This window comes from Takifugu flavidus, chromosome 8 (genome assembly GCF_003711565.1).
Source record: "Takifugu flavidus isolate HTHZ2018 chromosome 8, ASM371156v2, whole genome shotgun sequence".
NCBI classification, from domain to species: domain Eukaryota; kingdom Metazoa; phylum Chordata; class Actinopteri; order Tetraodontiformes; family Tetraodontidae; genus Takifugu; species Takifugu flavidus.
This window is the reverse complement of record NC_079527.1, coordinates 7294148-7435570: the sequence shown is the minus strand read 5'-3', so window position 1 is coordinate 7435570 and position 141423 is coordinate 7294148. Positions and strand designations below refer to the sequence as shown.

General features: G+C 48.2%; 6 protein-coding genes across 17 annotated transcripts in view; 4 read left to right on the top strand and 2 right to left on the bottom strand.

The window, feature by feature from the left end:
• The window catches only part of rerea (arginine-glutamic acid dipeptide (RE) repeats a), a 90244-nt gene extending 79754 nt beyond the window's left edge, over positions 1–10490 (top strand). For 4 of the 7 annotated variants that reach the window (XM_057039852.1, XM_057039854.1, XM_057039851.1 and 1 more), the window contains 11 exons: positions 3241–3403; positions 3489–3581; positions 4007–4206; positions 4382–4543; positions 4627–4740; positions 4823–6204; positions 6723–6945; positions 7031–7751; positions 8119–8292; positions 8377–8557; positions 8637–10490. In XM_057039852.1, coding sequence (XP_056895832.1) covers positions 3241–3403; positions 3489–3581; positions 4007–4206; positions 4382–4543; positions 4627–4740; positions 4823–6204; positions 6723–6945; positions 7031–7751; positions 8119–8292; positions 8377–8557; positions 8637–8670 — 3447 coding nt within the window. In that variant the 3' untranslated portion in view covers positions 8671–10490. The remainder of the gene's footprint in view (positions 1–3240; positions 3404–3488; positions 3582–4006; positions 4207–4381; positions 4544–4626; positions 4741–4822; positions 6205–6722; positions 6946–7030; positions 7752–8118; positions 8293–8376; positions 8558–8636) is intronic. The other 3 variants (XM_057039856.1, XM_057039858.1, XM_057039855.1) reach the window with 2 other exon arrangements.
• Positions 10491–43420: 32930 nt separating this feature from the next.
• samd11 (sterile alpha motif domain containing 11) lies at positions 43421–84113 on the top strand. Its single transcript, XM_057042229.1, is given in 13 exon segments — positions 43421–44590; positions 45488–45579; positions 53730–53905; positions 60520–60629; positions 65991–66083; positions 68173–68337; positions 72538–72691; positions 79388–79503; positions 79610–79682; positions 79839–80614; positions 81336–81469; positions 82197–82307; positions 82511–84113. Coding segments are annotated over 13 exon segments (2733 nt in total). The 5' UTR covers positions 43421–44136; the 3' UTR covers positions 82790–84113.
• An 870-nt stretch (positions 84114–84983) lies between these two features.
• noc2l (NOC2-like nucleolar associated transcriptional repressor) lies at positions 84984–97265 on the bottom strand. 2 transcript variants are annotated; one of them, XM_057042231.1, is made up of 19 exons: positions 97247–97265; positions 96234–96361; positions 95728–95880; positions 95432–95615; positions 95114–95351; positions 94918–95008; positions 94753–94831; positions 94510–94620; positions 94298–94411; positions 94021–94209; positions 93240–93379; positions 92697–92808; positions 90456–90569; positions 89693–89794; positions 89389–89532; positions 88062–88175; positions 87832–87964; positions 85790–85885; positions 84984–85213 (listed from the first exon to the last, which is right to left on the bottom strand). In XM_057042231.1, the coding sequence occupies exons 2-19, from the start codon at positions 96251–96253 to the stop codon at positions 85083–85085; spliced, it is 2265 nt and encodes a 754-aa protein (XP_056898211.1). In that variant the 5' UTR covers positions 96254–96361; positions 97247–97265; the 3' UTR covers positions 84984–85082. The 2 variants fall into 2 exon arrangements, with proteins under 2 accessions (XP_056898211.1, XP_056898210.1); XM_057042230.1 differs by lacking the exon at positions 97247–97265 and adding an exon at positions 96908–97099.
• Positions 96614–106581, top strand: klhl17 (kelch-like family member 17). Of its 5 annotated transcripts, XM_057042236.1 has the most exons (13): positions 96614–96742; positions 97029–97115; positions 99367–99613; positions 99842–99963; positions 100053–100274; positions 101969–102085; positions 102159–102390; positions 102575–102719; positions 102800–102967; positions 103123–103211; positions 103315–103388; positions 103468–103649; positions 104749–106581. In XM_057042236.1, the coding sequence occupies exons 3-13, from the start codon at positions 99400–99402 to the stop codon at positions 104975–104977; spliced, it is 1794 nt and encodes a 597-aa protein (XP_056898216.1). In that variant the 5' UTR covers positions 96614–96742; positions 97029–97115; positions 99367–99399; the 3' UTR covers positions 104978–106581. The 5 variants fall into 5 exon arrangements, with proteins under 5 accessions (XP_056898216.1, XP_056898217.1, XP_056898214.1 ...); XM_057042237.1 differs by lacking the exon at positions 96614–96742 and having other exon boundaries at positions 96918–97115; positions 102159–102372; XM_057042234.1 differs by lacking the exon at positions 96614–96742 and having other exon boundaries at positions 96918–97115.
• Positions 106582–110048: 3467 nt separating this feature from the next.
• On the top strand, positions 110049–120882 carry plekhn1 (pleckstrin homology domain containing, family N member 1). Its single transcript, XM_057042232.1, has 16 exons — positions 110049–110267; positions 111493–111583; positions 111681–111836; positions 112750–112830; positions 113309–113399; positions 115061–115194; positions 115878–116027; positions 116713–116793; positions 116880–116955; positions 117178–117323; positions 117440–117580; positions 117900–118142; positions 118672–118824; positions 118972–119190; positions 119276–119336; positions 120123–120882. The coding sequence occupies exons 1-16, from the start codon at positions 110194–110196 to the stop codon at positions 120305–120307; spliced, it is 2082 nt and encodes a 693-aa protein (XP_056898212.1). The 5' UTR covers positions 110049–110193; the 3' UTR covers positions 120308–120882.
• A 220-nt stretch (positions 120883–121102) lies between these two features.
• LOC130530741 (PPARGC1 and ESRR induced regulator, muscle 1) lies at positions 121103–127151 on the bottom strand. The gene is made up of 4 exons (XM_057042228.1): positions 126527–127151; positions 123269–126347; positions 122383–122499; positions 121103–121933 (listed from the first exon to the last, which is right to left on the bottom strand). The coding sequence occupies exons 2-4, from the start codon at positions 126330–126332 to the stop codon at positions 121833–121835; spliced, it is 3282 nt and encodes a 1093-aa protein (XP_056898208.1). The 5' UTR covers positions 126333–126347; positions 126527–127151; the 3' UTR covers positions 121103–121832.
• Between the last annotated feature and the right edge of the window lie 14272 nt (positions 127152–141423).

The following is a 141423-nucleotide window of genomic DNA, read 5'->3' as shown; positions in this document are numbered from 1 at the left end:
TGTAGCTCAGAGAAGTGCACCCCCACACCCCTGTCCTCCTTGCACAGGCTGCAGGAGGGGAGCAGCAGCAGCTCATGCTGCACTAATGGATGAGCATCACACATTCACCCAGCTCTCTGATCCCACATCCAGTCTGCAGCACAAATTCTGATTCAGCGAGAGCTGTCGGGATGTGATGAGCTGAGGCTGGATGTTGATGGGCTATTGTTATCTGCTGCTGGCTTTTTTCTTATTATTGCTCTTCCAGCTGCCCCCATCGCCCCCCTCTCCTCCGCTCTCCTCGGCCTTCCCCTCTCCTCGCCAGTAACGGCCTTAACCGTTTGGCTTCATGTCAAAGCAGGGGCCTTTTGTGGCTCTGTCACAAATCTGCCAGGAAAAACAGAAACCATCTGTTCAGGCTCGGGCCTGAGAGGGGATGAGGGTGTAAATACATGAGTTTAGCCCTCGCCCTCTCGGCCCCACTCGGCCACACAGGCCCACTGCGTCCAGTGCAAGGTCTCTGAACTCCCAGTGAGCCCGAACCAGTACAGTTGAAGAACACTGTAATCAGAAGCAGTTCACGTCTGTTTTGTTCTTCTTATTCAGTTATTTATTCATTCGTGTTTCAATTGTCTTTTCCATATAAATCCTCCTAATTCCAATAATTAGATGAAGATTAGAAACTTGCGCAGAGCCACATTTTCAAGGTCGGTTTAGTTTCAAAGCACGATGGATGTCCATAATCTGCAGAATGAAACCCTTTTCACACAAACGCGCCGAGCAAACGACCATTTTAAGTTGCAAGAACTGGAATGGAAGCCCTGCGATAGAAGGGTACCGTAAGCTCTTTCCTTGTAGGATAATCCTCCAGCCAGAAAGCTCCTGCAGATGGAAGCCATCGAAAAAGGCCTCATAATGCAGAGCTTATGTTGTCACTATCTCATGTTCTGTGCAGCAGAGCTGCAGCAGAGCAGCAGCAGAAGCAGAGCAGCAGCAGCAGAGCAGCAGCAGAGCAGCAGCAGCAGAGCAGTAGCAGAGCAGCAGCAGCAGAGCAGTAGCAGAGCAGCAGTAGCGCAGCAGCAGAGCAGCAGAGCAGCAGCAGCAGAGCAGCAGCAACAGAGCAGCAGCAGCAGAGCAGCAGCAGCAGCAGAGCAGCAGAAGCAGAGCAACAGCAGCAGCAGCAGAGCAGCAGCAGCAGAGCAGCAGCAGCAGCAGCAGAGCAGCAGCGTGCTCTGTGCAGCTCCGCACTGATTTAGCAGAGGCCAGAATCGTCTGCATTTTTATTTTTAAGTGCTTCCTTGGCTTTTCCCCAGATTCCACTGACCCCAGAGCCAGATTCATTGACTAACTCCTGCTACATTGTGTTGTTTTAGTGGCGCCTTAAATCAAGAGCATAAATAATTTGAGGAAAATGGCATCAGTGAGGGGGGGGCACGCAGAAGGAGAGTCAAAGCGTTGCAGCGAGCGTTGGCAGCGCGACAAAGTAAATGAGAGAAAACAACATTGAGTATGAAGGATGACGTGTGTGGTTCCAGGGAAACGGAACCCGACACTCTGCTGAACACGTTCCGCTTCAGCAGCGTTTTAATGAAACGCCGTTTGCAACTTTAGGAAATGGCTGCTGCTGGAGAACAAAACCTGCATTCAGTCATGGACTTTTATCTTAAGCCTAGAGGTGTTTCTTCAGTATCGTGTAACGGCACTTGACACGGCGTGAGCGTCGGAAAGGCGCGGTGACTTCTCTCCGTCCCGCCGAGCGGTCGCCGTGGCCGCGCGGTCACGGCAGCCTGCAGAGAACAGTCATTAAGCCCAGAGCCCAGCCGGCGCCCGGCACCACTCCACACTTTTGATCTGCACATTTCAATTGGATTTCACATCAGGGCGCCCACCTTCCCTCGGTTAGCACCTGCGCTCTTCACTCCCAACCGGACAAACTGGGGGAAGAAGGAAACCACTCGAAAGTTGTTACCACCGTCCCGAGTTTGAGTCACTCGTTATGTAATGATGGTGAGACCGCGGCAAAAAACTCTCTCTGTAGATCTGCTAAGGTTGAGCTTGTTGATGTGGGATGATTAAGCTCATCTGCAGCGGTCCTGCCAGAGCGATGGCTTTGGTATAACACAGCGTCGCTTTAATTTACCCTGAAATTTAAGAACTTTTCTCTCAGCTCCAACAGCTCACAGCTAAATGTTCCCAGAACTGCTTGTTCATGAGATGATTGCTGCAGCCAGTGGTAGATATGAAATTCTCCATGAAAGAACAGCCCTAAACTCACCGAGTGGAGCATTTTCCGTAGATTTTCACACTCCTTAACAGCGTTTTGTCTCAAATGATTTGTGGCAAAATAAGCCCGCCTAGCTCCGGGTATTTTTAGTTAACATGAAAGCAAGTAAAGCCCGAGTTAGCTTAAAGTTTCTGCTTTAGAGAACATTAAGCTGCTGCTGCATCGCCGTTAATGCACTTTAGATCAACGTGAAGGCTCATTTATGTTAAGTTTCTCAGCTGGAGTGAAGAAGGCGAACGATCAATAGCAATTAAAGTGTGGGAGCTCTGTTGAACAACAGTTTAACAGACCTTAATCAGTCGACTGCTGCCCTCCAGGCTTTAAAGATAACAGGTGACTTACTGCTAACAATCACAGCCCATAACTTCATGAATGTGTCTGTGGAGAACCCGTAACAAGTGAGAGCTGGGCGGCGGGGGGGCAAAGGAAACAGGAAGCTGTCCCTGCTTCCTCATCCATGATTCCATGTGTTAATGTTTCAGTTAGGTATTGATTTTTTGGCAGCCTTTTTTGTCTCCCTCGCTCCACGAGGAGCGCGCCCCTCCAAATGTTTGATTAAAGTTCAATTGACTCTTCCAGTGAAGGGGCGAGGAGCCATTTCACTCCCTATTTGTAGCGCCAAAGCTCTGGCTGACATGTTCTTTTGTTCCTATTCAAGCTGCTGCCACCCAGGCAGCCACCAATGCACTGATCCTAATATCCCTGCATTGAGCGAGCCTCCCCTCCTAATCCTGGGACAGACAGGGCCGCAGCACAAACACGCTCGGCCAGCGCCAAAACCTGGCATGGACTCTGATCCGCCGGAACATGGCCGCTCACTCTGACTGCTAATGTGCTAATGTTTCAGTTATTCAGTCAGTTCTTAGCCACAGAATCAAATGAAACATTTGATGATCAAATCTCAACTACTGAATAAATGTACTCTTCGTCTAGATTATTTGTATTTTTTTAACCAGGCCACGTTTATTTTATTCCAGGGGGAACTGATTACCTTCTACTACTACTGGAAGAAGACCCCAGAGGCAGCCAGCTGCCGAGCTCACCGCAGACACCGCCGCCAGCCCGTCTTCCGTCGCATCAAGACCCGAACTGCTTCAACTCCCGTCAACACCCCCTCTCGACCCCCCTCCAGCGAATTCTGTACGTTTGTCTGACCCGTGCGAGGGGGACCAGTTTATTCTGGTGGCGGAACGTTTTGTCCAATCGCGTCTTTTCTGTCTTCCAGTGGACCTCAGCTCGGCCAGCGAGGATGACTTTGACAGCGAGGACAGCGAACAGGAGCTGAAGGGCTACGCCTGCCGCCACTGCTTCACGACCAGTAAGGCCACATCCAGGTTGCACCTTCACTCCGAGTGTTGTTCCCGTCGGCGTGAGCCGGCCCAGAACAGCAGCGTCTGACAGATGGCCATCATAAGATGTCGGCAGTAATTTAATCAAATCCAACGAGAGTCCACAGCTCGCTCGCCCGCTCGCTCGCCCGCTCTTTCCTCCTCATTATCTTTCACCTCCTTCCACACAGCTGGCTCCCATCTGATCTCACATCACAACTGGTGGCTAACAAATGGAGCTGTGAAGCGCTCACTCGAGTAAATATCAGAGAGTTGAGCTGTAAATATGGCACAAGCCATGTTGTTCTTGCATCCGACCAACAAATCTGCCGTTATTAGAAGAGATCAGACTTTTTTTGTTATCTGCTGTGTGAGATTCTTTCTTTTCCTAACTGTAAATTCTTTCTTCCTTCAGCCTCCAAGGACTGGCACCACGGGGGCCGGGAGAACATTCTGCTCTGCACAGACTGCCGTATTCACTTCAAGAAATACGGCGAGCTGCCCCCCATCGAGAAGCCAGTGGACCCGCCGCCATTTATGTTCAAACCTGTCAAAGAGGAAGAGGATGGACTCAGCGGGAAGCATAGCATGAGGACTCGACGGAACCGAGGCTCGGTACTGCAGCCGGTCCACTCTCTGATTTTCAGGAGTGTCTAGCAGAGTAACAGTCAGATTAAATAAAGACCTGTAAGCAGGTAGAACAGGGTCAGTTCTGATAGGCTGAGGCTTTGTGTTTACGCTGCCTTTCTCCCAATGTGCATTTCTGATGTTTGCCGGTTCCTCTGTTTAGATGTCAACGCTACGTAGTGGTCGTAAGAAGCAGACAGCCAGCCCTGATGGCAGAGCCTCACCTACCAACGAGGACCTGCGCTCCAGCGGACGCACGTCTCCCAGTGCCGCCAGTACAGACAGCACCGACAGCAAGACGGAGTCCATGAAGAAGCCAAGCAAGGTGGGGTGCATCTCTGTTCAGGGTGCTGGTGTCGCCACATCAGAAAGCAATAGCATGTGAAGTCTGCTGTCTGTGCTCCACAGAAGATTAAAGAGGAGGCTCCCTCACCCATGAAGAGTGCCAAACGTCAGCGAGAGAAAGGAGCCTCTGACACCGAGGAGCCTGAGAGGGCAAATGCCAAAAAGTCCAAGACACAAGTGAGTTGGCTGTGGTTTGTTGTGCACATGCGCCCAAAAGATGTGGTGTTTGTGTATGTAACCCCCCCCCTCTGTGTCTCAGGAGTTGAGTCGGCCAGACTCGCCATCAGAATGCGAGGGCGAGGGAGAAGGAGAGGGCGAGAGCTCCGACGGGCGGAGTATCAACGAGGAGCTGAGCAGTGACCCTAAAGACATTGACCAAGACAACCGCAGCTCCTCGCCCAGCATCCCCAGCCCCCGCGACAACGAGAGCGACTCGGACTCTTCGGCCCAGCAGCAGCAGCAGCAGCAGCAGCTCCTGCAGAGCCAGCACCCTCCGGTCATCCAGTGTCAACCGGGCACGTCGGCATCCTCCGCCGCTCCGCCTCCACCGGCAACCTCAGCCCCTTCGCTGCCCCCGCAGGTTTCCCCGACGGCAGCGTCCACAACTCTACCTCCCCAGCCTCTGCCCCAGGCGAGCCCGCTGTCTCTTATCCAATCAGGAGCATCCCTCCACCCACAAAGGCTTCCTTCTCCACATTCGCCCATGACTCAGGCTCCACCCCCCTGTCCGCCAGTGCCACCGCAGTCGTTACCCAGCCCGCATCATGGACCCATGCCTCCTATGCCGCACCCGCTGCAGTCGGGCCCCCCTCACATGCCCCACCCTCACTCCGTGGCCCCTCAGGGTTTCGGTCAGTGTCAGGTCCCGCCCCTGCCAGTCCCTGGCCAATCGCAGCAGAGATCTCACACGCCTCCTTCGCAGTCGTCCGCTCCGAGCGGAGGCCAGCCGCCCAGGGAGCAGCCGCTGCCCCCCGCCCCGATGTCCATGCCTCACATCAAGCCCCCACCAACCACACCAATCTCTCAGATACCAAACCCACAGTCACACAAACACCCGGCCCACGTGTCAGCACCTCCGTTTCCACAGATGCCTTCAAACTTGCCTCCACCTCCTGCCCTCAAGCCTCTCAGCTCTTTATCCACCCACCATCCTCCATCAGCACACCCGCCTCCCCTCCAGCTCATGCCTCAGGGGCAGCAGCTCCAGCCTCCCCCCGCCCAGCCCCCGGTCCTTACTCAGTCACAGAGCCTTCCGCCTTCAGCGAGCCATCAGCCTCCTTCAGCGCCGCCTCTGCCGCCTTCTGCAGCAGCAGCCTCGCACCCGAACGGACCTCCCCAGCCACCATTTGCCACCCATCCTTTCAGCACAGTCCTACCTGCCAGCGGCCCTCCCCCGTCTTCATCAAACGCCATGTCTGGCATACAGCCTCCCTCTTCCGCCGCCACATCCTCCTCCATCTCCATGCCGCTGCCCGCTACGGTCAGCTGCGCTGGTCCGGGCCCCGTGCTCCCTCCCATTCACATCAAAGAAGAACCTCTGGATGAGTCAGAAGAGCCAGAGAGCCCTCCACCCCCCCAGAGAAGCCCCTCTCCAGAACCTACCATCGTCAATACGCCCAGCCACGCCAGCCAGTCAGCGCGGTACGTAAGAGAAGCAAAACACACACCTGCTAAAATCTGTTATTCATCGAGCATCCGCTGCTGCGCTCGCCCCACAGCCTGGGGACGCTGATTAGCTCGCACACGTTCAACAACAAAGAGTGTCTGTTCTCAGCTTTTAAGGCTTTGAAGCAGGAAACAAATCAAATGTTCACAGCAAAACAGGCGTTCAAGGCCACAAGTAGCCTTGAGCTCTGAGTGAATGATGGCTTCAAAATGATCAAGGAAGAAAGAGGATGATGATAAATCACACTGAGGTGTGAGCACACCGAGGCATATGAGCGTTTGGAGCCGTGTTTCTTTCTTCCAAGACAGCTGATGAATAATAATGAGAATTTTAATACAAACGTGATCGTTGAGAAGGTGCCAAGGGGTTTTATTTCCTTCAGAATAATAGACCAGCATAAGCCATTCATGCTTCAAAATTGAAGCTTAATATAACGACGAGCTTAACTGTCAAAATGAAATGTGCCTCTGTTTCCTTTCTGCCCTGGATGAAGGTTCTACAAACACCTGGACAGAGGTTACAACTCCTGTGCAAGGACGGATTTCTACTTCACCCCCCTCGCTTCGTCCAAACTGGCCAAGAAAAGGGAAGAGGCCCTGGAGAAGGCCAAAAGGGAGGCAGAACAGAAAGCCCGGGAGGAAAAGGAGAGGGAGCGAGAAAGGGAAAAGGAGCGGGAGCGAGAGCGGGAGCGAGAAAAGGAAGCAGAGCGCGCGGCGGTGAGTCTGGCCGGCTCCTTTATTTACGCCCCCGGGTGTTGATTCTTTTCATGTGTTCATGAACGTCATGTTTCTCCCCCAACAGAAAGCCTCCAGTTCCTCTCACGAGCCCAGAATGGGTGAGCCCCAGATGGCCGGACCTGCTCACATGCGACCGCCCTTCGACGGCCCGCCCACCACCATCGCAGCCGTGCCCCCGTACATCGGGCCCGACACCCCCGCCCTCCGCACTCTCAGCGAGTACGCGCGACCCCACGTCATGTCCCCCACCAACCGGAACCACCCCTTCTTCGTGTCGCTCAACCCCGCGGACCCGCTTCTGGCCTATCACATGCCGGGCCTGTACAACGCCGACCCGGCCATGCGGGAGCGCGAGCTGCGCGAGCGGGAGATGCGCGAGCGGGAGATCCGCGAGAGGGAACTGAGGGAACGCATGAAGCCCGGGTTCGAGGTTAAGCCTCCGGAGATGGACACGCTCCACCCTTCCACCAATCCCATGGAGCACTTTGCTCGGCACGGGGCCATCACGTTGCCCCACATGGCCGGACCGCACCCCTTCGCCTCTTTGCACCCGGGCCTGAACCCGTTGGAGCGGGAGCGACTGGCCCTGGCCGGGCCCCAGCTGCGGCCGGAAATGACCTACCCAGAGAGGCTGGCCGCCGAGAGACTCCACGCGGAGAGGATGGCCACGGTAGCCAACGACCCCATCGCCCGTCTGCAGATGTTCAACGTCACGCCGCACCACCACCAGCACTCGCATATTCACTCCCACCTCCACCTGCACCAGCAAGATCCTCTTCACCAAGGTAAATCAATGTCCTGCATATGTGCATGCGTGTTGGTACAGTCCGAAATGCTTTGATGTTTTTACTGTAGTCTTTGATTAGAAACTCATGAGAATGTTGTCATGAATCAGTGTTTTAGTCATTCGTCATTATATGGATTCACTTGGATTAATAGTCAGAATTTAAACAGAAGCCTTAATAAAATGTCAGGAAGTTCTACATTTATGTGTCATTGCTGCTAAAGTGTGATATTTTTCATGATAGAGGATGATTCTATGGAGAATAGCAGCAGATCTGTTTAGATGATCTGTAACTTGCTGCATGCTTTTATATGTGATGAACTGTTTTGAAATGAGTGTCCTGATCTAAAGACTCTGACTCCCAGAAGGTGGTGGTGAATGTCTTGTGTGTCCTCCAGGTTCGGGGGCTCATCCCCTGGCAGTAGACCCCTTGGCAGCCGGACCTCACCTGGCCCGCTTCCCGTACCCCCACGGCGCCATCCCCAACCCCCTGCTGGGCCAGCCGCCGCACGAGCACGAAATGCTGCGCCACCCAGTCTTTGGTGGGTGCATCTCCCGTTACCTGCAATCACCTCCGGCTTTGATCTGATCGCCGGCTGACCTCAAACCCCGCTTGTCTCGTCCAGGTACTCCGTATCCCCGGGAGCTCCCAGGAGGTCTGCCGCCCCCCATGTCAGCAGCACACCAACTGCAGGCCATGCACGCCCAGTCAGCAGAGCTCCAGAGGCTGGCCATGGAGCAGCAGTGGCTCCACGGCCACCACCCCATGCATGGAGGACCGCTGCCAGGCCAGGAGGACTACTACAGGTAGTAATAAAGGCTGGAGCAGCGAGCCGGCCCCTGCACCCGCTGACGGTTTAACCCCCGCTGATGTTTTGCCTTGCAGCCGGCTGAAGAAGGAGAGCGACAAGCAGCTGTAACCAGTCAAGGGAAGCAGGACGCGGGAAGTTGTTACAGACATTACAGTCAGGACAGAACCAAGCCAAGTGGATCATCTGAGAACTCTGCTAATATCTGATTCTGTTCCTGCCGAGGACTTTTTCTTTTTTCCATGTTTTTTTTTATTTCTTTGAGACGGTGACATTTCAAGACACCTTTGGTATATAGCCAGTAGTGACGTCTTCAAGGCTCCTGCATGTCAAGCTTCCCTGATGTTTTTCTTTTGTAGGTGCTAGAACACGACACTGTGCTTATCAACAGGAAAAAAGAACCGGTCAGGCCGTATATGGAGAAATAACAAGTGCTATCTTTAAAGTCGACATTTATTTTAATACGTTGTTGGAGGTTTTTCATAATTCTAAGAAAAGCTACAGCATGGCATTTTTGAGTCTGTAAATAGTATATATAAACATATAATTATTATTATAATTAATATTATTATTAGGTGTGGACTCCAAACCAAGTCGTTTCAGCCTCCAGTATAATTGTTTTGCAGCATTATCCCTTGTTTCAGAGGGGAGCGCCGTGGCATTACATGAGCCGATTGCGAGAGCTTAGCGGTTCCGGTCCTCTGACGTCACCGTGTTAGCCCCAGTCCAGCAGACACTATGTAAACCTTCATCCACTTCACACACACACACACACACACACCTCCAGCACGCAGCAGGTTCGTCAGAATGTCCACGCTCGGGATTCGAATCACTTGAAGAGGTTTCCGTGGCAGTGCACGCTGAAACCAGGCGTCCAAACGAGAAAAACGAACTTTTGCACTGAACGAGCGTTTGTTTGTTTTTAAATTCACTGGTTTTATCCTCACATCCCGAGTGATAGTCCTTAACTTTGTTTTCACAGAGAATGACTTTAGCAGCGACCACCACAAACAACACAAGACATGTTTCAAGGCCTTTTAAACGGTCCGGACTTGGATTTAAAGGTGGTTCGCTGTAACAGGAGCCGCTCAGGACTTTAGGATTGTTTTAAAGGTCAGCGTCGCGCGCCTGGCCCGGCCCCGGCCTTTGTTGCCAGGCTCGTATCCGACCGAGCCGTCCTCCACGAGGCTGTAACGATATTCACTGTGACACTAGAGCGGGGGAGGGGGGGCGCTCGGTGTGTTTGTGTGCCACAGACTGTTACAAGTCCCGTTTTCCTGTCCTAGCAGTGCACAAGCTTCTTTTTTAATTCTAATTTTTACGTTTTGTAGCCATGACACGAGCTCTGCTCTCATCCCTGACCTGAGGTGATTCAAGTCTCGTGGATATTTACAGATGGCCTTTTTAAAAAAAAAAAATCTTTCTTTTAACCAAATGAAGAGACTGTACTTGATTTTAAAGCGACCATATCTACCCACGGAGCACTAAAATTTACATTTAAAACACTTGTAAACCCCCCCCCCCACCCCCACCCCTCCAAAAAGTCTTTGACTCTCTGACAAGAACCTGTCGCTGTTTTCGCCACCTCACTTAAAACCCATTTCCGTCTCTTTCCAAGCTCCCCCCTCCCCCCCCGCCTTCATTTCCTCTTTTGTGTCTTCAAGCCCTTTGATGTTAAGTGTTGTCAATGGTTTAGCTTCTTGTTTCAAAGCGGCAAAAGCAGAATGTAAATTCTGACTGCTAAGATTTATATATATACTGGTATCTTGAAGCTTATTGTATATATGAGTAGTCGCCATGGGATGACACAATGTAAACAAAAAGTAGAAATAATAAGAAAAATTGTGAGTCCTGTGTTCTCTCCATTCGAGTATTTTGTAATTTTTTTGAAAAATTTGTGGAATTAAAATAAACGACTAAGTTACACCACAGGAAGAGGCTCCGTCTTTGCCTCGGCTGCGTGAACGCGAGTCCTGTTGTGCTCTGATGGCTCTTGAATGACCATTTTCCTCTGTCTGCTCTCTCGGCTCCGTGCGCGGCTCTCCGAGATCACCTCAGCACGGAGCCTCTGCTGAACACTGCGCCTGTAATAACATCAAACCCTGGCGAGGCCTGGAGGAGCGCTGCACGCGGGCTGAGGCGGGCCGACGGGACGCGGCTGTCATCTGGGCCTGCCCGCGGGGAGTGATGGAGCGTCATTTGGAGAGGCAGCTATTATTCTGCCACAGCGCTCTGAAATGATGCCCTGTCCTCGAGAACGCCGCGCTTCCTCGGATGCTCCATCCTCGAGCTGTCATGTGACTGAGACGCCGCTCCCCTCACCTACCCATAAAGCAGGAGATGCAGGCTGGTTGAATAATTCATCTCCTCCTCCTCCTCCTCACCAGCGATGAAGCCACTGTGACTTGTGTCAGCTCGAATCTCTCTTATGATACCGTGTGTACCCCTCAGGCACACGGATGCACCATCTTTTAAAAGAATCTCTTCTTTCTGTCTGAATAGCAATAAGCCTGGTGCAATTCTCAGTGTTATTGTGTCAGCTGGACATGCATCTTCTTCATCTCCTGCACCCCCCCCACACCTTCCCCCCCTGCCTGCCTCCTGCAGAGTGAGACGCTCAGCACCAGAGGGGCGCCTACGTGCCATTAGTGATTCAGTGGGTGCTCCTTTGGCAGGCGTCCTGTAGACGAGCCGGTCCTGTTTTATCTCCATAAAAAAAAACAAGCTCTGTTGCCTCGGAGAGCAAATCTGCTGCCTGTTTCTGCTCACCTGCTGTCTGAATGATGCTCGACAGGAGCGACATTTCACGTATCTGCTCTCTTCTTTATTGGAGGCGGAATAACATCAGTGGTTTAAGGCTTCTCTTTCATTCTGCCACTGAATGACTAACTCTTCAAATCTGCTCAATGCCAGTGCTGTAGTAAAAGCTCACATTTTAAGGACGTAACCTCGGTAATGCAGCTCAGACTGATGCTAGAAGCTTTGAAACAGGAATGGAGTCAAAATCTACCAAGTATTTTTATTACCAAACCATAACCAAAAGTCCGACTGCTCATTTTTAGTATCTAAAACATTTGTTGGCTTTAAACACACCCAACTATTTCCACGGCCTAAACAGAACCTGAGTGTTTTGTCTGCACCCAAAAAACATGCAGCCAAAAAAAAGTCATGATGAAAACCAGGTGATGATGGATGCGCCACAACTTTAATCCCAACAATTAAGTTTGGTGAAATAAATAAAAATGTTTATGTACATTAAAGCCCAGCGTGTGACATTTGGCACCATCTAGTGGTGAGAAAGCAGACTGCACAGGTAAATACCTGCCCTGAACCTGCAGTGGCTGTTGAGGGCCAGAATGAAAGTTTTTGTCCCTTCTGGGCTACAGTAGGAACATGGAACGCCCATCGAAGGGGACCCAAAGATGAGGTGAAGGTAAAGAACCATTTTACTGCCTCCATTCAACCTTAAAAATGTCAGTTCAGCTTTTATCTCAGGAACTAACCTGCTGCTCCATGAAGGACAGAAACTTCCAGAAGGTTTTCCAGTAAATGAGGTCCCCCCCCCCCCCCACATTCCCAGCTGTAACCTCTGTGGTCGCGGGTGCGGTGGGAACCAGAGTGGTCTGTGAGGTCAGACCTTTACTGAGGTTTCAAATGAAAAACAGATTTTAACTCTGCGTGATGATGATGAACTGGGTGTAATGGTCTGGCAGGAGCACGCCACTGGTCCGGCGGGCTCCAGGCGAGCGTTCACGGGTTTTTTACAGAACCAGATTTTCCAATCATCTCAGATATCAATAAATGGACCACAGTCTTTTTTTTATACGCACTTTCAGTTTTATTTTGAAAAGCTCGGCCTGCTGTCACAGCTTGTCTTCACAGTGCTGAATTGAGACGTGTGTGTGTGTGTGTGTGTGTGTGTGTGTGTGTGTGTGTGTGTGTGTGTGTGTTACACAAACAGATCCCTGCTACACCCACTGGGACCAGACAGCTGTAACCATGGAAACGCTGCAGCATGCCTGTATATATTCAGTCAGGTGTAAAGAGGTCACAGACTGACCTGTAAAGAGTCTCTAGTGTTGGTTCTGCTGAAACGATGTCGGGTTCCTGGACAGCCTACGTCTCTTCTCTAGGCCCACAACATCCACTTTTCTTTTTCTTTTCTTCACAAATCTTTTTTTCCACTTGAGGAAACATCTACCAGTGGTTCTAGTACCAGTGTTTCCAGTACTCACACTGGGTTCGGGCGACGGCACCGCAGTGGGTCCCATTTCTTTTCAAGAATTCATGGGAGGACGGCACGGCCCGTTTGGACTCCAGCAATGAGAGAGTTCAGGACGGGGAGAGGAAGAACTCTGCAGCTCAGCATTCCATGCAAATCTCTGTTTTCTGTCATCTGCTGCAGCCTTCACCCACTCTTGTAATCTGTGTGTGTGTGTGTGTGTGTGTGTGTGTGTGTGTGTGTGTGTGTGTGTGTGTGTTTCATGCTTCTAATGATATCCTGCTTCTACATTCCCGGCATTGCTGATCTGGATTCTTGTCTGCACCAGCAGATCAACCCAGCACTGCCTCTGGCCCAAAGCATTCCTCACACACTCGCGCACACACACACACACACACACCCTCGGCAGGCATCTGCTAACCCCTGCCGCAAACACACACACTGACGGGTTCCTGTTCCCCCCGTTCGGTTTCCACTGTCCCTGGGTCGGCTCAGAGGAAGTGGTCTGCCGCCAGATCTGAAGGAACTCTTTGTTCATCAAAGCGTGCCAGGTTTGGTTCCTCGCTGGCAGAGGACCGACGCAGCCAGACTCGCAGGCTCCTCTTTAATGTGCTGTCATAAAACATGCAGACTGGGACTGTGGGCACCGTCCTCCCAGACGTCCTCCTGTCCTCCTACAGGAATTCGCTCTGTGGACGGACTCATCCTGGGTTTGGGTTTATGTTCGTCCAGTCAGTGGAGAATCACTGGCGGCGTCGGCTGCAGGAATCTGAAGGACTTCCTGATCATCAAAGCCTCTGTAACTGCACAGGCCCCATCCTCAACCCGATCTTCTGCTTTTCACTCTCATCATCCAGACAATTTTATGGATTTTTAACTTTTTCACTACTTTCAAAAAGGGAATTATAGTGGAAATGCTGCATCTTCCTCATCTTTCCTGATCAATAACACTCTGCAATGTTCCTTTTGGCCTTCTCTCTTCTGGACCTGGACCCTCAACATTGTTACAACGACTAAATCTATGCAGGTTTATCTAATTTGGAGCTTTTAGACCTCATTTTCCCTGCAGCATTTTGACACGGTTGCTAATGTGCTTGATCACATTCATCCCAAACACTTTTTATTATCATTGTGATGGATAAAGGAGGGGATGTTAATCCAGAAATCATCCCTGCTGACACAATCACACATCACCTTGTAAATGTTACTACAGAACACTTAAGATCTTCAATTTAACTGAATATTGATTCATTTCAAAGAAAATGAAGCAACTTTCCTCTCCGGTGAAACATGACAGCCGGCTCGTGCACGTACAACCAGAATTTAGGTGTCATTTTTCTTTGCCTCCCTCCGTTGCTGTAACCTCACAATCGGCTCCATTATTGACTCACCTTTCAGCCCTGATGTTGAGGTGTCCTGAAAAATGGCCGACGCGTCGTCACGCTTCCGGCCTCTGCTTCACGTCATTTGTTCCGTTGGGAACCAGCAGCTGTGCAACATCTGTCTGGACAAATGACAGAAGATTCAAAGGATAATTAACGGCCGATGTGGTATCCGCTGATTTTATTGAGGTAATTAACTTCCGGTTCTCTTGACTGATTGAGATCCTGCTTCGACCAGACCTGACGCTGCCAGAGTTATCAGATTAGGGAAACAATATTCCAATTAGATCCAAAACCAGAAAAACGGAAGGGAGTGAGATTAATCATGTGAAATCAGCCGGTGCCTGACGGCGTCCTGCGGTGTCCTGCTGGGTTATGAAGCCGCTCTGCTTCGGGGTGCAGCAGCACTAAAGCTAAATCAATCAGCCCAGTGTCATCTGCTCCTCTGCGGCTTCCTGGGCCCTCTTCAGGCCGAGGGCCGGATCCTTCTCTGCAGCAGGTCTGCAGGTCAGCGGCCCCTCCTCAGTCCCTGCACAGAGCCGGTTTAGGCGGGTTTGATGGTGGGGTCGCCGCACCATGGCCTGGGGGCTCTAACAGAAGCAGGTGGGACCCTGACCTTGTGTGTGTGCGTGTGTGTGATGGATGCTGCTGTCAGAGGTGCCGTCCGGCAGCCCTGACGCAGATGGATGCCTCTTTGTTTTCTCCTCTCACCTTTGCCGGGTGATTCATCTTCGGTGTGAGTTCATTGTGGCTGCGGGCTGCCAGGTGATGCACTCCCCCCCCGCAAGCTTTAAAGACCCCGAGGACAGGCACCACCGAGGAGATGGAGGGGGAAAAAAGATGCTTAACGGCGCCCCCCCTCCCCCTCTGCCTGCCCTCACCTAGCAAAAGACGAGGCGGCGAGCGCGATATTGGCGCGCCAGAGGACCGTTTATCCTGGGCGAAAACAGCATCTGTGCAGAGATGCAGCAGTAACTGTGACACATTTACACTGAGGGCTGGTTCCTCTCCACCTCCCGCCTCATCGTTTCCTGTCTTCTGCTCTATTTCACAGGATAATAAGGCCGTGCGCTAAAATGGCTCCAAGCAAAACAAAATATCCGCACTGACATTTTTCAAGTAGGCTTAAAGTCAGCGGCGAAGCAGCCCCGTGCTGATAAAGGCTCCTTCTGGGGGGGAGAACACTCACGCATAATCCAGAAAATTCAATCTGAATCCAGAATATGAACCTCTAAAATGTTGAAATCGCTGTTTTAGCTCATTTGCTTCCATTTGTGATTATTTTTACTTTCCTTCTTTGGAAGGAATTTCCCAGGGACAAACACGAGGAGGAGGATTTTTCCTCAGCCTCCCACAGACTCCATGTTTATTCAGATGAGTTCAAGGAGCCATTGAGGGGAATGTCAAAGCTTTTTGGGTTGAATGGACAGCTGCACCTTCTTCACCCACCGTCCAGGAGAGGGAGCTTGAGGGAGTTTCCAGCTGAGGAGGACGACTCGCCTGGCCAACGGGGTGGCAAAAGCAGGAGGGGACCGGAGCAAAACATCTGGGAACGAACGGATTGTTCGCAGCTGTTACGCGACTCAGTTGTGTCGAGGTAAATCTGAGATCATTTATGCACTTCCCCAGCTCTGATGATACCCTCAAACCTCGTCCTGACACTGCCGGGTGGCTGGAGGCTCAACAGGGCCAGTCCACCATGTCGAAGGTCTTAGCCATGTTCGAATCAGCCAAACTAAGGTTATTTAAGAAGCGTCTCGTGTTAGGACACAAGTGCCTTTCAACCTGTTTGCTGGGACCCATTGTAGGCGTTGACCTAGCATCTTTGAGAGCATCTTTAGATCAACATTTAGGAGAGAGCGGGGCCTAAAGCTACCAAAAATAAGCAGGTCTTTATCACTGTAGCAGGAGAGACATGGAGGCGTCAGTGGGAGGCAGGTGGTCCTCTGCAAAGGATTCATGATACGTTCTCTGGAGAGCTGCAGCACTGGGTCAGAGGTTAGCTTAAAAACTCAGCAGCGTTTAAGGTTCTGCAGTTTTACTCTTTTGAAGTGACTGAAGAGTGCCTCCTGTACTTCCGTGATTTAAGATTGAAGTAGCTCCCCACACAAATCTACATTTCTTTTAAGGTAAACCAACTTATCTCGCTGGTTCTCGCCATCTCAAATATCTGAAGGACATTGTTAGAGTGGAAAGAACTAAATGTTTGATTAATCTCAACCAGATCCGAGGTAACTACATCTGACACGGGTTTGAGCCTAGGGATCCATCTGGATAGGGTGGCTGATGTGCTGAAGACCTTCCCACCCTCTGCCCAGACTCCAAGAAACGCTGTTTAACGAGGAATAACTGTGTCGGTGTTTTACATTTACATTTTAGTCCTTTAGCCGACGCTTTCGTCCAACGAGAGTCACGGTGATTTACCTGTGGACGATAAATCAGATTTGGACTGAGGCTGAAAGAGTTCTTTATGAAGAGCAGGGGTAGGAGAGAAGCACACAAATCTCCTCTGACTCCACCCTTGCTGCCTTCTTTAAGGTTGAGACATATGATATCATTTGCTCCTGGATAAATGCCTTCAAGGTTTCCCATAGTGTGATTCCAGGTCATCATTAGTATCAAAGAACAAAGAGATCTGTGGATGAGGGAATTCTCTATAGGAAGCCTGGCTAGCAAAGGCTCTAGAGACGTGGGGGTGTGGTCTGAGATAACAATGCTGCGGTACCCACGTGAGCGGATTTTCTGATAGAAAGTAATTATCCAGGAGCAAAAATTCAATCCGGGAATATGAATGATGGACATGCGGAAAAGAAGGCAGAAGCTTCGAATTAGATTAAGCTCTCCGTGGGTCAAATAAAGCCAAAGTGATTTTATATGTGTCAAGGACTTTAGCTGACACCCAAAGATTAGAGGAGGACCTCTCTAGGGAGGGGTCTTGAATTAAATTAAAGTTGCCGCCAATAATTAAGTAATGCTCATCAACTTTAGGAAGAGAGGAGAAAAAGCTTGTAATAAATTTATCATCAGTCCATGCAGATGCATAAACACAGGCCATTAGCACAGGCATGCCACATCATTTACCAGAAATAATTACAAATCCACCATCAGGGTCATGAATGGAGTTTGATAAGTCAAATGGAACTCTGAGTGAAGCATGTGGCCTGATACGGTTCCCCTCTGAGGAGCCGAGGTGAGTATCCCGGAAGAGGAAATCTCACCCCTGAGTTGCGCTAAATGAGTGATTATCTCGTTACCGTTACCAGGCTGGATGGCTCCCCTCAGGCTCCAGGAGACAGCGAAGATTCGTCACATCATGAGGAAACTCCTGACCTGAGTCCCCAGCCAAAGACTAAGGTGAGCGAAGAAAACCAACACACACAAGAACAACAACCGTCCAAAAACAAAGACATCAAAGCCTCTCCTGCATCCCTCCTCCCACCCTCGACTCCCTTATCCAAACCCAATACATCCACCTCTTCAGTCCCAACAGGACACGCCGCCTCCGTACCCTTCTGCTGTTCCAGAGGTCATCTCGGTGAGCAACACAGAAAACATTCACAGCCTTTTTACAGTCACCAGTAAACTTTTACTCAAGATAAACAGGCCATGAATCAGTTTGTTTCAATGCTCATCCCAAATAAAGAACCCTCCCACTTAATCAGCTGACGTCACAGGTAAACAAAGCAGCACGGATATAAGCTAGTCCAACCCCACGTCCACAGGGCAGAACACAGCGGCCGGACTCGATGTGTTTGCATGCAGGCCTGCGTGTTTGTGCTCCTGACGGTGCACAGCAGGGTTGTTGGCCTACAGAGAACAGACCCTAATATTTGAATACAGATTATCACGCTGCGTGCAAATATTGGTGCGGCGTTTTTAACTTGGGAGCTTGTTTCTCAGTGGAGATCCCTCTTCGGTTAATCCGTCCACGCCTGACGGCAGAGAGGTTGTGAAGCAGCTGAAGCCCCACAGAGGAGGAGGCGTGAAGGAGATCCTGGCACATCCCAACGATGTCCAAAAGGCAGAGCTGACATCTGACAGAGCGGGCGTATCCCTGCTCAGCGTTCGGGTTTAATGACACGAAAAAGGGAGATTCATCACTACAGCGTATATGAAAGATTTCAGAAGCCACCCAGGCTGGTTCCACGAGTGATGCACAATGGACCATCACCAACGTCCTCTAAAAGGACCGCGCAGAATTTTGGCAACAAGCAGCCGGATGATCATCTCATCACATGATCCGTCCAGACCTGAGAGCCCCCGACTGAGACGGAATCAGGAGCCAACGCAGCGCTTACGTCCTGAATATCTGTCTTCATAGGGAACATTTCTCTGGTGTGGCCCCCGAGGTTATGGTGGAACAGTGAGCTGTAAACCCCCTCCACACACACACACACACACACACCACACACACACACACACACACACCCCTCTCTCCCTGTAAGCCCTCCACTCCGGTGGCTGGCTGCTGATTTAATGGGTTTAGCAGCTGTTGAGGAAAAGCAGCTACGGCCTGTGGCATATGCTCCAATTAGAACAAAGAACACACGCACACGCACGCACACGCACACAGGCTGAACCCTAAATGGTGCTGCCACATGGACAACAGTCAACCACCAACCTGTTTAACTACCTGTCCTGATACAGTTTATTTCACTGACTGTTTCTCGGGCTTTCTTCTCTGTGACGTGCGTGTTATCACGACGGTTTTAGTTCAGGTTCCACTTGAAGAATGCGCGCGTTTATTCCATGAGATGAGGTTTGACTAGTCTGCCCCCTACAGGCCACACTGCGCATCTGTCCGCCACGTGCTTCCGGATGGCGTCTAACCAGAGAGTGGATGAGAGAGACCTCTAGTGGCAACAGGTGTTAATTACTCTTTTAAGAGCTGTTTAAATCTCAACAAATAGATGGAAAATACATAATGATCGAAAGTAATAACGATGAAAAATATCACAACGGTAGTGAAAATCAATAAAAAGGATAATTAATGACTCTCCTTGCATGCAATCTTGACCTTTTTCCTGCCCCTCTTGTCTGGTGGTGTTGAGCAGATTTAACAGTTTGAGGTCACAACATTAACACCGCGCTTTAATCATGGCCCGCAGCAGCTCCTGGGCGTAACACACCCTGACAGACTGACACAAATGTTCTCCTCACACGGCTGGTTCATATCGAGTGTTTATTTCTACAATTAGCAGCTGTTGGACACACAACCAGCTAGTGTGCGTTTTATTGCAGTTTACACAGTTGCTCTGTGCATATATGAGCCCCAGCAGGCAGCCAGTGTAAACAATGTGTGTGTGTGTGTGTGTGTGTGTGTGTGTGTGTGTGTGTGTGGTGTGTGTGTGTGTGTTGTGTGTGTGTGTGTGAAGCAGGTTCTCTCAGTCAATGCTGCCAGGATAAGTGACTGAGCTGGCGAGCCCATAACGGGGGTTTCGAGGAGCTTTCTACATTAAGCTGTGTGTTCAGAGGTGTGTATGAAACAAAGTGAATGGTGGAAACATTCTTCCTCTTCCTCCTCTTCATCACACAATTGCCGGGAGGTGCAGGGTCTGAATCAGAGCGCTGAAGGTAAAGAAGCGTGTTGCTTGTCAGTCTCATCATGGCTGACCTTGCCTCCAGCCCTGCTGGAAGCGTGAGCCTCTATCTGGGCTTGGCCGAGTGGACCCGTCACACTCTGTTTGTCAGCAAGCCCCTCAGCTTCCACCCCCCCCCCCCCCCACCCCACCCCCCCAACAGGGTCCTGTAATGTGACATGGAGGAAGAGAACGCCACTACGGTGCTAATTTTTTTGTTCTGTGGTTCAGACCTTTATAAAGCTGTTTACAAAAGTATTTGCGTTTAAAAATTAACTGCCGACCATCTTTTACCTCCAGACTCCACCTTGACTTAAGAGCTTTGCCCGTTAACTGTTTTTCAGATGAGATACTGACGTTGTTTTATTGGTATTTGTTATTATACAGGTTGTTACAGGTCCTCATAACAACAAGGTTCTATATCAGCTCATGTCTTCTGGTGTGTGTGTGTGTGTGTGTGTGTGTGTGTGTGTGTGTGTGGTGTGTGTGTGTGTGTGTGTGTTGTGTGTGTGTGTGTGTGTCCTGTGATTGACTGCTGACCTTTACTGCTGGGATTAGACCTCAGGGTCCTGGGCAGGACACGTCTGATGCTTGATTTTGCTCAACACTGTAATCTTCTTTGACTGGACGTTGCCATGACCCCCCCACCGCCACCCCCCACCCCCCACCCCTCATGTACCTGATGCAGTGAAATGCCTTCACAATAAAGCGAAGGCTGAACAAATAAACACCTTTGGTGCAAATGTCTGTTATAAGACATGCTTGGCTCCTGCTGCTGGACAGGGAAATATGTGATTTATTGAAAGTATTGATTGAATTCATTTTTTTTATAGTATGCTGAATCTTCCAAGCACGAGACGAGCCAAAAAGAGTTAAACTGAAATGTTTCGTTTCTTTGGAACAAGCACAAACCCGTGTTCCAGCAGGGCAACATGCGTCGACTGTTTTACTCCACCAGAGGGCGCTGCAACCACAGTGATGGAGGATCTGACCGGCAGGAAACGGCAGGAAACGGTCAGAAATCCAGTTCACGTGCTGGTGATTTAAGATCCTAAAACATATCCTATTCTGCGCGTGGAGTATAAAAATGTAGTTTCATTGTAGTGACGTGCATTGGAAGTTTTTATTTAAAATCCTAATCTGCGACATCACCTCACTCCGACTCAAACCCCCTGCCCATCTGTCTGTCTGCCTGCCTGCCTGCCTGCCTGCCTGTCTGCCTGCCTGCCTGCCTGCCTGCCTGCCTGCCTGCCTGCCTGTCTGCCTGCCCATCTGTCTGTCTGGGGGCAGAGGTGAATTACAGGAGCTCCGACAGGACCAGAGGCTGCAGAAGCAGGGGAGATGTCTGCTGCTCAAAGGCTGATAAAATAAAAGATGGTGGACTCCGAGGTGAGACACAGGTGTCGACGGTACTGCTGATCCTCCAACTTATGAGGAATCACTGGTTTGGGAGTGTTTTAGCCTCCTCATTGGGAGCTCTTCCTGATCAGGTCGTCTGACCTTTGTGACCTGAGAAATTAATCAGAAATCATCATTTTATCAGGGGACACCAGAGACCGGGTGCGGTGAAGGTTTCTTTCTGTGGATTTGTGTCACTTACAGGTTGTTTTTTTATGGGATTGTTACCTGGTTACCAGGGCAACGTACCTATATCAGGTTTCACCTCTTTGGACCCCTTTCCCCCCTAATTTGGACCACAGCTAATCCACCACAACTGCCAGTAATGTGTGACAGACTCTAACGGACATCTTGGTGAACACTCAGAGCATCGAGCAGAAACTCTGAACCTGTACTCCCCCCCAAAAAAAACCTGTTGCAGCTAAAAATGGAAAAAAAGCTGGACAGACAGAAAAATGCACTTCCACTTGCCTCCAAACCCCAGGAACATCTGACTGAAACACACCAAACTGAATCTTCTCGAGCTCCAAACCCAGATCCTCTCGTTTGGACCTACCTCTGCTAGCGTTAAACATCAGTGCTCCCCAACTATGTGTCTTAAAACTCTACAACTTTAAATGAGCCCAGATATTCACTCAGCTCTACCTGCAGCTGGTTGTTTCCAGCTCTGACAACGAGGACTAAAATGTTCCTCTGGCCCACATGTTGCCCTCGGCCACCCAATAGCTCAAATATCCCCATCAGAAGCTGCAATAATATTGATCCTGGGTGTGATCTGTGTGCTGCTGCTGCAGGGCTCCCTGCCTTCACCTCAGGTGATCTGAACACTGTTATTTTCTGCTGTAAATCTACGGAGCTGCGTGGGGCTGAGCTTCTCTGGATCTTTCTCTGGATGTGGTTGCCGGGGTTTACATTTGGTCGGTGCATCTGGACGTTCCAGCCTAACCGTGTGTGCTGGTGTGTTAACGTGTGTGTACTTGCGGGCGATGTCGGCTTCCTGAGGCTGATTACCACCCTCATCCCAGCCCCTTGTTTTTGCCCATTTCTCCGCCTGTGTGGAAGTTGTGTGGGCACCCTCTGGATTGCCTCACCGCCGAAGCATGCCGGACCCTGTTATCCAGCCATCCATCTGTGTTATTGATTCCCCCCCCCCCCCCCCCCCCTTCGTGGAGTTTCATCTTTCCTCTACTTTTCTGTAGAGAGATGGAAAAGGAAGGAGCATTGGGGTGGGGGGTCGAGCAGAGATCTGAGAGTTGGAGGGGGGTTAGAGGGATGGAGTGGAGCGACGGCGGAGCTTCTGAGGGTATGGGTGTAGGAAGGTGGGGGAGGCACTCGGCCTGGACTATGGATGAACGGAGAGAGGGAGGGGGGAGAGGGAGAGAGAGGGAGAGAGAGAGGGTGAGAGGGAGAGAGAGGAAGAGAGAGAGAGAGGGAGAGAGAGGAGAGAGGGAGGGAGAGAGGAGGAGAGATAGAGAGGGAGAGAGGGAGAGGAGAGAGAGGGAGGGAGAGAGAGAGGAGAGAGAGAGGGAGGGAGAGGAGAGAGAGAGAGGAGAGAGGGAGAGAGAGAGGAGGGAGGGAGAGAGAGGGAGAGAGAGGGAGAGCGGGAGAGAGGGAGGGAGAGGAGAGAGAGGAAGAGAGAGGGGGGAGAGGGAGAGAGAGAGGGAGGGAGAGAGAGAGGCTCTCTTGAAGTGTTGGAGCTTTTTTCTCTCTCCTCGCTTCTCTCATTCTCATGGGAGCACCCCCCCCCTTCCTCCGCCTCCTCCATCTCTCCTTCCTCCTCCATCCTGCTTCAAGGCGCCTCTGGTACGCGCGCTCAGCTCGCCAGCCCCCCCCCCCCCCCCGTCTCTGCCTCTCACTCCGTCCGCCTGCCTGCCGTCTCCTCTTCCCAGGAGGCCTGGGCAGCGCTGGCGGCGCAGCCGTGATTTGCAGGAGATTTGTCTAAGTGAGAAGCAATTAGTGCGCCTAAGCACTGCTAATGTATGCATGCTGGGGCTGCCGCCACCGCCCCTCCCACTTGGTGGTACAACAGCCCGGCCAGGCACCATTGGCGCCCCGTCTCCCTTATTTCTTTTCATCTGCAGCCTGTCGTCCTGCTCTCAGTCTGCTGACACAGGATTTATTCGATAAATAGCGCTCTGCGTGTGCTCCGGTAGCCTTTTTAATATGCTACTTCCTGTTTGGAGTCTTCAGGAAAGGGATGATTCTTTGTCTTCCTTCGACCTTCTAAACTAAATGATGCTCGTTTTTTTTTTTTTCCCTTGGAGTTGGGGTGTGTCCGCCTCTCATTTCACCCAACATGTGTTTCCATTATCAGTCTGAAAGAGGCCTCTGCGAGCCCCAAATAGCAACAGTCTCACACACAAACACACACACACTTGCACACAAGAGAGAAAACACCCAAATGAACACACAGCGACATCACAAACATACGTGCATAAAGTGGAACAGTGGTGGGCGGCAGGATTCCTTTTGAAACCTGCGGTGGTTTGCAGGCACACATGCACGAGAGACGCGCTGCATGCTGCGACTCCTCGGCTGCTTAGGGACGACCTTTGCCCTTTTCTACGCGTTGGCTCGCTCTCACCCAGACAAAAACAAGATTAAGTCTGCTCATCTCTTTGGCGCGTTGACTGCCATCCAACCGGGAGCCCGCGCAGACTGTGGGTGGTTTTGGATAGAGGTACTCGTTAATTAAAGGCAGGCTAATTGCTGCTGCTTCTCAGCCGTGCTTTTGCTCTGTCGATAAGAGGATAATCCTGAAGAGAAAGGGGAAGATCGGAGTAGTCCCCGGAAGACCAGGCCCCCCACTCGCCCGGGCCGGAAGAAAATCCAGCCCCACCCCAGCTCTGATTCTTAATAGTAACCAGAAAATATAGAATATTCAAGCAGAAAAAGGATGTCTGCTTAAAAGCACATGAAGAACGTTCCAAAAATGAGGATACTTGATTTTTCTGAGCTACCATTTGGGCTAAATTTGGTCAGAAAAGAGTTCACACTATGATGCAATACAGCAGAATTGGGCACACCTAGAGGTGCATTAGTTCCCTTAAATGTGCTGAGATTTGTCTAGTACACACACACCTACACACACCTACAAGGATGTACAATAAAAATGTGTCTCTCACCTATATTTTGTATTGAGTTAGCCATTAGCACTTGCTGTGCTATTCCCATATGCTGGGCCTCCACAGATCTATAATTCAGGAGTGGCAGATGTCTCCATGCATTATTCATGAGTGCTGTTCCATGCCGGGCTAGCAAGCGAGCCAGCGGCAGAACCGTCACGAGGTTCTTGCATATAGATACCAGCCTCTACGTTGACCTGCGAGTGCACCTTCTCTACAGCTCCTCCTACCTTCCGGTGGCCCGTGGTGAGCAATCTGATGTGGAAGTTCCATATCTGCTCACTCTTTTGATGTTTGTAGTTGTAATAAAACCTGCAATCATCATTATAGGGCTGCGGATATGTTCCCACATGATGCCACAACAACGTCAATCACCATTAATGGCATTAATATTTAAAAATACAAAACAATATAATCAACTGAACATGCCTTTCATTTGTCTTTCTTAAGGAATGAAATGATCCATTACAGATCAGTAATCAAGTTAGCTGTTGGTTAGCTGTTAGCCAAAACTTCCTGCTTTCCTGTCCTTTAGCTTAGCTAACAGGCCATTTGGCCCACTTGTTTCTGCCTATATGATTACAGTGTGAAGTTGCTAATGGCAGGCATTAGTTAGTGGAACTGTTGGGCTGTGCTGGCTCCATTCTAATCCAATCAGAGAAGATAGAGCAAAACTCAGAGGGTTGTTAGGAAGAGACCAATCTGGATGAAGCTTCCCAAACCTTACATAACACAAGCTTGAGAAGCACAGGTTTGCCCGTCTCCTCTCACCCGTGGAGGTTCCCACAAAACATCCCAAATGTTGTAGCTAGCAACAACTGTAAGAAATCTGTATTTGGCAGAAAGAAGCCACAGAGGTGAACCATATTTGCATTTATATATATTTTAAATAAACCTGAGAACTGTGTTCCACCCGTGGGTCTGGCACGCACTAACATGGAGGGACACAGACCCTGTCCGTGTTCCATCACATGTGTGGCCATACATTAGACTTTTTAGTTCAGGAGATACTATTTTGGTTCTTAGCAGAAGGGGTCAGACTTCGCAGAAACGTGCATGGATGTGAGACGTCTGCACTGTAAATCACACCTACATACCTGGAGGAGACGGCACTGTTGTGTGCCAAAACCTTCAAAGAGCCGGAGATATAACACACACACACACACGCGCGCACGCACATACACACGCGCACACACACCCAAGATCACAAGCTGCCGCCAGCACTGAGCCTGGCCGGCGCTGAACGGGCAACCTGATACCTACTTCGGAGTCCTTGCGGGAGAGTGGGTGTGGGAGAGTCTTCCATAAAGTCTGTCCCGCCGGCCGACCGTAACCTGATCGCTCCGCAGACAGCTGTGGTGCCTCAGAGCCAGGCATGGAGGTGTGTGTGTGTGTGTGTGTGTGTTGTGTGTGTGTGTGTGTGTGTGTGTGTGTGTGTGTGTGTGTGTGAGAGAGAGAGAGAGAGAGGGAGACAGAGAGAGGCTGGTGACATGCTGCCACATGCTTGTTACCGTGCCTGAGATCAGACCTGCGTGTAGATTCCAAACGCTCCCGTCTCCAGATTTCCCCTTGAGTTCCTCTTTCATGCGACTGACGTCTGACCTTGTTAACATGTCCATATGTTGTTATTTTATGTGCGGGGACACACGTCTCCACCGAAGTAAGCAGTCAATGTCACAGCTGAGCATCTCGGGGGCCGGAGACGAGAGGTGAAAGGGCCAGAGGAGACGATATCCAGAGCTGGGGGGGTCAACACTGACAGGTTACAGGTGTGCATGCTAACGTTTTTGAAGACAGGAGTGAAGGTGACGTTTACCATCCTGATGCATCAATTTGTACAATTAGCTCTGCCTCTGGGGACGGCAGGTCTGCCTCGCACATGTCTCCAGCGTTTGATCTTCACAATCTCTGGTATAAAGTTGGATCCTGACAGAGGAGGCAAGCTCCAGCGGCAGGCGAAGGACAGAGAAGTGGGACGAAAGCAAACGCTCGTAATGCTAAATGGAGCACTGGGACGGTTTTAAAAAAGCCAGAGTTTTCGATGAAATGGAAATAAATTTATATTTAAAAAAAGGAAAACAGTTGAAAGGATTTTTTTATTTGCCCTCCACCTTAAACGGTGCAGTTAAGCAATGACAGGAGCTGAAACCTTTGAACTTTTTCAGTCTTCCTTCCGATTCCTTTACCGTTTTTGCCCCTAGGAGCCTCCAGTGGGACCGATGTCAAAGAGCAGAAAGCTGCTGTCGGCCTCCACGCCGGCTTCCGGCGCTGCCTGGGTGCCCTCTGTCGTCTGGGAGCGGGGTGGGAGGCGGGTGGTGGTGCCCGTCTCAGAGCTGGCATGGCGACGGGAGCCCTCTCGTGCCGGTTCGGTGGGTGAGGAGGTTAACTGAGCGGCAGCAGAGCCAAGACACTGGCTGGGATATTGACAGGTTGGAACCCGAGGGCTCCTGCAGGATAGAAACACACTGCCAGAGGCTTTGTTACCACCAGCGCCTGCCTGCCTCCGAGGGAGGGAGGGGTCTGGGGTGGAGGGGGGAGGGGGGAGGGGGGGGGGGGGGTGAGTGGGAGGGAGAGATGGAAAGACTCGGTGAAAAAATGGAAATGTCTCTTTACCAAAATGTCAAGGAGGGGGGCTGTGTTGTTGGTCAATATAGCGATGATTCAGTGTGTGTAGGTGTGCGTTTCTTATGTACATGATTTTATATCACGCATCAATGAGCTTCACCCAGAAGCTTAAATTTTCAGCTTTATACATCATATATTTCAATATTTTAGGTTCATGACCTTGAGCACAATGGAGAGAATCAAGAGAAGCTGCTGAGAACTAAAATAAGCCAGGTTTTGCTGGCTAACACAGCTAAAGCTGTGGCGTCCCAGCGTTTCATCGCCCCCTAGTGGTGTTTCCTAGCACTCTCACTACACAACACAACCTTCTAGCCTTTCCTCCTCACGGCTGTCCGGCAGCTTCCTGTCGCTGCTCAGCCACAGTTGAAGGTTTGTGGTGGCGGCAGAGTCTTTTCAGAGCTCCGCCCGGCTGCTTTCACTCCGTACTGCGTCGAGAACGGCCTGTGCAGCTCAGGGTCATTCGCCATGGTAACGGTGGCCCAGGTCAGAAGGTGATTGGCTCAGCTGAAGAAGGTGCTGGCGGCTGTGTGTTGATTCTCTGATAAGCGCGACCTTCCCCTGACCTCCACACAAATCAATACGGCCTCCTTAAACTTTCATTTGTGCTCGTTTGCTCACGCTCGCCTCCGATTGTGAGCATTTATTCTGCGCAGTCGGAAAACTGCTGAGCTGGCATTGAATGAAGAAATCATCATTATGTCCTCAAACTCTTCAGCTCAGATCGCTACTTTTAAAGCCTAAAGAGGAGTCTGACGGAGAAACGTCGACCAGGCGTCAACCGTTCGGCTGCAGGACCTGAGCAGTGAACGCCGACGACCTCGTGTAGGAAATTTCCAGCCACGCTCTGATTTCAGAGAATCTTCTTTGTTCTGTGTTTAAAGAGAACCTGCGTGGTGAGGGGAGTCCCACCAACGCAGGAAAGCCTTTGAGAAGCTCCTTCCTTTGGTTTCACCTCCTCTTCGTTGCACTTTTGTTTATCTTCCTCCTCTCACCCCCTCATTCTCAATTTCGCCACCCAGAATTCTGCGTCTCTCCGCCTAGAAGCAACGCTGCGTGGGCTTGTGTTTTTTCTTTTATCTCTGTCAACTGCTCGGATCACTTTTTCCATTCTGGGGTCCCCCCCCCCCCACACACACACACACACACACACAAAAGGGAATCACCTCGCTGAGAGGAACCACGGTTGTTTTGGTGCGTTGTTGCTCCGCAGCGTGAGCGACGCATCTAAACACATTCGGCCTCTGACCTTTCATGTTTAATCTGCTCAGATATTCTGGATTACACCTGTCTGGGTCCTGCGTTTCACTAGATAACATCGGAACTTGGTTTCTGCGCTCTGCTGCATTCGGGCTGCAGCTCCACACATGTGGTTGCAGCGTCAGCAAAGCCGGAGACTGTTTTTAACTACGCGGCTGCAAATATGGAGGCTGGATTAAAGTGTTTGATGGTGCTGAGACGCTGCAGCTTTACATAAAACAAGAATTAAGATCAGGATATGGCCTGAAGATCCATATTTCAGCCCTGTGTGTGTGTGTGTGTGCGTGTGTGTGTGTGTGTGTTCTTGCACAAGCTATGTAGTGAGTATTAAAACGTGTATTTCACTATCCGGTGTAAGACATTTGGGCTGGTCCTCTTTCTTCGGTCCTCACTCAAGGCCATTCTGAGGGTTAAGACGTGATTTTAAGGTTGAGGTTAGAGTTGGGTTTCAGTTAGAATTAAAGTAGGGGTTAGAGTCGAGCATTTAGCTGTGAAGGGACCGGCCAGGGTAAAGAGCTGGAAAATGTCTATGTGAGTCCTCACAAAGATATAAATACAAGGCTGGTGTGTGTGTGTGTGTTTCCTGCATATGTTACACAACGAGGACCAGAATCTGCATGTTCCTAGCAAGGCATGGACATTTTTGAGAAGTGATGACAAAATCTGAGTGTGTGTGTGCGTGGGTGTGTGTGTGAGGGGGAGAGTCCAGAGAGCTTGGGTGTCGTGGCACTGGGAGGTCTGCGTCGTGGCGATGGCTGCGCACAGCGGCGGCACAGGAAACGCGTCAAAGTGAGAGCTAACTGGAACCACATGTCTGAGGCTACTGGTCGGGGGATTCTCGCCGCGGAACAAGAGCGTCAGCGGGGGGAGTTTACCCCCCACCCGGACTGTTTTGCATCCTCTGGTCTCTCTTTTGTCTTACTTTTCACCTCCTCTGTGTCTCACGTAATTTCTGGCAGCTGTAGCCAGAAACTGGAGCGTGGATGAATCAAGCAACGGCAAAAACATAATTAATACGGTGTAGATGAGATATTAGATGGAGGAAGAAATTAGGAATATTCGTTTTAGGACCAACACATATTAGATGGAGCAAATTCCGCCGTGTTTTGCTTTTACTACCCATCTCTTTAAAGCGCTCCATCCTGGGAGATGGAGCTGGCCTGCTTTCTATGCCTGCCAGCATCGCCTGCCCTCCTCCGCTTCACTGCCCCTTGACTTCCTCTCACATACATCGCACATACACACACAGGCGCGCGCTAAGCACACACTCGGCATCACACTCCGCTGATTTACTCACGCGCAGCAGCGTCACGAGGCACGTGTGCACAAACGAGGCCCAGTAGCCCGCTGACGCTGTGTTGCGCGTGAGTCCAGCTGAGCCCTCCGGTCTTCTGCGACGCCATTTAGGGCGGCTGAACCCTCAAACACTCGCGGACAATTAGCAACACGCGCCCGCTCGCTGTGACAGATGACCGAGAAAGACACCTTGTGTGGCGCAAAGCAGTGATGACAGAAGACGGCGCACGTCAGCCGGGGTGTGTCGGGGTGTGCCTGCAGATTCGTGTCCATCAGCGGCGGTGAGATGAACAGTCCATCACTGTTTCCTTACAGCTATTTTCTTTCTCTCTGCCGCTCGAGGTGATGCTGCACAGCCTGAAGGTCTTGGATAGCTCTGGGTGAGAGCGGCTTTCGACAGGCTGTTAGTCTTATCATCTCACACATACACACTCTCACACACACCGTCCCCTCTGACCCAGGCTGTTTCCTGCCCCCGGCTGATCTATTGGTTGATGCCTGCCCTGTGACTGTAGAGAAAAATAGGTGGGGAGTGAGAGCGTGCGCGCGCGTGTTTTCATGGCCTGTCCCTGCGAATCGATATCCGTCTCGTATCCGTGAGCTGTGCCTGACCCCTGGCCGACCTTGCTCAGCATTGGTGGTTTTAGTCCCCCCCCCCCTTCCTTCTTTCTTTCACCGGGGTCTGAAAATGTGAGCGGCGCATCAAGTTTTACCCCCCCTCACTAATAGAGGTCTGGGACCACAGCAGAGGGGCAGGAGTCCATTCATAAACCCGCCGATGAGAGCAAACGGCAGCAGAAATACTCGCCGTTGATGGTTCTGAGTTCAAAATGTAAAAATAAAAAGGTTACAAGACTTCAACCAGGGATATCAATAACAAGTCTCTCTCTGAATTAGCATGCTTTTAAGCTAGCCAATATCATTGTCTCCGTAATATTGATCGATAGGTGGCTGGTGTGCAAAGGTTACTGGATGTTGTGCCTTTATTAACATTTTATCCATGTGTTCATGTGATTAGGCATTCTCTAGTTGCTTATATCACCATGGACACAGTGAATCGGCCATTTCCTGTAAGAGTTAAAAAAGGCAGGCGACCGTTATTTTTATTAAACACGTATTCCTGGACTCAGCGACGCACGACCCCTTGTTTTTCGGTTAAATTCGCAGCCATCTGTCTGTCCCTGTGATGGTCCTCACATTTACAGGCATCCATGTTGTTTCTGCCACGGCAACAGGAAATGAAACATAAAGGCGTGGGCAGGAAAACATGGCACCCGAGCGGGCCAATCCCAGCTGCTACCACGGTGCTCCCTATAGCGACCCAGAATCAGGCGCGCGGTGACGTGTTTCCGTGTTGCAATTTTCAGCCGAAAAAAAAAAAAAGGTCAGGCCTGGAGCAGGGGTAGACGACCGCCAAGAAGGACCCCGATGATCCAGAGAGTGAAATAAAGCACTTCTGCAGTGTTAGAACTGAAAAAAACCTGACGCTTCTGCATAAGAAAACGTTCGGAAAAATTGACAAACAGGGAGAACTTGGTCGGCTGTGCGTGACAACAACAAAGGGCTCGCCTTGCCGTCAATTTGCTAGTTGGACTCAGTCTTGCGTGTTGTTGGTGTGCGTTGATGGAGGCTTCAGCTCCCAGGCTGAGCGGGGCTGCGGGTGTGTAGCCGCCGGCGGCACTAATTGAACCCTGCCACTAAGGTAGGGGAGTGGGGGGGGGGGTTGTCAGCGAGGGGAGGGAGAGAGGCGAAAAAAATAGCGTGGTGAGAGCGCAGTGCCCCTGGGGGGTTGGGTCCCAGCCTGCCCGCCTGCCTGCCTGCCTGCCTTTCTTGCAACCCCCTCCCCTCCTCTAAATAGCCGTGCCGGCGCTCCAGGGCTTCCTGCGCCTTATCTGCTGATAATTGGGCACTGGAGCTCCACAGCTCGCTTATGAAATATAGATTCTTGGCGGAGGGGAAAGATGGGGGGAGGAAGGGGGCGCGGCGGAGGGAATGAGCAGGCAGAGAAAAGCCCCCGGTCGTATCGGAGAGCGTGGAGCCTCGTGGGCTCCGCTGTGTTGCTCCGGCTCGTTTAGCAGACGTAGCCCCGAAAGTAGGAGGGAGGCTGGAGCAGCCCCAGTGTCACAGAGAGGAAAAACAGTGTTTTTAATGCCGCTGCCCCCACAAGACTTGCAAAACACTTGCAAGGTTGAAGACTTGTGTAGTTGCGCCGCAGAGCCGGTGTAATCCTCACAACATTTGCCGACCCAGAACAACAGCCAGTACCCTGGAGGTCCAGGTTACTCCCTCACTGAAGGTAGACGTGCACGCTGATGGTGGTGAGAAGGAGGCGCTAATTAATCTGAGAGTGTGGAGACGAGCGAGACGCCATGTTGCAGTGGAAGAGAACGTTATTTTCCCGCAGCAAGGTTAGGATTCTGTCTGCAGTCTCACAGTGAGACGCCCTTGGAGGACAACACGGAGACCAAATCCCAAAGAGAGCCGAGCGGAGACTTCCTGTGTTTACGCCGCAGCTCCGGCCCGGTCGGCCTGGTTTCACAACAGCAGAACAGATTGTGATTCAGGAGACAAAATGAAGCTCTTCCATATTTATGACATTTATTTGCTGTGATCTGGATCTGCAGTGTTTCGCGTGCAGCAATTATTTGAACCTGAAGACACGGGATGTTTACTCCCTTTCCCTTTTTTCACACTGCATCCTGAAATCTGTTTAAGCTCACGCTCCCAGACAGGCCCGTGCACATCCCAATTAGTCAATGCGCGGTTGGCCCAACAAACGGAAGGCTACCTGCCCGGCTCTTTGATTTGGAGGTGAGATTTAATGCATAAGTTTTTGTGGCACAGTGATCTCGCAATTCAGAAGGTTTCACTGGGCTTTGTCGTAACCAAGTGGGAAGTTTTTCTTACACTCTGAGGGCAGTGTTACACCTCTTGTTTTCAGGCAATAAGAAAAGCCGACCCGGGCCATTTTAAAGCAATCTCAGGAGTGTTTCCCCTCTGTAACCTCTCTGTGTTTCACCTTATTTAAAAAAAAAATAAATAAAAAATTTTCATCTCACGTCTGGGCCCAAAAGTGAGGGAACTAAAAAAGTCCCGAGTCTCCTTGAACAAAGGAGCCTCCACAATAACTCACCACTTTTTGTCCCACACCACCTTTATTTAGAGGACAGTACCAGCGGTGATTTACACGCTGATGTTGGCAGGGACACGCCGTTTTATTTCCACCGGACCGCCTGGACCCAGTTGTGCAGTAGTAACTATGGGCCCGACATTAATTTGAACTGCAATTAAAAAAGAAACAGAGGGGCTGATTTATGACCGTGTTTTCCCTTCCCATGCATTCCCTGGGCACCCTGCACCATGTTTAACACACTCTTTACACACACACACACACACACACACACACACACACACACACACACACACACACACACACACACACACACAAATTATTAACTCATATACAACACAGAAGGGTAAAATATGATAAAAATGGTTCATTCGTCGCACTTTTGTGAATCCTGGCGTCAGCTTTACCCTCATTAGTGTTTGCTGATGAGGTACTAATTGAAAACAGGGGAAGGTCACCGGCTAAGACAGAGGTCATGACCTTTGCTGGGAAGAAGTTGCCCAATTTCTTCTCCTCGAATATTAAATGAAGAGCTCTGTTCCTTCCCTTGACCCTTTCATTCTTCTGAGCACAGACAGTTGACGTCCTTGGAACTGTCAGTGTCACGTAACTTACTACTGGGAAATAATTAGCTCTCATGATTAATAATACAAAAAGTTCTACTGAAAAGTTCTTTTAAATCAGCACAATTTATTATTTTTTTAAATGAAATGCTCTGGAAACAGAATCTAAAACTGTCCTTACATGTGAAACCTGCGGCGGTTCCGCAGCTACACAAACAAGTCAAACGGCCGGGCTGTCATTTAAGTTGCCTGTGGTAAATAATTACACCGCACGACATGAAACCGTGCGCTGTGGCTCAGGACACGGCTTGGGAAGTTTTCCTGTCCCGGCTTTGAAATTCCGTCAGCACTTACAAACATTCTCATCCTTCATTTGACATTTGGTTACCATCAGGCGGGGGAATAACAGGCCTATTTTGGACAGTCTGGAAACTGTTTGGGACAGAGCCGCGTCTCTCCGCTCCTCCTGTGCAGCGTCGGATGTTGAGTCATCCCAGGCCAGACGTTTCCACGGGGACGGCGCACCGATGGGCGCAGCAGTTTAAACGTCCCCGCTCGCGGCCCTGCGGGTCTGGCGGCAGTTTGCCTGCTTCCAGCCGCCCTGCTGCTTTAACTCTTTCATGTTTTACCTCAGTGGTTTGGCCAGCGCTTGTGTGGGCTGTGTCGAGGGCAGTGACCAGGCATCGGCATTCCTTTCAAAAGCCAGTGGATGCAGAGCGCCAGTGAAAATACAGGGCGCTGCTCCTCCTGGCAGACTAAACATCTGCTGGACGGCATCCTGACTGCAGAGACGCTAATGGGCAGGCGGCGTTGCGCGACGAACACCATCAGTTTTCTTACAAGTTTTCTGGATGTCACTGGAGTCTGGAGATGACGGGAGGATTTTGGTGTTTTTATTTACAAAATGTACCGAATCAATATCAGCCAAGCACGCAGGCGTGGCGTGGAGAAACAGGAAATCGTGTATCCGTCGATGAAAATGTGTCACGTTCAACTCCGCTGCCATCTCGCCGTGTTGCTGAGATGGATAATCGTGCACATGTTCATGAACTGTGGCTGTGTTTGATTCCCATCAGAGAAGAGAGCAAAATACACCTAGCAGGAAATGCATCTTTAGCCGAGAACCAGACCAGCCACACCGGTATGAGCACAAGTGCTCCCAGGGTCCCCGGGCGGTAGCTCGGTCTGTTGGGGACTGGGCGGGCGGTTCTCGTTTCAAGTCCTGGTGTGGACAAAACACGGAAGGTGTTCTGGCAGCTCACCCTGCTTCCAGAACAGCCCGGAGCAGGGTACCGAACCCCCGAGTGCTCACACAGGGCCCTGCAATGAAAGGGCCCTGGCCTAAAAATGAAAAGGTCGTAAACTTGCATCACTGACAGGAAACGATTTGTGAAGCCAGAAAAGGTCGGTGGATTCCGGGCTTGCTCCAGTAGTGTCACGTCATTAATAGTTTAAAGGTTTCTGTGAGATCTTTGTGAAATCTTCATGACGCCTGTGTAGCGCTTCGGTCCAGCTGAGTATGTGATCTCCTCTGACCGGCATCTTAATTTGACAATTTATCCTTTAGCCCACGTAGAGAGTTTTGATCGGGTCAATCCCCAAACTCAATAGCACCTTTTCCTCCATTCATGTGTTTAATTTACAGAAATCCATAATTGTCTGACTTTATATTTTTTTGAAAAACTGTTAGGAAACTCAAAGTAAACATTGTGGATCTTTCAACTTTTGCAATTGATCGTGTTTTGTGCAACCCCCCCCCCCAATGTTGAGCGACTCAAACCATAACTGCTGTATTGTTCCTGGCTCCACACAGGCGGGGCGTGATCCAAAAATGGGAACAACCTCAGTGCGGAAGGGGATTAATTACAAAAGATTAAACCGACCGCTGGAATATGAAAGACGTGGAGGACTGAAAACGACAAACTTCTTCCAGTTTAGTACGAGGAAAACTCTGCTCTCAGATGGAATGTTCTCGTGGGGCAGATGTAGACGGTCAGAGGTCAAAGGTCACAAGCATTTCATTTTTATGTTCGTTCTTCTGCTTCTGCTGAGATTACAGCAGAAAAAAAAATAATATTATTTCTAAAAATCTTTTCTTTTGGCAGTGTTTTTATGTCTTTTTGCCCTTTCAGGTGATGTCTCCACCTGACCTCCACGTGCCCGGAGCCTGTTGGAGTTTAACACCTGGCCTCTGACTGATAACGCCGAATTTCTCCTCCGCTCACACAGGAAGTTATGATTCCCCGTCCACGAACAACGCCGAGATCTGCCGGATAAGCAGCGACGAGAGAGTGAGAGTTAAAACTCCCAGTCCTCAACCAACACAGGAAGCTGTCGGATAAGCAAAGGTAACAAAAAAGCTGAGTGACAAATGTTGCTTCTCCGGTTATTGAAGCTTCTTTAAAGATCTCCAAAGAAAACGTAACTTTCCTCTGAGAGCGTTGTCGGCTTTCTGGTTTTACCCACTAAGACCTTAAAGAATTTGATATTTTCATAACAATGGGTGCAGTAAAAATCCCGCCCCTCGAAAGAGCTCGGAGGGCTTTCTCACATTCCCTATTAGCCATTGAAGCGGTGCTCATATCACACTGATCAAACAAAATATTGATCCAACTATGACATCATTTTACCCTTGTGTCTATGCTAATGGTCATATATCTTCTGCAAACCACTCATGCCAAACCCTTGTCTATAAAACACAGATGCCCTTTTTCTGCCTTTGTGAGGACTTTCCTAGACATAGAATATATACAATACATTACAATACAACATACAATACATTACCCAGCTTCCTACCCTAACTGTCCTAACTAGTCCCGAACCCAAACCCCAACTCTAACCTAGGCCCAATTCTGACCACAACTGTAAAACTTCACCCTTAAGCAATCATTTGAATATGTTAAGCTCAGCCAAAATGGAACCACTTCCCAAAAATGTCCTCACGTTGCTCGTAGACTGAGGGAATGTTTTGGTACCCAATATGTAACAAATACAGGAACACACACACACACGGTACCCTGAGAGGCAGTGCTGTGCGCTGTATTGGGATTTCTTCAGGAAGTACGGCTCCTCTCCAGCTCTGGTCAGATGAAAGGGGAAGAGCTGTATCGATCGGCCTAGAGCACGAGGGTGGGGGTGGGGGAGCAAAGCCTGTGGTGCGTCTGCTCGATGTGGGTCTGGCGGCCAGGCGAGAAGCAAAGGGAATTGGCGGGGGAGGAGGGGGGCAGAGAGTTGTCGCCGTGGCCTCGTGGCTCCAATGTAACCCCTCCTGGCCCCTCAGTGGAGAATGTACAGCGTGTCTCCTCTCTCTCTCCACACACACACACACACACACACACACACACACACACACACACACACACACACACACACACACCAGTCAGCTGTTGTTGATGGGAGCTGTCAAAGATGGAAACAAACACAACCTTTTTCACCTTTATCTCACAACACTTTAAAATCAGGTCAGTGTTTTACGTATGGACAGCAGATTATGATGACTTGATAAGATTATTGGCAATTATTGTTGTACGTTGAGTTTAACAATAACAGTTACAGATTCAAGTTATTCACAGTCTGTTGTTCTACACTTGAATAGAAGAATCTTTAAAATAGAAGAATGTTTAAAATAAAATATCTCCCTTCATATAGGATGTCTAATAAAGTAGAGAGTTTGTCTTCACTGGTCATGAAATTATAATCTAAACCACATGCAGAGAATTCTAAAATGTTGCAACTGTGAGGGGGGTCAGACGGAGGGCTGAGTTAGGCAGAATTACTGCAGTTACTGGAATACACCCAAAAAACCTCAATTACCCCCCCTAAAGCGTCAGTGTTTGATGACACCTTCGGAAAAGACCTCCGGAACTACCCCCTGCATGCCGAAATAAGATCTGACAAACCTGGCTGCTAAACACATGATGGCGGGGGGGGGGGGGGGGCTCATATTCCTAAACATAAGCCTACAACAACAAGATTTCAGTTCTTGTTTTAATCAAATGAGAACTTTATTATAACGAACTGGATCCATTATTACTAACAATTAAGTTACTCATCTAAAAATGGGCATTAATAATTTCACCAAATAAAAGACCTTTTATTCATTTTGGTTGTTTAGAGCCATTGTTAAAACTATTGTTAGTTGTCAAGATGGAGTGGAAATCGGAACAACCTTCTGGAAAAATGGAAGCATCTAAAGATAAACCTTGTGGCGGGCCACACGTAAGTATGTAATGGACTCCATGCGGCCCGCGGGCCACGTGTTTGACGCAGCTGGTGTAAAATGAGCAGCTATTGGCTCCGATTGCAGCGGTCAGGTCTTGTCCCAGAGCTCCGTCCGCATCTTTCCCCTGGAAACGACTGGTGTTAAACAAACGCCGCTCTGTGGAGGTCACAGGCTGAGATCGGCCGGAGTGTTTCTTCTACATATAATCACAAGTTCTAGAAATAGACTAAAACTTCACACTGAAGTTGTTGGTGGAGTCTATAACCCCCCCAGCCCACCCCCCCTCTCTCTCTCCATCTCATCAGATTAATTTGAGTTAATGCAGGACCATATGTGGACCGGTGTTGGGTGTGCCCGACCCCGTGCGCTCTGTGCCCCGGGGGAGAGATCGGCCAGGGCGGCTTGCTAATTGAAATGTGTTGGCGACTCATCGACGTCTCGGCTCCAGTTTCAGGGCTATTTCGAACCGCAGTGCTGATTGCCGGTTTCACATCACACAAGGAAAAAAAAAATCAATAGTGGCTCTGGGAGCTGGGGTTTATTCGTTGCAAGCAGACATTACCGCTTAGCAGAGGAGAGTTTGATATTTATCATTTGTCATTTGGTCTCATATCGTGGAAATGGCTGTGAGTGATGGCTGACATCGTTTTTGAAGAGCTTCCATACGGAATCAGCTCTGACTGAGAGGAAGAGCCATCAGAGGGTTGGCCAGGTTTTCAGAGGTCACCATGGGTCTCTTTTAGCTTGTTTTTGCAGGTTTTGATGACGTCTCGACCTCATGAAGCCTCATTACAGAAGGTTTGTTGTGGTTTTTGAGGATTTTTACTCCGTCCAGACGGAAATCTTTCCCCTTACAACATAAAAATAAATAAATAAATAAATAAATAAATAAATAAATAAATAAATAAATAAATAATCATATCAACTGTTCTTACTGTAACACAGATCTACTGTCTGGCTTTGGCCAATAATTCAGAAAGACTAATTGTTTGTTGAATATTTGATCTGAAATCGCTGTTTCCCGTATTCTCCATCAGCCGTGACAGCGTATGCCTCACAGGGTCTCATGGCCAGCGACATATAAAATTTTGAACTTAGTTTTTTTGCTTCTAAAGAAAAGAAAAGGGCCCTTTTATACGACCGACGCGGCGCGCCGTGATCCTGTGTCACGTGCATCTTGTGATTTGCAAGATTTGAACTTTAACACTGACATTCTTAAGCGCTAACATCCGTCCATGTGTTACAAATTTAACTAGACGTGCACACTGGTCATTTATCCCTGCATAGAGTTGTGTTAAATAACATCAATGCGTGCATGCATGCCATGGCCGATATCAGGAGGCTGCTTTTATTGTTTGTAATCATTAGGATGGATCTCTTGAAGGCTAATGTGACCTACTATCTTTTGCGTTGGCTGCTAGCGCTGCTACCCTTCAAACGCAGAGTGAGCCTTTTGAAAAATGGATTGCGGAAGAGATAAGAAATAATTTATGTTCCTATCACTGCCTCGCACAAATATGTTGGGGAATACTGTGCCAATAACTCCCACAAACTCTGAAAGGCTTGCTATCTTTTACTGCACAAATTATTAACAGTGCTGGGGAGACGTCGTGCATTTTTTGCTAGATAGACCTGGCTCATTGCTCAGCGGGGCTTTAACTTCGCCACAACGCTTTCTAATCTACGATAAGAAGCCCTGAAACCCGACACAGTCGCCTCAAAACGTTACGTTTAGAAAGTCCGGCTTAATTCAAATTTTATTATAAGGTTTTTAAAGGAAATACAGCTGCGAAAGTCATTATTTTCTGTGTGTCCTGGCCATGTTCCGTGTGTGTGTGTATGTGTGTGCGTGTGTGTCTGAATGGGGAACAGAAAGAGGAGGGGAGGGAGTCCAAACGGGAGTGTTGAGGGAGGATACTCGGGGTCGGGTGTCCGCTCGCCTCTGTCGGCTGGCGTTGACAGCTACAGACGCTGGTCTAAAATGAGAATCCTCCTGGGCCGCCTGCCTGCCCATCCAGCAAGAAAATAAATCCCATGTGGAAGAGCCGCTGTGTGGGATCACAGACAGCCGCATGACCCCCCAGATCCGCTGAGGGAGGCCAAGGGCGCCGGCACGACAGCATAAACTCCTCTCAGCCCCCCCCCACCAACGAAAAGGTCTAATGTTACGCTGCCTGCTCGCCAAGTCTCAAATCCGGGAGTCGCAGGCCTGTGTTGGTCCCACACAGTGTTAAACCAAACAAGCACTTTGTTAAGACTCAGTCTGAGGCTTAAGTTATACCACAAATACAGGGTCTTGCTATACTTACAGGGACAAATGCTCTTAAGTGTTCATTTAACGCTTTTAACACAAGTTTTAAGAAAATACAGTTATGAAAGATGGAGCAGCTGTTTTTTCTTAGATTTACTTAATCCCATATCATTCTATTTATATGTGATTAAGTAAATCTACGAAAAAATATTGTCCACTCAGATGGAGAAATTTTGAGGAAGCGCACACTGAAAGTTTTCAATCATCACTTTTCTGCTTTCTTACTGTGGTAAAAAGTGACTCTCATGTTTTGGGAACCTAAAAATAAGAGAAATGGACTAAAAGCTTCTCCTAAAATAGTTCTGGTGGTTACTGATGTCATGTGAACGTGCGGGGCCCCCACCTGGTCAGGAATTATGGACACAGTAAATGAAACGACAACAGTTCGGCAACAAAGACGTCGACGTTCGTACAGAGGTGATGCAGTCCACATCTTTCCACCTTAAAGTGTTTCCTCGAGCCTGCTAACATAATTTAAACTCAGACGCTGTGTCATATTAAACAGTTTTGGATATTAAAGACCAACTGAAGAGAGCTAAACTCCCCTATGGTCATTGATTAAAGAAAGTTTAACAGCTTAACACAGGAACCTGCCGTCACTGGGACTTCAGTTTGGTCTTAGTTTATTGGTTTCATAACATCTCATAAGGTGAGAATGAGGAACCTCGAGACCAGCCAGGGGTCGACTGAGGTTGTGTGACAGTAGTGGGCTGGGGAGGGGGGGCTGTGGTTGGTCGTGATGCAGGTTTCTGCTCCTAAAACACGTTTGATCATCATAAAAAGAAAGAAAACCCACACAGCAGCTCCAATTAACCAACGAAACCTGATTTCTGATTTCCACGCCTCGGTGACAATGACACGTGCGTTAGAGGTCCAGTGTATAAGACTTGGCAGCACCCCTCCCAACCCCATGATGACTGCCAGGAAACAAAATAGATTTTTTTTCCATTCCATTTTTTTGTTGTAGCTATATTTAGAAAGCAGCCGCTCTGACTTTTTGTACTGCAAAAGTTAGTTCGATGGAGCAAGTTGAGGTCTGTCTGGTGTGCCAAACATGGCGGAGGGGGACCCACATTACATAAATAACCAAGCGCTTCAACTTGAGGTGACCTGGACTAGTATTAGTTACTATGTGACAAGTCTATCTTGTCACATCTTGTCAAATCTGTTTCAATGAGGAAATCCCTGAATATTAATTTTGAGATTTTTTGGGGGGAAGTAACTGAGTGTTAGTTGGATTTCTCCAAAGTCTTGCTCTGCTTTAAATAGTTAATTACTCTCGTGTCTCTGGTGGCGTCTGGGTGTGGATGGGGAGGGGGGGCAGACGCTCCTGTCTGTATCCCTCTCTTTTTTCCAGTAGGGGCAGGCCTATTTTGCAGCTCATGTCTGAAAGGCTGGCTCCAAGCGCTAGGGGTGGGCTCTAGCTCTCTGATGGTTTTCCAGTGAGTATTTGTCAGGTCAGACTGTGCACCGCCCGGCGGTCTCCGCTCCCCTCCCCGGGTTATTTATTACCTCTCTCCCCCGCCGGCAGCGCCGCGGCTCCGGGGCCGCTGCCAACAACGGCGCACAGATGGGGCCGCTTTAAGGGGGTTCCCGTCGGCCGGTCGATGGGAAAGGACAGGACGTGAGATGCATTTTTAGGATGGAGAGGATTTCATATATATCACATGTTTAAGAAACAACATTTAGCCAGTGAGCTGAGCAGGAGAGCAAGTTTAGGCCTGCATTAAAACAATAATTTGACACCATTTTCATTGACGTTCATGCTAAAAATCTTAAGGTCAATAATGTCAGACTCCTGACATGAAGCCTGCTGCTTGAGTCTGCTGCACTGTTCCCCTTTATTTAAGTGATATGTAGTAGATGTGCCCCTTAATCAACACATTTGTATCATTAAGCCCTTTTAGTTAATAATAGCTAGTTTTTTATTATGTAACTGCTCATACATCACTCCCAAACGTTTTCTTTCCTTGATATGATGCTTCTTGGGTGTGTCTTAAACCTCTGAGGGTATCCTGGGCCACAAGGCTTGAATGTTCTTGTCTTCGGACCGAGGGGACAAAACCTTATTGTTTTTATTTCCATTCACATGTTTAATATCTGATTATTATCTTCTGTCTATTATTATGCATGTTGCTTCTTTGGATACTTTTAAACTGTTGTCAATTTTTTGAATCTGTGTCATTATTGCTATTTCTCTGCTCTAAAGTGTCATCAAGTGTTTGATTTAAACTCTCTCTCTTGCTCTAATAAACCTTATATTGGAATTTCCTAATTCACTCCAGATTCTCTTTCTCTTTAAACACATGCAGAATAGTACTGCATGCTTTATAAAATCAAGTCACAAAAGGTTAAAAGAGGTAGGAAGGTTACATAAGGTTTCCCCGTCTAGTATTTTTTTCTAAAAGAATCACCGAGGCTGGTGGAAAAAATGATTCAGTTGACACCAACCTGATTTTTCTAGATGTGAAAGCTGAAGTGTGGTGAGTGTAGAAGTTTGGGAACCCCCATGTGAAGAGCGTGAGTCATCGTTTGGGACGTTGCGTGGGGGACTCCTATTCTACAGGTTTCACCAGGGATGTCCTGACGTTGCACCAGCAAAATACAATGTGGAGGCTGAGGCTGGTGTGATGGAGGTTCAGATAGGAAGTGCAGCATTTCACTTCTTGGAAATCACTTGATATAAAATGTCAGCAGGTCGACGTCTATGCTAGTGCTGCTGTGGTTACGTTTTCTAATGACTGTAGCAGGATTTATCAGTTCATGTCACTTCTTTAGCTCCAAAACCTGCTTATTTCAAGACATTTCCTTTACTCTTAGCTGGTTTGGGAGACAAAATGTCCATCTACAGTCTACAGTCTTCCTCTGTCTTCAGTGAAGCAGCTGGGTTCTTGTAAATGCTTTCCGTGTGTTTCCCGGCCAGGTCCTGGCTGTAGGAGCCGCTCCGGTTCTGGTCAGGCTGTGGTCTCTGGCCTTCCCGCGCCTCGCTTCCGCCTGTGGTGAGCGCGCCTCCTTCCTGGGTATGTCAGAGGCGGTTTAGCCTGATTTATTGGCCCCTCACACAGCACTTTGGACCCCACCTCTGCTGCTGGAATGACTATCCCATGTGTTGGTGGTGGATCCACCTGGGTGGTTCGCCGCTGATGGGGGTCAGATGTGGTCTCGTTCATGGGCTCCAGAGGAACAGATACAGCCGGGAGTGTGGAGATGATACTCTCAGATCATTTTAAAGCAACGCTCTCTCGGCAGAGTTGCACATAACTTTATTTTCACGACATTTTAATGTGCGAACAGACCTCTAACCAAAGTTTGAAAGTGATGCATTTTAGGCTCAAAAGTTTAGGTTTTCCCACTTTGTTCAGTTAATATTGGTCTCTGGAATTACTTGTCTATCTTTGAAAGCACTGTATTGTGGATCATTTTGGGACATTTCTTCATTCCAATTGACTCTTTTATAGGTTTGTGCGTGGTGGTTTTGAAAGTTTTTCAAACCAACAAACTGCGAGTCCAAGTAATTTCCTTTATTTGCATCTGTTTAAATATTCAGCTGGTGGGCTTCTCATTCACATATGAAACGATAATGAATTATTCTGTGATGCGCCTTTCATTCCCTCCGGTCTTTTTGTTTGACGACGCCGCCGTCTCAACGACATTTCGGCTCACTTCCTCCCTCACTAACGACGCTTTCTCCATTTTACGCAGCGCGGCGCCGTCCCTCGCGGCCCTCCCTCCTCCGTGCGCCCCCTCGTCGAGCCTTCGCCGCTTAAATGGGCCAAGTTAAGAAGCGGCGGAGAGTGCAAATCTTGTTTGGTCTGGATCTGTGAACTTCAGCGTGACTTCAGCGAGACACGCAGGGGTCAAAAACAAACCCTCGCCAAACTTTCGACCGCGTTGATGTTGCGCAAATGCTCTCCCGGAATAACAAACCCGTGTTTGGCTTGCGCGTTCTCATCAACGTCATTCTGCCGAACTGTTTCTTTGAACATGAGAAATAATATCCTCACTCCAGCGCCTTCACCCTCTCTTTGAGATCCTCTCTTCGATATTCGTTTTATTCAGAGATGCTGACTGCACGCACCGGCTATTAAACACAACTTCTGACTTCCTGAAAGAAATCTGATATACCCTGAGGTGCGTCGGCGACTAATGATCACTGCTGGTGCCATAATGTCCGGGGCGCAGGGCTGCCCCGCACGTCAGGTATTAACAGAGCGAGCGTGATTAAATGTGGGAGGTAGGAGCTGCGAGGCTGAGAGCGCTACTGCTGCTGCGAGCTGGGAACTACTGAATGGGAATCTATCCGGCAACTTCACCAGACCGCTGTCTCACGGCGACACGGGGACTCTGCGTAAAAACAAGCGGCGCGTCTGCGAGTCTGGCTCAGCCCCACTAACAGACGGAGAGGACGCTCAAGTTGGATCGGACGAGCAGTTTCTCACTTGTTACCGGCGCTCGCCCTCCGCTAACATGCCTGCCATCAAGAAGGAGAGGCTGGATGGAGACGACATGGCACTGACTGCCTTTAACCAGTCCGAATACCTGGCCCCTTTAAATGCCACCGCGATCTCCGTGGTGACCCCGCATCCGCCGCCTTACGACCACATTTTCGCCCATCACCGCGCGTACTTGGGGCTCCACGACTCGGCGCTGCATCACCAGCACCTCCACCATCACACGGACGACTTAATGTTGGAGAGATTCTCCTCCATCCCCGACTTTCAGCCTTTCTTTGACAACGGGGAGCCGTGCATCGAGGTGGAGTGCGGGGAAAACAAGGCTTTGCTTTATATTAATAAATTGTGTCAAGGCAGTAAAGGACCCTCCATTAAATACAGGGGCGAATGGCTTACGCCCAATGAGTTCCAGTTTGTCAGTGGACGAGAGACTGCCAAAGACTGGAAACGGAGTATTCGACACAAAGGTAAGCGCTTTCACGCGTCGGGCTGTCGCGGGGGAGCGGATTTTTATTAGCAGTTAAACACTTTGTAGATGCACAAAGTTGGTTTGTTGGGCCGGTGTGGAGTTTTGGAGTGAAAGGGTTACAGTGCGTAAGAAGACGGATGAGAAAGGCGCATGTCCTCCGAGGCGCTGACAGAGTTTGGGCTGCGATCGCGCTCCAAACGGGGACATCTGGAGAAACCTGCGGCGGAACTGAGATGAAAAGTTTGACTATTCAATAAATCCAGTTAGAGGAGGTAGATGTTTTGTATTAGGGGGGGGATACTTTTTCCTTGGCCCAGCGGGACGCTTGTCCGATGACGCTTCTGATGTTCAACAAAGCCTTTTACAAAAAAAAAAAACGTGTCAAATGTGGTCATTCTAGAACCCAAACGAGGCTTAAAGTCATTATTTTATGCTGATGACAGTTCTGGGACACACACGTTGCTGACCGTAGCAGCAACAAAGCGATACGGAATTCACGGTTCATTTTACCGTCAAATAGCCTTTTGAGACAACGGTTGGCGCTGGCATGACCCTAAAGCAGGCGCGCGCGCGCGCGCGGGCACGCGGTAACCCAGGCAGAACTGACAGGCGCTAAGTTGTGTGTGTGGGGGGGTCGCACCCCGGGGTCAAAAATGGTAGCCTAATAGTTTAATATACTGATTCATATGGACAGATAACAGTGGGCTGCTGTCTCTGCGAGTCAACACCTTCTTGTGCAGCCCAACCACGTGCACAATCTCGATTTCTGCTGCAGGTTCGACTCCCGCAGGCACCGTCCCGGGCTCCCAGATTTCCCTCAGTTTTGTGACCAGCTGTGATGTGATGACGCGTGTCAAGGTGGAGGTTTATCTTCAACTTCCTCTCTGTTTTCCAGGGAAAAGTCTCAAGACTCTCATGTCCAAAGGAATCTTACAGGTGCACCCGCCGATCTGCGACTGTCCCGGCTGTCGGATTTCATCTCCAGTGGTAGGAACATCTCGCCTTCTGCCTTCACTGCTCTGACTCACTGTCTGTGTCCTCCAACTGACATATTTGTCTAAAGGTCATTGTCTTGGTTATCTAGTTAGTGTGGATTAAAAACTGGATTACTCACCCATCATTTGATATTTGGAATTTCTTTCAACCCATTTCAGTTTTTGCTCCTCTTTACCCTCCATTTTCTTCGTTTCTGTTCTAATGGATGCTAAAAATAGTTCAACTGGAGTAGGATTAATATGCAGGTTTGATATTTGCTCAGATTATTGGATTTTTTTAAGGAATATGGGAGCACTGACCCCGATGCTATTGGACAGAGGCGCTTCAACTTTGACGTTAATCTGCCTCAGCAGGAGTATCAAACCCACTTTCAGCCTCACGCAGACGCGGCCCTTTTTTTTATGCGCGGCTGTGGAGCCGCCTGACGTCGGGGCGTTGTCGGTCGGGCTCCTCTGTCCCGTCGAATCAGCCTCCTCGCCTGAATGTTGAACTCTTGTTTGCCCTGCGCTCGCTTGAGCCAGGCCTGGGGGGGGGAGAGACGGAGCCAAACCTCCGGGCCTTGCAGGTGTGTCACAATTACGTCGCCACTCCGTCTGTGTGCGTGTCTGTGTGTGTGTGTCATCTCTGAGTAAGCACACTGCCTGTTCGCCGTTGCCAAATCTGTTCACACAGGTGTGGCGGGTTGTGAAGCGTGTGTGTTTGTGCGTGTGTGTATTTATCACCACGGAGCGCATCTGTCGTCGCTCCCAAGCACTAATCTTGAGGGAAGGGTGTAAGAGGCTTAGCAAGTTACCGAGCGTGGCTACCGCTGATTATTGTGGGCGAGACACGCAAGGCGAGGGCGGTTTAGATAAGCCGGAGGTGTTTGAGCGATACAGGTGAACCGGTGACATTTTTCACAGCCAAGAATGAAGAACTGAACCCCGTCGTGGCGGGTTCAGCCAAAACAAATTACCCGGGGGAGGCGCGGGGCAGAGAAAACAGATGGTGGAAACACTCAGGGCCTTTTTTTAACAGGAGCATTTGTGGATGTGAGCGTATTTGCTTACGTTGGGGCTTATTACAAATATCAAAGTGATGGGCTGCCGGCCTGCTGCTGCTGGTGCCGCTCCGCTTCAATTACAGCCGCGGCAGAGTCCAACTCATTGACGTAAGCAGGGATATGAGAACCTTCAGGTTGTTGTTGTAGCCTCCTCTCTCTCCGGTCCTCTTTTCCTCTCTGGTGATGAAGCCCAAAGTCTTACCCTCCACTGTGACACATACAAACACACACACACAAGTCGGAGAGGTTGGCAGTTCCTCCTGAGGAGGAGGGAAGGCAATAGGACTTGTGTGGCCTGTACTGGCGTCTCCCTCCACTGGCTCCCCTCAGGCCATCACAGACAGCACTCCCTCACTGATGAACACACACACACACACCCGCATACACACACATAGACACACGCGCGTGCACACGACACGCCTGCCCACTGACACGAATTACCTCACGCAGTCATATATTTTGAAAGTTTGACGGCTGAACTTTGAGTGATCTTATTTTGCTATGGGCATGAGGCAGCCGATCATAAAACGAAGGAGCGCAGCAGCTGGTGAGAGGACTTCTCGCCTCCTGCTCGGAACTCTGGGAAGGTAATTTGTTGCGCTTGGCCCGCGCAACACAACACAAGCCGAGCTATTGCTGCAGTGCTGAATTTTCCATGTACCAGCCATGCTTATCAACAATCTGAAATTAATTCAGTGTGTGATTGATCAGTACGTTGACGTGTGTTTGCTTTCTATTAAGCCTGCGCTTATGTGATAATCAGGTGCTTAAAGGATTTCTCCATGTGGGCAGATTTAATTGCTTCTAAAGTTTCCCCTTGAATTAATAATAAGACGTCGTCATTGGCTTTACCATGTTTTCGGCGTGTGACAAGCTTGTGGCTGACTTCATATATTTCGAGAGTGTGTTTTTGAAATGCCTCTCTGTGTGCATGTGCGTGGTTATTTGTACGCAAGCCACGACTGGCCGAGTTGCCTGCCTGCTGCAGGCATGTGTGTCTCCTCCCAGGAGAGCTGGGCTTCCTCTGCTCTGTTATTTCAGCGGAACTGGCGGAGGCTGGGAGGAAATTACACTCCTCTCCTCCGGCTTGTAAAGACCTCCTCCAATCAAGTGTTCCTTTTTGCAAAGCAGAATTAAACACACACGTGCATGCGTGCGCACGCACACACACACACGTACTATAACTTGAATCCATCTCATTTTCATAACGCTACTTTCAATATGGTTAATGGGAAAAACATAATTTAAAAAGATTAAAGTGCACGGTATTGTGGGGCTGTTATGGAGAAGAGAAAGCATCAGCTGAATACTAACTACAACTTTACGCTAAGCTCCACTTCCCTTGTATTAGTGCTGAATGAAGAAGAATCGTTACCTGTACGTAAAGCCCCCCCACCACTCAACAACCTCGGTGGCCCAATTCAAATAGAGAAAGAGGGGGGGGGGGGGGCAGAGGATGAGTGCGAATGAGGGAGGGAAAGAAACTCAAGGGAAAGGGGAGAGCGGGAAGCATGCTGGCACGCTTCACTGCACCGCCACTGACCTCCCAGCGCTGCCCCAGAAGCCCCCCCGCCCCTCCATTTCTCAGCCTCTGTGCACCTCCCGTCCTCCTGCTCCCCACCCCCCCTGTGCCGCTCCACTGGGCTGCAACTGCCCACTTGGCTCAACGCGTAGGGGCCGAGGGTGGAGGGTACCACAACTATGTGTGTGTGTGTGTGTGTGTGTGTGTGTGTGTGTGTGCGTTGGTGGGCGCCGTCTGACCTTCAGCTCTTTCTCACTTTTTTCACCATTCCGCTCACATGGCTCATCGATCAAACTTTGCTTAAATGATACTGACCGTAAATATAACGGTCCTCTTCAAATATTAATAATCTCGAAGAAGCATTTCCTCTGTGGTTGTGTTTTTAAAAGTCCCCATATCTTGATAATTGATCTCACTTCAGCACTGATTACCCCTTAATCCATCCTGTTAGCTCTTGATCTTTGCTTTTCAAGGTCATTTTGATATTCACACTGCTTAATTGATTCAGATCAAAAACAAGACTCTGTAGCTCAGAGTCCAGCGATGACAGCATGAACCAACAGACAGTCATAAAGGCTGAACCGAGGCGCGGCTTGAATTCATGCAAGTCAAAGCAAAACAAGCTTCTAGTGGCTAAAAGACCTCATTTCCTCATGGTCAGAGTCATCATGTAAACTTTATTATTGGGTTACTGTGAAAATGCGGTTAACATGGACCACGTAAGCACTTTAATCAAACTACTTAAACTTTAATCTGATTACTCGCAGTAATCAGTTTACAGTGTCCGTGTTTGGGCACACAGAGGGATCTCAGAACGCAGCGTTTAAAGGTAAGTGTTTGTAATTTGTGATTCATGATCTGAGCCTCGGTCAAACACATCAGTTGTTTGTTATCGCCTCATTTTAGAGCTCTTCTCCCAGCTCAGTAATGACCTACCTCCTCCCTTCCTCCCTCCCTCTCTCTCTCTCTCTCTCTCTCTCTCTCTCTCTCTCTCGCTTCATAGTCCTGATTTTTTCCTCTCATCTCCCCCTCCCCCTTCCCCTCAGTGCTCGCGCCAAGTCGGCCCGCCATACCGCCTCCACACACACACACACACACCACACACACACACACACACACACACACACAGAGCGAGGTAACGGCAGACAGGCGCGTGACTCATTAGGCATTCGTCCCCCAGGGAGATCGCTGGGGGGGCGCGTGCGAGGGAGAGAGAGCGCCGCAGCTGCAGGAATGTCACGGGCGGCTACCGCTGTGTGTGTGTGTGTGTGTGTGTGTGTGTGTGTGTGTGTGTGTGTATGTGTGTGTGTGCGTTGGTGGGCGCCGTCTGACCTTCAGCTCTTTCTCACTTTTTTCACCATTCCGCTCACATGGCTCATCGATCAAACTTTGCTTAAATGATACTGACCGTAAATATAACGGTCCTCTTCAAATATTAATAATCTCGAAGAAGCATTTCCTCTGTGGTTGTGTTTTTAAAAGTCCCCATATCTTGATAATTGATCTCACTTCAGCACTGATTACCCCTTAATCCATCCTGTTAGCTCTTGATCTTTGCTTTTCAAGGTCATTTTGATATTCACGCTGCTTAATTGATTCAGATCAAAAACAAGACTCTGTAGCTCAGAGTCCAGCGATGACAGCATGAACCAACAGACAGTCATAAAGGCTGAACCGAGGCGCGGCTTGAATTCATGCAAGTCAAAGCAAAACAAGCTTCTAGTGGCTAAAAGACCTCATTTCCTCATGGTCAGAGTCATCATGTAAACTTTATTATTGGGTTACTGTGAAAATGCGGTTAACATGGACCACGTAAGCACTTTAATCAAACTACTTAAACTTTAATCTGATTACTCGCAGTAATCAGTTTACAGTGTCCGTGTTTGGGCACACAGAGGGATCTCAGAACGCAGCGTTTAAAGGTAAGTGTTTGTAATTTGTGATTCATGATCTGAGCCTCGGTCAAACACATCAGTTGTTTGTTATCGCCTCATTTTAGAGCTCTTCTCCCAGCTCAGTAATGACCTACCTCCTCCCTTCCTCCCTCCCTCCCTCTCTCTCTCTCTCTCTCTCTCTCTCTCTCTCTCTCGCTTCATAGTCCTGATTTTTTCCTCTCATCTCCCCCTCCCCCTTCCCCTCAGTGCTCGCGCCAAGTCGGCCCGCCATACCGCCTCCACACACACACACACACACACACACAACACACACACACACAGAGCGAGGTAACGGCAGACAGGCGCGTGACTCATTAGGCATTCGTCCCCCAGGGAGATCGCTGGGGGGGCGCGTGCGAGGGAGAGAGAGCGCCGCAGCTGCAGGAATGTCACGGGCGGCTACCGCTGTGTGTGTGTGTGTGTGTGTGTGTGTGTGTGTGTGTGTGTTGTGTGTGTGTGTGTACGTGTGTTTCGCTAATGCCGGTTGGAGCCAGCGGCAGGGCACTGCACCTTTCAGGAAATAACACGAGGGGAAAGAAAAACTCTTTTCTACCAAGAGCTCATTTAAAAGTCTGAAAAGCCTCATAATTTCTTTGTTGTTAGCCAACAATGAGCTATGATATCAGCCTGTGTGGGGGGGTTCCACCAAAAGAACGTTTGTTTGCTTCAAAAATTCGCTAAAAACCTAAAAAGTGTAGTTTGTGTGAACATCTATGTGTGATGCAGCACACAGGCCTGTTTCTGTTAAGATTATGTCGCTAGAGTTGACATAAAATAGACAAATGAACCATTACTACTTCCTTCTACACATGGTAGCGACTGAAATGCAAGAACCTCACCTGCCAATCATCAGATGTCACCTGTTTTATGGCTTCAAACCATCTGAAATGAGGCAGGTATTATTGCAGTACCGCCACCTACCACTAGGATTACACCTTTTTTGGCCTCACGTTTCCTGTAAAATGAAACATGCTAAAATGGTTGCCATTAATTGAGCCCATTTAGTCCCGCTTTCCTCCTGTAGCTCTTCACTGTTAACTGACCTCGTTTTTATTCAGATGGCTGTCGTTGAGGGAACAGTGGAACACAATCGGAAACCCTCAGCTGCATAGCTGCTGATTTTGCTCACGATATACAGTATGCTGCTGCAAATGAAAACACCATATGGGCGAGTTAATCAGGTCAAAAACACTTCAAGAGGCAAATTCGACACACTAAACGTAATGTGATTAGCCCCAATCAGAAGGCTTAGTTTCAACAATTGTCATGGAAAGAAATGACATTTTACATGTAATAGATTATCCATTTTTTATTGAAAATCATTGTCAGATCATTTTCAAGAATTGAGAGAATGAATTTTTTTCTTCATCCAATTGTGACTGTGTTCATTTAGAGTGAGTTGGTCAGCATGTCCTCGGGCATGTGTGCCTGTATTTATTTATCTTTTTTTTTCCGCATGCAAACGTGAAGCTCAGCTAGATTTTAGTGTATTTCTTGGCTCCCTCTCTGTTAGACAGAAAGCGTGGGAGGTGATATTCATAGAGGTGCTTTTAGTGGGACTTTTATGAGAGGCTTTTTTCCATGGCTAAAAGGAGGGTGACCACACACAGTAAGGTTGCCTCAGCTCTGTGCGCACACGTGTATGTGTTTGCGTGCACGCCCAGGCGTGCGCACCCGGGCGCCCTTCCTATGAGCGCTCCTACGTGGGCTGCCAGGGGTGTGTTTTCTGCTTCGTGTTTTGTTTCGGAGAGAGCCCTCCCCCGTGCTGCGGAAGTGTTGCCGGAAGCGGTGGGAGCTCACCCCCGGTTCTGCGTCAGTGCCGCTGAAGAAAGAGCCGGGGCTTTCCGGGAGGAGAGGAGCGGGAGGAAACGGGGGGGTTGCTGTCAGCCTGGGTATGTCACGGCCATGTGGGTGGTTGTCTACCCGCTCAAGCAGACTCGTACAAACACACCGACGTGGCCGCAGTCACGACTATTCCTGTACGCACACGATTGCCAGCGCACTCCAAGTGAAATCCCCTATTCTAAAGGGGAATTTTAGGAATCAGGTGTGGGTGGAGGTGATGTGCACATGTGCTGTTGTTTAGCACCGACACTCGCAGGTGCAGAATTATTTGACAGCTGGATGTGTCTGACTGTTGGATGTAGACTATATATCCTGGATAAACTGAATCATACACGCCCTCTGGTGGTAGGCCTCAGTAATGTAAATAAGCCCCGCCTCTCCTTATTATTTTTCCATTTTTTTTCACTGGCTTCATTTTGTACAGGAGGAGGGAGGAGGGAGGAGGGAATGGTGACGTGTCATCCATCTTGATTTATTCCAGCGATGGCGTGTGTGGAAACCTGTGTGTTGGGCTCAGTTTTTTTTCCTTGCCAGAGTTTCATCTCTACCTTCAGCCTGCTCAAAAGTTGCACAGAAGTGGCAGAAATCAGAATTTTAACAGAAAAGAACAGAGTAGGGGGGAACAAAACCTGCCAGGACACAGTCAAAACATGGCGAGAAATGTGCAGAAGTGCATGCTGCTCATCCTCAGGGGTGTTTTCGTCTTTTTTACCCCTCTGCTCTCTTTAATGTCTGCCATTTGAGAGACTCCAGAGGGGCTGCACCTGTTTGCCTCTTGGCTAGGAGCCCCCAAATCCCTCCTCCTGCCCCCGCTTGCCACTCATGCTGTCGCGCCTCCTGGGATGGAATGAGCGAGGGTGCGGGGATGACGGCAGAGAGAGGGGTTGCATGTAGTGGAAGGCATAGCTGGAGGGCTTAAAGCCGTCCGGGAGTGAGAGCAGAAGCACTGAGAGGGGTGTATGTGTGTCTGTGGGGAGGGGGGTATCATTTCAAACCCAAGCCCACTGCTCTCTGGACAGTTTTGAGTCCGGAGGTTTCCGGCTCTGTGTTCTGACTCTCCACATTCTCTTTCATGTATGTGCTCACACCCGCCTCTTCCCCCCTGTCTTCTCTACAAACCCACATCCGATTTTCCTCTCCTCCCTGTTGACTCTTTGCCTCCGCCTGTAACCTTCCCCTGCTCGTCTCCAGTTTCCTCTCCTGGCTCTCTCCCCTCCACCCCTATCTCTCCGTGATAGGACCACGTTAATCTGCACTGACCTCTTCAGGTCACATTAAAGGTCGCCCAGCTTCACTTCCTAATTCCCTCAGGGCCACGGGCTCCTTTTTATCCCCTCTTTTTCTTGGCTTTTTTCCTGGCAGCTTTGTAGAAAAAATAAACGCTCCGTTCTCTCCATCGGTTTGGTTTTAGAGAAGAAAAGTTGTAACTATCATGAGGTCCGTGTGAAGCACCGCTGACTGAAATCACTCGTCGAAGCTGAAACGATTCTACTAACTAGATGGAACATATACAAGGATTTTGACAGGGAAGAGCTTATAGCTTTAGTAAAGAAAACATGGTGAACAGCTGAACATGCTGACCATTCACGTAAGCACTTTTAGCATTGCTGCTAGCCTGTATTCTGAGTACATTGAACACGATTGATCTTGGAACACCTTTAAAAGGGACTCAGATCTGACATAAAAAAAATAATCTAAAAAAACCTATTTCAGTTACTTCCCACCAGGGCAAGGTGGCAGCTTCTAAAAGAATCCACTTGTTAAAGTGCCTGCATTTTATTTGTGTCTTGCTATGCAGAACCGCGGGCGCTTGGCTGAGAAACGCACCATCCCCCTGCCCCCCAACCGGGTGCCCAAGAAGGAGCTGTCCTCCATTTTCAGCAGTGACGACAGCGAAGGCAGCGAGCGAGCGAGCGGAGATCATGCCCACATTAAACAGGAGGAAGACTTGCCTTACAGTATCATGAGGAAGAGGTGAGATGCTACGTTTGACACGTGGAATCGCTCGTGTTTGCTGCAAACACTCACTATAAATGAGACACATGCTGAACCACGAAAAAGGACCAACTCACGGCCGGGGTTGGTAACCACGGTAACCAAAGTGTCGCTTAAGAACATGCTGGTAAACAGTCGTCCCTTTTGTTTTATTCTCAGATGGCAACCTTAACAAAATGGCACATCAACACACATCGTCATTTCTTCAGAAGTGATTTTACGGTTATTCCGAGGTGATAAATGCACATTTTCAGATGAACAAAGAACAGCGTTTCTAAAATACACGGGCTTCGGGATGTCTGATGGGGAGACGCGTGCTCAGCTTTGTAAGTGATAATTAGTTTGTTGGTTTGCATTTTGTTGCTGCTGCCAAGTCTCTGAGTATCTGTCTTGACTTGATATCGGGAGACAAAGTCATCTGGGTTTTCTGTGGAATTCATTTAAGGACAGATCATTAAAACCAAACCCCCATTTAGTTGGTTGCTTTGTTTTCAAATGTAGGAAAATCACGATTTCAAGTTTTGCACGTTTGTGCTTAGAATTAACAGCGTTGAGTATGTTATCCTCCCACATCCTCCTTTAAAATGTCGTTACATGGATTAAACCAGGAAGAAGGTTCAATTCTACATTTTAGTGTGTACTTGGCCACCGTGTCTCTTTTTAAATTAAATTCAAAGAACATAACGAATCATCGGGATGATAAACATCCTGCGGTGGCTTTCCCGTGTCATAAAACAGGCATTAAACTGGTACATTCCTCAGTTTTTCCCCCATCTGACCTATGAGCCGCGGCGATATTCTTATGTGGTTTGAAGTGATGCCTTTGGGTGTGCTTGGAATTTCTCCCTGTGAAAAGAAGCAAAACCAAAAGGAAAATGGTGCATGTCTAGAAAGCGATTTAAACCTGAGGGAACTAAGGTGTGAAAGCCCTTCAAGACCATGAGTTATGTGCTTTAGAGACACAGCTGGTTTGTGAATCAGTTATTGACTATTTCTTTGGAAGAAACTGAAATGTCCATATGCACAAGAAGGCCACATCATTAAGAGGAATTAACTGTGGGACAGGGCTTCCTTTTGTCTCCTAGTATACACCCCACTTTGTTTAGGAGGCTGTAAACATCACGTGGAATTATGCTGACTTGCGTTCTTGTGGAGATTCTCATGATTCAAAATGCAGACAGGCCCTGGACGGAGACGACTCAGAAGCCGTCCATCGATTAACCTCAGGAAGTCCCCAGATGCATTATGAGCAGCTTCTGCAGCCTCATTACAGGAGGAGACGCTTTTCATGTCTCACGACTCTCGTGTGACGCGGCCGACAGCACAGCAACTGTGAAGCTTTGAACGGCTCCACTAACCTCATTTAACAGGCCACCCTCCTCTCCCCTCTCCCTCGCACACACACACACACACACACACACTTGTGCCGCTGGCGTGTTAAGATGATAATGAATTTAAAGAACACTTATGACTAATACGTCGGGCTTTTACCCTTTGAAAGGCGACGGACTTGCTGGAGCCGCCGTCCTGGTCAGGCTTCCGTCTCAGCCCTGCTGGAGTGCGGGTCTGGGCCGGCGGGATAATGGGATGTCCAATCACGGAAATGTGATTTCCATTGACCACAGCTTCTTAAGTGAGTCGTAGAGGGGCCTTAACAAATCGGATTTGGCCGATGGATGTGAAAAATACGTGGCGTCTGCATGCATGTGTGATGTATCTGCGATGTCTCCACCCATCACCACGGCTGGCGGCAGCGCCATGTCGCAAGCGTTTTAGCGACAATCTGTCTGCTCTGGCTGCGCTTAGATAACCATGGATTCATCAAATCAGCATGTCTGAAGCATTTTTTTCCGTTATTAGCCTAACATAATACCCTGTAGAGCAAATACCTTCAGTGTTCTGCTCTGCAGTTTTCAAGCGTTGGTTGTTTGGATGGTCCAGGTTTGGCCAACTGCTGCGAGTTAAGAGGATTTGTCTGTCAGCATTACAAACGCAGCCTTCATAACTCATCATCGTCATCCGGTCGTCTTCTCAGCCTCATTATAAACCCACCACCTCCTCATAAACCGATTAATTGCAATCGTCGCCAGCGTTACAGACAATTAGTTGACTTTTTCCTCCATCGATCTGCGCTCATCCCTGCTGAATAAGCACGGCCCATCTCAAGCCTTAAGGAGCTACACAAAGGAACAACAAATTAATGGCACCGAAGTTTGCTGTGATAACACTTAAAATCTGAGGCTCTGGAACTGGTAGAAAAAATATTTCAAGATCTTCCTCTTTTCCAAGCTGCTGTAGATTGTTTATGACTAGCTTGGATTAACTCTGAGGTATGGATTTTATTTAAGGGAGTAAATATACAGTGATGGTCATAATAATTGTAGCATCTCCCTCTGAAGCAAAGGAAAACTTTGGAGTTGAGGGACTTTTGTTCAGGGTTCATGCTCAGAGTTCCTGGGGTGGTGGAAGAGTGAACTGTCCTGCGCTCAGCAGACAGCTGATTGGAGAGAGCAACAATATAAATGCAGTGAACATATCCTGCCATCATTGCCCTGATCAGGATGCGCGTCTGTTGCAGGCGTGTTCATGTTTATTAGCTGCTGTCTGCTCTTGTTCAGGCATCGCTGAGGGAAACTGATCGTTGATCCGTGACACAGCCACAGAGGGAAAGATGCTGAGCTAGCCTCTGCGAGCCTTCTGCGTTTGACATCTTTGTCCTTTGGCTTTATTGAACCGCTGTGTCAGTGCCGTATGCCAGTAAGAGGTCACGGCTGGTGTGAAATGACTGGAAATGCCTTTTCCCCAAAGCACTAATTAGGGAGCTTGGAGGTTTTATAGTTTGTCTCGAGGTGCTTTCCGCTTAAAGCAGTTTTGGCCTTGTTTACGGGCGTTTGCCATGGCGACAGCACTCTGCAGCTGATTGGGCGTTGACTACATGGATGAAGGTTGTGTTTTTACAGACCGGTGTTTTTACTGTCGACTCCCTGTCAAAACACAGAATCAACAAAAAAGACGGTTGGTGTTTTCTCAAGCTAGTCCCCAAATTGGGTGCATTTATAAGTGTGAAGTTAATCATTTCCATGGCGACACTATGCGCGCTCTCCCACACATGGTGAAAGCAGATGATGACATTTTGCAGTGGATCTACAGAGCGATGTGTATTTAAAATGAGGTTTAAGGTACGAGAGGAGAAAATCAATGGGGGAAATTAGCATTTTGTGCATGTCTGCATATGGGAGAACCTGGATATACAGCACTTTTAATTCCTTTGTAGTTTTATTTTTTGTTGCTGATCGACCTCCCATCAGCAGAGGACCTGCGCCTCTCACTTATTCATGCATCTATTTCTCCATTTATTCCGTTCCCTCTTTGCTAGCAGGGCTTCCAGTTTCCTTCCAATCTAACTGTGAGCAGCATGACAATGTTATTATTATATGTCTATATGCTTATATTATTATAAGCTATATAAGTATTATCTATATACTTATTTTAAATATGGCGTGTCTAAAGATATATGTGCGAGTTGCTGTATTTTTCTTTTGCCTGTGGGGCATCAAAGACACTAACCTTGGCTTTCAAAGCGTTTTTTTTTCTTTTTCTGCACAATTCCCAACCTGACTGTGCAGTGATTGTTGAATATTACATGTTGCCTGGTGGTATTTCCATGTTGCTTTGGGCCACCTGTGCAGGCTGGAGGAGGCCGAGTGTTTGGAGCTGTTGCCTTGAGACCGGAGGAGGGCACGCAGTTCTGCACCAGATGTTGCTTCCTTCTTTCTCCCTTCTCCTCCTCCACTTCTCTACCTTCACATCCCTGCTGCCTGTCTGTCAGCACTTTCCTAGCGGTGGTGTGAGACATGGTGTCGGGGTGCTGGGCTGCCAGCTCCCCCCAGCTCACTCTGTGACCTCCAGCCCGACACCACAGCGCCGTGTGCCAGTGTTGGCCGCCTCCCTGTTCCAGCAGCAAACGGGCTTTTTGAGCTATTTTGACCAATCATGCTCAACATAGTGGAATGCTGCTTCTTTAAATACGGCTCCCGCGGTGCCATCCCGGTGTCCAGGCACCTCCGTAATCAGATTCCTCTTGAATCAGCATCATTTACCCCGGCTTTCAGCAAAAATATCCTCTATTGATCTGTTCGCCAGAGCGTAATCAGTGGTGACACCCACCGACCAGCTCTCAGCAAGCAATGTATAAGAAGTAAATGTTGTTTTTGGAACATAGGAATGGATATAGGCCCAAATGCAGTGAAATGCATAAGGGCGCATGAACATCATTCTTTGTGACTTACAGATAAGTAATTGTAATATTTTCCATTGTTGAAAGAGCAGCAGCCAAGCAGACAGGACAGAGCCACGGCTCTGGTTGCTGTTGGAGCCTGACGTTTGGATTCAACTGTGGTTCTTGACATTGTGACAGCTCTGCAGCTAGAAATGTGATGCATATCAAAGTTCCAGTTTAAAAAAGATTAGGCTCCTGCAGTAGTAATGAGTGAGATCAGGGTGAATTTACTTTAGTAGTAATATGTGTTATCAGCTTGTTAATGTTGAATATCAGCAGCACTGGTGAGTATTCATCCTGGTGTCTGGGTCAGAACACCCGTCCTGTGGCTGCACATGACTATTGACCAGATCTGGGATGAGCTGAGGATGAGATGATTGTCTGCAGCTTGCAGCTGGGTGATAAGATAGACAGCTCATGTCCTTCTTAGCTATCGGACCCAACAGCCTCAAAGCGCCCCCCCCCATCCCCCCGTTCAATCCTCTCCGAGGCCCCCCGTCCTTCCCAGCTAACCCTGGCCTCGGGAGCTCCTTAGGGAGCGCTGACTCAGGTGAGCAGGTTTTAAAGCTATCCCCGTCCGGCCCCCGCTTCGTCTCGCAGAGCTTGAGTGTGACCTTGTGTCCACCCAGATAATGACTGGGGGAGGAGGGGTTGGGGAGAGGGCAGAGGTGGGTGGGATCAGGGCCTGGCCCTCATTAGCACGGGCCGAGGTGGCGAGGCTCAGGAAAAGTGCGCTAATTATCAGACTAACAATGTCCTTGCCGATCGTGGCTCAGAGTGTCCACTTCTAATAACCTCATCACCTTTCTGAGAAGTTCAGGACAGCATTATGGTGATCGCTTTAAATGATGGACAGAGGGTGGTGTTGTAACACAGCCCAGTGATTGATGGGATTGGCTATCAGGGCGTCACACAGGCTGACAGAATTATAATATGGTATTTAGAGCAAATAAAATCCTTCTCAGCAATTCGTCTTCTTTTAGAAGACAACATCGAAGGTCTCAGGTGCACACACCTACTAATTATATCCATTTACATAAAAAAACAAAGAAGGCTGTCATTAGAAGTTTGCAGTCCAATCAAGCGTCTCCGTACTTAGCAGTGGTCGCTGTTTTGTCTGAGCCGTCTCTCTGACTCACTGGTTCTCTGAAATGCGACTGGTGAAGCAAGCGGTGGCCGGCATTAAGCCCTTTGCGCTCCTCTCCGCGTTTAAGCGGAGTGGAAAACAGCTTGGCGACCGGCAGCTTGACATTACAGCGCCAGCCTGTAATCATGGAGCTGTAAAAGCCCAAATCCAGCAGCCGCAGAGTGTGGCCTCGTCAGAGCGCTGGCATCTAAGAACCGCTCGCTGCTTCTGTCCCATAAACGGTGCACGCTGTGTCGCACCAGACCCCCTTCGTCGAAGATTCTGCTTTCAATAAAGTTGCCTCGTTAAGCCTTTACATGAGATTCCTCCTGACAGGAAGGGCCGCTGACAGGCGCGAGCGCTGCTTCTTCTTATTTTTGTCCTTAAATGATAGCTTTAAGATTTGGAAGGCTCTTCTAAAAATGTGCATCATTTAAAAGGGGACATCCACATTTGAATCTATGTTATTCATTTATAAGCCCGCACACTCAAACCCAGAACTTCTGGCTACACATTGACCAGAGGCTGCGATTGTGGCCGTTACACTCCTCTCACACTCTTCAATGCTTATTTCCCATCATTATTCAGTTTAATGTGATCTCAATGGTAATCAGATTCCCAGTGAAATACCTCAGTGACATGGTTGTGTGGGTTCCCGGTTGTGTGGAGTTGGTGCCCTTGGGGAGGCCAGAGAGGCAGCTGGATTAGCAATTTAAAACCAGAGTGGGCTGATCTGCAGCTTTTACCTGCTCTTCCAGTTGGTACCAGACTAGGTGTCTGAAAGCCCTTCAAACAGATTTTTGTTTACAATATCGAAGTCACAGATATTTCTCACCTCTCTTTTTACTTCAACTGTTGCTGTTGACCTGAATTTAGGAAGAATTCTAATCAGGTTTTAAGCTGATAAACCACTTATGAGTTGAGAATATGTTCGTTAATGCATCTTAGCGTGGAAGATGAGCGGGGATGAGACCCAAAAGTGCCAGTCAGGTTAGTCTGTCAGAGTGCATTATGCACCTGGGAGCGCTGATCCAGTTGATAGAACCGCCGCTTGCAGCGAACAAGTCCGTTTTGTGTTAGAGCAGATGCTGTTCTGCATAGAGGGTTTCAATGGTGAGCAGCAAACAGTCAGTGAATTTCGGCAGCCTTTTGAAAGTCGCATTTCTCTCTCCTCTCTTTGTCCTACAGTCGCGACAGTGACCTCTCCACAATCATCTCCAACCTGCACAGCTCCAGACAGCACGGAATGCCCGAGGGACAGTCGGCGTCCGACCACGGAACCAGGACTGGACACACAGGTAAAACTCCCTGGTGTGTTACTAATGCTGCGAGGACATATGTGGAATATGCTATAAATAATTCATTCTTGATTAAAGTTTGGGGTTTGATGTAGTTCCTCCTTCGTCTCTTATGTGCGCTGATGCTACAACCTGCTTTACATTTCGTCTCACATATGTAGGTCCTCCATTGGCTATTTCATTTACCCTAATTTGTGTGATGGAGGGGAATTTAATTTAAGCTTATTACTCTTTCCTAAAGGTCACTCTGAAGTAGATTACTTAATGTTCTTCAAACATCCTTTGCTGCACTCCAGGATTTTTTTTTTTTTGGCTAAACCCCTTGTTTCAAATTGCCTCTGAATAAATAGCTTTGTTTGCCATTAATCCAGTTTCGTGTGTGAGCAGAAGCGTGTGTTTGTGTGCGTGTTTAAGCACTAAGAGCTTATAGACGGGCCATTTAATCACGGCCATTTGTCCACTAGCTTGTTTGAGGATATTGTTTGGCCACCAAAGACTGTAAAACTACGATTTTTTCAACGATACACAGTGATAAGTTGTTTTTTCACAAAAAAAACAAATGTTCTTCATTTTCTATTAGCCATCGTTAGCCTTGCGCCTCTTGTGCCCCGTAGTTGACCCTGTTCTTCTTATACAATTATCCCAGGGCACCCCAAGTGCTATAATCAGCCCAGACTCAACATTTCCACACCCCGTCTGCCAGATTAATTGTCCATACGGTGCCATACCCACCAGGATGGATAGAAGGCGGCGCGACTGCGCCGCAGCAGACAGCCAGCATCTTAAACCCTGGTTTTGAACGGATTTCCACCCAAATGCCGACGTAATCAGCTGCTAAACTTAATGGAGAAATCAGAACCTCAAGGAGTTTTCTTAATAGAGCAGGACACAAGGGGATAGAGGGGGTGGCGGGAGGCAGTGGATAAAAGAGGATGTTCACAGTGTAGCATAACTCAGACAGGGGTCCAAGACCTCCTAAAACCTTCCCGTTTGACCATTAAAGGGAGATTTAACAGGCCGCCAAAGCGCCTTAAATCCTGTCTGCCAGCGAAACTAGACGCTCGCGTATTCATGTGACGCATAATAACAGGGCGCAGCCACGCAGAGTCAACACGGGTCCGTATCTGCATCCAAATATCAAGGTGGGTGCTGAAGCATCGGGAAAGCAGCTGAACTCGGATGTCTGCCCTTTCACTCTGTTCTTAAAACACTGTTCCTTAATGCTAGCAATAAACAGGACAACGGGAAGTACGGGAAATTTAGAAACGGAGCCTGGAAACGTCTGCAGCAGTCCTAGCAGGCTGCGCTGATGGAAGAAACATTTGGAAATGGAGAGACAGGGGAAAGAGAGATGAATGAGTGCGGTGGTGGTATCAGGGGAGGGCGAGCCGTGGTGGTGGTGGTGTGTGTGTGTGTGTCTGTGTGTGTCTGTGTGTGTGTGTGTGTGTGTGTGTGTGTGTGGGTCAGGAGGAAAGAGAGGCAGGCTTGCTGGGTCGTCTCTGCGCCGGAGTAGGCCGTTAATTAAATCTGAGGGACAGACAGGAGGGCTGCCTCCCTCCTTCTCTTCTCCACCCCTCCTCCTTCCTTCCCTCATTTGCTCTCTCGCTCCCCAGCCGCTGGCTATTCGGAGTCTCTGTGAGGTAAAAGGGAGGGGAGGTGGCGGCGTGGGGGGGGTGCACGGGCGCCGGCGCTGGGAGTCTGGCTGCCTGTGGAGACTGTAAACCATGGCTCTGCGGTCAGACCAGAGACTCAAACAGGCAGATAAGGTGTTTTTGGACCGCCACACACTCTCCTCTGTTTCCTGCACTCAGACTCAGAGGCAGTTAGAGCCTGGCGCTGTGTGTGCTTGTGTGTGTGCATGCACGGGGATGTGTGTGTGGTTGGGGGTTTAGCGGTTTAGGGCCTGAATGCATTTTTGTATGTGTGTGTGTGTGCGCGCGCGTGTGTGTGCGTGTGTGTGTGTGTGTGCGTGCATGCGTGCGTGTGTGTGCGTGCGTGCCTGCATGTACACCTTTCCGTATGTGGTTTTAAATGGCTGTTTTTAGATGCTGTTCGCCCGCTGTCATTTGAAGGTTTCTGGGTTTTTTTAAACCCTTCAGAAATGAGGATGTGATTGCAGCTGTCAGTGTTATCCCGATCCGAGAATTCACTGTTGTCACCGAGCGATTGTCCCACTGTTGCTCCTGCTGCGCTCACACACAAAGTGTGTCCAAATTTAGGTTGAGGGTGGGGGTGTCCGGGTCATTTGTGTTCACGCATGCTGCTCTCTGGATAAACTTTTGAAGCCCAGGTTTACAGCGCACGTGGGAAAGATGCTCAAACACGACTCACTTTTCTGTCTATTTCCTGTTTTTTTTCTTGACGACGACGACGATGATGATGATTCCATACCCTGCTCACAAGTTGATTAACTTTTAGACTTAACACTTCCTGTTAAGTGGCCGGAACCTGTGGTTATGAAGGCTGTGATAAAAGTGGACGAGACAAATTGCTGCAGACTGTTACAGTGTATGCACGTGACGTCAGCGGCGCATCTCTCCCCATCTTCATCACCCACCACCCCCGCTCCCAGCTCCACCGGCCTGTAAGCCAATCAATGGCGGGGCTTTCAGGGCCGGCGGAGGCCCCGGCACACGGAGGGGGATCAATAAGTTATTAGCACCATTCTGTCAGCTGTAATGTGGAGATTGATCGGGGGGCTGCGGCTGGTGGCTCGCCCTGCGTACACGCCTGTCGCCCCCACAGCTCCTCCTCCTCTCTCCGCACAGCCCCCCTCCCTCCCCGGCCTGATAAAGATGACAGATTAACAGAGTAAGAGAGGAATTAAGGAGTCTGGCTGTCTGAGTGTCACCGCGCTCCGTGGGACGGAGAGAGGAGCGGAAGAGGGCTAAAGTTTGAGGACAGGAAATCACAGCGTAAAAAGGAAAGAGGAAGGCTCCCCCGCCTGATGGCTCGCCCTGGTGGTGTCACATGAAAGAGAGGCAGTTTGGGCCCCACTGGTTTCTCTTTCTTCTCATGTCCCGTGGTTTTCATCTGCGGTATTGCTCAGTAGGAATAACAGCAGATACGGAGGTGAACTAGCTGTGAAAAAAATTAGACCGAGGATCGAATAGTTTGTTGTTCGTTAGTTTGAGTAGAAAAAGTTGACCTTTCCTCCACACCTGATGACAAATAATGTACAAATATGGAGTTGAATCATCTCAGCTAATGCAGCCTTCAGTTTATTTAGACTTGGCGGCTAAAATAAAACCTCTGACTCACCGTTTTTGTCATATTTTAACAGGCAGATGATAGGGAAATGCCCAAGGTAGCTAACGTGACTGTAAGTGGTGTCAGTGGGAGTAAAAGAGTTAGGAAAGACGCTTGCGAGAGCTCAGGCTTGGGCATTAAAAAGGAGCGCTAGTTCTCTAAGAAGCCCCATTTAATTGGCTTTAAAAGCTTTCCGCCCCACAAATCTCTGGCCCTTGGGCACTAGCTCAGGAGACGCGGTGTCTTGAGTGAGGTCGGCTCTAGAGACGGCTCCAGTGTGTGTTTGATCATGAGACGCTCTGGGTGTGGGTGTAAGCCTGTGCGTGCTCAGTGCAGGATTGGATTTACAGTAACTAAGGATGTGTGTGTGTGTGTGTGTGTGTGTGTGTGGGGGGGGGGGGTATACAAGCATCCTGTAGATGGAGACCTGTCAAACTTCATTTTAATAAATGTAATGGAAAAGCAGCAGGAATATGTTTTAAAGTGTGAAAAACTAGACCTGAACTCATCTGATGCCTTTAAGTAGACTCTTCTGTGTGCTAGAACACAAGTAAGGATGAAGAATAGACGTATTGACCAGGTATGTCGAGGCCCTGAGATAAATGATGATACACTCCCTCTCAGCTCGTTAATATTGGACCTTTTTCTTGTTGACCTATAACACCGAACACCACACAATTGACAAACCAGTTAGCTAGCGGCAAACTGCTAGCACAGGGAGCAGCAGAGATGGACTGTTCAGTTTCAGTAAATGTGGTCATTTGTGTCCATCATCTTACTCAGTTAGCATTAGCATTTTCGTCCACGATATGTTGAAATTTATTTCTGTTAATCGGCACAGCTTGTGCCTGGTTTTAGGTGTCTGCAACATCATCAGGTTCGTATTTGCTGTCTTGCTGCTGATGCAAAATAGATTCTATATCTGGCACCAACACGGAGGGCAGTGATACAGGGAGGGGCACAAGTATGCGAGACAGGGAAAACAAAATATTTTCAGAATTCAGAGCTATACCAGCGATGTGTTCGGGCGCTTACGTTTCAAGCTCTGATTGTATCAAAATCCTTCAACTTGAGGAAAGAATTAAGGGTACAAAATACATACAATGGCCTTTATTCCTAAAATATGTGAGCCACAGAGACAGAATATAAAGAAAAGTGAAAGAAGAGAAACGGTAGCCTCTGTGGTTTGGCTGTCTGAGTTGAGGAAGCAGAGAAAATCGGAGCTGGAAACAGAGGGAAAGAGAGAGCGAACAATGACTAACGGCTTTTTCCTCGGCCTTCCTGCCAGAGCCGCGCGCGACGTGCTCTGCATCGCCTCCTACGCTGATTAGGACGTTATTGATTCGAGGTGTGTTTACCGGAGGAGGTGATTGGGCGGGAAGGAAGAGAGGGAACGAGAGGGGAGGATGTGGCGGCAGTAGGGGGTTTTGTAATTGTACACCGGTTACTTCTATTTTGCGGCCGAGGAGAGAAGCGTGTGGTAGAGAAGGCTAATGAGAGGAGAGATGGAAAACTGGTGACGGGAGGAGGAAGAGGAGAGGAGGAAGACACGGCAGCAGATGGGAAAACAAGACGGGGAGACGAGTGTTTCTGATGGCAGCACAGAAACAGGCAGGCTGTCGGGGAGGTACAAAAACTAAAAATAAACATGATGTAGCTGTACTGGCGGCTGAGACGAGATTCTGAGTCAGCTGAGAGGCTCTCGTGCACTTTAGATCAGGCGGAGGTTTTCGTTCCAACATCTGGAAAAAAAGAGAAGACAGAGGAGAGATGACAGTGCTAACACCTGAGGACAGGCTTTTGGAAAGAGATAGTTGAGGACAGGACCTCCCCCCGCAACCACAGACAAACAGGCATATGAACGAGCAGAGCGGATCAGTCATCCAAGGCGGTGCAGAACGCCCCCCCCACCCCCCCAAAAAAATCCTGACAGAACCGGCACATCTCCAGACAACCATTTCTTCCTTGTTGTATTTCTCACTTTTCCCTCTCTGGCTCCCTTCTCACCTCTTCTTTCCTAACTGTTGTAGACGTGGAGCAGAGCCTCAGCATCAGAGCTCTGACTTTAGCTAATGCCTGTGTGTGTGTGTGTGTGTGTGTGTGTGTTTGCAGATGACCTTCTAGGAAAGAGGAGAAGCTTCTCTCCGAGCAGCAGCAGCGAGTGTCCCTCAGACAGCAAGAAGTCACGTAGTGTATCCCCCAAAGGTAAGATGACGCGGCCATGATGGTGATGAGTCAGCGTTATAGTTTGGCACAGCATGTTCTTCAACGGTGCTCTTTCACTGGGAGGGGTGTGTGTGTGTGTGTGTGTGTGTGTGTGTGGGTGGGGGTGCTGTGACAGCTACACAAGTGAGGTGACGTCACGGCAACGCGGCGCTACCTGACTGGAGAAGAACAGGGTGCCGAGGGAGGCCTTCCTGGGTTATCTGTGTTGTGTGTGCTGACATTAGTAAAAAGGCATTGAGTCCTAGTCTGTGTTGGGTGCACGTGTGTGCACGTGTTGACTGGATTGTGTAGAGTGTGGAGTGAGGGAGAGACCTGCAGACACTGTGATTTGATAAGGAACGTTAGTAATATTTGATTAATTGATAGTTGCTTTCTCATAATACCATGAGAACTATAGCAAGAAAATTCCATCATTTATAATTCACGTGTCTTTAGTCCGGTAGACCCGGGTGCCATCGAACCTGCCTTGAGGAATCCTTCCTGACTGATGCATTATACAGCAGCCCAAAACCACACACCGACCGAGGGCTGGCCCAACCGCACCTCCGGAGACACACACAGTCCAATCGGTTGAAATATGAGTTTGAATTTAGTTAAAAATGGCTGATTTTTGTGAAAAACAAAACAGCTGGGCGACTAGTCGAGTGCATTTAGATGTTTGATTGATCGCAAGACCGGGTCGGCCGGTTCTGTTGTTGACCGATGTTCCTCTGGGTGACCTTTGGCAGACAGCCGCCCTGCCTGGAGCCTCTTGCTCATTACTTATTCCAGGCCATTACCGCCTTATTAGACACATTCCTGCTTGTGTGTCTGCAGGTGTGTGTGTGTTATGGCTCATATTGTCTTAGTCTGACTTTGTCTTCCTGTGTGCAACCTCTATGCATATATTGTTCCTTTGCTGCACATTTGCATAAAAGACAGATTATAAACACACACCCGGTGCAGAGTGTGTGTCGTGTGTGCAGTCTGTGGTTCCGAGAAGTGTATTTAAGTCGCTGGAAAACGCAGCCATGCTTGTATTTTAACCTTGACTTGTGTGCATACCCAGTCGTCAGGCTCACCTCACATGTGTGCGTGCGTGTGTGTGTGTGCATCTGCTTGCATCCACACTTGGACGCTAACGGCAGGCGCAGACGTAGAGACGGAGATAAGGAGAGATGGCGGTGGTGTTTGGAGACAGAAAGATTGGACGCCTCTGAGCAAACGCCATTTGTTTTTCTCTCTGCGTGCAAAGGCGGCGCCCCACGCTGCGCTGAGGGAGCGAGAGAAGTTCAGACAAGCACGGACTTGTTGCACGCGCGCGCGCAAACGCGCCGCTGTCGGCCAGATCAAGCGGAGCTTTTTCTGGTGGAGACAGCGATGACTGCATAGTCGATTCCTCCCCCACCCTGTAACACCTACCGCCACCTCCGCCCTTACCTCTGCTCGCCGCCCGCACCGCCTCTGCTCGCCTGCCTGGGGCCAGGCTCGGGTTTCGATAAGACGGAGGGTGGTAAAAATAGTCTTGTCTTTCTTTCTGCCGCCTCCTCTTTTCTCCTCCTAACTCCCGAACCACCTCCCCGTGTCCCCCTGCCTCCACCCTCACCTTAGATCGTGTTACTATTGATGGAGTGAGGGTGGAGGGGGGGTCAGAGAGACATCGCATCATCTTTGCTCCATGTTAAACACAGCAGAGCTGCTACAGCGGCTCGCGTGTGCAGCAGGAGAGCATTTTCTATAATATGTATCTTAAAAAGTCCAAAAGAAGAGCTGGGTTCGGGGCCGTGGATCAAAGATCAATCCTCATCTTGAAACTAGCCAGACTTAAACCGCTGGACTGGTTCCTGGACAGGAAGCAGCGACCGTTTCATTCGGAAAAAACTGGACCGAAAAGTGATTTTCTGCCGTTGACCATTAAAGCTCCGTGGCGACTCAATTATTCCCCATCGTGAACGATATTGTGCCACCTCGAAGCGCTAATGTGGAAGCTAAACGTGTCAGAATATGGAAGTACTGAAGCACGACTCCCTCATAAATGTCTCAATATTAAATCCTGATAATAGAAATATTTCCTCTTTCGCCTCCTCAGAGAGCTCTCAGAGCCCGGTGGTGGAGGCAGGCGGCAGTCACGGTCACATGAGCCCCGAGGAGCACTACAGGCGCATGATGTCAGCGCTCAGTGAACAAGGGACCTATGAGGAGCAGCAGCAACGGCTCTACCAGCTGGCGAGCAGCATGGGCCTGCCAGGCCACGGTTAGCACACACTCACACACACACACACGCACAAACCTCATTTCACCCGTGATTTTTTACAATCGGAAGGGCGTTTTGTCGAGCTTGAGCCCTTTTCTCTTTGTTTTAAAGTTAGTTTGAGTAAAAGACATTTTGCCAACTTCAGCATGTATAAAAAGAAAGAAAGAAAGAAAATCGATCTCTTCCTTCACCTGTCACGCGGCAGAACAGATGCAGCGCTACTTTTTAACCCCGGAGCGTAGCGCGGCATCCGGGGCGCCGTGTTAAAGCGAGCCGCGCCGCTGCCGCCGTAAAACCCCGAGGAGACAGCTGACATTTCTATTTGCGGCGCCTGCTCACCCAGCGTCAAATTGTCACTCAGGGTGATTTCTGACCGTCGTCGTTAACACCCACAAGCCGAAGCGTGCACCAGCGGCGCCATTGATTTGGGAGCTCTCATTGGCCGCCTGCCAACCCTCTAAATCCCACAACACCCTGGAAACCACTGGTGTCCCAGTTTCTCTTCATTTCTGCAGACACAAACTGGTTTTAGGAATGCATAGTTTGATGTGGGGAAATCAGAAGTTGCCTCATTTGGACGCCGGACGGGGGCTGTGTTTTCATTCCACCGCGCCGCCATTAAATGTCAACCTTTTTCTCACATTATTGCAAAAGAACGTAACATTAATTCTCGGTCGCTTTATTAGCTTTTTTGCAGTAGCATAAATCTAATCGATGCCCCGGCCAGATTGTAGTTTGAGCCACTTCTATTTTTATTTGATTAGTAATGATTTTTAATTGCTAGCTGCAAATCTTGAGGGCGAAGCCTATAAAAGCTTTAATTGCCTCCTCCCTGCGCCGTAGCGGAGTTAGCAGCAAGAAATAGTGCATTGTGGGGGTTTTATATCCCGGGGTGCTGTCTGATTGCTGGCTTCCCTTCCCAGAAACCTCGCTGGCACGAGATAGACGCTCTGGTGCGATACAGATACAGTCGCTTCATTTCCACATTCCAAATCGTTTGATAGTCCGCGGCAGCTTTCATTCTGCGCACGTATGTTCTGGGTGAGGGGGAAGAAGATCCGAGTGGAACAGAGAGTCTAAAAAAAAAAAACTGGAGAGGAAATGATGAAGAAAAAGGGAATAATTAAGTTCTCCTAGAGGACTAGGGGACATAAACATACGCATTTACAGCTTGTTAATGTTGCTCAGGACACCAACTAGAACCGTGTGTGTCCACAGCTGGATCGTTACGTGTCATTAAATGAAAACCAGGAAATGGAAAAAGCCTTTTTTTCCTCCCTGTGCGGCTAAGCATTACAGGATTTACAACATTTATTTTTCTTTCTGTGTATGCAATGAAATCAAGTGCCACTTGGAGCGCACGTTTACGGGCGTATCGCAGGTGTTAGCCCAGTTTACAGTGAAACATTTACCTCTTTCATCCCACTGCGCCTCAGCTGAGTTCAACTTTGGGAGGAAGAGGCTGCAGGCTGTTTTCTGCAGGACCGAGTTGGTGGCTGTTTTGTCTTCGAACGCTTCAGCCCCTTGACATTGACCTTCTCTCCCACAACGCCCCCCCCTTGACCCTTCTCACTCCCTCCACCATCTCTCCTATACATCTCCAGCTCAAGTGCAGCTTTTATACCCCTTTCCCACCTCCCCCATTTGCCATACCCCCACCTCTGGCTTTCCCCTTAGCCTTGGTCCCCACTGAGCATCCTTTCATGTGTTTGAAGTGCAGGCCCGGTAAAATTAAAGTCTGTGTGGGGGAGGCAGGGGTGAGGAGGAACCCTACATGTGGATGAATGCGCATGGTTTTGTTTGAGATGCTCTCTCTGGACCTGATGGGCAAAAGGAGCGCAGGGGTGGGGAGGTGGAGCGGCCGACTGGAGAAATGGCCAGGGGGGCTTTTTCCCTCCCTCTTCATATGATGAAAGGAGAGAAAAAAGAAAGGAGAGCACCGAGATCCAGATGAAAGTAGAGGGAGGGCCGCGTTGAAGGCTGTTCTTCGACGCAGGCGAGAGCAACGGAGGGCTGCTTTGGTTTTGCTCGCCACACTTTAGTCTAGATCTGAAACATGAAGCTGGAGACAGCTCTTCCTCCCACTCCTCCTCATCATCAGCCCCATTGCCAGCCTGAAAAACTTCCTCAAACTCAAAACAGCCGGCATTTACGTCCGTCTGAGCCCGCTGCCTCCCGAAAACATATTTAATCTCCTGGCGGTCTCGGCAAAAGCGTGTCAGCTTTTGTGTACCTGTGAGTCCCCCAAATCCACGGCGAGGCCGAGCCGAGCTGCGCGGACGCGGCGCTTGTCTGTGTCTGCAGACAAGAGAAAACCCAGTTTAACAGAGGGGATTTAGGCTCCAGTCCAGAAACGGCGTGGAGAGAAATGGGACGCTACAAAAGCAGGATAAGTGGGATGGGTCCTAGTGGTAAACAGGGACCTCCCAAAATAACTCAAATAGACGGAGTGTGTGTTTGTGTGTGGGTGTGTCGGGGTGGTGGGGGGGGGGGGGGATTTACAGGGTACTCCTCAATTAGGACTCCAATTTGCACTTGGAGGGAGTCTCTCCCTGTTCTTCAGCAGCAGCAATAGGAGATTTGGGATAGGTAGTGAGGGGGTGTATTCTTTTTTTGAGAAACCTGCAACACACACACACACACACACACACACACACACACACACACAGGATAGAGCCCCAGGTGACCCTACACATCTCTCTTCACATAAAAGAGAATGTGAAAGTGGAGAGAGACAAAGTGTTGGACTACTGAAGCTTCAATAACATACCCGGGATAAAAAAAGACCCAGCATGGGCTAAAGCAGGAAGGAGGACATATAATACGTTTGATTGACAAAACGATTTGGGTTTTTCTAAGTGTTTTATCCTCACTTGTATGAAAGGTATTGACCATGTAAGAATCTGGGACGCAGGTTGTTGAAATCGGCAGCCATGATTTTGACCACATAATGCCTCAAACTTTATAAAGTTCAAGATAGAAAATTACCCAAATACCCCTTTAATTCATTAGGTCATCCAAAATAATTGGTATGGTGACAGTGTGAGCTGGGAAAATAACCCTCAGAGAGGTCGACTATCTATCCTGCTAACCCTGCACCGGGTATGCAAGTGCACAACAACCACTGTGTGTGTGTGTGTGTGTGTGTGTGTGTGTGTGTGTGTGTGCACATGTACGCTTGCGTGTGCTCTTTCCTCTGATCCCTTCCTTATCTCACCCCCTGCATCACTCACACACACACACACACCCACACACACACACTTGTCTGCCGCCAGCCAAGTCCCCTGCGGCCTGGCGCAGCAAACAGATCGATACACCGGAGCTAGGCCGCATTAATATCTGTCGCTTCACCCCCCCAACCCGGCGGCGCCCGCTCAACTGCCTCCGCACACACCCTGTGCACACAACACACACACACACACATACACGCTCACACGCAAGCTCCTAAATCACACAGACACACACAAACACACGTCACACCCGTACCGGCGGCGGAAATGGCCTCTAGCTCCCGAGGGATCTGTCTAATTAAAAAAGGGGGGGTGGGGGGTGAGGGGGTGGAGAAGAGCAGCGAGAGAGGATAGATAGATTGAGGCAGAGAGAGGGAGGGGAGCGGACGAGAAAGCGGGATGGATTTTTCTCTCATTAGAAGCCATGTCTCCTGGTGTGGCCTGGCCTGGCTGATAATGATGAGGCCGCTTCTCCTGCGAGGGTGAGAGACAACCGGGCACTCTGGGAGAGAGGGAGAGAGAGAGAGAAGGGGCGCAAAAAAGACATGGAATGAGCAGTCGAGGGCAAAGGGTGGAGAACGGGTGAAGGTGTAGAGAGGGAGAGGTACAAAAACACGAAGCCACCGTCTGTCTGAAAGCATTCGCAGTTTTTTTTTTCTCGCCGCCTTTCCAGCCTTTTCATCTTTTCCTTCTCAAGAATTTTCAAAACCTCCACAGGGTTTTCAGCATCCGAGCTTGTTTTCACTCAGCCCTTTTAAAGATTTTGGTGTGAACCCATTTTATGCAAGTAATGAAAAAGAAAGATAAGTCGGGCGGGTGTCTTGTGTCACAGTGTCTGGCGGACAGTGATCACCTGCAAATTAGCTTCTTGTCGCTACATTTCTCTTGATTAAAAACACTTAATCATCTATGTTTTACTTATCATCTCCCATCTCGCTCACCCTGTTTTGCCTCTTTGCTTATTACTCAGAATTTCTGCGCGCTCGCCAGGAGGCATTGGCCGCGGCAGTGAGGAATCCGGCAGCCTTAGAGGCCCACCTCCCCCCAGCAGGAAGCTCCTCTTCGTCCAGCCAGAGACGTAAACAGGGCCTGCCGCAACACCGTGACGCCCATTATGCCGAAAGGTGAGAAGTGGAAGCAGAACGCATACTTTCCCGCACCACAGACTTGTTCATCAGTCAAGGCCTCGCTCGCTGTCGAAGCCGCGACGCAGCTAGCCCGGCATTATTCATCATTAATAAGCCCAACACCCACATCCTGCATGCACATATATACTGCATTACAGGCCCCCGCTGACGTGGGCACATACAAATGGGAACATCACAATGAAACAATGTTCTGACTTTCCAGAAATTGTGTACTCATTCAGACAGCGTCGGAGTTAATCACCTGTCAGTTAGAGCCAGTTTTTCCACCTAGTTTTCTCAGCAAGATCTGAGCTCATATTTGGCTTTTTCAGTATGCTACAGAGCACGTGAGTGTGTGTGTGTGTGTGTGTGTGCATCTCCACATACATTGTTAAACCAAGGATCCAATAACCTCTTGGCTACCACTGTGGAGCTGCACGTCTGCATCCCTGGCTCTTCCTCCCTCCTCTCCCCCCAGCGCTGGCCCCTGCGCCTCCCAAACAAAGCCCGGGGCAGCGGGAGTGGGCGGGTAATTGCTTGTCGATTATTTATGTGGCGCGGAGAGAGGCGGGGGATCGATAATGGGCCGGCGGTGCGGCAGTAGGGGTGTGTGTGTGTGTGTGTGTGTGTGTGTGTGTGTGTGTGTGTGTGCGCGCGCGCCGCATGTGTGCTCGTTTGTGTGTGTGAGAGAGACACACAAAGGGGGGTTGTGAGGGGCTGGCGGTGGGGATGTAAGCAGGAAGCAGAGCGGCCAGGCGCTGTGTGGTGCTGCTCTGGGAGGATGTGGGGGTGTATTTAGTGTGTGTGCGTGTGCGTATATGTGTGTGTTGTACGTTTGCCTGCGTTTGTTCCATTTTTCAAGCTGGCGGTCTGTATGCGTGCTCATTTATGCAGACTGAATTTGGATTTGTTTGCACAAATATGTTTGCTAATTCGTGCGTGCGTGTGTATGTGTGTGTGTGTGTGGTGTGTGTGTGTGTGTGTGTGTGTGTGTGTTAGTTAGACAGAGAGGGACAGGCAGACAGAGAGGCCAGAAGTGCTGTGCAAATTTAGTCAGCAAGCCCCGGTTGTTCTTAGAGTAATTAACCACACAGGACCAGTTAACGAGTCCCCCAACCATACCTGCTCCAGTCTGTCCTGCTGTACCTGCCACTGTCCTCTATATGCTGCGTGTACAACATGCTGTTTTAGAATACAGCGCATATATAGACTGTCTAATGCATATTCAAACACCACCCATTACCCACAGTTGTGTTTAAAATAGAAAGTTGCAGTCAGGTGTCTGATGTTAAAGGAATCACCGTAGTACCGGCTGTCTTCTGCATGTAGTATTGACATTAGCTGAGCAACCAGAAGAGCAAATTTATAGATTAGGCTTTTTTCAAAGTCAAAAGAAACCATTTGAGGCCAGACTAACACGCTCCGGGAAGGTTTGGACCAGACTAGACCAGACTAGGATTTCGGATCCACGAAAACCAGCAAACTAATGGAATCATAATGCAAAAGACACATGAAGTGTATTGGGAGGGCACAAACATAAAGATCACATAAGACAACAACCCTGCATGAAGGTCATGACTGTACCACCTGGAGGAGTCTGATGAGCATTATTCCCACCATCGTCAGTCTTCTTCTATCAAATGGTTGATTTGGTGGTGCTAGTTAGCATTTTCTTAATCAAGAATTATTAGCATGTGGGCTAAAAACAACATTCTTGGATTCCACTGTATAATTCTGATAGAAACTAACACAATGTAATGGCCACACGTGTGGAAAGAGAAGTCCAAATTGTGTCTGGTCAAGTCTGCAAATGCTCTAATGACGTTCATATCGTGAAATAAGGAAATTAATAAGTGACGTGATGAGCGTGAAATGGGTCCAAAGTGAAGAGAAAAATTCAAATCAAGTTAACTGCTGTGTAAAAGCAAAAATCAGAGTGGCTGAGAATGAAAAAGACAGAAGCTCCCCCCCCCCCCCCCCTTCATTCTCCTGCTCTAATTCTCTCTGCGGCTCACCTTTCCATCGACCCCTCATCATTGATTATCTGGGGCCCATTAGGGCCCATTGTTAAAAACAAATCATTAGGGCCGCTCGATGGACTTAGAGCCTGGCGCTACATTTGTCTGGCCTTAAATGGCACTAAGCTCACCGAGCATCTGCAAGGCAAATAAAAGGAGGAACAGAAACGAGGGAAGAGAGAGGGAGGAAAAAAGGAGAAAGTGTGGCGACAGCGAGAGAAGCAAACGAGAAGAAGAGAGGAAATGGCAGGAGGACTAAGTGACGGAGAGATATGAACCAAAATAGGGAGCGCGGAGATCGAGAGAGTGTAAGATAAGGAGGGGAGGGAGCGAGCGAGCGAGCGAGCGAGCGTGTGAGATAGAGGGCGAGGGAGAGAGCGAGCGTGGAGGGAGCCTCATCCATTTTAATGAGCTTCCTGTGTAAATGTGTTCCTGCGGCGAAGGAGCCGAGGGCGGCCGCGCGGCGCTCCTAATCCCCCCACGCTCCCGTCATTAAGGGCAGCCCTGTCTCACACATACCCCCCCATACACACACACACACACAGGGGGCCCCGCACTAAACAACTAATGCCTACCACGCCTCTCTTAAAATTGCCTCCTATAAAGGAAGAAGACAGGGTGAGCGATGGAGGAAGGGAGCGGAGAGGAGTGTCAGACACACACACACACACACACACCACACACACACACACAGGGGGCCCCGCACTAAACAACTAATGCCTACCACGCCTCTCTTAAAATTGCCTCCTATAAAGGAAGAAGACAGGGTGAGCGATGGAGGAAGGGAGCGGAGAGGAGTGTCAGACACACACACACACAGGGGGCCCCGCACTAAACAACTAATGCCTACCACGCCTCTCTTAAAATTGCCTCCTATAAAGGAAGAAGACAGGGTGAGCGATGGAGGAAGGGAGCGGAGAGGAGTGTCAGACACACACACACACAGGGGGCCCCGCACTAAACAACTAATGCCTACCACGCCTCTCTTAAAATTGCCTCCTATAAAGGAAGAAGACAGGGTGAGCGATGGAGGAAGGGAGCGGAGAGGAGTGTCAGACACACACACTCGTTCTCTCTGGCTCTTCGTGATTAGGCCTAATTATGGTGGCGCAGACGCCTGGCAGCCCCAGTCATGCAGCTTTAATTGACCGTTATTCATCTGCGGACTAATGCTAAGCAAAAGTAGGCAGTAGATGGAGAGCAAAGAAAGAGAGGGAGGGAGGGAGAGAGGGAAGGAAAGAAAGAAAGAGAGACAGGGAGAGAGTTTAGTGAGCCCACTTTTCATTCGGAACTCTGCTCATTCTGAGTGTTTGCCTCATCTTTTCATAGCATGTTAATGGTTTGTCAACAAAATTGAGAGATGGAATTGACAGAAAGAAAAGACCCTCTTTCTCACCCACCCACCCACCCACCCACACAAACAGACACACACACACACACACACCACACACACACACACACACACACACACACACACACACACACACACAGGGGGCCCCGCACTAAACAACTAATGCCTACCACGCCTCTCTTAAAATTGCCTCCTATAAAGGAAGAAGACAGGGTGAGCGATGGAGGAAGGGAGCGGAGAGGAGTGTCAGACACACACACTCGTTCTCTCTGGCTCTTCGTGATTAGGCCTAATTATGGTGGCGCAGACGCCTGGCAGCCCCAGTCATGCAGCTTTAATTGACCGTTATTCATCTGCGGACTAATGCTAAGCAAAAGTAGGCAGTAGATGGAGAGCAAAGAAAGAGAGGGAACATCAGAAAGGTGTGTGTGTGTGTGTGTGTGTGCGCGTGCATGGAGAGGAGGGTGTGCAGGAGCCATGGTTGGGGGTAGATGGGGAGTTTTCTTCGGTGTAGCCTAGTGGAACAGCGCGTCGCAAGGCTAATTGCTAGCCCCGAGGGATTAGGCCAGGTGATTACACACTGGGCGGTGTAATTACATAAGCAGCGGCTAGCAGGGCCTCAGCTCGCAGCTCTGGGGTCACGCGCTGCAGCCCTCACCCAAGATTAATTGGAGCTGCCACTGGAGTGCGAGGCACCGCCGGAGAGAGCGGTTATACGATTAGCATTAACATTTCAGCGGCGGAGGCGATCGATGAATAGTTTTCAACCCCTCCCCAAACCCCCCTCAATCTCTCCTCATCCCCTCTGCACTCACATGTGCGCCCTCCCTCCATGCTGACCCCCCCCTTCTTTCTCTTCCCCTCATCATTTAGCAAGGAAGGAGACACGCAGGCGCTAGCTAATTTGAAAGGGTTTCAAAAACAATATTTGCGGTTGCACCCGTCCCACTGTTGGTTTTGATTCAGTTGTTTTCCTCAGCTGGTTTCCCGTGCGCGCTTGTTTTTTAGCAGCAGTCGCGCATTGACGCGTTTTGATTGGTGTGATAGCAGCAGCCCAGGAGGACAGAAATAAGAGACGGGAGCGGGAAGGGGAGGCGGCGTTGGTGGGAAGCTGGAGAGCGAGGCCCCAGACGCAGCTGAGGTCACAGACAGAGTGGGCAGAGATCCGCGGCGTCCCTTTCACTGCTGAGCTGGGACTCAAGGTCAAGGTGCTGATGAGTTAGAGAAAAAAAGACAGAAGATGAGAGAAATTAAGGGAGACAAAAACATAGCCGAGACGTGACAAAGGGGAGGGGGGGTTGGGGGGAAAGGGAAGATTTGCTGGTAAAAATGATCAGAAAAGGACAGGGAAGAACAGAACAAGGGGAAGACAGACAGAGAGAAAGGCGAGAGGCGCTTTTCCCTCTCAAGGAGGACAAAAGACGAGCCAATAATGGAGACGCCTTTTCACGAGCTCACAGGACGCTTCATCTTTTCACTGCTCTCAATGAAGCTCGGAGAGGGGGTGGGTGGGACGGGGTGGGGGGGGGGGGGACGTGGAGAAGTGTGTTTAAAAAGGGAGCGAAGAGAGGAGGGATGAGTGTTAATTAGAAGGTCCTTCAGTCTGTGGCCCTGGTCAAGACGCAGGGGCCGCCCCAGCTGTCGGAGCATGACACAGTGGCATTGTGCATTCAGCCCTCATTACGTCTGCAGTGTGTGTGTGTGTGTGTGCGCGTGCATGGAGAGGAGGGTGTGCAGGAGCCATGGTTGGGGGTAGATGGGGAGTTTTTTTCGGTGTAGCCTAGTGGAACAGCGCGTCGCAAGGCTAATTGCTAGCCCCGAGGGATTAGGCCAGGTGATTACACACTGGGCGGTGTAATTACATAAGCAGCGGCTAGCAGGGCCTCAGCTCGCAGCTCTGGGGTCACGCGCTGCAGCCCTCACCCAAGATTAATTGGAGCTGCCACTGGAGTGCGAGGCACCGCCGGAGAGAGCGGTTATACGATTAGCATTAACATTTCAGCGGCGGAGGCGATCGATGAATAGTTTTCAACCCCTCCCCAAACCCCCCTCAATCTCTCCTCATCCCCTCTGCACTCACATGTGCGCCCTCCCTCCATGCTGACCCCCCCCTTCTTTCTCTTCCCCTCATCATTTAGCAAGGAAGGAGACACGCAGGCGCTAGCTAATTTGAAAGGGTTTCAAAAACAATATTTGCGGTTGCACCCGTCCCACTGTTGGTTTTGATTCAGTTGTTTTCCTCAGCTGGTTTCCCGTGCGCGCTTGTTTTTTAGCAGCAGTCGCGCATTGACGCGTTTTGATTGGTGTGATAGCAGCAGCCCAGGAGGACAGAAATAAGAGACGGGAGCGGGAAGGGGAGGCGGCGTTGGTGGGAAGCTGGAGAGCGAGGCCCCAGACGCAGCTGAGGTCACAGACAGAGTGGGCAGAGATCCGCGGCGTCCCTTTCACTGCTGAGCTGGGACTCAAGGTCAAGGTGCTGATGAGTTAGAGAAAAAAAGACAGAAGATGAGAGAAATTAAGGGAGACAAAAACATAGCCGAGACGTGACAAAGGGGAGGGGGGGTTGGGGGGAAAGGGAAGATTTGCTGGTAAAAATGATCAGAAAAGGACAGGGAAGAACAGAACAAGGGGAAGACAGACAGAGAGAAAGGCGAGAGGCGCTTTTCCCTCTCAAGAAGGACAAAAGACGAGCCAATAATGGAGACGCCTTTTCACGAGCTCACAGGACGCTTCATCTTTTCACTGCTCTCAATGAAGCTCGGAGAGGGGGTGGGTGGGACGGGGTGGGGGGGGGGGGACGTGGAGAAGTGTGTTTAAAAAGGGAGCGAAGAGAGGAGGGATGAGTGTTAATTAGAAGGTCCTTCAGTCTGTGGCCCTGGTCAAGACGCAGGGGCCGCCCCAGCTGTCGGAGCATGACACAGTGGCATTGTGCATTCAGCCCTCATTACGTCTGCAGTGTGTGTGTGTGTGGTGTGTGTGTGTGTGCCTGTGTGTGTGTGTGTGTGGTGGGGGCGCGACAGGGGAAGGAAAGGCTGCAGCCCAGGGTACAGCAATGGCCAACGGCGCCTGCTGCGGCGTGACAAGACTGATGAGGCGCTGGGGCAACGCGGGGGCCTCTGGAGCTTCGCTGATAAAAATACCCCCACCGCCATTGGCGGGGGGCGGCTCGCACACACACGCGCGCGCGCGCGAGAGAGAGAGAGAGAGTCGCGATTGAAAAAGAGCAGATAGAAGATTACTAAATGCTCTGTCCAAGCAGGAAAATCATGATTAAATGCTCCCCGTGTGTTCTTTGAAATAACTGAATTTCCGTGGCGTCCACAGAGAGCTGTCTCACCCTCCGCCGCTGCTGTCGCCCACCACCGCACCACACATCGCCTTAGGACCTCACCTGCGGCCTCCATTCCTGGGGATGCCCTCGGCTCTTTGCCAGACCCCTGGTGAGTCTTAAGGGAGTTTAGAGAAGCTAAATATAGTTTGAGTCCCTCAGTGGAAGTGGGCCTGCTTCTGCCTATGGCTTTTTCAAGCGTCCCGTTTCTCTGGCAGGTTACAGTTTCCTCCAACCAGCTGAGATCCTCGCTCGGCAACAGGAGATGCTGAGGAAGCAGAACCTGGCCTGGTGGGTGTTGGACAGATGTACTGGATAGTAGCATATGAAGGAAGATAGCCTTTATTACTTCACAGTAACCCACCAGCAGGGGGGGCAGATTTAAACGCAACAGCTGTGCTTTTCAGTTTATTAAATGTTGAACTGTGTGTCTGTTTACTGCTGCAGACTTGAGATGTCAGCGGAGTTGTTGAGACAGAAAGAGTTGGAAAGTCTCCACCAGCGTCAGCAACAGCCACGTCTCCTGGGGTCCGACCATCTGGGAGCTCTACCTTCTGGCCTCCCTCCCAACCACCCGGCACTGCGGAGCCTCCACGACATCCCAGAGGGCCACCCGCTGCGTGAGGAACTCGTGCGTCGCTCGAACGCTATGCTGGTGCTTCAACACGGGGCTGCTGCGCCCCTCCTTAACCTCAACCACCAACAGCAACAACCGGGGGCCCCCGCCACACCCAAAGACACACAGGCACAGAGCTCCTCTACTGGGCGAGAGGCCGTCTCCAGGAAGACCCCCTGCAGGGGTCCCCATGCGCAGCTCCATGCTGGGGATCACACAGCGGGAGCAGAGGACAAAGGGAGGGAGGGAGACAGGGAGGTGCAGGACGAGGAGATGAAGGACTCCGACAGCGAGACAGACGTGTACGAGGAGAGGCGGGACAGTGTCAGCGCCAAGACCAACAACAAACCCAGGGACCGGCACAGTGAGGCGGGTAAAAAGGGTTTGTGCGAGGGCGTCAAGGAGACCTCGGAGAGCTCAGGGAGGCTGAGCGCCCCCTGCAGTTCGGCTGGAACAGAGTCACCCAGTCGCCAACTCTTCACCCCCGGACTCAGCAAGACTGACCTCAAGTATCACCTGCCACCCGGGTTCATGCCACCACTGCCCGCCCTTCACGCCCAGTCGCTGCCCTTTGGATTTCCCTTCGCCAACCCCTACTTTCACACGGGTAAGTGACTTGCACACACAAACACACACACACACACACACACACACGCACACACACACACACACCACACACACACACACACACACACAGAGGCACGCAGAAGGACGACATGTGAAACCCATTAGCGTCACTCTGCGTGCGTGTGTGTCTCCAGTGAGGAGACCTTTCCGTGTTTGGGGCCCTGCCTCTGACCTCAGTGCGACCTTCACGTGGCACAGACACGTGGGCAGGGCCGGACGAAGACATCCGGAGACGGAACACATGCTAAACAGATGCATTTCCTGCAACAGACTTTATTTAGAACAAAATGGCCTGGGGGGGAGCTACAGTTCCCCTCAGCAGCCACCTTTAATTTTCTCCTGAAATGGGAGGAGCTTGTGGACAGGTATACAAATGTTGTCTTTATTCCCTCCACTAGAGGTCGCCAAATCTTTGACAGTGGACTTAAGTGAAGAATCTGAAAACTACTCCAGGTTGCAGTTAGCAGTTGCTGTAACTGGACACTAGCTTAAATTTCCCTCCATTCCAACAGGTTATGGCGCCGCAACATGCTAATATGTTCAAGGTGCAGAAAAATAAAAATATACACCCAAACACACACACACACACACACACATCATTTAAAAGTCATGAAAGAACAGCAGCACCCTCTGATTAAAGATCAGCTTTGGAGTATGTGTGTGTATTGACACATCATTTTCATCCTCCGCTGCTCTCGCAGGCTCGATGGGAGGTCTTTTCACGGATGGGGAGGAATCAGCCACCGCAAACCCTGCGGAGGACATCAGCAAGTGGAGCGTGGAAGATGTGTGCGGCTTCATAAGCAGCCTGGCCGGATGTGCTGAATACACACAGGTGAGGACATAGACAGAGTGCAGAGAGAGAGAAGAGGTGACGCAGGCCGAGGGGGGGGCAGCTCGTTAACCATAGGTGACGAGCAACCGAGACATAACACACACAGCGGCGCCGCCGCGGCGCTTCAGACGGCGGCGCCTTGCCCTACAGCAGACTGCTCACACGTCTTATAGGAATGCGGATGCATTAGCGAGCTCGGTGTGAATGAGCGCGCTCAAGGTGTGGGTGTGTGTGTGTGTGCTGGTCTGTGATCTGTGCGCGTTTTGGACTCATGTCGATCCAAAATGAAATATCAAGCCTTCGAGATAAGTAGCGATTGATAAAGTAAAGGAAAGTAAAGGAAACCCATGTTCAGTGGTGCAGGGAAAAGGTTCTGTTTTGATGGCTGATTGGACCATCATTGAAATGCTCTCAGTCAGCTTTGAGGCTGGAGAATTGTCCCTTTTACATCCTCAGGGCACAGGATTCATATTTTTATGGTTGTAATGGACCAGAAGAATGATTTATGATACTCGTCTTAAAATATCCTTGATGTAAATCAAATTGAATTTAAAGTATTCTATTCGGTAATAAAAATAGACCATTAATAACACAGAGAGGTTCTGAAGACGTTTCATTTTGGACGAGCCAGAGTGTGCGAGTATGAGTGAGCGGCGCGCACACACGTGTGTGTGTGTGCGTGTGTGTGCGTGTGGGCCTGTGGCTGAAGCCGCTGTGTCTCTACCAGGTGTTTCGGGAACAGGCCATCGATGGGGAGACTTTACCGCTGCTCACTGAGGAGCACCTGCTCAGCACCATGGGACTAAAACTGGGGCCCGCGCTCAAGATCCGCTCACAGGTACACACACCACAGACCCGCCTGAGCGTTTGTGTGTGAACAGGTGTGTGTTTGAGATGGCGTGTTTGCACCGAGTCGATCCGTAGCTGAATTCCAACAAGTAGCCAGCCCCTCACACTGCAGCCTCTCTTCTCTCTCCGTGTGCAGTTCTGGTTTCTGAGCTCATCCCTGGCAGCAAACACTGACCTCTCTTTACCCCCCAGGTGGCGCGACGTGTGGGCCGGCTTTTCTACATGACTGGATTTCCGCTGGCGTTCCCCTTCGCTCCTTCGGCTGTGCTGCGAACGGCAGAACGGGACAGGGACTCCCTGACGGGGGCGTCCGACGCGCCCCTGCCTCTCTCCCTGTCCCTCCAGAACAGACTCATCTCTACCAGCAGCAGCTCTTCGCCGTACAGCGGCCCCAGGCCGGCGTCCTCCTCCCCAAAGCAGGAGAACGGCTCGGTGGTGGGAGGGAGATACGAGGCCAAAACACCTTCGTAGGACAGCGTACGGACATGGGGGAGGTGGACAGACCTGCCCCGGGGGGGGTGAAGGGGTTCAAACAGAGGGACTGTCAGGAATCAATCGCCATCTTTTGACTTTTGTAGTAAGATTTACGAGGAATTGTCATTTAAGGGACGGTTTAGACCGCGTCTGACAAACCAATCAAGTTCTGCCGCTGAACAGAATCCAACCAAAGTGGGTTGAAGGCAGACACGCGACGCAACGAGGGAGCAGAGGGAGGAAGAGGGAGACAGCTGGTCAGACAGACTGCCAAGAAAATGGGAGTAAAGCTCTGCCACAAACGCGACATTCTTGCAAGTCAGACAGTCAGACGCTAGCGGAAACTCTCTTCCTTCCTTCCTGGGCTGGAGGAAGCCCCGCTCATTCACTTTCTGTCCCTCGTCTCTGTCTCCGCTCTCACCACAAGCTCTGCAGTACCCAGGAATTAAAAAGAAAACCTCTCCCTCCCTCCTCGCCTGTTTCCCCGAGGCCAACAGCAGCATGGAGCCGTCTCTGTAAAGGCTGAAGTTGCATCACACGCTGAGCAGCTCCCTTTTATCACTGCAACTATGCATTCCACTGTCCCGATACCAAAGATGACCGGATGTGTGGAATTGGACCCTTTTTTCTTTTGCATTAATGAGCTCAGAGACTTGATCCAGCAGGTTAATGCTAGGCTAGTGCCTCACTCGACGGCCGGTGTTTGACGTCATTGGTGATGCGTGCAAATATTTGGCGACGCCTCGATGAGACGAGGCGCCGCCCGTGTCGACTACTGTGGGAGGCAGGAAGAAAAACATGCAAAATTGTACAGAATCACGCTTAAGATGAAAATATCCTGAAGGTTACTTATGTGGTACTTTGACTTTTTCATAAATGTAGTTGCACGACTAAGGATTTCTTTACTGAAAAATGTGACTTGCTGAAATTTTGTGGTACTTTTGTTCAATTTATTTTTGGTTCTGCCACTTTTTTTAAGAAGTGTAATATGAAAGAGACACTCCAATCTCAAATGCGACTTCAGCATATAAATATGAGGAAAAATATTTATAGGAATTTTGACGTAGTAGATAAATCAGATTATATGTATTATAATTAGCCCTTAAAATGGATTCCAAAGATACTTTGTTTTCTCTTGGTTACAGGGAAAAGAAAGGCACAAAGCTCTTAATGCAAATGTTTTGAATTTGTCACGGATTTTTTTTTTTAAAAACAAAACGTAATTAATTAAAAATGGTCTCTAGATTTCCCTTCAAAAAGTTTTGTCTTCATCCTATTTTTCTATTCACCGCACAGGTGAAATAAACCCTTAAGAAAAGCCCTTTTCTCTCTGTCCCCTGTTTTGGCGCCTGTGTCGGATAACCGGGTTTCTCTTCCTCTTCAGGTGTTTGTGGTTTTGAGTAGAAATGTGCTGGAAGTACTATATGGTGTGTTGATGTGTGTGTGTGTGTGTGTGTGTGAAAGGGAGGTGACCCGCGGGGGCCACGGTTCAGGTCAACACCAGCTGTCAGGGTGTGAGGTTCAGCCGCAGGCCAAAGCCTTCTTTGCCTGTGGGGATAAACCTGACCCTCCTCATCCCCTCACACATACAAACACACGACCAGAAGCAGCCCCTCCTCGCTTCTACCTTCCCCCTTCAAAGAGTTTGCACTAAAACAGCACATTCTGCAAACTCTGCTGAGACTTCCCTCGCTCTAGGCTGGGCCTCTGCACTACCGCCGCCTGCGCTCGCCCAAAGTGACTTGATGACTCCGGAGCCTGTCCTCGGGCGCCACTGTGGCTCTGCGGTTCGTACCAAAACTAATCATGTGACCTGGACTTTTTGCCAGCGAACGTATGCAATAAATGGTCATTATCACCTCTAGCTTGGGTAGGGGCGCAGCCCAAAAAGGAGCTGGTCTGGGCGGGGGTGGGGGAGCTGGCACAGAAACAGATCTTGTGTGTGTTGTGGCTCCAACACCTGGGCAGAAAGTCTTGGCAACGCATCAGACAGCCCCCTGCCAGGCTGGCACAGTGCTGCTGCCTCAGGGCTAAACACCCGCCTCTCTGTACTCCGCTTCTGGCCCGGCCCGGCCCGGCTTAGTTAAGCTAGCTGCTCTCTCTAAAATAGCCTGTTGTCGCAGAGCCTGTAGGTATCTACCGGGCTGCACGCTCAACATGCTAATATTTAAAATAAATCCAATAAAACCGGTCTGTTTTCACCATTTTAAAAAGTTACATAAACACTTTATACTGTACAGGCTAAGTCATAAGCATTTCTGAAGTACAGATGGTTGAACGTCTCCGAGTCTCAGTCATCATCGTCAGACAGCTCGAGGTCCTCCACCAGATCCTCGCCTCCTTCTGCCAACTTTATCAGATCAGTAGAGGACAGCGGACAAGGAGTCTTGGAGGCAGATTTACTTCCTTCCTCATCCTCATCTGAAATGAAGAAGAACCACTTTGACTTAAAAACTACAATGTCCACAATGGGTTTTACACATTCATAACAAGACGAAAGTGGTTAAATCAGCCGGTTAAATCGGTAACTACAGTAATACGATGTGGACTGACCAGTATCTCTCTAAAGGAATCACATAAACTGCAATAAAATCAGGACTTGTGCGGTGCAGCAAGGCGATTAGGCGGCGCAAATGTCTGTTCTTCATACCATTCAGACCCAGTAACAGCACTTAGCGGGCTTGCTAAAGTTAGCTTTACACACTAGGACGTTTAATGTTCCTTAGCAGCAACATCATTTGAAGCCTCTTATCATTTGGAGCATTTCCACATTCAAGGATGATTAATTAGTCCAAAATAAAAGCCTGTGTCACGTTATACCAGGAAAAAAAATATGTATAAAATTACAGATGATCTTGAATAAGGTACAGCAAAGCAGACCTACGGGAAAATGTTAAATTCAACCTGTAAAATGAAACACAGCACTAATACTGTGTGATTACGTTTCACTGATTGTTAATAGAGTTGATTTCTTTAATATGAATTAATTGTGCTAACCTGTGTTTGCTTCCTCCATCTCGTCACTCCCACTCAGGTCAGACAGATCTTCAAGCTCATCATCGTCATCATCAGAACCAAGTTTGCCTTTTTTACCTGCAGAGGTAAAAGAAGCTCATCAGAATACATGAATATCCGACTGGCATCGCCGTCTTCAGACGCTCCCGTGTTTGCGCTGGTGCGTCGCTGACGTCTGCGGAGACACCTATGTGGGCCAGGCATCAGAAGCAGCCTATTCCCCCCAGAGATGGAACTCAGAGTGGATTACAGACACGGCTGCTGCAGCAAACACCCATGACGGTTTACTACCGGCAATCTCAGACATCTTATGCTCGTGGTCTAAATATAGCAAATGGAGTTAACAGGCAGGTTCCCCCGCTTCCATGATGAAAAGGCTGTGTGTCAGAAGTTGGACGTTTAGTCTGCAACCACGCTGCAGCGTACACCGTGAACCTGACTCTGTGTGTGTGTGTGTGTGTGTGTGTAGCCAAAAGGAAAACTGGGGGCCACAGGCTTTGAAGCAGAGTTGTGACGAGAGGATGGGGCGTGTGAGGAAATAGAAATGAAACACGGTGAATCCCCGGCTACACTGCAAACACACATCTCGAGGAGGGCGACACACACTTGCGCCTACTGTTTGTTGTGTATAAACGCACGGATAGCACAGACCATAGTGATGAACTTGGTGTTCTGCCCCCCCGAGTCACCTTGAAATCTCCTACTCAACACATGCACGCTCACACACACACGCACACGCGCTTTCCGGGTCTGCAGAACATCACAAAAAACTCTGGTGAGCTGCCCGAAATCTCTTGAAACTGGTGGGTGGATATGCACTAGTGTGCAGCCGAGGTGTGTCCGTGTGCGCACGTGTTGCCAGGACATGCGGGGGCAGACGACTGAAATCGACAGAGGCGGAAAGAAAGAGCGGGGGGGAGCTGGAATGAAAGAACGAGGGGAAGAGGAGTGGGAGCGGCCACCTCTGGCTGTTCCACCGGACTGGTTTGAATTAGGAACCCCCGCTGGGATCCAAGCCCGTACTTCCTGTCGGGGGGTTTGGGTTTATGTGTGTGCGCACGCGAAGAGGTGGGAAGGGAGGAGGACAGACAAATCAAAGAGAGAGAGGGATGGACGGAGACAAAGAGGCGGAGTCCAGCTACTTGCCGGCAGTTCCTCATCCGTTTGTGGTGCGCGCTGCACAATGAAGACCAGATGCACCAGGAAAAAAAAAAAAAAAAGTCCTGCCGCCTACTTCTTCTTCCTTCTACTAAGAAAATGGGACTGCAGCTGCCTGCGACCTGCGGATGACCCGGTAAGGACAAGATGCTCTGGAGACGCTTCTCAGTGGGGTCAGAAGCAGACGGATGAGAACAGATTTTCCTGTCTGATTTGGGAATTCGCTTTCCCAGTCGTGTTTCAACAACTCTGGGCTGGAGCTGCTGATCCATGATCTAATGCACATCATGATACAGCCGCACTGGTCCAGGTGAAGGCTGGGGACAGAGCAGCACTGGCCTGGACCCGGGTTTGACTGTTGGCTCATCTGTCTGGGGGTTCATGTTGCCCACATACACAGCATAAAGTATGCAGGTGTGAAAGTCATCTCAATGGTCCCTGGAATTCCTGATGTCATCATATACATTTTCAAATAATTTAATCTCATAATTAATGTTTCCCAGCATGCCTTTACCTCCTAAAGTTCCCCGAATGTTTTGGTTTCCTGTGGAAATGCCACAGGAACCGTTTGATTAATGCACACCTACATCACTCTACCATATATATTGTCAAAAAGAAAACATTAAAGTCAAACAGAAAGTGATGCAGGAGCATCACATCAGAAATAATAGTTTTTAAAAACCATAGCAAAGAAACCTGAATAACAGAATTAAAGGCAGGAACCTCAGGCTCATCACCTTTTATTATTGTTTTCCCCCCATGCAAGTCCAGCCTGAGACAAACAGAGCCCCCTAGAGGACAAGGCGGAGCGGGACCCTCTCCCTCGAACTAAACTCTATTTCATCACATGCAAACAGTCGGTTTACCTTTAATTCTGAGTCCATCATCATCTTCAGAATCACTGTCGGATTGGAACAGGTCTTTAAACTCCTTCTTGTCCTCTGCCTTCTTCTCCTGAACCTTCTTTCGTTTGATCTCAGGGAGGTCCAAATCTTCCATCTTTAGCAACACCATTAAAATCGTTAATGTCAGGACATCATGCTGGCAGGATGCACCTCACGGGTGGAGAAAAAGATGAATGCCGTGGGACAGTTACCCTCTCTTTTCCAGAGATCTCCAGCTGGATCTCCTTCTCCCTCATCTTCTTCCACTGGCTGTAGTACCTGCTGAGGGGAGTTCCCTCCTGCTGGGTCTGCTTCTCCCAAGCCACCTGACAGAAGATGTGTTGATTAGAATCTGTTTGACAGCAACTGGGAATAGTGTGATAAAAAGAAGCTAATTCATGTTTTATTCCTGTCATTCATGTTTTCATTCTTCAACAACAGCTGTATTATTCAAAATTCTAAACACCCCATGAAAGAAAAGACAAACAGGCGTCAGAAGAAGATGGACTGAAAACGTCTTAAACTGGCGACGGGCAAATCCTCGCCGGCCCCTAAAGGTCTGCGCGGATGGTATCGATTAGGGAAAATCGCATTATTTGACCAACAAATCCAATAGAGCGACCAGACAGGAGCCTCCCGCGTCCGATGGCTTAACACATTTACCACAATCTGCTGTGCGGCTATTAAGACAGATGACATGTAGACACAGAGAGGCAATGAGACAGGATAAAACCCCACCTTCAGAGTCAAGAAACATCCGATTGTGACCTGGACAGTGGCGGGGCACCATTAATTAGACTAGCTTTCAGATTGGGTGATGTGGCAGCAGGCGGCTGATGGCCAGAGGTGGGCCATGGCCTTTCTGCTGCAGCATTAGCAGCAGCCAGGCTGTCTGCTCTCCTTGGCACGTGGTGACCTCCAGCCCTACTGGTGCCACGGCGCTGCAGAGAGCCGTCTCCTTAGCGAGACATCGGTCATGTAATATTGAAGCAACTGTATATTAATTAGTGTTAGAAGTGGACTCAGAGGCAGGAGGAGCTAAAGTACCTTGATATGGGCCGAGTATGCACGCCAACATGAGCGTCGGAGGCAAGACAACAGTCAACGGAAAACTTTACCACCGTGTTCAGAAGGGCTCTGGCACCACACATGTCAACATCAATAACTAAAAAGCACTATTTAATGACTTGCAGATATACAGAGGGAAACAGAGACACAGAGAGGGAAAGACAAAGAGACAGAGAACAAGAAAGACAGAAAGAAAGAAAGCAAGAGAGAAATGACAATTATGTGAAAGCTACTTTTACATTCATGCTAGGAAAAGAAATTGGACTAAAGCTTTTCAAAAGGCACCCAAATACGTGTTTTTTCAACTGCAAACATTTGGTTTCGTGTAATTGGGGAGGGGAAAAACATATAGAGAGGTGAAAACTCATGCTGAACAAATCTATACAATTTAAATTTGCTGTTGGTTTCAGAATCTGCCATCTACTAAATGGTTCCTGTGAGTTTGACAGGAATGTCGGTCTTGAGACTCACCACAGCAGCGGCATCGGCCACGCCGAAGGAGGCCTTCTGCCTCCGTCCTGTGATGAAGCTGCTGTTCTCCTGCACCTTGTCCAGCAGCTGCCGCATAGGCTTGCAGTAATTGGCGACTTTGCATTCCTTCAAGAATGTTTTTAACTGCAAGACAATTAGGCCGTATGATTAACAGGACAATAGTTGTAAATGATCACCTGATCAAGCCATATATAAGCCTATGTTTAGGAATCTACACCATAGATTAAACCATTGTTTCAGACGAGCTGTAAACTAAAGTTAGTGTCGAGGTGCGTTGTTTTACCTGAATGATGGTGGGAAGGGCGAGTTCTGGGAAGCCGATGGAATGGGACTGGGTGTGGAAGTACTCCAGGATCAGGTCATACAGCTGGTCAATCAACCCGTCCTGAAAGGGCACAATGACAAATATTCCATTTTTTGATCATCAACTTTGCAATACAAGTATGGCTTAAAAAATGAACACAAAAAACAACCAAAAAACCCCCAAACAAAGAAATTCCTTTCCTGAAAGTACTCGGGGGGTGGAGGCAGGTAGTTGGCAGCGGATAGCTTACCCATTTTAGAATGCCAAACTACATTTGAAACGCTCTGGTGCCGTCTGTCACAACATTCACACCACCAGCTCAAAAAGTTTCCCTTTAAAAGGATAGAATTTAATATTTGTCAATCTTTATCTAAGTCAAGGATGCAAATGTGTATGTGTGTGTAAGGCAGGGGATCGTGACGGCTGCCCAGGTGACAGCAACGACACCAGCCCTAGTGAGCCGAGCGTGGGGGATAATCCCAGGGGGCAGCGCTGCAATCCTCTTGGCGCAGCGCTGAGCGTGGTGACTCAGGGCCAGTTTTAGAGCTCTGACAGGGGGCTATCAGCACTGCCCTCAATCCCCTCATGCACACATGCAAGCTAACGCAGCATCGGGGAGTGGCATGAACGTAACATTAACATGAACCGCCCATCTGATTAGCTGCTACGGCTTCTCAGTGCGCGGACTGTCAGAGGATTCCTAATTAGTGCCTGCGAGGGGGTGACAGTGGTTAGTACTTACTTTGTAGGCTTTCTCCAGTAGGTTGACCTTGCTAAGCTTCAGGATAACTGCAAAGTTGATGGGCTTCTTGCTCATTCGCCCTGGTTTCTTGTTGAACTCAACTTGTTGGAAGATCTATGAAGGCAAGCAAAACAAATAACAGTGAATTTGAAGAAAAACTGGAAGAGTCGGAATAGTTTAAAATTGCGAATTATATAATTATGATAGATCAAATGGGTCAAAATGAAAAGGATTTCAGAACACACTGTTGTTACATCATGTAATGCTGATGATATTAAGCAGTTTACATAGCTAATCTTTCATACTGTGACTTCAGAGGTGACAAATGTCTATCTTAAATATGAGAAAATACATTCTCGTCAAAGTGCGGGCTATCTTTCTACAGGCTGTAGCTTTCACATCTGCCCACAGCATGCAAGTACATTTCTGCCATGTATTTGTGTATCGAGCTATTTCTGACTCTCTGCATCTTCGTATATTTCTGTGCATTTGTGTGTAGTCGTTAATGTGCTCAGCATGCGAAGCAAAGCAACGCTCCTGGCCGGTGCAGTCTGTACAAACATAGGATGTGGTGGCGGTCTGCGGGGGAGCCAGAGGGAAGTGGCAAGGCATGGACCTACCCCGGTGCAGGCACACACATACACACACACAAACACACAGCTGCTAGAGCAGGAAGCTCCAAATCATACACCCCACCGGGAGAAGCGAGAACACACACAGGCGCAGGCTCACAAGAGGAAGGGGCTGCTTCTGCTTCTCTAATTAAAACAGTAGCAGTGCATCTCAGCCCGCCGTTAACAGTGCTTTAACAAGGAGAACGGTAAAGCAGAAAAAAAAAACAAAAAAAAAATAACAGGAAATATGGTGCGTCACAACTAAGCACGCCTTTGCTCTTGGGGTTTTGAGGAAGGGGCTCAGAAAGTGTGTGTAGGGTGGAAAAAGAAGGCGGGGAGTGGGCCACAGGCAAAAAGGATGTGGTCTGCACAGCGTGCCAGGACCAGAGTGTAAACCACAACCGTGCCTTTATCACTCTGGTCGAACAGTCAAAAACAGGTAGGTGCTGACCACTCCCAGCAGGCCGAGAGTTAGTGTCGCCAGCAGTTTTTAAAATGCACACAGGATGCATTTACACACACGATGGCTAATCACCTGCGTCACACATGACATAAGGGAAATGTCAGTTCATTACTTGAGGGTTCTGTTAACAAAACTGCTTTTATCAGAATTACACACAATCATTTAAGCTCCTGGAGTTGAGACCAAATTGTGGTTCACACCAGGTACTGGTGTTTTTTTCCACAGATGGAACATTTCATCACATCAACCTTTTCATTGTTTCCACTTGTGACAAAGATAACCATCTGCCCGTTGTTTATTCTGCATCCTGTAAACCAGGGGTGGGGAACCCCCGGCCTCCGGGCCGTATACGGCCTACGAGACCATTTCTACCGGCCCGCAACGCAATAAGATTTTTATATTTTATATGTGCACTTATACAGTGGGACCGTTCGCTAAACTCCGCGAGCTGCGAGTAGCAGCGGTAGCGTATTTTTGCCTTTCGTATCCTGAAATTTCTTTCGTAACAAGAGGAAATATTTTCCCGTTTTCTGAGATAAAACAGACGGTTATGTTATGTCCGAGTCAAGGTCAGGGTCAGTGAACACAGCATGTGATGTACGTAGTGGATTGGACTGATTGACAGGGACGAAAAATGCTTAGCGAAACACGCTAAACTCGACGAGTTGAAAGGACAGATGAGTTTGGATAAAATTAACGCTCTTCGTCGGAGTTTGGAGGCTCAACAAGCAGCTTTCACACGACCATGTACCGACAGAGAGAATATTACGCGTGCAAGTTTTGTGGTGAGTGAATTAATAGCCACGAAGCTGAAACCTCACGCCGAAGGAGAGTTCGTGAAGGAGTGCCTCGCGCCGGACAAAGTAAAATTGTTTCAAAGCGTGAATTTTTTTTCGTGAATAACTATTGAACTAAGACATATATTGTTATGATTCCAGTGGCTAACGGTATGTTTTTATGGTCAAGGAATCTAAATATGTAGTCAAAGTATATGTGGGACTAATATTTATGGTGGAAATCACAATATGCCAGGAATTGTTGCGCTTGGCGGAGGTCTGCGCTCTCTGAGTGCTTTCTAGTTGTTATTATTATTGTCTTTATCGTTCTATTCCACGGACTCCTCTGATCCAGTGGAGCTGGGGACAGGTGGACTACCACGCTTACCTCCAGGAGGAACGGCACAACAGGTACGAATGTGTTGGTGCTGCTGGAGAGCAGGGTGAGGGCTCTGCAACAGTGCATCCTCAGAGGGTAGTATCTTGATGTGGGAACCAGTCTGTTCAGAGAACATTAAAACAACGGTCAATGTCTCCACCTGCTGTTCAAATATGGAAACGCAGTGACATTGTTGCCTTGCCACAACTAATATGTTGAATGTTTAAATTTAAAATGATGAAAACTGTTTATTGGTATTCAAAGAGCTAATACATAGGATCAATTGTTCAATGTTTGGTCAATGACAACATGATTATGATGACTGTAAATGGACATTAAGTCAAAGGTGTTGCTGTGTGATCAGAAAATTACTTTCTAAATAAGATATTTAAGCTTTATTCAGAGTTGATACATACAGCTGTTAACTTTGCAGACCATCTTTATCATAATATTTATCTATTTGGGTGATTAATTTTTATAAATGTTAATTTCTTGTCTTAATTTTACATCCTTCAACAGAAAAAAATTGAGACTCTAAAAACACAAACTTACTTGATTGTGCCATGGATGACCTGGCAGAGGGGATAGATGAGAGGCTGTAGGACGTCACTGGGATGCAACGTGCTGAGGACTCGACACCAGAGGAACAGACAGTGGATAAACTGCCAGTTATACACCGCCTGATACGTTTCCTGTAGAAAACACAATAGCACAATTGCAATATTGCCAGAATAGATGTGATATTACAAAACAGTCATAGCAACATCATAAGCAATTGAGCAAATATCAGATTTTGCTGTTATATTTATTAGTCAACTACATTGCATTCTGTGGCATTACTGAGTTGATGTGTGTACCTGCGTGAATTGTACACATCCTGATCAGATGAGACTTTTGATCATCTGGTGTCCATAATGACAACTGGCTGCTACCTAAACACCCCAATTTCCTCACCACCTCACCATTTTCTATTTAAATGACTGCCATAATAAAATTCTAGACTCTCCATTTGCGTCTCTTCCATTTAGTGTTTGTTAAGCTTTTTCAACACCTCCTTTGCTTATTCCTGCACAGGTTCTTGTATGTTAATTGTAGGAAAACTTACACAAAATCATGTCAAAATGTTCCAGATCTCAAAGCATTTGGCTTTTGTTTTGTGCATCTGAGAAAATACTTTTATCTACCAATGCACATCACAATATCAGAACACAAACCTTCTTTTTTCTTTTTAAAAAATGACAGAGAAACATTCAAACAAGACAACTCATTAAAGAGACCATACCATTGTTTCTCCCTTTAAGGTTTTCCAAAGCAGCCACACAAGAGAACCCACCTTTTTCTTCATGGTCATAGCATTCCTGAGGTGGATGGCCATTTGTCGAATATAGATGAAACCTTGCATGTATGTAGCTTGTGTGTCCAGAGCGTACATCTCTGTCAGAGTTCGCTGCATAAAGTTGATCATGGGCAGCGCGTTGGGTGATGTAAATTTGCAGTTTTGCACATAGGAAATGTACATTTGCTGCAAATTGAAAGAGGAGCACATTAGATACGAGACAAGTGCATGCCTGGGCCTTCCCGTGCACTGCTGAACTGTGCATTTATCTCACCTTCAGAATAGGGCTTAGATACGCGTCTTGCTTGTGTCTGCAGATCTTGTTGAGGGCCAAAAAGGCAAGAACACGACTCGTCTCCTCCCCTGTGCTCCACTGCTTCAACAGTTGCTACACACAAATATCAGAACATTTCAGAGATTAAGAACAAATATTAAACAAAAAAACACACACACACTACACCACCAAGATCTGGTTTTTGATTTTACCTTAACCAGGAGTCGGCATTGTTTGGGGAGGCAGAGAAAATGTGGTACAAGCTGGTTGGCGTGGCGCAGAACGGCACTGACGACTGTTGCCTCAGTGAGGCAGGATAACAACTACAGAGGAGGAGACGGAAAATCAGGTCAACAAGTGGGTATTTTAAATGTTAAATCTATAAAAGGAGAAAAGATGTGATGACTGACGGCATTATGTTTCTTTTAAAAGAATATCAAAATAACAATCCAAACCTGAACAACTCCACTGAGATACATTTTAATGTCAATCTGATTCTTCTGCCACCTTGGACTTGATGAAGGAAGCACCAATCTAAAACCAAAGGAAACGGAGAATAAAATAAACCAATGAACAGGAAGCAAGTAAACAGGTGTAATATCCATATGATTGTTCTATACTTTTTCTGGTCTTTATCCGTCTTAATGTTGAGTATTTTCTGCAGGGCCCCATCAATCTCTCTGATACACAGCAGGACCAGAGAATTGAACACTGCAGACCAACAAGAGGACATGGATTTAAGCATATTGTTAAAGTGAACAAAACAGAATTTTATTTTTATTTTCAGTGCAAATGACATCACACATGATATCCTACCTGAACTGTCAGCAACTTTGTATTTACACTGACCGCCTCCTTCACCCTTGGTTGTAGCCACGGCAGCCTTAAAAGCTTGGGTGACGTCTCTGAAGACACGAAGTGTGGGTTCCTTCTTCATGGCTGCTTTCCAGTCCTCAACCATTTTGTCTGTGACTTTGATGATGTCTGCTCCCTTCTTAGATTTCTTTGAAGTAGGCTGATCCTCATCGTCCTCTTCATCGTCATCACTAGCCTCCTAATTGCCAAACATAAACATTTTATCGTCCATCTGTACATTACAGATGTGCATTACTGCTGCACGAGAAGCCAATTTACCTCCAGTGCAGATGGCAACTTATGGTACTTCGCATCCTCTTCATCTTCAGAGCTATCTTCATCATTGAAGTTGAGTAGTGATTTGTCATTCTGTTGCAAAAACTTGAAGAACTCTGGGTCCTTGCTCTTTAACCTGGAGAGCTGTTCCTTGTGTTCAGAGGCCTTGCCCTTTTTCTTGCCATCCCTGGAAGAACACAGTAAATCCAGTCTGTCCTTGAGAGCGCTGATATCATTGCATTTCCATCTCTTCACAGTCACCCCGTGAAGAGGTAAAGGATAACTCGGCAAAAACTCACGGTTTAGAGGCCACAGGCTTCAGCTTTTTCTTCTTGCTGGTTTTGAGTCCATTCTGAATGCTAACCTCTCCCTCTGAATCATCTTCATCTTCATCTGCCGAGTCAACGTCGCCTGACAGCAGGAATTCATCCACACTGAGGTCTTCCAATTTCCTAGAACACAGTTACAATAACTTACAAAACGGCTGAACCTCACCAATGTGTATTCGCAAGTTTACGTGGTCAGTTACATTACTCGATTATATAAATACAAGATTGTCCGAATAATGAGTAAAAGGGTTTTACGAAATACACGAGATAATACACGCTGTTTTAAGATCGGTCACCAATTCCTCGTTGGCATTACTAGCATTGATGCTAAGATAACTTCCTAAACTAAAGTAGTTACTGTAAACAACATAGGCTCCCAATGCTGGCCAGGTGTACCGAGACCACGAAAGACGTGATTTGGCCGTTACAAATATACGCCATTCAAGACAAGGTTTTTTAAAAAAAGAGTCACATACCTTTTCTGTTTTCCTACCATGCTGGACCCAAAACGTGACTGAACTCAATACCCACAATCCCTCGGTGCATCTTCTTCTTTGGTGCAACAGCTGGCTGTAACATTGAGTCAGCGGATGCATACTGCCACCTATTGTTTGGGAGAAGTAATGTATAAAATCAATACGGCATGCTTTGGATATTAAATGTTTTGTAATGACTGATGAATGGCATGCTTTTCACCTGACAGTTTTTTTTTTGTATTTTTTACATAGATTGCAAAAGTTAAATCCCATAGTTTCACCTTTAACCCCATAACCAAATTTCCTTCTCCTTTTTATTTCCCGTCTGCATCACTTTACCACGACATTTTAGGAACAAACAACTTGGAGAAGTACTAATAGTTGCAGGTCATAAACATAGTATTTTTCGAACGGGTATGACGCCGGTCTTTTCAATTTTTTGTAAAACAGAGAGAACGGGGAAAATTGGTTTCATGTTTCATGGTCACTAAACGGAATTAACTGGCAAGGTATTGGCTTTAAGAAAAAAAACTTTTTAAATATATTATGACGCGACAGTACAGCTATATCTAATACTTATGCGTTTGTTAAACTTATTCGTTATCGATGCTCATTTAACCTCGAACGGCGACGGCGAGCGCAACAACCTCAAAATTAAAATAACAATGCCCGACCATTCTGTGTTTTTGATGCCACATGCGACGTCCAAATTGAATCAACGACTGCCTCGTGACATGTGTCACTGTCGTAGCCGTCGTGTTTCTCTCATCCTCCCATTTCTCCCCTTGTTTTTAGGTGCTCGTTAAAACAACTAAAAACCTGGGCAAGCTTAGAAATAAAACGTCTTCACTGCTGTCACATCCTCATCGACGACGGCTGTTGGTGAGTACTGTAATCTTTATATGCCAAAATATGTACAATGAATAGATTTTGATGTGTTTACGATGATATCGCGATGGCATTAAATTGATAATGTTGCTGAAAGAAATATTTTAAAGGCAAAATCAATTCACCCCAGTATTTGCGACCTATTTGTTCGATTCATGTACCGGGCTGCCCGGGCCAGGGAGTGGTTCAAGTTGTGATCCATCACGACGCTTTTAAATAACACTCCGCCTTTTCTTCATGTTAAAATACATATTTCGAACGCTCTTCCGGGCTCCGTCAAATATTTAAGGTGGAGTAAATTGCGCGGCGTATAAATGAATATTTCCTGCAAAAACGTGACGTCTGTTCTGAAATAAGAAATTCATTTAATCTTTTGTTTGTGTGCTCCCCGTTAAGTTGCACTATATTGTATTAGCATGTGCGAAACTATTACTCTTACATCAGATTTTCTCAGATCCACCTTAACAAGCCGATGTCCGGTTTCCTGCTTTTTTTTTAAACATTGACGTCAATTGTAAAGCAAAAAACAGAGGCTTTCTTCATATGTCGTACTCTTGATGCAGAATATGCACAGAAATCTTCATATTGGTGCAAATTCCAAACCAGTCTGACTGCAACAGCTGTTGATGCAAACGAGTTTATACCGAGGAAGGCACTCTGTTCAGGGATAACAGCGACTTTTCCACCGGTAATGACACCTTCATTCTTTATAATGCTGTCGGTAGGGCTCATAGTCGTAGATACTCAAAATAAATGGACTGGGGGTTGGGGTTTCCCCTAAACGCATTTGAATCTATAGAATTGGCCATCTGTCGACCAGAGATCACGTTACGCTGTGTGTCCATCCCCCAAATATCTCTGCCAGCCAAGTCTTATAACAAGAGAGGGAATGAAATTGTGAGATGAATAGGTGCCCTGTTAGATTTGTCACTTGTGTTTTCTGCATCTACTGCTTGTGTGTTCAACCCATCCCTGCCTCATGCTATACCTGGAGGCATTAGAGCAGATTGGTTTGGGTCGCTTATTGTGTTTCTGGCAAATGGTACCCAAGGCAAGTGGCTTTGCAGCTGTCCCGACATGTGGAGATTCTTGGTGGGATGATGCAGATTATCGATGGCAGCATATTCATTGAATCTCCTCGCCATCAATTGGACCTGAGAGGGACTAGCATTTACGGTTGTGTTTCTTGGACCTCTATAACAAGAAATATTACACGCGCATACATGTAGTTCTGTTCATACTTCACCGTAGCACTTCATGAAGCCTCGCAGGAAAGGTGGCCCAGGGTTTGGTCAGGGCTGTGTGGAGTCTGGACGGTTCAGAAGAGTTGAAAGTTACAGTCATTGATTGATGGAGAGAACCTGTAGGTGTGGATTATTGTCTGTCTATATGTCAGCCTAGTATGTATCCCACCTTGGTAGAGGCCAAACGATTGGCTCAGGCTCCCCCACAACATTGTTAGGTAACGAATGAATATTTATCCACCAGTTGTGAATGTTTGAAGTGTACCTTTTTATACATATCGAGGGCTTTATAGAACCCACTTTGCATACTGAAGATCACTGCATTTCCCGAGGTTTGTCTGGTGCCTGCAATGCTGTTCCTTTACCTCATCCAGCAGTTCACTGGATGCTAAATATTCATCAGATTTCAACTTCTCGGATGCTGCATGACGACTGGTTATGCAACACTCTGATGTGCGTTATCCATCTGAGAGCAGGGCTGAGGGTACAAAGGAAAAGGCTAGCTCAGGCTACATCCTTCTCTCCTCCCACACTGCCTGGTCGAGGCTGCAGCTGGGGTGAGCTGTGTGCAAGTGGGGGGTGTTAACAGCTCATTGTAGTGCAACTAAATTTATGCCAGTTGTCAATCAATTGCTATTAGACAAAGCACCGAAACCCAAAAGACAAAATATCTGTGATAGCGTTCATTCGAGCCAATGAATAAACTAAACCTTCTCTCTGTTCTTTTGCCTGATTTAAACAGTCCTGACAGGGCATCACTCAGTGAGGTCAGTAGACCTGCTGTACTGTATTTAAACTGGGATTTCTGCAGTGCTGGTCAGCTTTCAGGAGCTGTCTTTGACAGCAACACCTGGTGAAATAATCCCTCAGGACATCTGTCACAACATCTGCATCTCTGCGAATATTAGGCCTCGCAGGAGGAAATGACAAATGCCACCGTAATTCAGGTAACAACGTTGGTGTGAATGAGATGAAAATGCATTGTTTCGTGCCTTGTGCAGTTGCCAGGAGGGTGGTCCACTCAATCAGGCGCCATGATGGAAGGCGGCATGCAGCTGCTGAACCGGGATGGTCACAGCATCTCGCACAATTCCAAGAGGCACTACCACGACTCCTTCGTGTCCATGAACAGAATGCGACAGCGGGGCCTGCTGTGTGACATCGTGCTCCATGTCTCCAACAAAGAAATCAAGGCCCACAAAGTCGTGCTGGCCTCCTGTAGCCCCTACTTCCACGCTATGTTTACAAGTACGTTGGGTTTGTGAATTGCTCTGCTAGCGTCCTCTTTTTCCATTGAGTTTATCACGCAACATTTTCAGTTTATTCCTCCCTCCTCTTGTCCTGTCTGAGGTCCAGGTGCTTAAACTCTGTGGAAGTCTTGTGTCATTATTATCCGTGTACCGATGGTTTTGGCTGCTGCACAATTGTGTTTCATTGGTTCTGAAACTAAGGTTTTGGTCTTTCCGGTGACTGCAGATGAAATGTCAGAGAGTCGGCAGACCCATGTGACCCTCCATGACATCGACCCTCAGGCTTTGGAGCAGCTGGTCCAGTATGCTTACACCGCGGAGATTATGGTCGGGGAGGGTAATGTTCAGGTAGGTTAGAAAATATCGGCTTTTAAGACTGGCCATCAAGGTAAAATACACATAGGGTGCCTTTCATCCCAAATCTGCCCTCCTTCCAGACATTGCTCCCAGCTGCCAGTCTGCTGCAGCTCAACGGGGTGCGGGATGCCTGCTGCAAGTTCCTGCTCAGCCAGCTGGACCCCTCTAACTGTCTTGGCATCCGAGCGTTCGCCGACACGCACTCCTGCAGCGACCTGCTCAAATCGGCGCACAAGTATCTACTGCAACACTTTGTGGAGGTGTCCAAGACGGAAGAGTTCATGCTGCTTCCACTGAAACAGGTGGGTGTGTTGACGCTTCTCTCCTGCTGAGTCTCCGACCAAGTTTTATGGGTAGGTTTGTGGTCCTTGTTTGGATGCTTGGATGCGGAGAATAAAAACACAGGGTGAGACCTTGTTTACTCATATCAGTACTGCACCATTCCTCAGTCCACTATTTTATATTAAAGTAGACATTAACTCTTCACTCGCAGGGAAGTTTCTTTGTGCTATTTTTGTTTTCCTGCTTGCGTGTTGCTACCGTGTCAGCGCCTCTCCCCCGCAGAACAAACACATGTAAATTAAACCAATTGCGGAGCTCTGGACTGGTGGCATCCCACTTCAGCCCTTTGACGCCTGCCTGAGAAAGGACGGATGCATTTGTCGAGCCAGCGTCCTCCCATTCTTCCTCTGGCCTTCCAGATTGTCTGAAATGTCAATAATTAATCCACTGACTGCATCAGTGGCAGCGCTGCGGTTCAGGAAGTGGTAATTAGCGGCACGCTTGTAACATTTTGAGAGCTGCACTGTTGATAGAGCAAGCTGGATCTGTTTGAATTGGTCTATTAATGTAGGATTTAGGGGGGAATATTGTAACAATGTGAATTTTTGTAAAGGATAAATGCGGTCATATTTGGATGACACATAATTGAGTATTTGCTGCAGGTGCAGCAGGAAAGGTGCTGCTAGCGGAGCTCGTTCTGACTGTCAGAAACGCACCAACGAGTGAGCCGTTCTTCCCCTCAGGTGCAGGAGGGGTCGGGTTGGTATTTCTGTAGCTAGACTGGAGTTCTGATTTTAGGGCTTTGCCAGGGGACAAGAGATTAAAGAAGTACTTAAAATCGGTACTTATTTCCCATTATGCCCTTTGCTCCCCGAGGAACATTTCCCAAAGCAGAAATGAGACCAGCCTCATCACAGAAAAGAGCCTCAGCCTTTGCCTCTGGAAGCGGAAGCCCTGTGACTCAGCCTGCAGGAGTGGTGTGGGCAGTCTATTAAAGCAGCTTCTTGCACTTAAGCTGGCAAAATGGGGGTTAAAAATAGAGCGCATTCTTTTCTTTGTTCCTATTCTTTCCTTTTGCTCAGCGAGGCATTCTGTCTGGAGCTGCTCTGTGTCTGTCATTAATCTGCTCCAGATCAGACCGAGGCAGAGAAATATCCCGCATACGCGTCATATGCTCAGTAAACTAGATGGACAGACTAATGGATGTATCTGTGTGAATATTATTAGAAATCTAAAATTCACTTTCAGTAATCGGTCTTTAGTCTTTCACAAACATGCACAAAGTGTTTGGGGCTACCAGGGTGTAATTTTGTGCACCTGGAGACGATCCTGCAGGGTGGGGCAACAGCCGCAGTGACTAGATTAGCCGAGGCTGTTCCTCGCCCTGATCCCGCCAGCGTGATGGCAGCTGGCAGCTCAGGCCCCGCTCGGCCCCAGCAGCGTTGGGTTGATCTGGGAGCGCAGCCAGACTGCAGCACTTATAAAAATAAAAAAATTAAAAAACACTCATCGGGTTCAGTCGGTGACAGCGCCGCAAATCTGGGCCCTAAACGGGCTTTGTTCTGTGAGGTAAATCACCGACGTATTCTTTTCATTGAATTCTGTTATTTAGATTTTTCAAAATACTTCCTGGTTGATGGTGTGTTTTGGCAGGGAGCTTGGATGTGGAGTTTGGAAGCTTCGTTATCCACCACATCTGTTTTTGTTGCTCCAGGTCCTGGATCTGTTCTCCAGCGACACTCTCAACGTCCCGTCTGAGGAGGAGGTGTACCGAGCCGGGCTGAGCTGGGTGAAACATGATATCGATGGACGCAGGCAGCATGTGCCCTGGGTAAGATGCCTCTCCTCTTGCTTTGTCTCGACTGTCAGGCACCTCCGTTGGACTCTCTCGCTCCCTCCCTTAGCTAATGAAGTGCGTGCGACTGCCGCTGCTGAGGCGAGACTTCCTGATTAGCAACGTGGACACGGAGCTGCTGGTGCGTCACCACACCGAGTGCAAGGATCTGCTGATCGAGGCTCTCAAGTATCACCTGATGCCCGAGCAGAGGATAAACCTTTACAACATCAGGACTCGCCCGCGCCGCTGTGAGGGGGCCAGCCCGGTGCTGTTTGCTGTTGGTCAGTGTGTACTTGAAGGTACCCAATCGGGTACACGTGCAACACTTCTTATTTGAATTGTTAAGTGTTCAACATTCTTCCAAATCATTTTTTCCTGTATCATTCATCTTTTTTTAAATTGAATCTTTTAAAGCAATATGTGATCTAAAGTAGCATTATTGGCTAGTTATTAACTGCCCACCACCCTGGGCGTGTTTTGCAGGTGGTGGCAGCCTGTTTGCTATCCATGGGGACTGCGAGGCGTACGACACCAGGACAGATCGCTGGCACATGGTGGCGTCCATGTCCACTCGGCGGGCACGAGTTGGCGTGGCAGCCATTGGGAACAGACTGTATGCTGTCGGAGGGTAAGTATTGAGTCAAACCAGTGAATCCTCCCACCTCCTAGAGTACAGAGTAGCTGTCTAACCGTCTTTGTCTTCCTCAGGTATGACGGCACATCAGACCTTGCCACCATTGAGTCATATGACCCGATTACAAACACCTGGCAGCCTGAGGTTTCTATGGGAACACGGCGGAGTTGTTTAGGTGTGGCGGTCCTCCACGGCCTGCTCTATGCTGCTGGAGGCTATGATGGGGCCTCGTGCCTCAACAGGTACGCTCAGAAAGACAGTTTCTGATTAGATGCTAAGCTCTGTGCTGGGGCAGAAGTCACTAATACTCGGCAAACATTTGGTCTCATAAGTGTTGTTTCTGTCAGAGGGTGTCAAAGAAAGCAGGCTAATACCTGTTTATGTTTCCTCCCTTAAGTGCAGAGCGATATGACCCTTTGACCAGTACATGGGCCTCCATCGCTGCCATGAGCACTCGCAGGAGATATGTGCGAGTAGCTACTCTGGGTACGAACCTGAAACAATAATGGACATTAAGATGACATTTTACTTTGGCCCTTTGCCTTTTAAAGATAATTATCGGTGTTTTGTTGCATACAATTCCTCCCAGAGGGCAGCTTGTATGCTGTGGGAGGTTACGACAGCTCCTCGCATCTGGCCACCGTGGAGAAATACGATCCCCTGGTAATTTTGACGCCGTGAGAGCTCTCATCATCCGGATGAGTTTGGATAAAGGTGCGACTAACTTTGCTCTGATAAACAGAACAACGCTTGGACGGCCATTGCCAACATGCTGAGCCGACGCAGCAGCGCCGGGGTGGCCGTGCTGGAAGGGATGCTCTATGTTGCTGGAGGCAATGACGGCACCAGCTGCCTCAACTCTGTGGAGCGGTTCAACCCCAAAACCAACACCTGGGAGGGGGTGGCCCCCATGAACATACGCAGGTTAGTGCACGGCCAAATTTAATTCTCTTCAGTCCTGAAACTCCTTTTTGAGGCCTTCAAATGTGGGTCATCCTAAATCCCAAATACTCTAATGCTGTTTTAGACATCATCTTGTTCTGTATTTGGGAAACACAACCTCACACTAAAGTAGGGTTGTGCCGTCCTAAGATGATTTACATTGTAAAGCAGAAAAACAAAGCCGAACCTTGTCTGTGCTGTCAAAGGTTCTCCCCTCCTGTGATTATTTTATTTTTTGTAAAATCGCTAAGGCGAGAGGAGATTTGGGCTCTTTGGATGTTTCCTCCACTGAAACGTCCTACGGATTAAACATCGCACGGCCTATTTTTCCACTTCTAACATGAATCTTGGCTTAGACACAAGCACAGCAGAATGTTGACACAAGGATAGGCTTCAGGAGCCACACACTCATGCACACAAACACAGGATGTATGTGAGTCAGTGCTCTGTGGGAGCTGGGAAACCTGACAACAGTTGGCTGCGCAGCCCCGTGAAGCCCCGAGCGTTGATTGGCTGCGCGTCCTGCCTGCTCCTCTGGTCCGGCTGCCGCCTCCCCATTTAGAAAAGAAGCTTAAAACACCTCACTATATTCAACACTATTCTGTTACAGTCTGATGGTGTGAAAATGTTGCGGAACATCTGTCTCTGAAATCACCCTCCTGGTGAACTAAAGTGTCTTTGCCGTATATTCTTGTTATTGCCCTAAATAAGAGGTTCTTCCTCAGTTTTATAATCATCAGGAAAGGTTATCGTCAGTGTAGCAAAAACTCTGAGTCCGATCTGTTACAGACTGACTGGAGGTGAACCAGGAGGTCACATTTTCTTGCTGACAATATCCTGCCATCACTCATAGCAGAAAGGTTTTAGGCTCAATTCCAGTCCTTCTGTGTTGTGATGGACTGGTGACCTGTCTGGAATGTATTACTGCATCTCACCCAGCGACTGCTGGAATAGATAGACACTCCCAGAGTTGCTAAGATGGATGGATGGATGAAAAACGACATGTGAATTATGATTTACTGCATTCTAAAAGTATGGACACGAAACAATACGGATTCAGGTGTGTCTGACTGTCTCCCAGGAGCACCCATGACCTTGTTGCTATGGACGGCTGGCTGTACGCAGTGGGAGGTAACGACGGCAGCTCGAGTCTGAACTCCATTGAGAAGTACAATCCACGCAGTAACAAGTGGGTCGCAGCCTCCTGCATGTTCACGCGCCGCAGCAGCGTGGGCGTAGCCATACTGGAGCTCCTAAACTTCCCGCCGCCGTCCTCGCCCACACTCTCGGTCTCCTCCACCAGCCTTTGACACGAGGTCACCGCTTGGCTGAACTCAGCCTCTGCTGCTACAGCCCAGACTGGCTCTGGGAAAAGACGCAACTGCTCTGTTTGAGATGGGGAGGAGGGGACGTGCAGGTAAATGAAGGGAGGGGTTTGGTTGAAATTTAATGGCTCACTTGGTAAAGACTTACCATACAGTAGTTTAACTAACAAACATGAAGGAGTTCCCCAGCGACAACCCGAACGTGCAACATTGATATTTTTGAGACTATAACTGAGTCAAAGTTATCTAGGTTTGCCATTAAATCTTGCCTCTGCTATATGTTACAGTCTGAAATGTCACTGTGAAGCTCCATTTTAGACTGACAGACAGCGGCCCCTCAAGAATATGAACATTACCGCTCCCTGTTGCAGAGAGAAACATGGCAGCAATATTTTTGGTTTCTTTTTGTTTGTGTTAGCAAAGCTGTAAAGAAAAACATATTTCATTTAAAAAAAATGTAGCCTCTGACTGGGTTTAAAATGCATGTTTACACACTGACTCCCAACGGGATAAAATGTTGTGATTCCACCGTTACCCGGTAGGTGGCAGTGACAGGCAGCGATCGGCACTTTCCCGTTCATGAAGCAAGCATGGCCCTAAAAGGCCCTCAGAACTGAACACAGTTGGACCTCTTTTTATATGAAAAATGAGAATAATTATCTGAACTACAAGTATTTATAAAGTGTATGTAAAATATATCAAATCTAATCTATTCACTTGTAAAGATGTGTAGAGACGGAGACGTAAGACCAATGTCTATAGAAGAGTGTTTTAATATATTTATTCAGATGTGTGGTGTGTGTACTATAGATAGAAGTGATGTAGAGCGTGTTTAGTTTGTCTGTGTTGGGCGTTTCTTCTTGTGTCAGAATGAATATGGAATTTCATATGCAGCCTTTATTTTGCATTTCTTCACTGCCACAAGCATGGCATCACACGAAACTTGTACCTCATGTCTGCTACGTCCTTGCAAAAGGCCTCATTTGCATCTTTCTAGAAGATCTGTTTGGTTAAACAGCAGGATGAAGGCTATTGCCGCTGGGCACGAGACCGTTGAAGCTAATTAACATCAGAGTTGAGTGTAGAATTCGATGCGACAGTTGTATTTCCTCTTGGATCCCCCTCAGTCAGGGCAGGTTTCCCTGGGACTCGGCTGTATATTCTACTACTGTAAATCTTCAGCAAGGTTCATGTATGGTGCAGTGATATTGTTCTGAACTTCTGAGAAGTTGTCTTTTCTTTCCTTTTATTTTTTGAAGGATTTTGTTAACGCGTTTCTATTTATCCCAGCTTGTTTACCGTTCTTGTTCCAGCAGAAGGATCGAGGCTGTGATGGCCCGAGCGACACTGTTCCCGAATTGTGGCCTTCAGTCCGTTGAAGGAACTGTAAATAAGGCGGCTTGACTTAAATCTGTGCAATTTCAGTGTGACTATTTTTTCTTTTTAATTTTGTTTGTGATATAGGTGATGATGTGTATTTATTTATGACATGTTTGTTATTTATGAAATAAACAACAGAACTTTGCACTCTTGTGAAGAGGAGCAATACACTGTTAAAAAAATAATAAAGTGATATTGAGTTGTGATAATTGTGTGGGAAACAACAGTTTTTACATCTGGATCGAGCATGATTCGCAGCACGTTTCATGTCGCTGCCGCCAACGTTTTGTTGTCGTCTCTGCACACTGGCTGCAGCTTGGTTCTTCTCCAGCGTGCTCCCCTTTCACAGTGATCCAAGCAGACAGCTGAACACTCTCACTTTACCCTTCTTAACCTCAGTCACATGGCATTCCCACCTGTGGCTGCCCTCTCAAAAAACCCAGGACAAACTAACACACTGCAGCCTGAAACTGTACAAATCTGCAGCCTCATCCATTTAACAGCACAGTCAAAGGACAAAACTGGGCTATAGGCAGCGCTGTGATGTGTCAATATGCTAATGTACATCTTTATTACTGGAGTCAAACTGACATTTTCAGACATAAAATCTAGAATGAGACAAAATCTGTTGGTTTTACCGCATACATTGGGGGAAGAATACATGTCTGTTTTTGCTTTAAGGCTAAATATTAAATATTGGGAACTTTAGTATTAGCTTCCATGATTCGTTTAGCTGTGTTGTGAGAGATAACATTAGCAAGACATCTAATTTAAATCAGTCATTGTTTAACCTAAATGTCTGTATATGCCTATAAAGATTTATTAGATTACTGAATTCAAGCCAGCGGAGAAATTATGATGATAATCTGAACTCTATAAGAGCTGTGTGTCTGCTGCTGCCACTATGGTGGCGTTCCAAGTCTCACATGAGTTTTAAAGTCCTTCTAATGTTTGTTCATATTTAAATGTGCATGCTCGGTTGCGCAGCTATGGAGATGCTAATGAAAGTGCTATTGCAGCAAATCCAGGAGGGCGGGGGTGCCATTCCTCCCAGCATTCCTGTGCTTGAACCCTGTCCTCGGCTGCTGCAGAGCCCTTATCTCCATACCTACTGTGAGATGACATCTGGCAGCTAATGCAGAAGAGTTTAAAGAATACACCAGAACAAGATAACGAATCAGTGATTCAATCCTTGATTGATGGCTCACATTTTCCACATCGCGTCTGTCTAAATTTACCACCAAATCAGGTCTGACTTTGAGTGACCAGGCCTTCAAAGGAGGGCCCCGGTCCAATTAAGGTTCCTTTATGGTGGGCTCGTGTGAGAACTTTGGCACATTGGATTCTTTTTCGGACACCTGATGTTAGAGGCCTCGTATCCAGACTCCGTTTTAGTGGCCTGAGGTGTGACTTTAGCACCGTTCTGTCTCCCCCACCAAGTGTGGATAAACAGCGAGGAGCCACTTCTCGAGCACAGGCCCAGTCTGACCCACTGGGAGGCGATGACACCAGACTTAAACTGATTAAAATGAATAAATTAAAACAATATTAGTGGTCCAAATTGTATATAAACTATTAAAAACTCCATGTTTGCGATATTGCCTTGTACTAAACAGACTGGAACAAAAAAGAAATATGAGTAATCACCTGTGGAAGGAAATCCCGCTATGATTATAAACCACTCATTCAGGAATCCATGCAGCAGAAAAGAAACAAATGGGCTGTTTGTCTTTCACGATAGTGTTTCTTTTGGCAAAGTAATCGGCATTTCCTTTTCTTCCCACTGTTTCACAGAATGGGGTGAGACCGTCTGTGGACAGGAATGCAGGATCATTCACAGGCAGGTTTTGCCTTTAGAGTCCAATTAACATTACTGCCTAGTAATATAGCATTTAATGATTATGACCAGGTAAAAATGTGGGGGTTTTGTAAACTCTGAGCATGACTGTGGCCCAATAAACCTGTAATATCTGGTACCGAAAGACCAAAGACACCACCAGGACGTTTACTGGAATCTGTTTAGCGTGTAGAAGCTCTTTCCCCGACCGGCCCCAAAACATTTGTACCTATCAGTCATTATGACTACAAACATGTAATAACAGATCCCAAGTTAGAAGAAACTGAAACTCCCTAAAGCATTATTTTGTGCGTATGTGTCGACGTGCTGGAAAAGATGCAACATTTGGAAGAGTTAGCTCCAAAAAGTGGAGCTAACTGGTAATATTTACCATGTTGACTGTCAAACAGGCCATAATTTAATCACATTTTGCCTGAAATGCACTTGCGAGAGTTTATTTTCTTAAATCTTTTGTCTTTCAAAGTACAATCAAACCTGTCTGGCAGTTCCCAAACCAGAGATACCAGGAGTATTTAAATCTAATCATCCTTTTCATCAGTTTTCTCACGGCAGACGCTTGACTGAGAGGTTTTTCCCCATCTGACCTAATAGGGAAGATTTAGTTCTAGTTTCTGTTTTACTTCAGGTGTCTCGTAAAACCTGTGCACCTTATCTGACGGTTGTAATTCTGGAGCAACGTGTTGCACCTCACCTGAAACCTCTGGCTGACAACAGAATGACCTCAGAAAGAAAATTCCTTCCTTTTCCCCTTGTTGGATGCTTTCATCATTTATGGAAAACAACAGCACTTGAGTCATTCTGGACATTTCTCAGCATCACCCAGCTGCTTTCTTTAACCCCCGAGCTCACATAGATACGTACAGTGTTGTTTTACATTGCGTCTCCACTGTTAAATAGATTTTTTTTTAGAGGTGAAACAAGTCATTCATCTATAAAACCTTGGGTCAGTTGTAGATTTCAGTCAGTTACTGGGTTGTCTGTTTGACGCTTCACGTTCGCGTCTCTGTCTTGTTTTATAAACACTAAATGATGTGCACGTCTGTCACGAGACAATAACCCCCCTGTTGACTTTAGCACGCCGTTGACTGTTGCTGCCTCAGGTGCATCCGTCTGAACAATCCAGCCCAGCGCGTTAGCGGCGATGCCAGCCGCCAGCCAGGGTTTCTTATCTTTCTTTATTTCGAAATGGCAGATGACAACAGACGTGAGCTAATCAAACACACCCGCGGCGATCACGAGCGTTTGACCTCTGAGGCCTGACTGATCCCGCCACGTGTTGAATTAAGGTCAACGCTGAAAATTTCCATGTTCCGCTGTGAGTCAGGGATGAATAATCACTAACTCGATTTCTGTTGTGTCTATATTGTGTCTGTTCCTTCAATCTTCCCTTTTATTTTATAAATGTACATAAATAAAAACAAGGCAGAAAATGTAACAATATTATCCAGAACAAAAGTAAATAGAATACGTGAGTCTGGTGATGTTTTTCATGTCTAGGCATGTCGGTGGAGGCTCCCATCGTCCTCCTGCCACAGCCACACCATCCAGTGGGATGAGTGGCCACTGACTGCGGTGGGGGGGGCAACAATAAGAACCATTTGGCCCCTGAAGGGTGTGAAATGGCACACTCGTTCCCCAATGCTCCAGTCTTTGTTGTTTGGATTGATTTAACAGACAGAGGCTACTCAGTAGAGGTGTTGATTCCTGCTGGTTTGACACACCCACACACACACACTCACACACACACATGCAGACACACTCACACACACACAGCAGACAAACCCCACCCCTTTTTACGCAAACACACACTCACCGGCCTCAGCTCTAACCCTGCACACTCCCTGCTCAGTACCAGCGTGACTCCAGTGGCGAGCACACAGCGCTCTTGGATTAACGCCACCCTCTGCAGACGGACTACACTTGGTTTCAGAGTCTCAGCCAAGCCCCAAGGACCCGAGGCAGGATGGGGAGCTCCATGTCATGCGTCCCCCAGCATAACTTCAGATTCTCCAGCAAGAGTTTCATACGCAGGAACAGGTAGGAACCTCCGGGTCCTCCCTCTGTTTCTGACAGCTGGGTGTTATTCCAGACTCTGTTACAGCTGCAGGGAATTCTTGGTTTTTCTGTCCGCAGTGGGGTGAATCAAAGGTTGTGAATAGTTCTGAGCCCGTGGCTGGGACCAACTGGTAATACTGGGTATACTGCCCAGATTGAATGGTGCCCAACAATCCTGCTGCCATTTGTCTCCCTCTGAGGTGATAGTCCAGCTGTCAGCGAGTCCGGTTTCCCTCCAAAACCAGGAGCTGACCTCATTTGTTACCCCGATCATATGTGTCAAATTAGAGTTCATTAGGATTATGTCTGCTTTATGACACATGATATGAGTAAAGCTCCGGTCATGAGCTGACCCCGGGGTGAATCAGGAGCTGAAGGGTGGAAGTGGGTCCACTTAAGACTACCTTCACGTGTCTGGGCATGTCTTTTGTACAGTCCGGGCTATTGGACCAACACATCTGATTCTAATTAACCTTTTTCTCACTCTGCCTCGCTCCCTGATGAGTCAGTCAGCCTTCGGCAAACGTACCAAGAGAAAAATGCTCCGAAACCCAAAAGTGGTTCACAGTGGTCGCTATATTTAGTGTTTCCTGCTTGTCTGCTGAACGCTGGTGGATCAGGAGAAAGCAGGAGCAGCTGTGAACTCCACAGCAGTGACTTGAGGAGTGTCATCCTTCCAAACCTTACCGGGCAAATCTCACCTGTATGAGAATGAATAAAAGTGGCTGCAGTGGAACGTCACCCTCAGCTGATCAGTGATCGATGCTGGACACCGACTTCCTGAATAGACCAACCTCAGTTCCCACCGGGCGAACAAAAGGCCATATTGTTGCCCTTGGGACATTAGCACATGTACACACGCGCAGATGCGGAGATAAACTCCAGGCTGGGGTTGTAAAAGCGATCCCAGTGCCTTATCAATGCAGCAGGGGGGCTTTGACACCGGTGGTAACAGATGAGGGTCACGCCAAACAAGAGAGACATTGAATGCTGATTTTGCTGTGGACAGCCCCTATCAGGAACACAGGACCTGATTGTTCCTGTCATTTAAATGATCGTCATTAATGAGGACAGAGGACGGCGCTCTGGCCCATTTACATGAGACACAAACCCCAATTCAAACGATCTCTGACGGCTTTGAGATGCAGCGCGGAGGCCCGGTGACGGTAGCGAGGCGTAACACTCGCTTGTGCTCTCTTTTCTGCAGCAGTCGGCTGTTTCGCAAGAAGAATCCCCAAGAGGGGCAGGAGAAGTCGAACAGCATCATCAACATCCTCTGCACCGTCACCCCCAGGAAGGTAAGAACGCGGCTCTCTGTCTACACCTCCAACTTCAGAGGTCCGTCTGGTGTATCAGTGCCGCATTAACATGAATAACATTGTGATTCTGTGGCAGGAAATGTCCCATAAAGATCTGGAGACGATAGAGAACATAAAATGGGATCCACCCTACGACCCGGCCAGTGGCTGGAAGAAGAGCAGCATCAACGTGAAGAACTATGGGCGCATGATTCACAGCTCCAAAGTTCGCTTCCGCTTCCTCCACTGCCAGGTGATTGCAACAAAACAGCGTATTTACAACCGCACAGGACAGAAAGTCAGTAAATCTCAGTATATTTGTGGCTGCGGTGTCCAACAAAGACCAAGACTCCGATGACACATCCCACGGCTCCTTAATGTGTCTCATATAAAGCACACATGGAGACCAACAGGATGTTGTTCTCGAGCCAACCAGCTCACTGAAACTCACAGCTGGCATTGACGTAGTGGCTGAACGTGAATAATGTAATCCGTTTTCCAGCCTGTGTTTGGACTTGTGCGCTTCTGCCGGAGTTGCGAAATACCTATGGGAGCAAACGTCAGGGGGAGGAAGAGAGTTCTCAGGAAGCGGCGGAGGACGTGGGGAAACGCAGCCTGCCAGAGCTGTGACACAACAGCTCAAAAAGTTCAAAGATACATGAGAGGAATGCTGCCGCAGCCGCGAGGGAACACGGCATTCCGAGGCTGTTTACCACAGAGCCAGGGAACGACGATTACAAATGCTGCGAAAAACCACACGTGAACAATTCGGTCGTTAAATCGTGGCGTACCTTCACGACAAAAATTCCTTCATCATTGCAAAACGTCTGCCCCAAACCCCAAACCTTAAAGGACCTAAACGACATAAATAATCAGGTTTTCGAACCATAACTGTGTCAATCTGCCCTCTTTGAATCCTCTCTTCACCTTCACCTTCGCAGTAATATGATTTATTAAGTTTATTCTCAGTCATCATTTCTCTGCACAGGAAACAAGAGCTTAGTTTGGGATTAAGAAGCTGCCCACACAATAAGAGTGCTCTGACAGCACTCAGTGGAGGGATTACAGTTAACTTGCAACACGTTAACTCTCACACCGAGGTGTTTTGTTATCAACCGCTGACTAACACCCCCCCCACCCTCCGACTTTACACATTATCTCTACAGGATGTACATGACTGCTACCTGGATCTGTTCCAGACACACCTGCATTTTGTCTCCAACAACCCAACCGGATTGACCTACCAGGTGAGATTCTTTTACATAATATGTATGCATATTATGCAGTCGCGGCTTTACATTTGCTTTGCTTTACATTTGACAATGCTTCTATTGATTCATCTGTTTTAATCAGTTCAATTGGATTCGTCTAGACGGGAGTTTTGGGTTGGCGTGAGCCTGTCAACCTGAGCTGTGTTGATAAACAGATGGTGTGATGATGCTCCTTCTTGTCTTGCAAAGTCTGAGCATCCATTAATCATCCCTACTTAAGGCTCCGTGTTACTGTAAAAATAAAAACAGCTCAGCGCCTGTGTGCTGCGGCGTATTAGTCACAGTATGATTGTCAGCAGAGGCAATGCAGACATGAAATCATCGCTAACGGCATTGATCCACTATTATCGGTCCACTGTTATCGGTTTGAGCTGAAAGACTAGCTCACCTCAAGCATAAGAGTAAAGGAAAAAAAGAGTAAATTGCCTCTTTTTTGTGTTGTTTCTCTGTGCAGGGAACTCTTCCACTGAAGGAACTCACAATCTGCAACCTGCAGCAGAACTGCAACCACAGCCAGCCCCAGGAATTTGCCTTTCAGATAAATGGTACGTTCAGCAGAGACACGTGTGGGTGTTAGCGCGTGCCCCTGGACAGGTTTCAATCATCTCTCTGCGATTTCGACCGTCTATGTCAAGTCTTCTTCACTCACACTTACTGTAACCACCTAATCCAGCAGGATGTTTATACAAGCCACGGTTGACTTTGAGAGTAGAAAGCTGAGCGAACTGGCGTCCTCATCCTCCTCTGACATTATTCCCAGTTTATTTGTCGCTATTTTTGCCCTCTCCTGTTGTTCTAAAAATACCTCCCCGGCATATCAGCTATAGATCAAAGCAGAACTTGTCAGTCCTGCTCGAACCTGCACCGAACTATGGGCTATTTCCAATCCACAGCTTTTCCAGTGTTGTCACATTCCAGCGGTTCAAAGGTGCTGCGACCCTCTTCACCTCCTCTCAACCCCAACACTAACTAGAGCCGAGCCCCCTTCGCCCTCGGTTAGGGGGCCAAAGTAGCCTTAAAGGCCCTGCTTGTTAGACGACAGGTGCGCTAAAGTCGGCCCAGCTGTCGTGCAGAAAAGCTCTGCTACCACTCTTAACCTTGTCACTACATATAATCTGTGGCACATTCCAAAGCCTGCTCAGGTTAATGCCGACAGAAATGCACTCAGCATGTGAGCCGAACGGCTAAAACAATATGATCCCTCTAAATAGATAACTTTGATCTTTGCCTGGGAAACCCAGCGAGAGGTCCGGGCTGAGTTATCACATTACAAATTAAATGTGAGGAAAGATTACACTGGCCGATAAGTGTCTGTGTGTTTTTACTGCGTTAGCCTTACTGATATCTGAAACCGCTCTGCTGTTATAATATTGACACTCATCGGTTTCTCGTGCTGTGACGTCTCCGTTTCCTCGCTGTCTTCATCACTTTGATTGCTTTGTTCAGCGTGAGTCTTATTTGCCGTATGGGAGACATCAGTGGCAGGAAACGTGAAGAGAAAACAATGACGGAATTGTGAGTCAAGTGAGACGCGATGCAGAGATTCTCTGCCTGACTCTTCGCTTGAGTTGGCCAAAACCTCTGAATCAGTTTTATTGTGTAGTGGGTACAAAGTGAGTTCAATAGTGATGAAGCAGACGCACTACGAGAAATGTGAAAATTCCAGGAATATGCCACATGACTGAATAATAAAGAATGAATTAATCTAGATTAAAAAAAACACCTATTTCACTGAAATGTAACCAAACACCCCGATGTCCTGCCTCTTCAAAACAGAAACTCATGGTCCAAAAAGAAAGTTTAATAATAAGCATCCAGCTTCGGTTCCCGTCAGCACAAAGCCACGGGGCTGGAAAAAAACAAGCTATCTCTGCTGGTTATCTCTGGTATGTGTGGGACTGATAGACGGAGGGGGATTCCAATTCTTTTTATCCCAGCTCCTGTCCTTTACTCCTGGGTAAGCTGTGTGTGGGAGGACGGCTCTGCAAGACTTTTAAATACCAAACGAAGAAGGTCAAGGAGGGTCTCGGATGCGGTTGGCCGTCTCGAACATGTGCTAGCATTTATTGGACGTATTACATAACCTGTTCCGAGGAAGCAGATTGAGGGCAACCCTCGCCGATTTACCTCCATAGCAGAATGTTGTCTGGAAAAAGCTGATAATGACAGGCTCCAGTTACACTTTCCATTTTTGAACATGTTGCAGGTGTCAGCCTTAATCCCATCATCGTCTACTGTGGCAACCAGGAAGAGATGGACCTGTGGTTCGGTCTGCTCAAAGAGAACATCGAGGCCAACGGAGGAACCGCGATCGCCGCCAGAAACTACACCAGAGTGAAGGTAAGTTACAGGATATTGCACGTAACAAGGCTGACATCGAGCTCCAACAGGCATATTTACACCACGCTCTCACAGTGTTTGTAGTGTGAGTAGACTTTGGAACGGTACACCTTCATCTGTCTGGTTTTTCCGTCATGGATGGAGAAAGCTGACACTGAGGAGTATCTGGGACAGTATTTATAAACTCCAAAGAGGAATGTGTCAAATCTATCTCTGTCATAACCTGCGCGACACAACCGAGAGCACGAGTTGTCACACGCAGGTGATGGTTCTGTGAAGCGCCTTCGGCGGCGCTGAGCGCCTGTGTTGGCAGGAGGGTGCCAAAAGCGGGGTGGGCTGAAAGGCAGCTAAATGCGAATGCAATGGCAGCCTAATCTACCCGCTGAGTTTGCCAGGAAAACGCTCGGGCTTCAACTCTTTCTGAAAATAAATTAAGCCCAGTAAGTCCAGGATCTGAGGGATCAGCCACCACATCAGAGTTAGAGTCAAATCAACCTTCCCGCCTGGCACCACACCCACGCGTGTTTCGCAATCATAGAACATACGTGTTTTGATGATTTTTACCTTAGTTGGCTTTTTTTTTTTTGCATGAACAAACAGCAGAATGTTTCCGGAACAAAGCTGCTTGATTCAACATTTGCTTTAGAATAGAGGGAGTTCATATTTATTCTTCTCATTGGCAGCTAAACCAGGAAGAGACCCCCGAAGGCAGAGAGGAGCTGAGGAACTCCATCAACAGGGAGCCCATCTACGAGTGGGAGGGCTCCCAGCGGGACAGTCTAGGGGCCATCACCTATGTCACTAAAGTGCGCCTGCAACACCTGCCCTGTCAGGTACTCATGCACGATGAATCATTGCCTGTTTACTGAAATATAGAGGAACACACCACAACTGATGATACATGTTTCCAAACTCTGGGGACTTTTCACATTAGCCTTAAATCCAGGTGACTCAAGCAGGTTTGGGATTGTGCAACACGCTCATTACCTCACTGTAACGCAGTAAAGAGGGAGGGAGCCGGGGTGGGTTAAATGTTTGCGCAGATGCCACCTCTGTTACACAAAACACATTTACCCTCCTGCTGGTCTGCAACCATGTCTGCAACTGCAAATTAGCTAACCAAATCACGGGTGCCTGCCGATACGTGACACTGGTACACCAACACTTGGCAGCCATTAAATGTAACCACAACAACGTGACTTGCACGAACGCTGGGGTGCGATTCTCGGTGGAAAATGGCGGCAGACCGATTGATGTACGTGAGAATTAGGGCATGGGTGTGGGAGAGGCATTTGCCCGGCTCATGCAGCGACTCGACTCACCTCACAGCTGGAATGTCAGCTGTCTGTCCGGACACACCCTCCGCCAAAGAAATATAAACTTTGAGTCTGCCGCACCTTTAAATGCCCCACTAACTGGTCCAACTGGAGGGAACATCCTTCTTCAAAGGGGCTTTTAAGGACAACTAACTGAACAGAGTATTAATCTACAAGTGGCCTGTTTGTGGTGTGTCCTCAGGACCAGAGCGACAGGCTGTTGGTGATGTATCCATCCACGCTGATCATCCTGTCAGAGGAGAACGACGGGCTCTTCTATAAGGTGACCCCTCTTTGCTCCTAATCACACCAGCGCTGCACAAGCGTCTCTTCCCTCAACTTTGTGTTAACATGTCACCGTGATTACAGGGGAAACTTCCACTCAACATGATAACCGTGACCACGCCCTGTCAAGACGTCAGGCCCAACACCTTCATGATCGAAGGTAAACACGCTCATTCAGCTGCCATTTAAAGTTTAAAGGGATCCTCGTGAGCGCACGCTCCTACGCGTGTTTCGAGTGCCCTTTTCCATGAATCTACTGGTGTCACAGTGTGTAACCCCCCCATGAATGAGCTGGTCTTATCCCCAGAACCACAGTCTGACCGTAGCACATTCCAGCCAGCGAATGGGCCGAATGACAGGCTTTGTCCTCCTCTCTTCCCAGGGAAGCTGATCAACCCCATCGTGGTGTCGTGTCTGGATAGGACAGAGTTCTGTGACTGGATCCGGCATTTCAAAGCTGCTGATGTGCCGGTTCTCACCCCTCCACCCCCGGTGTATGACATCATCTACACCCCAACACACAGAGAGGTGAGGCGAGCCAAACTGCCGTGTGGATCTGTGGGCGGAGGGATTAAGAGCAACAAGTGCAAGAGAAACCGTTTCCTCAATTTCCTCACTTTCCTCACTTTTGCTTTGTTATCTAGACTCCACAGTTCAGCAGGTGGAGCGGAGCCAGTCAAGAGCACAGCGAGTTCAGACAATCGAGCGGGCGTGGCTCCTACAACCTCCACTTACCCGTTCATAAAGAAGACCCTCTTTCCCCAGGATATTCAGAGCCGCTCTGTGTAAGTCAGGCGTAGTCAAGGCTTCCTGAGCCAATAAACAATATTTACACAAACATGTTAGGAGTTGGCTTCATGCTGCTAAAACAATACTGAGCAGCAGCTCCTTCCTAAAAATGAATGTAACGTTAGTTAATTATCAACTAAGAGCTACAGTTTAACCTGTTTCACAGGAAGACGATTCAAAAACAATCATTTTGCCCGTTCAGTGTGACCCACACGCCTCCAGTTTGCCCATTGAAGCCAGTTAGCTTGACATGAGCTGGCTCAGCCCTCAGATGTGTTGTGCTGACTCCGTCCTTGCCTTTTGTTGCATATACAGTACACCTCCAGTCGACCCTCCTCCACCGAAACCACCCGGCTGGGCAGCAGGACCAACAGCGTATCCTCCCACACCAGGCCGGAGCACGACCTACGACCTCTGTCCGTGCGCTACTCGTCCCCTCAGCGCGGCTCTTACCTCCAGCCCATCGAGGCTTCGGTCCTATCTCAGATCTACAGCACGCCCTACTCTGCCGTGCACCACGCCAGCAGCCATCGGCTGGAGAAAGTCCCGCTGGTCAAGGTAATTCAGTCGGACCGTTAAACGCGATAACAAGATACACCTCTGGGACTGTTGACTTACTTTACATGTCATGTGAGGAGGAACTGAAATAGGCACCACAAGCCAGCCGGGAGAGATGGAGGCGTCAACACGTGTTAGCGGTGGCATTTGTGCTTTAAATTGGGGTTAAAAGATCAATCTGGTTGCTGATGAGAGGCTGTTGTAAATCATTAGCCACCAATTCTGAATGATTTCCGGTGCTTAAAGGGTACCTGCGCGTTGCTGCCGCTCGACTGACTGATAAAAACGCTCTTACACAAAACGCTGACTGCTAAAAAGGAGACAGATGGGATTACTGTGGATCATGAATGGCATTAGTTCAAAACCGGTAATTTGTAATCTGATTTTTAAATGCGGATTTAGTGATTATGATCCGTGACCTTACAGAGCTCGGTACGGCAGAGAAATATGTCAGGCAGATTGGACCGATTAACTGTGATTCTTATACATTACTGGGTTTAAAAGTAACTCTTGGATCTCTTGTGATCAGTCTAACAGCTGGAGTACTCCTCAGACATCCCTAAACTACTCCCTGAACCCGCAGCGCCACTCGGACATGTGCGCCCCGCGACAGCCGCTGTCCCCCCTCTACGATGAGCCCTGCAGCCCTGAAATCAACTGCCTGGACGAGGTCAGTGCACTGGTAAGTGGGTCACCGGTATCACTGGATCTCATTTCAAAGACGGAGTTTATACTTAGTCGTTTTGCATCTGCAAACCAAAGACATTTAGTGTTTTACCATCTCCTGATTCCTGTGCTAATATCTGTCGTACCCTGGCGTGTTCCTCAGCACCATCCACACCAGCAGGACCAGCAGCTCCTGCCTCCATCCTTCCAGCTCTGCACTCCTCCGCTGGGCAAGCGCAACAGGAGAAGCCTGGTTCTGACCAATTCAAGGGGAGACGCTTTGGGCCCCGAGACAGAGAGCCGTCAGGGGCAGGCTGAGCAGAGGGCCGAAGCCGTGTGGAGGCTGAAGCTGCTGCCGGTGCCCGGCCAGCTGCAGGAGCAGGTCTGTGACACGCCCCAGTACTCCCAGTACGTATGTTACAGCTGCTCACAGCAGGCAAAACTGACTTCTGTTTTCACATCTGCAGATGGCTCTGCCTTCCAGCTGTGTGAGGAATACATCGTACACACCTTACAGTTACTCCCCAGGTATGAGCACAAGGAATGCAATCATAAACCTGATGAAAGATTCCGTTGTTTGGAAAGGGTGTGCTGGCTGAGGCAAAAGCATATTTAGCATTTTCGAAGACATATACACACGCTTCCGTCGCCTTTGATCACTATTTAAATGATCAAAGCAAACCCGAAGGAGGCCTTCTTTAACGCTGAGGAGGAGTCTCCATTTTCTAGTTTTAGTTAAGTCTGTTTATCCTCCGATTCCATACTGGCGCCGCAGTAGTGAGTCAGCGGCTAAATAAAATGTAGCGATACTTCGAGGCAATACCCAATATTTCGAACGTCGAGGCGTCAGATTCCCTCACACGTGTGAGCTACACAACAGTCGGCTTTCCTGAATTCACCGTGTCTATTTTTGATTGACTGAAATCTCTCGGCCGTCGGCGAGTACAGAGAGGGGAGAGTACAAAGCACAGGAAATCCACAAACGTGCCACTGAAGAGCTCAGTGAAGCTCCGTGGGAGAATCCCTGTTCACCCACAGGATGACTGACAGCAGACAGCTGTGCGCGGCTACGCAGTCACCTGCCACCTCTCTTATCAGTCAGAAAAACAGACTCACAATGATGCAATTTTCTTTGCTGTAATTAGACAATAATTGACTTCTGCATACTTCCCTGCTGTTGTGCATAACAAATGTAGGTGAAGAGCAGCGGACTGTAATAGCAGTACTTTATGATACGAGGTGATTTACACCGTCTCTGATTCTGTCTGGCTGAGGTGTGTGTGTGTCTAATTCACTCTCCCATCATTCCTACAGATTGCCACTCGTACCTCGAACCCAGCGAGCCCGACGACCAGGAAATCGACTATGACAACATTTGGGAGTACGACTGCGACACTGGAATGATTCAGCCAACGTCTGGAAATTCAACACACCGGACAGGATTAGACTTTGGGGCCAGGGGCCTGGGTGTCATGGCAACGCAGCAGAGATGGTCATAAAACAAAACAATAGGCCAGCACTTGTCTGGACGTGTGCAAACAACAGATCTCTATCAGGGAGCCGACCGGCGCGGCCTGCGTACAGTATGAACCGGCAAATCCGGATGTGTTGTCACACGCTGGGTGGTGGAGCAGGGGAGGGAGTGCAAGTACTGGACGAGGAGGGGGAAGCAGACTTCCTACTGTTGACATGTAGCATTTGAAATAGAGGAAAACAAAGTCTATAACGACAATAACGTGTAATGATTGCAGTATTCTGTGTCATCGCGCTCACGTAGTGCAAATAAAAACAACTGCATTATGATGAAATATTTAAAGTGTTGTTTAACATGCTGTCCAGTTCTCTCTTTTTTGGTTTGTTTTGTTCCACATTGATGATACAAAAGCATTCCAAAAGGAATAACTTATTAAATGTGCATATTTTTGAAAAATGTTGTTTATTTATCCTGTTAACAAGGCATCAATCTACTGTCCTGAATGGTACCTATGTCTGTATCACTACTCTGGTCTATCTTTCCAGCTTAGTTTGACGTGTTAATTTATATTTTTAAATAAAAATGAGAACACATTGTTTACTTCTGGTTGATTATTACACTTGATGCAGCTGTCAAAGATGCAGGATTGTATAGTTGCCTATGTATCAGGCAATTCTAAGCAAATGCTAATATTTGCTAATATCAGTTAGAACGGTGTGTTTTTTATGTTTCAACATGCCCCAGCTGAAGTTAATCTGGACGTGAATCTTTCAAAACAAAATAGGATGTAAATTTGAAAAAGCAATGAATCGATGATAGCAACGAAGGAACCACTTCCTTTAATGAAGTAATAAATTTGCTACAGCCACAGACCTCAGTCTCATGTGTCTGCTCAACAGCCACACATGTTTAGACCAACTGATATCTGCGTGAATCAGGGGTGAGAAGGTCACGGCTTTGAATCCAAAGTAAAGAGTAAAGAGCGCATAAAAGGGTGTATGCTGCCCCCTAGGGGCTAAAGGGATCATTGCGCTAACCAAATATATGGTCAAAACTGTAGGTAAAATACTCAGTAGAATTATCACACAGAAATAATAATCTAAAATAAAATACTCTTCATAAAATCATACTTGTACTGGCACAGAATACAGTCCCAAGAACAACACAAGTGTTCTCTTGAAAACAGAATTAAAGAAACCAAAAGAGAAAAACATTACCTATGAAAAGATTGTTCCTTGATTGAAGATAAATATAATCCAGCCATGTTTCCTAGGTTGGGAAAATAGAACCTCTAATCCCTTTATCACATTTTGACTCATCTTCTGAATAAACCTGTCCTAACCTGCATCTCCAGGGAACATATGTGACTTTCAGCTCCTGTTTTTATGTGAACAGAACAAACAAGCAAAAGCACATGAAGCATTTAACACATTTCTCAAAGGATAGTCCCTCATAAATGATTCTCCTGCTCCTGTACAGGCAGGGTCTCATCATGTCCTCATCAACACGTTGATGTTGCATGTGTGAATTGTCTTTTATTGCTGGAGACTTTAGGAGTCAACATGCAATATGTCCTCGCTGGCTGCTGTGTCCTTGACATATTTCCTCAGATATCTGATGGCAGACAGAGCACTCACGTTGGCAAGAAGAACTGTAAAAATAAGACAAAAAGGGTGGGTATTCATGTCAAAGGTTAGCAGTAGTATTTAGAGTGATATTATATATATTTTCAGCTATTTCAAGAATTTAGGTCATAGTTATTAAGGCATTTTGAAAGTTAAAATCAACTGAGTGCAAATTGAACATTGACCATTAAAACCAATTAAAAACAAATAAATGAAATAAATGCTGATAGATTTGAATGCAGTTTTAACAGTATCAAATGCTCCTGAATGGATCTATTATTTCTGTAAAATATGATTAACAAAATAGATTAAAAAGTATCTTTGACAGGCAAATGGCCTCATACTCGTGCATGTGATGCTACAGTGTGCTAAAGCCCCAGTTGCACTCTTTAAAGAAGAAGAGGTAACTACTGGGGTTTGTAAAAGTAAATAAAAATACAATTTGTTATTCCATTTGCCATATTTTACAACATACCAGCCTTCCAGGCATCTCCAACCTGTGGGTTTGCAGTCTTTAGGACCCATGAAGCAAAGGCAATGCAAACCAGACACATGTCTGACTGTTTCAGGGGAAGGAGGGGGGCGTCCAACCCTTAAAAGAAAACAGAGGATTGTGACAAACAGCGACGCCTCGTGGCGATGTTGTTGAATGCAACAGTCGTGTGCGTAACATTGTAGTAGAACGAGGCCTTTTCCTCTCAAAGGTGCCATGTTTTGGATGAAGGGTTATTTCTGTGATGACAATAATAGTTCTGTCTCATTCTATAATGAAAACATGACATTTGATGACAAACCTCAGCTGCTACCCTGGTTAAGGGTTCTCACACGTTTATTCTATGAGAGGTCGTGGCTAAATGTCTCGACTTCCTGTTATGATGCTGTTTATTGCAGTTAAACCAAACACAGATGACTTTCTCCAAACCGGAAAGGATATCTGACGACCATCTAAAGATGATATTAAATACATCGAATTGAGCAAATGTGATCTCCCTTCACAGCCAAATGATTAAGAGCTTTCTGCAACCAGCTTAGCGGGGTCACTCATGGACTGAAGTCGACTTATCACGTCCGACAGTCGTTCTCGGCGCGCCTGCGGCGAGCGTCCCCGTGGCAGCTGCTGTAAGAGAATCTCTGGTCACGGCTCTTAACAGCTGACTGAGCAGATTACATTTCCTAATCATAACTGTCCACGAGCGAAGGAAAACCTTTACGCGACAGCAAACCTGGATTACTGTCAAGGCCCCATCCATTTCAGAACGGCGTAAAAACCCAGAAGAGCTGTTTAAGCATGTGCTCGAACCTAATCACTCATCTGTGCTCGTGTGGTGACGTGTGGCAGCTGGTGATGTAACTGGACTTACTTGGACTGGGAACAGCCACCTGCAGGTCTTCATGTGTGAAAGGATGCGGAGGCAGCAGGTGTGAAAGGCCGTCTTCAACAGGGTAGAGATCAGAAAACATCCAGTCTTCGTTGTCCGCAGCTTCTCCAGAATTAACTGTAATTTGAAAGCCGCTCGGCCTCTGAGGCACAAAGGAGCCTGAAACAGTCCGTCGCTCTTCTGTGGATCCGGAAAACAGCAGGTTCCTGAAGGAGAAGGTGTTCGTCCAAAAGGAACTCTGCTCGAAATCACAGTCGGTGAAGAAATTATCATAAATATCTGTAGAGAGCTCCGAAGCATTCGATGTTCTCCTGAGCCTCCCCACCACCCTCGCTGGACCGCTGTCCTCCTCTCCATCAGATTCTGCAGCAGACTCGTCGGACGATGAGGAAGCGAAGAAGTATTCATACGCCTCTGGGAACTCCAGCGTTCTGCCGGCTGAGCGGGAGCCGTGCTTGGACCGAGCCTGTGCCGGGACAAGAGGCTCGAGGGTGCTGTCCGCGTTACAGTCTGACATGAAGTGGTCATAGGTCTCAGCGAGGGAATATCCTTCCGTGGGGAGGGAGGGCGCGCCGCCCGTGTGACGCTGAGGAGCTGACTGCTTTCCAAAAATGTACTGGAAGATCCCTCCGAGAGAGACGCTGTAGCCGCCCGCTTCCGTGTCGGACACGGGTCCGTCAGGAAAACGCCCCACTTTTTCCAAGTCTTCTTCATCCAGACTCGGCAGTGGTTGGTCCTTCTGGCTGAGGCGGACAGACTCCAGAGAGCAGAGATTCTGCATGCTGACAGTTTTACAAATCCTCCTGAAGGATGTTGGGCCACTGCTGGAGTGGAAGCCTGTAGCTGTCGCCATGCTGCTGTAGCTGTTAGCACTCTGGCCCACTGGGAGGGGGCGGCTCTCTGAAGGGACGGGGACGCTGGTTTGTCCAGGCTTAAGCGCATCGGTGTAAAGGCCTGAATCAGTCAGAACAAACTCTGCAGGCTTCTCGCTCTCCTCCACTGGCGGGGGGGCGCTCAGAGAAGCAGTTTGCTCCATCTTACGTAAACCCAGGATGTCGTTAATCGTCAGTTTCTCCATCTCACTCCAAAAAGAAGACATAGCAAACACTGAATGTGTTGAATCAGGCGCGTCGTCGGGTTTTCCTTCTGCTTTAGGTGGTGCAGCGGCATCATCTGCCTCAGGCGCTGACCTCTCCTCCTCCTCCTCCTGCTGTTTTGTTGGCGATGGTTTTTCTCCCGAACATCGGGAGTCATTTTGGCTAACGGACAAACAGGAACTGTAGGAGAGGTCTGTGATGGTTCCATTTGACAGCGACACGCCTGATTCTGTGTCCAGAGTACAGCAGGACGACACTGGAGTGATATCGGTCAGGCTGGTTAGTGAATGTTCACAGATGTGCAGATCTGGTGGGGCGGCTGCCGGCGTTTGTGCCCTCTCGGCCCCTGCGCTTCCACCAGATACAACGTCTAAATCAGAGGACGACAGCAACACTGGGGGCCGAGCTGGAATGTCTGCATCTGAATGGGGCGGATATGGAGCTAGGCAGCGTCTATCAGGCAGTGAATTGGAGTCGGTGGATTTGGTACGATCCATACGGTTTGATTTTGCGTTGGGGGAGTCGGGTCTGCTCAGAGACGGACAACTCTGTCCCAGTCTGGATCCATACTGGTCTGTAAGCATGGGATGCCACTGAATTCCAGGATTCCCAGCTCCTCCAGCCGGGCGGGAGTTTGCAGCGGAGCGTTTCTCGGTGTGGCTGCTGCGCTGCTGCTCGTTCTCACAGCAAAACATGTGAATCATTTCCTCGTCGAGGTGCGACTGCCTGGCCGGATGCAAATGTTGTGCCACGTGACCGCTGCCGTTCAGCACGGACACAACAGTCTGATTCAGCGGGATTAGCGACGGATCATTACCTGCTCCGTCTTCATTAAGGCCTCCTCCACTGAACCTTGACCGTCTAAAGATGCTCTCTGAAAATTGGCTTTCCGACGGATCCTTTACTTTTATCTCCCTGGCAGACAGCTTCACCGGGAGGCTGCTGATGGTTGAGAAGTCGGACGTTGCGTGTCTTTGTGGTACTTTTAAAGCATAGAAATGATTGCGCTCAGCCACAGGCAGGCCGATGCCTCCTCTCCGTGCGTGCTGCTCTTCCTCCGAGTCGCTGGGTTTGATCCAGACCTGAGTCTCGGCTGGCTCCGCCCGTCTCTTCTTGGCCCTCTTCCTCCTGACAGAGGACAGTGGAGATGACTCTCGGCTCGCTGTTTTGCTCGTGTCCGTTGAGTCGGACAGGGAAGCGTGTGCGTCCTTCCACTTTGTGTCTACGTGACTCCGAGATGAGTTGGTGAAACCTTTCTTGGGAGGAAACTCCTCCTGCTGGACGATGTTCAGAGGCGTCCGCAGCTCCGCCACCTTGACCTCATCGCCAGCTGAGTCCGTGGCCTGTTTCAGCTCCTCAGGACCAACTGGTTCTGAGCTCCGGAAGCCCGAGGTGTTGCCTCCAGGCGTGGTAGACATGCCGCCACCATCCTCGTTGATGGGCTCTGTGGTCTCACCAGCAGCTGCATCACTGGCGGCAGCCAGGAAGTTTATGTTGGGAATGTTTTCCATTGGAGCGGCGTTGTTAGCTCGTTGCCCGTCACTACGGTGACCAGCCTCCTGCTTCACGTCTCTTTGTGTTGGGGCTCTTGTTTGGTTTGGCGCGGCGAGCTTCTCGGCCTCCGAAGCACTTTTCAGCCTTTCAAAGAACACATTGACAGACTGCAGGTGAATGTCCTCCTCGCTGCCTGAGAGGATGCTCTCCATTCCCGTGACACCGTGCTTGCAGAGATAACGATCGGCGGGGGAGTCCTCGCAGCGTGGGGGGTCCAGCTCTGAAAAGGCCAGCTCCACTTTCTGAACAAACCCCACTTTGTCGTCAATGTCGCTCATCCCCGAATCATCCAGCCTGGCTAATGAAGGAGGAAGCAGGTTGCACTCCTCACACTCCGCCACGAAGGACGTCCAGTCCTGGTCGCAGATGTCCACGCTGCATTCAAACTCCTCCATTTTGATTTAAGCGACCTGCAAAATCAACGGGAAGCATTCGCTAATTTGTGTCGTTTCTCCTTTAAAAAAAAAAGGCAAATTTGAGATTTTACCAAATAATATCTAATCATATAAATTATGTATATGCTGCTGCTAAACAAATGAGAGTATGCATTTTATTTAACACGTATGTGCAACACATGATGGTTTCCTACCTTCGCTGCCTCTGCTCTGGTCTCAGTCAGGGGGGTGAAGACTTGTTAGACTGGCGTCTCTGCAGCACTGACTGTCCTTTGGTAGGCGTTTTTTGGACGAGTATTCGGCCTCATGATTTGATAAATATAGAGTGGTGCATCTGAACACGTAATACATGTGATGTTCTTATCCCTTCAGCGGAGGCATAATGTTTCACCCCTTTAAATAGACTCAAACGTCCTTCTAACGTCTCGCTAGCAAACAATATTTTACCCCGGGTTTGCCGTAATCCCTTCACAGTGCACGTTTAAATCTAATCTAGATCCGCGCACAGATAGTGTGTATTGGGAGACGGTGATATTTCAGCACAGAACAGCCGTCGGTTATGGCAGCAGACGGGCGCGTGGTGCAGCGCGTGTGTCAGTCAGCTGACACCTCTGTGATGTCACAGCGGAGCGGAATCTTTCCAGATGCCGCTGGAGAGCCTGAACAATCAGGTGACCTAAGACTGGGGGGTCAGAACACACATGAGACATTTGCACAGTGACTTGTTTGAGAAGGAGCACCTTTTTAGTCACCTTTGACCCCTCATTACGAATCCTCATCCACCCAATCACAGTCACGTGATCAATCGGAACATCGCAAACATTCGCACACAAAACACGCAGCTTATTTGGAGGTTCGGTATCACAATCGAGGACAGTTTGACACGTGGTCCGGGAGTGAACCAGCGACCTTTGTATCACTGGAGTGACTGTTCAGGCACCTGAGCCTAGCCGCGCCTGCACCCAACCCTGAGAAATCTCTTCCTATATGACTGTTTTCATGGATCTAATACACCAGAAGAGCAACCAGAGCTAATCCCTGCGAGGAGAACGGGCCATGGAGGTCTACTTCTGGCAAATAAAAAGCTGTGGAATTGTTTTCTCACAGCAAGTGTGAACTCTGGTTGATGGTAATTTACTGTAAACACCAGCAGGACAAGTGGTTTCCATCTTTCACACATGCTGCTCTGGTAGAACTTCCCCATCGGTGTCCTGCAGGAGGCACCAAACACAAGGCGAAGGGTCCAGGTTCTCTATAAACTGGGGATCATCAATTCAGTCCAGCAAGATCAATAACCCGTCCGGGTGTTCTGTCCTGCCACCACTTTCACCTATGACCCCAGTTCTCTTTGTAGGACAGAACACCAGGCAGGATTGTGGGACGGGCTTGGTGATCCTCACTTTAAACGCTGTGGACATGGAGATGGGAAACACTGCCGTTTACTCATGCAGCACTTCCCAGCAAAGCTCCAGTCATTGGTGGTCATGTGAAGAAAAGGGTCTCAACCAATTTTCTTGGAAATTTTCCACAGCAATTTTCCACCTCGAGGTTTTGGCGTCATGACTGTGTGCTGGTGAGCTGTCCTGTAAAGTCTCACAGTCGGGTTAAGTTAAGATAATTAAGCTACAAATCTGTGTGAAAACATTGAACAAAATAATGTCTGTTCATCATTAATCTAAAGAGATGTCAGATGCTGGAAGGTGAAATCTGTCACGAGGGAGAATTCCCTGTGTGAGGGGAGCCTGAGCCTTTGTTTACAGCCATCACTAAGACTCAGTTGGGACAATGTGATTACAGGACCATCGCCGCCGTCGAAATGCCACTGACACACTAGATACCCAGATAACCTATCAGCCCTGATCTCATTATCAGCCGTTAAACAGCACTTAACAGGGGCTTAATGCAGCCTAATTGCAGTTGAATGTGTTTGTTAAGGGTGATCTGGTCCCAAATAAAAAAGATCTGGCCCTCACATGACAGGTGGGGTCATGTTTCACACTTACTGGTGGTGTTTTTGTAAATTAGAAACAGTTCTTCTTGTATTTTGCAGCAGGTGCAGCTCTGGGTTTCACAGAATTCACATGCATATGAAAATGTAATGAAGTTGTAGATAAAACAAGCTTTTCACGCTGTCGCCGTTTCCTGAATTTGCATCTTGCTCTTTCACGGGCTGTAACTGCAGCCTTTATTTGCCTAATTTTAATTACTATAGATATTTGTGAGAAAACAGACCCTCTAATTAGCCAAACCACAGTCTGGGCTGTCTGCCCAAGAGGGCCCTTTCAATTCATTGGCTGTGATAAAGAGCAACAAGCCAGGGCCTGTGTGGCAGCTACACCTGGGGCAGAGGGCCATTTTGACACGGGTGGGATTGTGTTTCCCTCAACAGGATTAAGCTAAAGTGAGCCGCTTCTTGAATTTAAGATTGGAATCTGTTTGGGCTGTTGCACAGTTGCTAACTCAACAGAATTTCACCCTAATTGTGCAGCCTGTTGGCCCCAACCATTAAGCATCAATTAAACAGCCCCCAGTAAAGGGACACCTAGAGGCTCAGCGAGGGAGGTTTGCTCTGTTTGTGCAGGGTCTCGTTACCAGGCACCCAGTTCAGTGGCATCTTCTGCTCCAGGGAGAGCAAAGTTTTCATTATGCAGAAGAAAGGCTGGACAAACAGAAGACAAAGATGCCTATTTGGGATCCTTGGGGTCTGTTTATGAAAAGCACTGGCTGTATTGCCCCACAGGCTGACGTAGGTACCCCCGAGCTAAACCAATAAAGTATCACTTCAATTGTAGAGAATAGAGAAATAGCAGTTTAAGAATAAGTAGGCTGGCTCAAAAATATGTTTTAGCCACATCGATTGCTTTTCTTAAATGTGTTTTATTCATTTAGATTCACTATACATATATTGTATGGATTTTATTTTTTACTTGCTAGTTTTTATCCCCCCTGCTGGTTTTACAGGATCTAAGGTCTAAAGTGGAGGAATGCAGCAGATGCCTGGCATCAGCACGTTGTTAGCGCCTACAGGTGTTTTAAAGGATTATCCGTCCTGACAATGGAGAGATGTGATCGGGTGAAATGACAAAGCGTTATTGTTCTCACCTGAAGTGTCACTATCGTCGCTCGAGTCGTTTAGGGGGATTTGTCTCTTTAAAATAAACCGAGTCGAGACTCCAGGAGATAGACTACATTCAGGCGACCGAACCCCACACTCGCTCTGCTCTAATTACAACAAACAGACAGACAGACAGACAAAATACAAAACTTTTTTTTTTTCCCACGGTGCTGGTCAATAACTGTCTAAATATAAGCGTAATGCTTTTAAAACTGTTCTTAATAATAACAAAATACATGCAAATTAGTTACTTGGGGACCGAAACTTGTTTGTGTGGGTTCCTCTTTGATGTGGTATTAATTTCGACCACAAGGTGGCGACCTAGAACTGGAATTAAGCCCTGCTTTTATAAACCACAGAACAAGAAGCAAACCGTACTGGGTTTGAAATATTATTACCACTAAAATGCTTCCAAATTGGGGTTGTGAATCAGATCTGATCTGGTTTACCAAGAGCTCAGCCTTAGAGAACCATGGTTGTGGTTGGCTGTCGTAATCAAGTCATTTGATTGATTTTTAAAAATCATTTTCCTTGTGTGTCCAGTTCATTCCTCACTCTTGCTTACTAACCACCCAGCCAGGATAGATATTGTCAGAAGTTCATCTTGATATCTGCATAATAAAATCTAACAGGTGCACAAAGACTCTTTAATACTGTGCAAAGACATTTTAGCTATTTGGCCCATTCTGATATATTTGACCTTGCAGGGTTTATGCCCAGCACTTAACTGCCCCCTCCTCGCCAATATGCATACAGCCGCATCATTACGCATTAGCTGGTGTCAAGGAATGTCCGACCTCCTGACACCAGCCTGAATTCTCCTTTCAGCTTGAGCCTTGGGGCAGTCTGGGCGCTTGCACATAAAACAGTTTAGCCCATTTTCAACACTCGAGTGAAACAGCTGAAGTGATTGTAAGGCCGGCGTGTGGGAGCTCCTCAACAACAGGCCGAACATTGCACATTAAGGCAGCCGACACATGACATCAGCTATGTGCCAGAGGTGCGGAGTGACCCTGGCTGACTCCAAACACGCAGGACCCTGAAGGCCTCATCAGCTGGGTTAATTAATGAAAGACCACCGTTGCTGTTGGCTTTGAGCAACGGCATTTGATGCTTCCGTGATCAGATATGCGCATAAATGTTCCGACATATGTTAGCTCTCATCGGTGACCTCATGTTCCTCCTCTGACCTCACAAAACAGTGGTGCGCATAATTTGTCTCACTAGCTTGTTTCCATTTCCACACTAATAATGTCTCATTTTTTCATTCCAGCAGGCTCGTGTCCACTTCTCTCATGCTGCACCCAACACCCCCCCCCCCCTACACACACACACCCCCCCCTTCTGTTTACTCTGGGTTAACCATACCGCAGGACGTGTGAGAAATCATTCTCCTCTCAACAGACTTGGTGGGTTAATAAGTTATCTGAGGACAAAGAGCTGACAAACCCAGCACCGCTAACAGAGATGGCCTTCCTTCCTTCAGCCCAGGTCACCAGGGTTATCAGTGACAGGGAAACAATAGGAAGTGGTAAGACCGATCACATCTTAGCGCTGTCACTCACCTCCTGCGTGCCTGCACACAGTGGTGCACCAGGGAAAGCAGGGCTCTCTCATCGCACGTTAGCTCCAGTTTCCTGTGCCGTCAATGTTTTTAGCCTGTGTGTGTTACACCATTAAAAGTCCCTGTTGACTCCCCCTGCTGCTCTCTGTTTAGCCATGTTCAACTGACATGGAAATGGGAGCGAAAGTATAGTGAATCACTGATCAAATCAAAATGTATGAATTCCAACTAATAAATGTGCTTTGGTTTGGTTTAATGCCATTGTTTTGTGTTAACATCAGACGACAACCACCAGACTGCAAGCATCAACGAATGAACTAATGAAAAGTGTTTTTGTCGCCCTCTGGTGGGCGGCCCCGATAACGATATAATCACTCCTACCCCGTTCTTTGGTGCATGTCTACTTTTCTGTGCCTTTATTTCTGTTTGAACTATGGATTATATCCTTAAACTGTTTCTTCCTGAGGCCCCGTTTGCACAACATTTTCAGCAATCGCCCCCAGTCCACCGATAACGAGGTGGAGTTGCAACGCCCCGTGGACATCGCTGTACTGCGCATGCTCGAAGTCACTGAAAACGCTCTGCTTTGCGTTTACGCACCAACAGATTCGGTGGCGTTTTCAAAAACGTCTATCCATTTTTTCAAATCCATTTTCAGGCTTTCTAGTGGCTTTTTTGTTGGTTTGTTTTGTTTGGTTTACTAATATTTTGCGTTTTAAAAAAATGCAAAATAAAATATGCTGCTTTGCCAGCTGATGATATAGACACTTTACATAAACTTTTGTTTTATACTGCTGTTGGTATCATTTTATTGCCATTATTTTAAAAATATTTGGGAATTTAAAGATGCTTTCAATAGACAAAAGTGAAGCTGTAAGGTCCCGGAATCAAAATTAGAACCATGAGAGAGACGAGTACATAGAAATTTGCTATTTGCTGGTTTGCTGTGATGCCAAAACTGTTTCTTTATGTTGGGATCACACCCACAACAATCGACCCAAAAGGCTGCTGATAGCAAGTTAACATACATATGGTATCATCTATATGTTAGAACTTTAGGTTTCATGAAAACCACATTAATTATCAACCAACTAATCACAACGAACAACCATAAATGGCACCTTCCTCCTTGTAAAAACATATCTGTGGTTTTTACATGACCATAAATCTCACCTCATGGTGTCTCCTCGTAAGGAAAAGGTGCACCGTGCAGGCTGCAACCTTGTCAGACACAGTCCATAAATCACAGCCGGCCTGCACGGCCCTGTGTTGCGTGCCCTCAACTTTGGGGTATGAGTCATATGCCTGTCTGCACCCTGCGTGCCCTCTGGGTCTGAGTCAGCTGGCTGGTGAGAGGAGGCGTTGTAGCTCTGAGGGCATGGACCATCCCCTGAGTAACCTCAGTCTGAGTTTCCACGAGTCAGTGTGAGAGAGGAAGGGTGATATGTGCAGTCTGCAGCCTCTTTCCAGTTTCAACAGCCACAACTTTTGTCCCCTCAGTCATCTTTTCTTTTGCTTCCTGTTGGATCACCCACAGTGTAAAATAAGCCTGTCAGCACGCACGGTAATCAATGAATGGCAACCACCCTGGCAACAGGGTAAACCAGGAGGCTACCTCCCTGGTTTGTTTAACCACAGCTGGTTGTTTGTGGCCCGACATTTGTTAATGATGTGTTACTACAAGCGTGAATGGCACATTCTTGTGCTTACACTTCACATTTTTAACTCCTTTGCAATAAAGTTCCAGAAGACCGCAGACTGAAAGGCAGCTAAATTAACACAATCAGACTCTCAATGCTCGCCTTTGCCGCCTGAGAGCGTGGAAGAATTTGCATTGAGGCCGCACCATTCACATCACAATGCGCCAGGTCTCTGATAAGTGCTCCACTACTTGTCTGAGTCTGGGGAGGGGGAGTGCAGCTCTCAAAGGAAAGAGACTCTTCACTTGTGTGATGCCAGAGGCCAAATGGGGAGCTTAGGTAACAAGAGGCAAGTTGGACCTTATTTGCTTCCGATTCACCCTGACAGAAAGTGTAATAAATAGCATTAACTGATGGGTTCCTGCTGTTCAAAGCGACCAGGTGGAGATTAGAGTGGCAGGTGTCACGTTGGGCAGTCGTAACCTGGTAAAGATGTATCAAGAGATGGGAATAGATGTGATGAATCAATGTTACTCACATTTCAGTATCACGGTGCAATGACACCATGTCTAGCAACACACTGCTGGCGATGCTAACGTCAGGCTTCACTCTTTGCTCTCACTAAAATTGTGTTTGATAGTTATGCGACAGCGGTGTGTAACAGTGGTCTAGTGTTGTAATGGTTCCTGCTATAAGCAGTCCAGACAAACGCAATTCAGGTTGCAAAACCGTGGCTCTTGTCAGTCTGTGTTATTTCACCATGGAACTACTTACCATGCGGCGCACCGGGCTTCGCCACAAATACAGCTTTGTTTGGAATGATGCCGCCTACGCTGAATTTCTGAGAATGATTGAACTGGGAAAACCCGCATCGCGTCTCCTGGGTTTTCCGTGGGGTTTCCAATCTGGACTGAGGTGATGGGGAGCTGGGAGACGAGGGGCCAACAGACCGTGGACTTGAGCAACTCGCGTTCTTCACAGTTTTTAATCAAAACACACTGGCACGCTGGGAGGAAGCCTAGCCCCATTGTATCCTGGGAAAATGCCAGCTTGTCTTGAGAACTTCCAAACAGTCACCGCTTCCCCTCCTTTACACTTGCAAAACCCCCGCTGGGCTGTAATATAACCTTAGGAGGGGGCACCGGGGCCGTGAGAGGTTAGCGGCGTCAGCGGGTACATTATGGTCGAGACTGCTGGACCGCCACACGATATTACTAAATAGTAGCTGCCGCTTTGACGTTGCTGAGGTGAACTGCTTGGTTTTGGCAGGTGGGGAGCCGGGTGGGCCTCGGGATTTCACAGTAGGACCTGCTTGATTGAAAGTGTTTCAGCACAGCGGCAACCGGCGATACCCAACCGCCTGCCCCGAGGAGACAAACACCACCATATATTACACCGATCAGCCGGGGCACGCCGGCGTTCCCACAGCAATCGGAACATGAGAAGCGGAGCATGTGGCGACAGAGATTTAAAGGGATGAGGTCTTTTTAATATCATCCCGCTGGAAGGACTGAGTCAGTCTACCAGCTTCCTGTGAGCGTATGAGCCCAGTGACTTTTAACACAATTTATCACCACTTTTTAAGATTGCTTTCAATATTTAACAGTTTTTTTTAATACTTACTTAATGTATTAATTATTCTTTTAGCTCAATATGTAAAGAGCAAATTTTAATTACCTGGCTTGGTATGATGATGCGTTATGCAATGTAAACTCAGGCTTTAAGTGACATCTAGTGGTGCGGTTGCAGACTGAAAAACTTTGTGTTGCGGTAAACGATCCCAACAGGGTTTTCTGCCCCTGATCCCAGTCAATCCAGTGGAATCGATCCTTCTCTGTGAACCTGATCCCACTAGCAAATTATTTCCACTTGCTCACCTGATAGATGTACCTGTAACTTGATTTTCCAGATCGAGTGATCGCAGGCTTTGAAGGGTCTTTTCTTTTTTTTTCTTTTTAAAAAAAAATCCATTTACTTCCATTTTTCAGTGGGTAAATTTGCACCATAGGAGTGGCTGCCGTGACCTGCGTTCCCTGAACATAGAGGAGCCCTTTGCTTTCACTTATGGCCATCAGTCAAGCCCCTCTGGATTTCACCTCAGGCCAGAATGTTGCTTTTACTCCTGCTGTTTCACCTTCTTTTACGCAACCGTTCCCTGTTCTCCTGCCGTGGGCCGACCTGGCATGTAAAGAAAACCGTCTCTGTGGGAAGACGGCTCCACAGGTGAGCGCAGCCTGGGGACAAGCTGTCCTGCCGGCCCGCGACACACACTCAGAGATTCTCTTAATGTGGTGAAAGCATTTTCAATTACATTCTTTTACATTACATTCATCATACACCTCTAAAATTATCTTAAACATGTATTCCTGAGAAAAAATGAATAAATAATGTTGTTTTCTTTCTAGTATATGCATTGAATTGCAAGAGTCTGCTTTTATCTGCAAGTCTCAAGGCTCTAAATGCATATTTAGAATATGTGTGATGCTCTTCTAAGCTATAACATTTGATCAAGCAAGCACAATAAAAGTATATCGAGTTGTGTTTCGGTCCGCCCTCGCCCCCGTCTCAGGCACAGCGCAGAGCAGTCAGGGGAAGGCGAGGGGACGGACGCACACTCCGGCACTTCCTGCTGCTTCTTGCTTTCAGTCTGCAGCTATTTCAGAGGTTATTGATGTGTCTGCCAACCAGGAGGTTTTTTTTTTTACACAACCGCCCCACTGCAACAGGTTACAAGTCCAGCTCCATGCTCATTAGGGTCTAATTGATTGTAATCTGGCCTTTCAGAAATGCTGGCCCGCTATGGGGTTGTTCTAGACATGTGAGTGCCCCCACTGTCCTTTCTCCTTGTCCACCTCTCTCACCAGCAGGGTCTGGACTACAGACACAATTGGCCCTCTCACATGGAATCATTAAATCGGGTGGGATAGCATGAGCTCTTTCATACGCTGGGCCTCTGTGGACCAGCTTGAGACCGGGGACAGTGGCCACTCTGCCTTCCCAGTGGGAGAGCCCCATCCTGGGCAGACTATTGTTGGTCTCACCCCTCGGCAGGCTGCCTGCGGTTCAGGCCACATTGGCTTGATTTGTATGCCAAGATCCAGGACTAAAGGCAGCCATGCGGGGGAGCTCGGTCAATATTGGTTTTGAAAGCTGGAGGAAAAATGTCAAAATGTTAAATTCTATTGACTTCCCCCCACTGTTATTTGTTTCTGTGACCAAAGCCTAGTGGGCCATTAGTGTAAACAGGGGTTTGTTTTAGGGCTGAGCTTCCAGCAGGAGGCACATGGGACAAAACCAGTAGATAGAGATTTGAATCAGGCTGATCTGAGGGGCTGAGGAGCCAGACCTGGGACTGATGAAGACAGAGATACAGAAAACCAGTGCTTTTGAAGTTCAGTTGCAAAAGATATGCACGGATAACACACTGATTTCCATTTTACAGCTCCTTAATCATTGCGTGAAGACATGCAGGATTTCAAATGTAACAGCTGAATCAAAATGAAGTATTGTATTGGAGCAGTTGAAAGGCTGCCACTGACTGTATTTTACTATACCTGCGAGGACATCCTCTGCATATTCTAAGTTGTCCATTGTGTTTTTTGTCTCCTGGGTAAAAGTAAAAGGCAGCTGTTTTATAGTGGTACATCCCTCTTCCTTTTTTGCCCTGGGCTCTCTCCTGTCTCTTTAAACCCACCAACAATCAGGGATTCTTTTTAAAATGACACCAATTAACACAGTCCCATAAAACTGTCCCCCCTTAGTGTTTTCTCACCCCTGTTCTCTTTGCTTTCTCTGGTTCTCCACACGTTCTTTAACCTATTTACCCTTCACCTAATCCGATGGCATGCCTTTCTGCTGCAGCAACAGCCACTTCCTTTGCAGGTAGACTACACGACATGGAAACAGTTGGTAAACCACATGCAAAGTGCCTTTACTTGTATTTTGTATATAAGAGGATTTTATGTTACTTCTAAAGGCTTATGTTACACCTCCAAACAAAAAGCAATGCAGCTGACATGATACACTACCTGGAATCTAGATCAGAAAAAGCAGCTGCCTGAGGTCAGTAGATGTAATCATTAGAGACCTGGACAGCCAATACTGGACATGAGCAGACCTGCCACAGACAATAGAAGCCGTCAGGCTATATTGTCCATTCTTGTGACCCGGCCATAACCAGCTGGCCTTGAATACATGCGTCACTCAAGCAGGGTCAGGTAAATGAGAACTCTGACCCCGTTGCTAAAAAAAGGTGCCGCTGAAAGTTCAAAGCCTGTTTGGCACTGCAGGGCTATAGGCAGCAGCAGCAGCAGCCGTAGAGTTAAAGCTTTGCATAAACCACATTCCGAGATAGACAGCAACTTTTGGTGTGGTTCACTGGTAAAACGCCACCTAAAGGATGAAGCTCAGCACACAGGGCCTGGCTTAAGACCGCTCATTTGCAGCTACTCCTAAACTTGTCACTGTTATTGCTCTTATAGCTATTGCAAATATTGTCTAATTCATCAGTCTCATTCGTCAACTGTGTTCCTCATTTAAGTTATTGAAGAGCTGATATGATGCACTTCTTACCCAGGGGAAGAGGTTTTAGCTGCAGGTCTAAATGTTCTTTACAATTTTGCATCTGTAGGCAGGTTGGCCATAAATATATTACGAATGCTAACTTTCATTTTACATATCTGGGAGATTGGGAGAAGAAGCCTTCTGGATAGAAGGCGAAACGTCTTCAAGAGAAGAAACCCAGTCCAGTTGACAGAGAAAACTACCTTGGATATCTGGGAGATGATTTCACATGACTGAAGGCAAAGCAGCGCAGGGGCGCTTTCCATTTCTTCTTTGTTCCCTGCACAGTCTGTGGCTGCTTGACGCGGGAGAACAAGAATCTACAGTAACGAGCGCCACGAAAGCATCTGTCACCACTTGGGTCTGCACGTGTGAAAGAAGTGTAACAGTTGTAAATGGGGCGCTCGTGTGGTCACAGCACGCCCGGCCGAATCCCCAGCTCACCTCTCCATATGCCAACAAACAACCCATAGTTTCCTCCCATATGGTTGACTTTGCAGCAACGTGTTTGCTTTCTGAGATGCCAGACCCTTCTGGTGAGAGAGTGAGCAAACATGCCCCTCTCCCCCGTGGTTCCGCAGTAAAGCAAAGGCTGAAAGATGCATGACAAAAGGAGGGGAAACGAGGAAGGTAAAGAAAAGGAGGAAGAAATCTGAAAGAGCCGGCAGTGAAACAGAGTGTGTTTGTCTCCGGTGCTGCAGATACCAGTGATACACCTGCTTGCAGCTTCAACAGTGGAGTTCCTATAAACGTTAAATACAGGAAAGACTTTGATTCATGCTTCAGTAATGGTCACCAGGGATTTGCTGCTCCTCCCTTCACGCCATAGTCATGCAGGGTCAAGTAATCCAGGCAACATGTGGGATCAAGCCGTGGCCCACTGTGAGCGTTGCCCCAAGGAATTGAGAAATAAAATGTGACACTAACACCTGACACCTCACTGTGAATGATCCTCTGAAGAGGGTGCACCTTCCTCACCCGAACCTAATGAACTCTTTTACTGACTCAGCTTCAAGCGGATTTAAGGTGTTTGCATCTGACAAATGTTTCCAGCTCTGTTGACTTAATCTGAAGCCAATTTCATGAGGAAAATGTAATTTTAAAAAAAAAATTATTTCTTCAGGTAACAGCGACAGACCATCTTTGAAAAGACATCAAGATTTCTATGGATTAATAAGTATAATTTATAAAAGAATAATTTGAAATTTGAGTGTTTCCTGAAGGAAAGAATGGAAACACATCTGAGTTTAGTTCAAACGTCAGGGGAGCGACACAAAAAGAGACAGGATGAGTCACCTGGAAACTCGGGTTACTTTTGCCATCCCAGGATGACATCATGAGAAAACACCTGCTTTTAGGACACAACACAACACGCACATGCCAAGGAAACAGCTGCCCGTCCATTGTTGTCTGCGGCTTTGGTTTATGGACACTATGACCCAGTCAACAAAGCCAACAGCTCCTGGGTACAATAGTCTAAGTAAGAGACAGCATGAAGGGCATCCACAGTTAAATCAAGTGCAATAGCAGCCTTTTTCTAAACTCATTTTTATTGGGCGGTCGAGTGGCTGGCACGCCTCTGTCGGGAGCTGCAGTAAAAGAGGCGGGAAGATTCTTTCACACCAAGGTGCCTATCCTGTTAACTGGCCCGGTTTTGACAGTGGCAGCGTCCAGCCGAGGTTGTGAAAAGCTCCGACGTCACCCTGTGTAAATATACTCTGTGATCCTTCACTGAGGTCTGTCTGCAATGCAAAAGTTTAAGGCGAATTGATGGAAGCACTGCGGGCTGCAGGCCGACTTGAGATTGTTCTAAATGGAATTCGTAAGGAGCCGCTATATTGCCAAGTTAGTTCATTCGTGTCCTTTAGCATGCACCTGCACAGTAAATACTAAACACCAAAGGGCATTATCGTTTCATAACGGGATCCATGAATGTTGGACGCACTCTTTCCTCAGTGTGAGCGTACTTGAGCTGATTCAGACAGACTTCAGTCAGTAAGACAATCCTGCTTCTGTCCTTTTCTACTGGGACAAGGTCAGTAGTCAAATGAGAGTCAGGCCTAGTCAAGCTTTAACAGCTCCTCGCCTTAACAGTGCATGTAATGAGTCATCAGCCGGACGCTCATTTCCTCTCTGAAGGACAGCCTGAGCGTCAATGCTTGGCTCCAGCAGGCCTGTAACTCCTACACCATGACAATGAGTGCTTTTTATCAAAAGGCAACTGAATTTTGTTGCTGAAAAATGTGGAATTCAGAGGGAACATTCAATGATATCCTTGTATTTTCAACTTAAATTTAAATTCTTACACGCTCTGATCAGCTAAACCCTTTAGCTCCTCTGGTAAACAATTAAAGAAAATAATTGAAAATGAAAGTTAGATATTGATGATCGTGAGAGCCAATGATGTTTGTTATCAGGGTCATTTTAAGTGTGCAGAACGTGCAGGAACTGCTGCCGGTGGTTACAGTATTCCTTACTGCACTGAGGGAGGCACTGTTGGATTTTTTTGTTCTTTTTTCCTTGAAGGGGATTATCTTCCCTCAGGTTCAGCCTTTGAATCAGCTGCCAGGAGAAAGCCGACAGACACATTTCATTATATTAAATATCCAGTAAACACTGTGCACAGTGGTACAAGACCAGTATCAGCAGGTCTCTATGCAATTAATATAATTGATGCAAGAATATGTTTTTTTCCCCCTTGAATATAATTTTTTTTTCAGCTTTCCAGTTTAGGATTAAATGTGTTTTCAGTCAGACAGCCGGACTTAAATATAATTCACGGTGCTTATTTTTACACACAATGAAGAAGTTGATCCCCTGATCCGGTGCCACAGGTGCTCAAATACCTGTGTAAGCAGAGTTAATACTGATAAAAGCTCCTGGAAGAAGAAGAAAGAAAGAAGGAACAGTTCCCACACTTGGTTGTTTGTTTTCTCTCTGGCTCTATACATTCTTTTTTCCAGCCCTGCCAAAAGGTAAAGTGGTGTGCTGCCATTAATAAAAAAAAAAGAAGAGAGGAGGGGGGGATGGATGACAGAAAAAACAACACTGACTCGTGTAACTCGCCTGGTGGCAAGAGTTTTTGTTTGGCCTTTATTCAGACAGCAGGCGGCTGGGGGCCCCTCCCTGAGGCGGCACCGGTTCCCAGGTAGAGACAGGAAAGATGGGAGGAGAGTTCCCACCACGCTCCCTAACCGTTCTCATCGCAGCCTATTGGTCAGACGTTGCATCACTGCTGAAAGCCGACACTTCCCCATCAGCGCGGGCAGGTGCACGAGGCTCCGGGCCAGAGGGAGCAGGCGGCCCAAGCACTGCGTGCCAGACACGAGCACAAAGAGCCGTGCGAGGAGGAGGGTGATGAGTGAGTTTCACTCAGCTTTGTCATACCTGAAGATGCAGAGTGTCATGTGTGCGTGCATGCGTGTGCGCTGAGCACATGGCTTGTATGTGTTTGGGAGCATTCACCTCACCCTCAGCCTTGTGCTTAGCAGCTGCCGCGCTGGGGCAGGTGTACACAAACAGTGGATATGTTTTCCAACACATAGGCAAATGAGGATGCCGGTTCCCACGCGTTAAAGGGAGCTGGGCTTGGACACCTTTGCCCCCCCCTTCACTCCACTGTTATTGGGACCGCAAACGACAAAAATCAGCATCAATATTGCTTATAACCATATTCAACGTCTATCCAGGTTCTGTTAGCTGGCAGGTGTTATGGTCTGTTAACGCCAAAGGAGGAATACACCCTGGACAGGTCACAAGTCCACTGCAGGTTACACACTCACACCTAAGGGGAGTTTAGAGCCTCCAATCAGCCTAATCAGCATGTTTGTGGACCGTGGGAGCAGAAATAACATAGCCGTTTGGGAAAGATGCTAGCTTTAAAAACAGGAGAATAAAATAAGTAACCCTTGGGTCAATAGATGTAGTCACCTTAACCCAGGTCAGGTAAAGGTGCTCAATCTGGGGGGAAAAATCAAGCGGACAACAACAATACACAAGCCCACATTGTTCTTTCTTTTTAAACAGCAAGTAGAGTAAAACGTTTTGGGACATTTTGACATTTTAGCTTTTATTTGATGGATAAAAATCAAATCTGCTTCAAAAGAACATGTGGAACAATGTTGAAAACCTTTCTTTTCATCAACGTGGGTTCAAGGCAAGGTGTCAAGTTCAATAAGTCAGGCATGCATTATCTGCTTTGAGAGCAAT

What these genes read in the sequence shown, in the direction of transcription:
- noc2l (XM_057042231.1), bottom strand. Translation starts at nt 96,253, where the DNA reads ATGGTAGGAAAACAGAAAAG. An exon ending in ATGGTAGGAAAACAGAAAAG is followed by an intron (nt 95,881 to 96,233) that starts GTATGTGACTCT and finishes ACTGTGTTCTAG; the next exon opens with GAAATTGGAAGACCTCAGTG. An exon ending in TGATGGACTCAGAATTAAAG is followed by an intron (nt 85,886 to 87,831) that starts GTAAACCGACTG and finishes TTACCTCTGCAG; the next exon opens with GTAAAAAAGGCAAACTTGGT.
- klhl17 (XM_057042236.1), top strand. Translation starts at nt 99,400, where the DNA reads ATGATGGAAGGCGGCATGCAGCTGCTGAACCGGGATGGTCACAGCATC. An exon ending in TGGTCAGTGTGTACTTGAAG is followed by an intron (nt 102,391 to 102,574) that starts GTACCCAATCGG and finishes CGTGTTTTGCAG; the next exon opens with GTGGTGGCAGCCTGTTTGCT. An exon ending in GCCCCCATGAACATACGCAG is followed by an intron (nt 103,650 to 104,748) that starts GTTAGTGCACGG and finishes ACTGTCTCCCAG; the next exon opens with GAGCACCCATGACCTTGTTG.
- plekhn1 (XM_057042232.1), top strand. Translation starts at nt 110,194, where the DNA reads ATGGGGAGCTCCATGTCATGCGTCCCCCAGCATAACTTCAGATTCTCC. An exon ending in AGAAAGTCCCGCTGGTCAAG is followed by an intron (nt 118,143 to 118,671) that starts GTAATTCAGTCG and finishes TCTTGTGATCAG; the next exon opens with TCTAACAGCTGGAGTACTCC. An exon ending in ACCTTACAGTTACTCCCCAG is followed by an intron (nt 119,337 to 120,122) that starts GTATGAGCACAA and finishes TCATTCCTACAG; the next exon opens with ATTGCCACTCGTACCTCGAA.
- LOC130530741 (XM_057042228.1), bottom strand. Translation starts at nt 126,332, where the DNA reads ATGGAGGAGTTTGAATGCAGCGTGGACATCTGCGACCAGGACTGGACG. An exon ending in GGTGGCTGTTCCCAGTCCAA is followed by an intron (nt 122,500 to 123,268) that starts GTAAGTCCAGTT and finishes TTTTCTTTTAAG; the next exon opens with GGTTGGACGCCCCCCTCCTT. An exon ending in TGGAGATGCCTGGAAGGCTG is followed by an intron (nt 121,934 to 122,382) that starts GTATGTTGTAAA and finishes TTATTTTTACAG; the next exon opens with TTCTTCTTGCCAACGTGAGT.